Source organism: Capricornis sumatraensis, chromosome 3 (genome assembly GCF_032405125.1).
Source record: "Capricornis sumatraensis isolate serow.1 chromosome 3, serow.2, whole genome shotgun sequence".
Lineage (NCBI taxonomy): Eukaryota > Metazoa > Chordata > Mammalia > Artiodactyla > Bovidae > Capricornis > Capricornis sumatraensis.
This window is the reverse complement of record NC_091071.1, coordinates 15,853,534-15,962,631: the sequence shown is the minus strand read 5'-3', so window position 1 is coordinate 15,962,631 and position 109,098 is coordinate 15,853,534. Positions and strand designations below refer to the sequence as shown.

At 50.8% G+C, this 109,098-nt stretch overlaps 9 protein-coding genes across 16 annotated transcripts; 5 read left to right on the top strand and 4 right to left on the bottom strand.

Annotated features, from left to right (window-relative positions):
- Positions 1–33,399: 33,399 nt before the first annotated feature.
- MAPK3 (mitogen-activated protein kinase 3) lies at positions 33,400–40,109 on the top strand. Its single transcript, XM_068967069.1, has 9 exons — positions 33,400–33,572; positions 34,600–34,782; positions 36,615–36,804; positions 36,967–37,083; positions 37,345–37,459; positions 38,070–38,201; positions 38,384–38,493; positions 38,585–38,738; positions 39,527–40,109. Exons 1-8 carry the CDS (start codon positions 33,400–33,402, stop codon positions 38,705–38,707), a joined length of 1,143 nt encoding a protein of 380 aa, XP_068823170.1. The 3' UTR covers positions 38,708–38,738; positions 39,527–40,109.
- Positions 40,110–40,325: 216 nt separating this feature from the next.
- GDPD3 (glycerophosphodiester phosphodiesterase domain containing 3) lies at positions 40,326–46,204 on the top strand. 4 transcript variants are annotated; one of them, XM_068967072.1, is made up of 10 exons: positions 40,326–41,065; positions 41,343–41,385; positions 41,616–41,751; positions 41,840–41,885; positions 42,045–42,163; positions 42,246–42,335; positions 42,640–42,773; positions 44,093–44,152; positions 44,259–44,310; positions 46,067–46,204. In XM_068967072.1, the coding sequence occupies exons 1-10, from the start codon at positions 40,927–40,929 to the stop codon at positions 46,202–46,204; spliced, it is 957 nt and encodes a 318-aa protein (XP_068823173.1). In that variant the 5' UTR covers positions 40,326–40,926. The 4 variants fall into 4 exon arrangements, with proteins under 4 accessions (XP_068823173.1, XP_068823171.1, XP_068823172.1 ...); XM_068967070.1 differs by lacking the exon at positions 46,067–46,204 and having other exon boundaries at positions 41,840–42,163; positions 44,259–45,476; XM_068967071.1 differs by lacking the exons at positions 44,259–44,310; positions 46,067–46,204 and having other exon boundaries at positions 41,840–42,163; positions 43,663–44,097.
- Positions 46,205–47,566: 1,362 nt separating this feature from the next.
- Positions 47,567–50,854, top strand: YPEL3 (yippee like 3). Its single transcript, XM_068968205.1, has 5 exons — positions 47,567–47,683; positions 48,351–48,533; positions 48,640–48,683; positions 48,898–49,006; positions 50,418–50,854. The coding sequence occupies exons 2-5, from the start codon at positions 48,417–48,419 to the stop codon at positions 50,505–50,507; spliced, it is 360 nt and encodes a 119-aa protein (XP_068824306.1). The 5' UTR covers positions 47,567–47,683; positions 48,351–48,416; the 3' UTR covers positions 50,508–50,854.
- Positions 50,855–52,046: 1,192 nt separating this feature from the next.
- Positions 52,047–55,683, top strand: TBX6 (T-box transcription factor 6). Its single transcript, XM_068969044.1, has 8 exons — positions 52,047–52,164; positions 52,250–52,487; positions 53,390–53,657; positions 53,738–53,884; positions 53,979–54,049; positions 55,037–55,110; positions 55,193–55,376; positions 55,470–55,683. The coding sequence occupies exons 1-8, from the start codon at positions 52,047–52,049 to the stop codon at positions 55,681–55,683; spliced, it is 1,314 nt and encodes a 437-aa protein (XP_068825145.1).
- A 940-nt stretch (positions 55,684–56,623) lies between these two features.
- PPP4C (protein phosphatase 4 catalytic subunit) lies at positions 56,624–64,642 on the bottom strand. 2 transcript variants are annotated; one of them, XM_068967356.1, is made up of 9 exons: positions 64,559–64,642; positions 64,166–64,327; positions 60,473–60,524; positions 59,473–59,523; positions 59,156–59,257; positions 58,402–58,575; positions 58,186–58,312; positions 57,026–57,215; positions 56,624–56,934 (listed from the first exon to the last, which is right to left on the bottom strand). In XM_068967356.1, exons 2-9 carry the CDS (start codon positions 64,261–64,263, stop codon positions 56,805–56,807), a joined length of 924 nt encoding a protein of 307 aa, XP_068823457.1. In that variant the 5' UTR covers positions 64,264–64,327; positions 64,559–64,642; the 3' UTR covers positions 56,624–56,804. The 2 variants fall into 2 exon arrangements, with proteins under 2 accessions (XP_068823457.1, XP_068823458.1); XM_068967357.1 differs by lacking the exons at positions 60,473–60,524; positions 64,166–64,327; positions 64,559–64,642 and adding an exon at positions 60,267–60,328.
- A 2,607-nt stretch (positions 64,643–67,249) lies between these two features.
- Positions 67,250–72,836, bottom strand: ALDOA (aldolase, fructose-bisphosphate A). 3 transcript variants are annotated; one of them, XM_068969365.1, is made up of 9 exons: positions 72,787–72,836; positions 70,219–70,345; positions 69,920–70,131; positions 69,013–69,067; positions 68,700–68,860; positions 68,282–68,365; positions 67,990–68,164; positions 67,626–67,825; positions 67,250–67,536 (listed from the first exon to the last, which is right to left on the bottom strand). In XM_068969365.1, the coding sequence occupies exons 2-9, from the start codon at positions 70,328–70,330 to the stop codon at positions 67,441–67,443; spliced, it is 1,095 nt and encodes a 364-aa protein (XP_068825466.1). In that variant the 5' UTR covers positions 70,331–70,345; positions 72,787–72,836; the 3' UTR covers positions 67,250–67,440. The 3 variants fall into 3 exon arrangements, with proteins under 3 accessions (XP_068825466.1, XP_068825465.1, XP_068825464.1); XM_068969364.1 differs by lacking the exon at positions 72,787–72,836 and adding an exon at positions 71,695–71,835; XM_068969363.1 differs by lacking the exon at positions 72,787–72,836 and adding an exon at positions 70,543–70,698.
- Positions 72,837–73,708: 872 nt separating this feature from the next.
- LOC138076156 (uncharacterized) lies at positions 73,709–85,393 on the bottom strand. The gene is made up of 4 exons (XM_068968382.1): positions 85,147–85,393; positions 78,995–79,182; positions 78,588–78,743; positions 73,709–73,822 (listed from the first exon to the last, which is right to left on the bottom strand). The coding sequence occupies exons 1-4, from the start codon at positions 85,391–85,393 to the stop codon at positions 73,709–73,711; spliced, it is 705 nt and encodes a 234-aa protein (XP_068824483.1).
- A 4,940-nt stretch (positions 85,394–90,333) lies between these two features.
- TLCD3B (TLC domain containing 3B) lies at positions 90,334–100,457 on the top strand. Of its 2 annotated transcripts, none has more exons than XM_068969169.1 (5): positions 90,334–90,458; positions 95,177–95,260; positions 98,192–98,426; positions 99,508–99,603; positions 100,170–100,457. In XM_068969169.1, the coding sequence occupies exons 1-5, from the start codon at positions 90,334–90,336 to the stop codon at positions 100,455–100,457; spliced, it is 828 nt and encodes a 275-aa protein (XP_068825270.1). The 2 variants fall into 2 exon arrangements, with proteins under 2 accessions (XP_068825270.1, XP_068825269.1); XM_068969168.1 differs by lacking the exon at positions 90,334–90,458 and adding an exon at positions 94,216–94,340.
- Positions 100,458–101,590: 1,133 nt separating this feature from the next.
- Positions 101,591–102,364, bottom strand: C3H16orf92 (chromosome 3 C16orf92 homolog). Its single transcript, XM_068966950.1, has 3 exons — positions 102,301–102,364; positions 101,801–101,959; positions 101,591–101,682 (listed from the first exon to the last, which is right to left on the bottom strand). The coding sequence occupies exons 1-3, from the start codon at positions 102,362–102,364 to the stop codon at positions 101,591–101,593; spliced, it is 315 nt and encodes a 104-aa protein (XP_068823051.1).
- Between the last annotated feature and the right edge of the window lie 6,734 nt (positions 102,365–109,098).

The following is a 109,098-nucleotide window of genomic DNA, read 5'->3' as shown; positions in this document are numbered from 1 at the left end:
GCACCTATACACGTGCATATATATATGTATACAAATATATATATATATGATCTTAGTTCCCCGACTAGGGATTGAACCTGTGTCCCCTGTACTAGAAGGCCGATTTTTAATCACTGGACCACCAGGGAAGTCTCCCACATAAGTCTTTAAGTAAAGAGGTGCCTGGGTCTCATTTGCAAGAAATTACTCTGATAGCCTAGACCCTGCCCCTGTGACCCCCAGGCCTTCTCACAGTTGTGGTCCTCACCCACCTGCAGGCTCTGCCCTGACTCACATTCAGGAACCATTCTGGTTTTCAGTGGGTGGCCTCTAAGGATGCCTTGTGCATCGGCTCAGGCTTAAGCCAACGTTGCCAGCCACTTCTCACCAGCCATCTACTCAAGCGACCTTCCCCAGCTTTTTGAGATGATCACTGCTCCAGTTTGATGGAGAAAAGAGGTGAGAACTCCTTCAACCCCTCTGCTCCCACCAGAGACCACATCTTCATCTCCTATAAACAATCGCAGACCGTCATCACAGAGGGGGAGTCCTCCTGGGGTCCAAGGTTAATTCCTCCCTCTTGGGACACATCCCTTCCCACTTCCTCAGTGACCTCACTCCGTCGTTTAACCCCCTCTCCTGCATTACCACATTCTCCTCTCCACAAACCCTCTCTCTTTAGTCTCTAAAAACAAGCTGAGGTCCCCTGTGCCTTTGGGGGAACCTCTCTCCACTTAGCAACCTCAAACCACTTCCCCATCTCTGTCTTACTTCACAATCGAGTTACTTGAAAGAGCTGTTTACACTTGTTGAATCCACTTCTGCATTTCCTACTTAGTCTCACGGGTCTGTCTTCTGTCCCTACCTTCCCACACAGACGTGTCTTTGCCGTGACCACCAATAATCTCCTGGTCATTACATCAAAGGAGCATGCTACTGACCACGCCCTCCCTCTGGAATCTTTTCCTTTCTTTGGTGTCTGGGCCTGTCTCCTAATCACCTGCAATGCAGGGGACACAGGAGACTTGGGTTCAATCCCTGGGTTGGGAAGATCCCCTGGAAGAGAAAAATGGCAACCCACTCCAGTATTCTTACCTGAAAAATCCCATGGACAGAGGAGACTGTCAGGGTACAGTCCGAAGGATCGCAATGAGTCAGACATGAGTTAGCGACCATGCATGCACGCATGCCTCCTAATTCTCTCCTTTGCACTGCAGCTTTCTCTCAGGGCTCCACAGGGTGTCTCTCCCTTTGCTTAACACACTGTCTGTAGGCTGCTCCCCAAGACACCACCTCTCCTCCCAAACTCCCTACACCGTCTCTTTCACATTAGCAACTTCAAATTAAATTATATATATATATATATATATAATTTAATTTGCTGTACCAGGTCTTAGTTGCAGCACTAGGGCCCCTGCATTGGGAGCGAGGAGTTTTAGCCACTGCACCACCAGGGAAATCCCTGCAGCTTCACGCTTCTACAGTCCCCAGGCTGTTTCTGTGGCCTAGTCCTGTTGCCTGTGCTCCCTAGTTCCGACCACCAACTCCATGGCTCAACCAGTATATCCCACTAGAACCTTAAGGAGAGGTTCACAAGAGGAGGAAGTCTTGACCCTGAATCTCTCCCTTTCTCTCCATGCCCACTGTCACCTCCCGAGCTGTGCTGCTTGGACCATGGCACTAGCTCCCTGACCGATCACCTTCCTCTGATTCATCTTTCACAGCATCACTAGAGGCAGGTGATACTGTCATAGTGTGATCCCTGGTCATTCCCTGCCTGCCTTACAAAATTTCACCAGCTCCACAACACTTCCCGGAAAACGCTGAGACCACCTCAGGATGGCAGACTTCCTTGGTGGCTCAGACAGTAAAGGATCTGCCTATCCCTGGGTGAGGAAGATCCCTTGGAGACGGGAAGGGCAACCCACTCCAGTGTTCTTGCCTGAAGAATTCCACGGACAGAGGAGCCTGGCGGGTTGCAGTCCGTGGGATCGCAACGAGTCATACACGACTGGGCAACTAACACTTTCACTTTTCAGCATGGCATCCAAAGCCCTTCATCACCTTCCCCCATCCACTCTTCTGGCTCATCAGTTCAGTTCAGTTCAGTCGCTCAGTCGTGTCCGACTCCTTGCAACCCCATGGACTGCAGCAAGCCAGACTTCCCTGTCCATCATCAACTCCCAGAGCCTACTCAAACTCATCTCCATTGCGTTGGTGATGCCATCCAACCATCTCATCCTCTGTCGTCCCCTTCTCCTCCTGTCTTCAATCTTTCCCAGCATCAGGGTCTTTTCCAGTGAGTCAGTTCTTCGCATCAGGTGGCCAAAGGATTGGAGTTTCAGCTTCAGCATCAGTCTTGGCTCATCATCCAAACTCAACATGCTCCCTCATTCCTCTGGTCCAGGGGCTGAGCCCTCAGATATCAACAAGGGGAGAAGTGGAGGTGGGTGTTCTGGTTACCTCTTGCAGAGGAAACCATTCCAAAATTTTATGACTTAAAATGACAACTGCAGGAATTCCCTGGTGGCTCAGTGGCCAAGACTCCATGCTCCCAATGCAGGCGGCCCAGGTTTCATCCCTGGTGAGGGAACTAGATCCCACATGCTGCCACTAAGACTCAGCACAGTCAAATAAATATATGTTAAAACGACAACTGCTTTATTATCTCTCATTATTCTACGGTTTTGAGACAGCGTTCCGAGAGAAAGCGTTCAAGAGGCTAGGCTTGTCACTGGCACAGGGTTACTTCCACCACATTCTGTTAGTTAAGCAGCCCAGATCCCAGCGGAGGGAAAATTAATGCCTCCTTCTGATGCAGAGAGTGACAAAGAATTTTCAGCCATCTTTAAGCCACCACAAAGACTAAGGAGGTCACACACCTCACTGATGCAGGCCAGGTAATTTCTAATAGGGATGGAGGAATTGTGGCTGCCCTAGCCCTTTGTCACCTGGAAGGCCCAGGGTAGCCAAACCTTCTGTTAGAAATACGGATTTTTAAGTGAGAGCTGCAAATCTCTCAGTATTGGCAACCAATTCAAAAATTTCTAAAAATATTACATGAGCAAAACTAAATATATCTTTGGTTTGGATGTGTTTTTTTCTGGCCAACAGTATTTTTGGACTCTATTTTCTGCCCTCAGCACAGGGCTGAAATCTCTTACTCTTTGTTTGCTACCAAATTCTTCTGAACCCTACTTATCTTTTGACTCAGGTCAAAATTTCCTTCTCTGTGGGAACTATAGTCAATGTCTTGTAATAACCTATAATGGAAAATAATCTGAAAAATAATGTATGTGTATATGCATAATTGAACCACCTTGCTATGCAATGGAAACACTGTAAGTCAACTATACTTCAGTAAGATATATGTATTTAAAAAACAAAAGGAAATTTCCTTCTCTGTGAAGGCGTCCCTCACACTCCCCGCCCCCACACAGCCACTCCTCAGATGATCTCTTTTCTCCTCTGTGTCAGTGGTCCCAGTGCATCCCTCTATCTCATTAATTAGTACTTTAGATAGTAACTATTTATAGGCCCAGCTTCTCCATCAGACTGCTGGGCACAGGGCCCAACACGTGATGGGCATTCAATAAACATAAACCCTTCTTTCTTTGCCAACACTGCTAATCAACCACCAACTCTTGTCCAAGCCACTGCCACCAGTTTCCTTTCTGACTGATTCATCCTTTGTCCCAACTGCCATTACAGGAAGTCCTCTACGTATGAACCTTCAAATTGCAAACTTTCAAAGATCCAAACAACAGGTCACATGTCCAGTCACGTAAGTCAGTTCACATGAAGTTGCAGCTTGCTGTCTCCTACTGGTGAGGATCCTTCAGCTCTACCATCTCCCACCCCCTCCCCCTCCTCCAGTCAGTAACTCTTCCTGACTCAATGCCACCCCCTGGATGCCAGCTGTTGCACTGTACTATTGTGTTTTTCAAGGCACTATACTGGAAGATTAGACATGTTTTCTTGTGTTTGTATTTTTTGTATTTGTATTTTATGCTTTGTGTGAAAAGTATTATAAACCTACTGTACTGAGTACAGTACTCAGTTGTTCAATCATCAGTTGACTCTTTGCGACCCCATGGACTGTAGCCCTCCAGGCTCCTCTGTTCTTGTGATTTCCCAGGCAAGGATACTGGAGTGTGTTGCCATTTCCTTCTCCAGGGGATCTTCCTGGACCCTCATTTCTTGCTTTGGCAGGCACTTGTTTTACCACTAAGCCACCAGAGAAGCCCATAGCTGATTGTATTAGTTGAATTACCTAGGTTAACTTTGTGGTACTTATGAACAAAACTGGATTTACAAACATGCTCTCGGAATGGAATTCATTCATATGTAGGGGACTTATTGTACTCTAGTTCAAACCCTTTTCACTTCTGCCCAGAATGATTCCAAGAGTCTCTAACAAGTCTCCTCAACTTCATCTCCTCTGTTGCCCCCAATCCCTGCCCTTCACCCAGACTCCTCCCTAATGCACAGATCGGACCATGTCAATACCTTACACAGACGTTTTAAGATTGCTCCTTTATTCTTCTGAATAAAATTCAAACTCCATGGACTGGGTTAATGGATGGTGATTTTGTGCCTGTTCAGCCCAGCTGGTTCAGGGGTGGAAGCAGGGCCATTTAAGGTCTGCCTTGGTTGGCTCTTTCTCTGGTTGCCATTTCTGTCACTATGTGGGGCAAGCTTTCCTGCAAATGAAGCCAACAGGCAGAAACCATGTGGGAGTGAGAAATGCGGGAGAGAGAGACAGAGCGAGATACAGAGGGAGAGAACAACCTCGTTAAGCCCCCTCGATCTAGTTGTGCCCTATGTACATCACAGGCTTTCCCAGTTCTGAGAGTCAAGGTGAGATCCACAGCCCACTAGTTTAGACTTGGGGGCTTGGTTTGACTGGTCTGAAAAGCAGAATTGATCCACACATAAAACAAGGACATTCATCAAAGAAGTATCACACTGTATATTTCAAGTGTTCCAACCATGCTACATTCTCAGGGAACCATAGCCACCAGTGATCCACTTGCATTTTGCAGTTGGCAAACCAAGCTCACCACACATGACCTATAGGGAGAATTTTATCCCAAAGCCTGGTCAGTCCCAGGTAGAATCTCTCCACGTGATACAAGTCCTTCCTATAGCTTACCTTGGGAGCTCTGCAATTGCCACTTGGGACATTAATACTAGAAGGGATCTTTGTCCAGCTGTTCCTTTTTATGGGTAAAGAAACCAAGATCCAGAGACCACCATTAATTTAGATTGAGTCTGAACAAAATTCTGGGTGTGGATTTCCACAGTACAGCATTACTGAGTTTGAGAGAAGATCCTTGTCTCTTTTTCACACCCCTTTTTTGTGTTGCAGCTTAGACACAAAACAGTCAGTCTTTAGACATTTTCAAAGACCCATAAGGTATCCTGCTTCCTTTCTTATGGTAAAGAAAACCAAATAGGGAAAGAAAAGGGGCTGTACTACCTAGTGAGTAAAAATTTTTTTTCACTTCATATGTGGCTATTTATGAACCCATTTTCTTTCATCTATGTCCAGATTTTACTCTCATTTTTATACCACATCAGAACATCTAATTGAAACCATAAGCAAATAATCTGTCTTTATTATCCAAGTCTTTTGGGAAATAAGTTACAGAAACCAGCTTACATCAATGTAAGCAAAAAAAAAGGGGGGGAAATTTAGGGGTTCACACCACTGATCAAACGATGCTATCAAGATTATCAGGATTTAAAAAAAAAAAAAAAGATCAGGCAAAGATGACCACCATATCTCCAGGTTTAAAACCTACCAGATGAGCAACCCCAGAAAAAGAAGAGATTCTCTTTCCCAGCAAACATCATGAACAGACTCTTACTGGACCAGCTTGGGTTGCCTGCCCATCTTTGCACCAATCTCTGTGGCCAGAGGGATGGAACAGACAGAGTGCCCACTCTTCAGGCCGGGAGGGGGGAGTCAATCAGGGCCAAACCACTGGCACTGAAAATACAGGCTTAGACCAGTCATTTAAAATAGAATGGGAGGACTTCCCTGGTGGTTCAGTGTAAAGAATCCTCCTTGCAATGCAAGAAACCCAGTTGGGGAACTAAGATCCCACATGCTAGACAACTAAACAGTTGTCTTAGTCAACTTAGTAGACAACTAAGCCTACTGCAACAAAATATCAACAACAGATTCCCACATGGCATACCAAAGATCAAGATCCCACATGATGTAACGAAGATCCTGTGTGATGTAATGAAGATCCTACATGATGTAATGGAGATCCTGCATGATGTAACAAAGATCCTGTGTGATGTAATGAAGATCCTACATGATGTAATGGAGATCCTGCATGATGTAACAAAGATCCTGTGTGATGTAACGAAGACCTTGCATGGTGTAATGAAGATCTTGCATGATGTAATGAAGACCTTGCATGATGTAATGAAGATCCTACCTGATGTAATGAAGATCTTACCTGATGAAATAAAGACCTTACCTGATGTAATGAAGATCTTACCTGACATAATAAAGATCTTGCATGATGTAATGAAGATCCTGCATGTTGTAAGAAAGATTTTGCATGATGCAATGAAGATCTTACATGATGTAATGAAGATCTTACCTGATGTAATGAAGATCTTGCATGATGTAATGAAGATCTTACCTGATGTAATGAAGATCTTGCATGATGTAATGAAGATCTTACCTGATGTAATAAAGATCTTGCATGATATAATGAAGATCTTACCTGATGTAATAAAGATCTTGCATGATGTAATGAAGATCCTGCATGATGTAACAAAGATCTTGCATGATGTAATGAAGATCTTACCTGATGTAATGCAGATCTTACCTGATGTAATGAAGATCTTACCTGATGTAATAAAGATATTGCATGATGTAATAAAGAACTTGCATGATGTAATGAAGATCTTACATGCTGTAGCTAAGACCCAACACAAACAAATACATGAATAAATATTTTTTAAAATTAAATAGAAATGAATATTGGGAGGCAAATATCATGACTGCTACAGTTTCCCAAGTAAAATCAGGGCAGAAGAAAGACTAGTGTTCAGCAGGCAAACATATAGACTAAACTGCAATGATATAGCTACTGTCACCAAATCACCTATGTTTCTGATGATATAGGAGCCATATGGTAAGTAAATATTAGGGTAGTAAGATTTTGAATGGTAGTTACCAAGGTTTTTATGTTCTTCTCTGAGTTGTTGAAAAACATGAGCCATTTTCCATTGCTAGAAGAGACATTACTTTGCCAACTAAGGTCCGTCTAGTCAAGGCTATCGTTTTTCCTGTGGTCGTGTATGGATGTGAGAGTTGGGCTGTGAAGAAGGCTGAGCACCGAAGAACTGATGCTTTTGAACTGTGGTGTTGGAGAAGACCCTTGAGAGTCCCTTGGACTGCAAGGAGATCCAACCAGTCCATTCTGAAGGAGATCAGCCCTGGGATTTCTTTGCAAGGAATGATGCTAAAGCTGAAACTCCAGTACTTTAGCCACCTCATGCGAAGAGTTGACTCATTGGAAGAGACTCTCATGCTGGGAGGGATTGAGGGCAGGAGGAGAAGGGGACGACAGAGGATGAGATGGCTGGATGGCATCACTGACTCAATGGACGTGAGTCTGAGTGAACTCTGGGAGTTGATGATGGACAGGGAGGCCTGGCATGCTGCGATTCATGGGGTTGCAAAGAGTTGGACACGACTGAACTGAACTGAACTGAGAAGGCAGGATATATACTAATCACAGTATTTCAAAGCTGGAAAGAACCATTTTATTTGAAGAAACTGAGGACCTAAGAGTGAAATAGTCTCTGGAATCACCCAGTAAGGTAGTGACAGAGTCCAGTATCCAGGCTGGTGATTTTTCTCACTATATTCCAGCTGTTTCTGATGGTACAGGAGATACCTATTGTTTCTTCCTGATTGTTGTCTATCCTCTCTGCTCTATAATAGGAACTAGAATTTCCTTAGTGATTTCCTTAGAAACTCTGTAGTGATGGTATGATTGTTGCCTACCAACCTCCATTTCACTCCAAATGACTAGCCTAACTCAATCAGGGAAATGCTATTCCCGTACCAGTAACTGGTTCAAAGATGGAAGTGAAGTGAAGTGAAGTCACTCAGTCGTGTCCGACTCTTTGTGACCCCAGGACTGTAGCCTGCCAGGATCCTCTGTCCATGGAATTCTCCAAGCAAGAATGCTGGAGTGGGTTGCCACTTCCTTCTCCAGGGGATCTTCCCCACCCAGGGATCGAACCCAGGTCTCCTGCACTGCAGGCAGACTCCTTACCCTCTGAGCCACCAGGGAAGTGGCTCAAAGATGGAGATTTGCCATAAACTGGCCAATGAGACCAGAAGAAGTCATTAGCGAGTGTGTCATGTAAAGATGTCCTTGCTCATAAAAAAAAAAAAAAAAGATACACTGGTGATCACTTCCTTCTGAAACTTCTGATGATTATCTGTTTTATTATAGCCACCCTACCGGATGCAAATAAAATCTCATTGTTCTTTTTATTTGGATTTCCCAGATGATGAATGATTTATCTTTCCACATGCTCATCGGCCATTTATATATTTTCCTTGGAGGAATGTCTATTCAGGTCTTTTATCTACTTTCAGTTGAGTTGTATTTTTAATACTGAATTGTAGGAGTTCTTTATATATTTTGGATATGATTGTCTTTCTAGGACTTTGTCCATTCCATCTACATTATCTAATTTATTGGCATATAATTGTTCAAAGTTTTCCTTTATAATCCTTTTTATTTATGTTAGTAGTCATGTTCCCAAGGTATCTCATAAGAAATTGGAAATCTCTCAATTAAATGGAAGCTGACATAAATTAACAAAAATAACTTTTGGAAAGCCAGGTACTATGTTTTAAATCTCTTTCATTTTCATCTCGTTGCTGATAAGGAACGCTATCTTTAAAAAAAAAAAAAAGAGAGAGAATCCAGAAGTTAACTAATCAGTTTAAGCAAAAACTTAAACTGTGGCCTGTCCAGAAAAGGCAAATCCAGAGACAAAAATTGGATTAGTGGTTTCCAGGAACAGGGAGTCTCAGCAGAGGATAGGGAGTGACTGCTAATGAGTTTGGGGTTTTTTCTTTTAGATTAAAACATTCTGGTATTAGATAAGTGATGACGGATGTACAAATTTGTGACTATGCTAAGGACAAAAACCACTGAACTGTATACTTAGGTAAACTTTATATAATATGTATTTTAATATGCTGTGTTTTTAAAAAAAGATTATATGTGACCAGACTCTAATTTTCCTAATTTTAAGGTATTAAATGCCATATTTTTTACATTCAATGAAAAGAGATAAGGGCTTTCTTGCTATCAACTTATCTTATCACCCATCTAAAATATAAATCTTTTTTTAGGAATTCCTGGCAGTCCAGTGGTTAGGACTCTGCACTTTCACAGCCAAGGGCCTGGGTTTGATCCCTGGTTGGGGAACTAAGATTCCACAAGCCCCACAGCATGGCCAATAAATAAATAACATAAATGTTTCTAAACCAGAATTATTAAATATATTTTAGTAATTATGAGAAATTATCTATCAGTGTAGGAGTTTAATATTTCATTAATTTTAAATCCTTCATCACTCCAGGTGAACCTGATTTACAATGAAAATTGTGAGATTTCTCAAAGTTTCTCTTTTACTCCTTCAAACCGTAAAAAGCTGGTACAGCTTTTAATTTTTGAGAAAAGTAAAAGAAAGTGAAGTCACTCAGTCGTGTCCAACTCTTTGCGACCCTGTGGACTATAGCCTACCAGGCTCCTCTGTCCATGGGATTCTCCAGGCAAGAATACTGGAGTCGGTTGCCATTTCCTTCTCCAGGGGATCTTCCTGACCCAGAAATCGAACCCAGGTCTCCTGCATTGCAGGCAGACACTTTACCCTCTGAGCCACCAAGAAGAGAACTTTTTTTTTTTTTGAGATCGTCACTACAATTTTCTATTTTCCTCTGCAGAATTAAAAAACACCAGCTTAAATTAAAACAACAAAGACAGTACATATGACAGTTTCTAGGCCTAAATATATCTTGGAACTTTGTTAATACAACTATTAATACTAGATAGCATTATTTTGTATTGGCCTTGTCAACATTCCTCAAACTGGTTTTCTCTCGAAGTGTCTATTTCAAAGACTCAACTAAGAAAACAGAGTATGTTCCCTGAGTCTGGACTCAACCCTCTGACAATTTGGATGTGGGCTAATACCAGTTCAACTCCCTCTCAGGGTCAGGATGATAACTGAAAGACTGTGAGAAGCAGGGCCTTGGCATCTATCTGAGTCTGAAGTGTCTTTCACAAAATATCCAGATGGTACTCCTGCTCCTTGGCATTTGAAGCATCTCTTTTAAACTTCAGCCACAGAATAGTAAATAATTACATTTTGAATGTTTTCACCATTAAGAATTTTAATCTCAAGAGTGTGTTAGTCACTCAGTTGTGTCTGACTCTTTCAGACCCCATGGACTACAAGAGCCCGCCAGGCTCCTTTGACCATGGAATTCTCCAGGCAAGAATACTAGAGTGGGTTGCCATTCCCTTCTCCAGGGCATCTTCCTGACGCAGGGATTGAACGTGGGTCTCCTGTATTGCAGATTCTTTACCATCTGAGCCACCAGAATTTTAATTTCAAGAGTAATACACACTAATCGTATATTAAATTCCAAAAGATACATTAAAAAAAAAAGTCATTTCACCACTAACCCTCCATTCCCATTGCCCTGAGGTAAACAAGGTCAACAATTTGATGTGTTTTCAAAAGAGAAATGTTGAATGGGAAACATAATTTTCACACCTGGTAAAGAATATCTTAAATGTGGATATTTCCCAGAGAGCCAAAGAAAGTCCTGGGCCACATAAGTATTCAAAGGAAAATGAGTCTAGAAAAGAGAATAAGATGAAACAGCCAATGGGCAGCAAATGGACCTGAGAAATCTTTCAGGGGTGATTCTAAAACCAGATTGTGGTAATGGCTGCACAACCCCAGAAATTTACTAAAGTCATTAAATGGTGCACATAAAATGGGTGAACGTAAATTATACCTCAATAAAGTTGCGGTGATTTGTGTGCTTTCGTTTTGTTGTTGTTTTGTTTTTTAAGCAGCCAGGAAGATGGGAGGAAAATCACCAGATGGGGACACAGCATGGATGTGAGCAGAGCTCTGTGCCCTTAGCGGCTGCCTAGACAACCAGGCACTGGAGAAGGAAATGGCAACCCACTCCAGTGCTCTTGCCTGGAGAATCCCAGGGACGGGGGAGCCTGGTGGGCTGCCATCTATGGGGTCGCACAGAGTTGGACACGACTGAAGCGACTTAGCAGCAGCAGCAGCAGACAGCCAGGCAGGCAGAAAAACGGCCCTTTGCGGATGTCCACACCTAATTCCTGGAATCTATGCTCCCTGACACAGATAAAAGGAGCTTATTAGTGTAATTAAGTTTGTGCTGTGCTTAGTCACCTCTGACCCTTTGAGACCCTTTTGGACAGTAGCCGCCAGACTCCTCTGTCCTTGGGATTTTCCAGGCAAGAACACTGGAGCGCGTTGCCATTTCTTCCTCTAGGGGATCTTCCCACCCAAGGAAGGAACTTGCATCTCCTGTGTCTGCTGCGTTGCAGGTGGATTGTTTACCCGCTGAATCACTGGGGAAACCCATAATTAAGTTTACAGACCTTAAAACAGGGAGATTAGCCTGGACTATTCAGGTGAGCCCAGTCGAAACACCTGATTCTTTAAAAGCAAAGAACTTTCTCCAGCTGGAAGCAAGAGAGGTATGGCAGAACACAGAAATCCCCATCCCGTACTAGCTTTGGGATGACCCCGCCGTGCGCAAGCGCAGGAGTGAGGCCTCTAGGAGCGCAGGACATCCCCCAGGTAAAGGAGCCAGGAAATTAGTCCCATGTAAAACCTGAATGAGTGGATTCCTCACTGTGCCTCCCTGCCAGCGTTCAGCCAGCCAACACCCTGACTTCTGCTCAGAAAATTCCAGAATGGAAAAACCAACCGGGCCAACGTGGACTTGTGTACCACAAAACTGAAACCAACTGAGGACTGAGATGTGTTGTCTCAAGTCTCTACATTTGTAGTCATTTGTTAGGGTAGCAATAGAAAGCGAATACAATACCAAAATTATAAATCAGATGTCAGAGCCCACTTCAAACTTTTCACTGACTTTTTGCTGCCTAAAACTAAATAAACTCCTTAATGTAGCACGTGTGCCCCTCATGACTTGACCCTGGACCGACTCTTTAGCTGTAGGCTCTTCACTCACCTACAGGTACCCTGATACTTCTCACCTCCCTCCCTCTCCTTAGTATGACTTTCTCATTCTTGTGGACTAAACTGAGGATTTAGTTTAATGGATTTCTGTTCCAGGAAGACTCTCTGATCTGCATTCCATGCTGCTGCTGCTGCTAAGTCGCTTCAGTCGTGTCCGACTCTGTGCGACCCCAGAGACAACAGCTCACCAGGCTCCCCCGTCCCTGGGATTCTCCAGACAAGAACACTGGAGTGGGTTGCCATTTCCTTCTCCATAGCACCTGCTAAATGGTTTCTTCATTATAATACAATATAATAATAATGTGTGCATGCTAAGTCTCTTCAGTCGTGTCCGACTCTTTGTGACCGTATGGACTGCAGCCTGCCAGGCTGCTCTGTCCATGGGATTCTCCAGGCAAGAATACTGGACTGGGTTGCCATGTCCTTGCCATGATCCCCTTCCAGAGGATCTTCCCCACCCAGGGGTTGAGCCCCTGTCTCCTGTGGCGCCTGCATAGCAGGTGGATTCTTTACCAATGAGTCACCAAGGAAGTCCATAATAATAATAATATAGCATATAATTCCACTTATAAAGTATTACAATGAACCATTTATGTGCATGGATCCCCATTTAGGTTATAACTTCTTTCAAGGAAGGATCAAATCTTATTCATTTTTGTTTCCCCAGTACCCTCTACACAGTGGATGCCCCATAAATATTGTTTACATGTCCCATTTGAAAGAAAAGGTTTGGGCAACTAATAAAGAAGTTTATTAATCAACAAGTAGGTTAGATCATGAGGGCTGTTCATATGTTCATTCATCTGTAAGGAAGCAAGTGGGAGTTAGGCTGTGTATCCTAGATTAGATTATTTCTATGAAACAGTGCTGTATCAGTCCTCAAACTTAGAACAAGCTCCTCAATCCTCCTTGCTGCTAAGCTGCTAGGTCACTTCAGTCGTGTCCGACTCTGTGCGACACCGTAGACGGCAGCCCACCAGGCTCCCCTGTCCCTGGGATTCTCTAGGCAAGAACACTGGCGTGGGTTGCCATTTCCTTCTCCAATGCATGAAAGTGAAAAGCCAAAGTGAAGTCGCTCAGTCATGTCCAACTCTTAACGACCCCATGGACTGCAGCCTACCAGGCTCCTCCATCCATGGGATTTTCCAGGCAAGAGTACTGGAGTGGGGTGCCATTGCCTTCTCCAATAGCCCAGTTACTATCATTTAAAGCTTATGAAAGTTGTTGAGGCTTCGATATGGTCAATTACATCCTCCAACCCCATTGAAGGGGCACACACACAGCACACAAGCTGCTAAATGGTCATGCCAGTAGAATACAGATCTTTGACCCACTGGGATCATACCAATGGTAGATTGGTTGAGGTTGCCTCTAATTTGTTAATACGTATGACCTTAAATTCATGGGAATCCCAGGCTAAACCTTTGTATTCACCCCTGTAGATGTCAGGCCATATATTAGTGCCACAAATCCACTAAATTCCATACCAATCACTCTCTCTAAGAGTAATAATAGGCATAGTTCATAAAGAACCCAGCCTTGTCTCATAATTACCAGGCTGATCATTTTTAGTATGATTTAACCATTCCTAACATAAAGGAGCCTTTAAACTTAAATGACCATAGCCTGGTGTTAACCACGTAGATCCACCCTATAATTGTGAGAGTTGTCCTTTCAATAGATGAGAGGTTATTTTTTTTTATTGAGACTTAGCTTGTCACTCTGCTTGAGTTTGAATGACCCTAAGAGAAAACTTAAATCTATGGACAGCATCAGAGCAGGTATTATTAATTGGCCATGTGAGAAGATCTCATCTAATAATATCATGAATAGATAGGCAGGTAACATTTTATTGGCACTACTGTTGACATTCTCAGCAGAAGAAAATCTCCTTCCTAAATATCTTGGTGTCAGTGGGAAAACCTCACAGCTACCCACATCCACCTGGTTACTCACTTGGATGCTGGCTCTGTAGGAAGGGCCTTGATATATGAAACGCCCAGAGTCAGGTGACTAAAGTTTCCACACAGTACCTTCACTAAGCTTTGTCTGTAAGTTTTACTAGTGAATATCAAACTAATATGTATTGAGGCACTTGACAATCAGTTTTCCTCCTCTCTTTTTAAAAAATATCTATTTTATTATTTGGCTGTGCTGAGTCTTAGTTGCAACACATGGTATCTTCACTCTTTAGCTGTGGTATGTGGGATCTAGTTCCCTGACCAGGGATCAAACCCAGGCCCTCTGCCTTGGGAGTGCAGAGTCTTAGCCACTGGACCACCAGGGAAGTACCCACTTTTCCTTTTCTCTCTCTCTTTTAAAAAATGGTCCCTGTCTTGGGCCGCTTTTGAAAAATAATTGTATTTATTTATTTAGGGCTGTTCTGGGTCTTTGTTGCTTTGCACAGACTTTCTCTAGTTGCAGCAAATGAGTGAAGGGCCTACTCTTCATTGCAGTGCATGGCCTCATCACAGCGGCTTCTCTTGTTGTGGAGCATGGGCTCTAGGCACGTGGGCTTCAGTAGTTGCAGCACATGGGCTCAGAAGTTGCGGCTTGAGGACTCTAGAGCGTGGATGGGCTCAGTAGTCATGGTGCACAGGCTTAGTTACTCTGCAGCATGTGGAATCTTCCCAGACCAGGGATCGAACCTGTGTCCCCTACTTTGGCAGGCAGATTCTTATCCACTGTGCCACCAGGGCAATCCCCCTCTTCTCTTGATGATTAATGTCAATGACACATTTTTGCAGGTTGCATAAATGGATCTTTGTTCTTTAGAACGGATTTCTTTTGGGGAAAAATTCATCCCATATTTGCAAGACCATTCATCATTTTTTATGACCTATTTAGAAAAGCACACTTTCTAACTCGGACTTTAACATTGATGAGGCAGAGCAGGGTTAGTAGTGTTTGTAAAACACCTCAAAACCAAGCACAAACCCAGGAAACACACCAAAGATTAAGAGATAATGCTGATGCTGAGTAATGCTAAAATGAGTGTACATAGTCACTAGTTCCATCTGTTGATTCAGGTGGAATTGGCACGTGCTTTTTCTTGGTTACAGCTTGGCTTTTCCTATAAAGGTTTATGAGTGGAATAACTAGAGAAAATTATGTGCTTTGACTTGAAATTAAAATTATATTATAATATTGCAGCACGTATTCAGAGGCAAATCCTCAAAATGTTCACAATTCATTTCCACAGACTGTTGAGAATGGCGACCCCTGGACTAACAAGTATTGAGTTTTCTACACTTTCTCTCACTGGTCCCCTCCTTTCATAAATGAGTTCAGTCTTAAATCTATCACATAACCTAAAAGTAGCTGCGTGTGTTGGTAAATGAGCTTCATATTCATGTTTCCAGCGCTGCTGTGCCCTTGACAACATCTTCCTTTTCTTTAAAATCCACTTAGGATGCTCAAAGATCAGGTATAATCCTGACATCCTGAAACTCTACTTTTTCACTCATGCTGCAATCCAATGACATCACTAACACCAACCTGGGAAACAGTACAAATTATCACATTTTATCTATATTTGTAAATGTCTTCATCAACATTGAATGTGTAAATGTTTTCTTGCAACACTCTGAAGCTGAGTGACATAATAAAATGCTTTCTTCTGGCAGAAAATCCAATCTTACTATCTTACTTCTCAGAATCTCATGTCTTATATTTAAGTCTATAAGCTATTTTGAGTTTATTTTTGTGTCTGGTGTAAGGGTATGTTGACAGTTTCCTAATTTAATTGATTTACATGTGGCTGTGGGTGTCCAGCTTTACCAACACCACTTGCTAAAGAGACTGTCTTTTCCCCATTGTATGTTCTTGCCTCATCTGTTGAATATTAATTGATCACAGATACATGGGTTTATTTCTGGGCTCTCTATTCTGTTCCATTGATCCATATGTCTGTTTTTGTGCCAATACCAAATGCTGTTTTGATCACTGAAGGTTTGTAGTATTGTCTGAAGTCTGGGAGGGTTATGCCTGCAGTTTGTTCTTTTCCTCAGGATTGCCTTGGCAATTCTGAATCTTTTATGGTTCCATATAAATTTTAGGACTATTTGTTGTAGTTCTGTGAAAAATGTCATGGGTGATTTGATACAGGCTGCCTTAAATCTGTAGACTGCTTTGGGTAGCATGGCCATTTTAATAATGTTAATTCTTCTAATCCAAAAGCATGGCATGTCTTTCGATTTCTTTGACTCATCTTCAATTTCCTTTATCCATGTTTTTTTTAATTAATTAATTAAATAATTTATGGCTGTGCTGGGTCTTCATTGCTGCTTGCAGGCTTGCTCCTGTTGCAGAGAGTGGGGGCTACTCTCTAGTTCACTGTTCGGGCTTCTCCTTGCAGTGGGTTCTCTTGTTGTGGAGTGCAGGCTCTAGGTCCATGGGCTTCAGTAGTTGCACCTCCTGGATTCTAGAGTGCCAGCTCAGTAGTTATGGCACCCGGGCTTAGCTGTCCCACATAATGCGGGATCTTTCTGGATTAGGGATTGAACCCGTGTCCCCTGCATTGGCAGGTGGATTCTTTACCACTGAGCTGCCAGGGAAGCCCCACAATGTTTTATAGTTCTCAGCCTTTCTCCTTCTTGGTCAGGTTTATTCCTGAGTATTTTATATTTTTTGGATGCATTTTTTTAAATATTTATTTTTGGCTCCGCTAAGTCTTCATTGCTGCAAGCAGGCTTTCTCTAGTTGCAGAGAGTGGGGATTACTCTCTACTTGCAGTTCGCGGCTTCTTGTTTTGTTGGCTTCTCCTGCTGTGGAGCACAGGCTCCAGGTGTTCAAGCTTCAGGAGTCATGGTGCATGGGCTTAGTGGCCCTGTGGCATTGTGGGATCTTCCCAGACCAGGGATTGAACTGGTGTCCCCTGCATTGCAAGGTGGATTCTTAACCAGTGGACCACCAGGGAAGCCCTTGGATGCATTTTAAAAGGGACTGTTTTTTACTTTCCCTTTCTGATATTTCATTTTTTAATGTAAAATTTATTTATTTATTGGTTGTACTGCACAGCTTGTGGGGGTCTTAGTTTCCTTACCAAGGATCCAAATTGGGTACCTTGCAATGGAAGCACAGAGTTCTAACCACTGGACGATAAGGGAATTCCCGTAATATTTCATTGTTAGTGTAAAGGAATGCAACAGATTTCTGTATGTTCATCTTGTATCCTGCTACCTTGCTGAATTCATTTATCAGTTCTAGTGGGTTTTGTATGGCATTGTTATTCCTTAGAGATTTATACATTGGAGGAAAAACTATAAAGGCAAGCAAGAAGATGGTTTCATAGCACTCAAAGGGGTCATTATAATTCCAGAGGAGGGACCAGCCTGAGATTGGACTTCTGGGAATACTGTCAATATTTTATTTCTTGACTCAGGTGATATATATATTTTTTAATATACATTTCTATAATAAAAATAAAAAATACTTAGGGAATGAATTAATGGGGTCCAACACAGTTAATGGAAACAGATCCAAACCAAGAATTTTAGAACACTGGAGTCAGGGAAATCTTCATAGGTTTTCTAAGAATCATGAACCAGAATGGAACTGGATTTCTCAATGCTGACAATAGAAGCCAGAAGCCAGAGTCCTGTGTTCAAAATACGAAGAACAAATCATTTCCAATCTTGAATTCTCTATCCATGGTATTGAGTATGAAAGTAGAATAGAGACATTTTTAGACATACCAAGTCTCAAAACTGTATCCTTCTGTATCAAGGTACTAGAGAACATATCCACCAAAATAACAGATAAAGCAAGAAAGAGGGAGACACAGAATCCAGGACACTAGAAATCCAAAACAAGAGAGACGTGAAGAACCAACCACTCCAGGTTGAAACCGGTCAGAAGGCTACAGAGAGGTATCTTAGAAAACAAAACCGGAGATGTCTCTGGTGGTCTAGTGGCTAGGACTCTGTGCTCCCAATTCAGGGGCCCCAGGTTTGATCCCTGGGTAGGGAACTGGATCCCACAGGCTGCAGCTAAGAGTTTAAATGCTGCAACTAAAGATCCCGCATGCCACAACTAAGACCCAGCATGGCCAAATCATAAATAAATATTTCTAACAGAAAAGAAAAAAAGAAAAGCTAATGGGTTTGAATGTAATGAGATATTTACACCTCAAGGTAGAGTTAAAGCAGGAGACATAAGAGACACGAGTTTGATCCCTGGGCGGGGAAGATCCTCTGGAGGAGGACATAGCAACCCACTCTAGTATTCTTGCCTGGAGAATCCCCATGGACAGAGGAGCCTGGCGGGCTACAGTCCATGGGGTGGCACAGAGTCGGACACGACTGAAGTGACTGAGGACACATACAACACAAACAAAACAACAAAAAGAGGACACAATTATTAACTCAGCTGCAGGGCAGAGGGAGGAGCAAGAAGTACAGGAAAAGCAGTCATAGTAAGTACACGGTTCACCTGTGGCTAACACTTACATAGTTACAGTGATGTGAACTCTGAATACTGATGCAACCAAATTGTGTGTGATACAGTAACATGGCAAGAATGAAGGTGGGAAGTATATGAAAGATGAAAGAATTAAAACCCCAACTTCCAAAATAATAATAGAAAATGCCTAAAAGCAAAAACTCAAGAATCAGTAATAGAGGCTACTTAGATTTATTCTATTTAGATACAGAGAGAAAGGAACCAGCTAACAGGTTGAATCTAGTGCCTCTGGGGAACATAACATGATTGACAAGGGAACCCATTTTTCATAATAAGCCTCATAGAATTCCTAAACATGTGCATATGTAACTTTGGAAAACACACAAACAAACCTAATTGAGATGGAAGAGAATTCTCCCACTTTTTGTATGTTTGCATTTGTATAAAATGTGTGTATATATATACATATACACATATATATGTATATGTGTGTATATGTATATTTTTTTTTCTTTTTTTTTTTACCAAAAGATGTTTTAAGTAATCAAAAGAAGAAATTGGTTGGAAAATATTTCTGGTCACTGATTGAGTAAGCTTCCATCCAGGGACATACATTTCACCTTTATAAATAATTCTCTGCAAAGCTAAGGCAGTTTTAAAATATGGCTCCCAAGTGTTTTTTTTTTTTTTTTTTTTTGAGAAGGCAATGGCACCCCACTCCAGTACTCTTGCCTGGAAAATCCCATGGAAGGCTGCAGTCCATGGGGTCACTGAGGGTCGGACACGACTGAGCAACTTCCCTTTCACTTTTCACTTTCATGCACTGGAGAAGGAAATGGCAACCCACTCTAGTGTTCTTGCCTGGAGAATCCCAGGGATGGGGGAGCCTGGTGGGTTGCCGTCTATGGGGCTGCACAGAGTTGGACACAACTGAAGCAACTTAGCAGCAAGTGTTTTTTAAATGACTTAAAACAATATATATTCTCTTGAGATTACAATTCTGTGGGTGGTGGAACAGTTCTTCTGAGCCATAAACTCTCTGACTTTCTTCCCATCAAGAGGAGGGGTCGAGAGAGGTTCCCTGTGGCCTGGTGGTTAGGATTCCAGGCTTTCACTGCCATGGCCCATGTTCAATCCCTGGTCAGGGAACTGAGATCCCACAAGTCATGCAATGAGGAAAAAAAAAAAGGTGGGGGTCTTGTTTCCTTCCCTTAATCAGAGCTGGCTGTGACCGCTTCAACAAATAGTATGGTGGAAGTGATGCTAGGTGACTTCCAAAGATGGGCCATTAAAGGTCATGCAGTTTCCACCTTGCTCAGTGGAATACTTGTTTCTGGAGTTTGGAGCTTCCAGATAAGAAGTCCCGTTACCCTGTTTCAATCATGCTGGTAAGGACACCCATAGGCACTGTGGTAGAGCCTGTCCTTCAGCCAGCCCAGCCCAGGCCACAGTCATGCGAGTAAAGAAGCCACCATGGGGACTTTCCTGGCAGTCCAGTCGTTAAGACTGAGCTTCCAGTTCAAGGAGCGTGGGTTCCACCTCTGGTCAGGGAATCAAGATCCCACGTGTCTTGCAGTGAGGCAAAAAAATTTTTTGACAGCTCCAGTCCCAGCTGTTCCAACTCCAGTCATTAGAGTCATCCCCAGCTGTTCAGGTCATCCAAGCTGAGACTCAGCCATCATGAAACGGAGTATAGTATATGCCTTTTCCAAATTACTGACCCACAGAATCAATGAACATTTTTTAAAAAAATGTTTTATACTTCTAAATATTGGACTGGTTTGTCACAGAGTGGTTGATAAATGAAATAAAAGCTAGTGACCATAGCAGCACATAATTATGTATTAATATGCTCAACATGAAGAAGACAATGCCTGCAACCATTACAAGGCATGAATTAATCACTGAGTGCTAAATTAATGAATACTTATTTCATTGCATGTACTAAATAATTTTCTCTTTATGTTCCAACACATAACTGATATGTATAATTTTAACTATCAAGAATATCCAACCAAAAACAACAAAAAAAAGTCATTCCTTCATCCCCTTTGGATTCTGATGATGATGCAATGGGAGAACATTGAAAGGAACTAAACTGTAAAGGAAATTCTACCAGAGAAGATAGAAGAGCTACCTACTCAGGGATAAATATGCAAGACTGGTATAAACCTTTAAGAATATTGTCAGAATGGCTGAGATTGTGAAGCATGCTACAGACCACAAAAAGGGCTTTGAAAGCTTTATCTGGAATAAGCAGAAGGAAGAGATAGGCCCATTGCCTAGGGTAGATGGTGTAATATTAACAGATGACCAAGAGAAAGCAGAACCTCTCGACTTTCATTCGGTATGCCTTCTATAAAGAATATGATGCTTAAGATTTTTAAATGGTTTAAGGTTGTGGTTCAGAGGAAACTGAAGCCCCCAAAGTAAAGGATAATGATAAGAGAACACTAATTAGATTAAAATGTTCAAGACTCCAGCTCGGCATGCAGGCATCCTCAGGGTGCTTAAAGATACTGGAGATACGGTTTTGGAACTATTGTAGACAAACCTTGAGAAATTTTAGGAAATAAGAAAAGTACTGGAGGTAAGCAAACACTTTCAAGAAGTTTTAAAAAGTGATATTTAAAATTATTCACCAGTGACTTTGGTACTAATCTCCTGGACCAGGTTCTAGATTCTATATCCTTCAGACAATTTGTGAGCACCGAGTAGTGGGGACAGTGAGAACTTCTCATGTTAAACAAAGCTCATTTCCCTTTTTCATAGAGTTATGATAGGGTTACCACACTGTGAGACAGGGGGACCCTTTAGCAACTGAATTGCTCTCTACCTTGATTTCAAGGAAGAAGCACAGTGTTTCAGGACACCCCTGCAGATCATAGAAAGGAACCTGGGCACAAGTTCAGGAATCTGGTGAGTCTGTAGTAGATTGAATGTTAATCTAATCAAATGTTTATTTTGGTGATGTCAGAAAAAGGACCTATGAAAATTCACTCCTACATAAAAGCAATAAAGAACCCAGCAAAAATTGTCAGAATCAACTTTTTAAAAAACTCTGTAAATGAACCGAAGGTTAACAGCAACTTGAAGAATGCTGAGTTAAGAAAAAATGGCAGAATCTTGGTGGAAACAGTGAGCTCTGTGACATTTTAATTTGCTCGAGTCCTGCCCCCTATCCTCCAGCTCTGTTGCTCTCTTGTAAAGTAACTCACATTTCCAGTGCAACCTGGCAGACACTGGATGGAATAGAAAGGAGCTGGAGGTCTTGCCAAGTTTTTAATTTATTTTAATCGAAGTAACAGTTGAATTACAATATTGTTTACTGCTATACAGCAGTGACTCCATTATATATATATTCTTTTTAATATTCTTTTCCATTATTATTTATCAAAGTTCTTTCCAAGTCTTATTTCCAAAGAATTGTCATCACTAGCATTGTCTTGTGGTTCCTTGGGAGACCCAACTTACAAGGCTATCTGTATTTGACCTCACTTGGAGCTTGCTCCGGAGAAGGCAATGGCACCCCACTCCAGTACTCTTGCCTGGAAAATCCCATGGACAGAAGAGCCTGGTAGGCTGCAATCCATGGGGTCTCGAAGACTCAGACATGACTGAACGACTTCACTTTCACTTTTCATTTTCATGCACTGGAGAAGGAAATGGCAACCCACGCCAGTGTTCTTGCCTGGAGAATCCCAGGGACGGGGGAGCCTGGTGGGCTGCCGTCTATGGGGTCACACAGAGTTGGACACGACTGAAGTGACTTAGCAGCAGCAACAGGACCTTGCTCAGTGTGAAAAATCCTCTTCTCAGGGGACATTTGTCAAAAACACTTAAAGGCGAGTGTTTTAACTTTGCAGCCACCTAAGGTAGTAGGTAGCTGTTAGGGCAAACAACAGACTAATCTCAGATCAAACCCTCTGAGATGATGGTGTGAGGAGTTCTTATATGCCCATTCCCCAGAATAACAAGCAAAATGGATGCAAATTATTTTTTTTTAATGTAGTTTCTGGAAATTGTCCTAATGGCACATAGCCAATGAAGAAACATTTATTCAAGAAAATCTACTAAAAGTTGGTAAAACTAGGAAGAGTCTGCAGCATTTGGGCCTAACTAATTCCTTCAAACTACCGCACAATTGCACTCATCTCACACGCTAGCAAAGTAATGCTCAAAATTATACAAGTCAGGCTTCAGCAGTATGTGAACCGTGAACTTCCAGATGTACAAGGTAGATTTAGAAAATTCAGAGGAACCACAGATCAAATTGCCAATATCCACTGGATTATCAAAAAAGCGGGAGAGTTCCAGAAAAACATCTCCTTCTGCTTATTGACTATGCCAGAGCCTTTGACTGTGTGGATCACTCCAAACTGTGGGAAATTCTTAAAGAGATGGGAATACCAGACCATCTGACCTGTCTCCTGAGAAATCTGTATGCAGGTCAAGAAGCAGCAGTTAGAACTGGACATGAAACAACAGACAGGTTCCAAATCAGGAAAGGAGTATGTCGAGGCTGTATATTGTCACCCTGCTTATTTAACTTAGATGCAGAGTACACCATGAGAAACACTGGCCTGGATGAAGCACAAGGTGGAATCGAGATTGCCAGGAGATATATCAATAACCTCAGATATGCAGATGACACCACACTTATGGCAGAAAGTGGAGAACTAAAGAGCCTCTTGATGAAAGTGAAAGAGGAGAGTGAAAAAGTTGTCTTAAAACCCAACATTCAGAAAACTAAGCTCATGGCATCTGGTCCCATCCCTTCATGGGAAATAGATGGGGAAACAATGGAAACAGTGACAGACTATTTTGGGGGGGGGGCTCCAAAATCACTGCAGATGGTGACTGCAGCCATTATATTAAAAGATGCTTGCTCCTTGGAAGAAAAGTTATGACCAACCTAGACAGCATATTAAAAAGCAGAGACATTACTTTGCCAACGAAGGTCCGTCTAGTCAAAGCTATGGTTTTTCCACTAGTCATGTATGGATGTGAGAGTTGGACTGTGAAGAAAGCTGAGCACCAAAGAATTGATGCTTCTGAACTGTGGTGTTGCAGAAGACTCTTGAGAGTCCCCTGGCAGCAAGGAGATCCAACCAGTCCACCCTAAAGGAAATCAGTCCTGAATATTCATTGGAAGGACTGATGCTGAAGCTGAAACTCCAATACTTTGGACCCCTGATACGAAAAGATGACTCACCGGAAAAGACCCTGATGCTGGGAAAGACTGAAGGTGGGAGGAGCAGGGGACAATAGAGGATGAGATGGTTGGATGGCATCACTGACTCAATGGACATGAGTCTGAGTAAACTCCGGGAGTTGGTGATGGACAGGGAAGCCTGGCATGCTGCAGTCCATGGGGTCACAAACAGTCGAACGTGACTGAGCGACTGAAGTGAACTGAACTGAATTCCCTCCCTCCCACCTTCCCCCAGCTCACCTTAAGGAAATTCTGACCCAGGTTGGTGTGGCCAAAAAGACAGGGCTCCCTTTCCCCTCAGCTCCCTATCAAACCTTACAGTATCTCACCATGAGGGACAGGGTGCCAGCACTTTTTAACCCCTCTAGCTCCAAGCTGAAGAGGCTAAGTTTCTGGTGAGTGTGGCAGAGAAGTAGGGTGTTCCCTTCTCCCACGCAACCCCTACTCATAGGATGGAGGCTCTGTCCCTGGTGTGATGGTCCAAGGATGCCGGGGCCCCAGTTGCCCTTATCCCAACTTGCCTGTAGAACAGAGATCCAGTACTGGGAGAAACAAGCCAAGAAGACCAGAAGCCTCAGCAGCTAGTACCCAAGGTAGTAGCTGAAAGACTTTGCCCAGGGAGAGACAGCCCATAGAAAAAAAGAGACTTGAGATTCTCCCCTAAGGAACTGACTTTATTTGAAACTTAGTACAGAAAAACTCAACTGTAAGAACACTATCAAACAAAACAAAAAAAAGCTTCTTAAGAACCACAAGGCCACTTAATTCACAAGAGAGAACCAGGGAAAGAGAGAGCTAAAAAGAGCCCTCCTGGGGTCAGAACAGACCGCAAAGGCCAGTCTTAAAACCTATCCCTGCCCAAATTTAACAGAATCAGACTGCTGAGCAATATATGCCTTGAAGTGAAGTGAAAGTTGCTCAGTCATGTCCGACTTTTTGCGACCGCATGGACTATACAGCCCATGGAATTCTCCAGGCCAGAATACTGGAGTGGGTAGCCTTTCCCTTCTGGGAATCTTCCCAACCCAGGGATTGAACCCAGGTCTCTAGCATTGCAGGCAGATTCTTTACCAGCTGAGCCACAAGGGAAGCCCAATATATGCCCTCAGTTTCAGTTCGGTAGCTCAGTCGTGTAATATATGCCCTGGGCATTGTCGAAAACAATAGAGCAATCAGCCAGTAATCAGTGGAGGCTAACTGGCAGTGTGTATTATCAAATGAGTCAGACAGCTTACCAGAGAAATAAAGAAAGTGACAAAGAGAACTTGCTATAACCCTTGTCATCCCAAGATGACAAGAGCTGAAACAGAAAGGCAGAGTCCAAGGTTGTGCCCTCCAAGGAGCAGGACCAAAGCTTTCACATTGAGGGAAAACTAACTAAAATAGCCAAGTCAAGTCACAAAACAAATAGGGAACAACAACAAAAACAACCCCTGGGAGGGGTGGGGAGAAGGAATCAGTATTCAGAATTGCTATAGTACCTAAAATGTCCAGTTTTCAACAAAAATTGTGAGACGTGTAAAGAAAAAGTGTGACCTACACATAGGAAAAAAAGAAGAAGAAAAAAAAGAGCAGGCAACAGAACCTGCCCATGAGAGGGACTAAATGTCAGATTTAACAGGCTTCAAGGTAGCTATTATAAATATGTTCAAAGAAGTAAACAAAGTATGCTTAAATCAAGAAGGCATGATGATGTATCATTAAATAGAGACTATCAAAAAAGGGATGGAAAATTTCTTTAAATAACCAGTTGAAATTCTGGAGTTGAAATGTACATTAACCAAAAGGAAAAACTCATTATAAGGGCTCAAATGTTGATTTGAACCGGTAGAAAAATAGAATCAGCAACCTTGAAGATAAATGTATAGAGCTTATGGAATCGAAAGAACAGAGAGACAATGAAATGAAGAAAAGTAAACACAGCCTCAGAAAAATAGGGACACTTTTAAACACACCAACATATATGTAATAGCAGTACCAGAGGGAAGGAGAAAGAGAGAGGAGAAAGAAAAAAACATGTGAAGAAAACTTAAAGACTTACCCAATTTGCTGGAAAATGTAAATCTACATCTCCATGAAACTCAACAAATCCTAAGTAGGATAAACACAAAGATATCAACACCCAGACATACCACAGTTAAAGTGGTGAAAGATAAAGAGAAAATCTTGGAAACAGCAAGGAAGAAAAAAATGATTTATCACATGTAAGAGGGTTGCTGCTGCTGCTGCTGCTAAGTCGCTTCAGTTGTGTCCGACTCTGTGCGATCCCATAGATGGCAGCCCACTAGGGTCCTCTGTCCCTGGGATTCTCCAGGCAAGAATACTGGAGTAACTGAAAGCAAAGTCACTCAGTCGTGCCAGTATATACCCAAGAGACTAGAAGACAGACAGTCACATAAAAACTGGCACACAAAAGTTCACAGCAGCATTATGTATAATAATCTAAAGTGGGAACAGGACTTCCCTGGTGGCGCAGTGGATAGGAGTCCATCTGCCATGCCCAGGACACAAGTTCGATTCCTGGTCCAGGAGGATTCCACATGCCATGAAGCAACTAAGCCCACGTGCCACAACTACTGAGCCTGCGCTCCACAACAAGAGAAGCCACTGCAATGGGAAGCCCATGCGCTGCAACAGAGTAGGCCCTGTTCGCCACAACTAGAGAAAGCCCACGCGAAGCAACAAAGGCCCAGCACAGTCATAAATAAATAAATAGATATTTTTTAAATTAAAGAGGGAACAACTCAAATGTCCACCAACTGATGAATATATAACCAGTTATATAACTATCAGTTACAGTTATATAAATGTGGCATCCCCATGCAATGAAATATCATTAAGTCATAAAATAAGAATGAAGTCTGACATAGGCTAAAGCCTGGGTGACTCTTGAGAACATGCTAAGGAAAAGAAGCCAGCTGCATAAAGGCCACATAGTATATGGTTCTGTGCGTATGAAATGTTCAGAAGAGGCAAATCCATAGAAACAGACGAGATCAGTTGTTGCCAGGGGCTGTAGGGATGGGGAGACAGGCAGTGACACAACCTTGTAAACATACTGAACATCACTGCATCGTACACTTTAAAATGATGAATTTTATGGTATATGTTATATTTCAATTAAAAAGTTGAGCGTTAATATGCATAAGAATGTAATTTAATCTAAAAACATACTAGGCTTAAGAAGTCAAACATAAACACTACTTTGTGATTCCATTTATGTGAAATCTAGAAAAAGCCAAACTATAGTGACATAAAGTAGATAGAACATTGCCTGGAGGAAAGAATCACTAGAAGGGGGCTTTTTAGGTTGAAGAAATTGTTATATATCCTGACGAGGTGACTGTTACGTAATTGTATTCAATTACTAGACTCCATCGAGGCCACATATTTTAAGTTTTTAAAATATTTAGTTTATTTATTTATTTATTTGGTTGCCCCCAGGTCTTAGTTGTAGCCTGTGGGATCTAGTTCCCTAAACAGGAATTGAACCTGGGCCCCCTGTATTGGGAACTCAGAATCTTAGCCACTAGACCACCAGGGAAGTCTCTGTATACTTAAAACGGGTGGACTTTATTGAATGTAATTATAATTAATTTTATAATTATAATGTATTAATATATTGATTGTAATATTAATTTTTTAAAAAAAACAAAAATTTGATGTCAGATTAGGGAGTTACCTCTTATAATAAAAGACATCTAACATCTGTATTAGAGGAGTGAACGGCAACCCACTGCAGTATTACTGCCTGAAGAAGCCCGTGGACAGAGGAGCCTGGTGGGCTATGGTCCCTAGGGCCACAAAGATTCAGGCACAACTGAAGCAACTTAGCTCAGATGCAACATCTATATATTTTTTTTCAGTTTAAAGCCTGCAGATTAAAAAATCTCCCAGACTTTACTATATCTCACTTTGTGAAGTAAACAGAATCCATTTATGATCCCAAATTGGCATTTGATGAAAATAAAGTTTAGAAAAGTTATGCCACCCACCCAAGTCCACATATAAAAACATTTAAATCTCAACATGCCTACATAGTAAGCAGTATACCCTCTTTTGCAGATGAGAAAACTGAGGAAGAAGTTAAGCAGCTGATAAGCGACAACAGGATTCACTCTCCAGTAGTTTGATTCCAGAACCTAAATTTTTGTTCTGCTTTTATTTTTTAATTAAAGGAAAGCAAAATGACACAGGTCTAGTAATATACATCTGCAGGCTGAATATGACCTTGGACCACCTGTTTTCAGCCTCCAGTGAAGAATCAGATAGACAAGGGTATCCTAGGCCTGACACTTATCACATGTGTGATCGCAAGGGTCTCACCCACGCTTTCCGCCCCAGCTTCCCAGGTGTGAAAAGATAATATTGGTGACACTGGTTTCACAAGGCTTGTGTCAAAATCAGAAAAGATCACCCAGCCTCCAAAATCTAGCACTTGGGAGGCACTCAGTTTTCCCCTTCAATTTAGCCCTTGCCTACCTAGACAGTGTATTAAAAAGCAGAGACATCACTTTGCTGACAAAGGTCCGTCTAGTCAAAGCTATGGTTTTTCCAGTAGTCATGTATGGATGTGAGAGTTGGACTATAAAGAAAGCTGAACACCAAAGAATTGATGCTTTTGGACTGTGGTGTAGGAGAAAACTCTTGAGAGTCCCTTGGACTGCAACAAGATCCAAACAGTCCATCCTAAAGGAAATCAGTCCTGAATATTCATTGGAAGGACTGATGCTGAAGCTGAAACTCCAATACTCTGCCACCTGATGAGCTGACTCATTGGAAGAGACCCTGATGCTGGGCAAGATTGAGGACAGGAGGAGAAGGGGGCGACAGAGGATGAGATGGTTAGACAGCATCACCAACTCAATGGAAATGCATCTGAACAAACTCTGGGAGACAGTGGAGGACAGAGAAGCCTGGCATGCAAAGAGTCGGACACGACTTAGCTACTGAACAACAAGCAGCCTGGCCCTAAGGTACTCAGCATGTGTTGAAATAATATAACCGAAACTTCTGCAGTTAATAGGAGTATACCGCATCTCTCCGCAGTTCTGGAAAGTGAATTCACAGAGGCAGAAAGAGAAGGGAACTTGCAGCCCCCGCACTTCTAATTACAGTGTTCTATCACTTCACAAATGAATCTCTGACAAACTGTGATAAGTCTCATGAAAGAAAAAGGACACCAGGAGGGAGGCATATGAACGGTGTATATTTTAGATTAGAGGTTCAGGGAGAAGCTCTGTGTGGAAGAGAATAAAATATTGGACCAATACAAAGGAACCAATACTCCTTTGTACTCCCACTGGTCAGGCTACATATAGAAAATGGTATTCTATTTTAGGTGCTGCCTTTTTAACAGGAACACAGTCTACCCTGAGCTCATACAGAAAAGCACATCCCAGCTGACGAGGTGTGGAGGCCATTCCAGAAATACTCAATTCTCTCTTTTAACAAATATTTATTGAATGCAAAACACCTCTTGGTACTGGAGAGGGTTGAAAAGTAAAGACACTAACATTCACAGATGTCAAGAAATTTTACCATCTAGTAGGAAGAGCAAGACGAGCCCATAAATAAATATCATACACATTTGCTCTAAGACATAAGAGCTGCAGATGCAGCATGTATAGCAGGAGCGTACCAGGAAACACTTCATAAAAGGGTGGTGTTTGAACTAATCCTGGAAATGGAAAGGAGTCCTCTTTTTTCTTTTTTTTTGGCTAAATTACCATCCACAGGGTCTCAAAGAGTCGGACACAACTGAAGTGACTTCATGAACACACGCAATTTCTAATACATGAAGAAGTGCTACAAGAAAATTAGTGTGAGGTTTCTTGGATTTAAAAAAAGAGATTAGTACTTAAATCTTAATAAATTATTCACTGTGTTGTGATGCCTATTTCTAAACATTTCCTCCCTTCTCAGTTTGTGCTGCAGAGCTGAGTTAGTTGAAATGGGACTGTTCATTTGTGTTCTTGTTACTCTGGGCAAATTACCAACTGGCCTCTCCTGTGACCTTCACATCACAGAGATGAGAGCTGGTTTAAGACTTAGTCTAGGGACTTTCCTGGCGGTCCAGTGGTTAACACTCTGTGCTTCCAATGCAGGTGGCACAGGTTTGATCCCTGGCTGGAGAACTAAGATCCCACGTGCCGCACTACCAGAAAATAAAGTAAGACTTGGTCTGGCTAGATCCAGAGCTACAGCAGCCATTAGAAAAACTTTAACAATGCGGTGAGCTGGAGAAAATGATTCTAAAGCTCCTTCCAACTCCACAGTTCAGTGAGCTGCTGCTTTTTTTTTTTTTTCCTGTTAAATGTTTATAGTATCTACTTCTAGAAGGACGGTCAGAGATAAAGTACATAATAGTGCCTGGCACAGGCTTCCCTGGTGGTCCAATGGCTAAGAATCCCCTTGCAATGCAGGGGACAGGAGTTCGATCCCTGGTCCCGGAAGATCCTACATGCTGTGGAGCAACTAAGCTTGTGTGCCACAAGTATTGGGCTCTCGTGCTCTAGAGCCTGTGCTATGCAACAGGACAAGCCACCGCAATGAGAAGCCCCTGTACCCCAAGTAGAGAAAAGCCCTCAGGTAGCAGCAGAGATCCAGCGCAGCCAAAAAAAAATTAATTAAAAAAACAAGTGCCTGGCACCCGGAACTTCCTGATGGTCCAATGGGTAGGACTCAGTGCTTTCACTGCAGGAGCCCAGGTTTGATCCCTAGTCAGGGAACTAACATCTTGCAAGCTGCCGAGAACAGCCCAAAAATGGGGGAAAAGTACAATACTGACGTCTCCAACTATTAAAAAGTGTCTAGCACGGAATAGTGGTTCAGTGTCTATTAGTTGAGTACGAATCTATGGAATAGACTGAGAAATCCCAATACAATCTCCAAGAAAGTACCAACCTCGGCCACTAGAGGGCAATCTCAGTCACACGGCTCGAAAGGAGACTCAGATACCACTGAGGTGGCAGGCACCCCTCCGGATACACCAGCCTTTCCCATGCCGGGAAACTCACTCCTACTCAGGAAACCTGGCTCCATGCTGAACTCCATGGTGTTTTCTCTGAGTCACTATATTCTCCTGTAGTTGCAAAATGATCTGGCAAAAGTCCCTGAAAGGCTTTTTGCTGCTTACTGAGTAACATCCAAACTCCTTGCCAGAATCAGAGGCCTTCCTCAATGTGGCCCCAACCTACCTCTCCAGCCTAAACTCCCCTTAACCCTTCGTAGTGCAGACATACTGGACACTTCATGCTCCTGCCTCCGTGCCATGGTTCACCCTGCTCCTTCTTCTTGAAGCCTTTGCTCTATCCTGACCTTCTGAAACTCTGCTTCTTTTTAGCGATGCAATGCTACCTGCTCGGTTATCCCCTCCTCACTTCTGTAGAGCAGCAGTCCCCAATCTCTTTGGGACCAGGGACCAGTTCCATGGAAGACAGTTCTTCCATGAACCAAGGGTAGGGAATGGTTTCATGATAATTCTCATAAGGAATGTGCAACCTAGATTCCTTGCATGCATAGGTCATAGTAAGGTTCACGCTCCAATCAGAATCTAATGTTACCCCTGGTGTGACAGGAGGTGGAGCTCAGGGAGTAACGTGAGCCATGGGGAGTCGCTGGAAATACAAATGAAGCTTTGCTCCTTGCTAGCCTGCCACTCACTCCTGCTGCGCAACCCGATTCCTAACAGTGGCAGGAGATCCCTAGAGTGATCTTACCCACCCCTGAGCATACCCTACATATTACACCCATCCATTCTGGATTACAGTGATTTCTGTTTGTGCATCTTCAGTGGAAGAGAACTCCATAAGTAGAAAGGCTAGTCGGGTAATGTGCCCAGGATAACATGACAAGTGGCCTAAATGGGATTCTAATCCAGGCAACCTGATTCCAGAGAGCTCTTGCTCTTAACTACTAATTCACACTATCCAGTAATCTTTTATCAGCCCTAGTTCCTAGCTCAGAGCTTTGCACACAGTGCCAGTCAATAGCTTATCAAATGAATAACACCACCAACAAAAAAAAACCCATTGATCTAATTAGCACATCTTGAACCTTCACTGACTTGTGGGTTACTGGGAACTAGCAACTCTCAGTGTTATTAATCTGAATTAGAATGCCTGACCATAGATCTAATTATGAGCAATTTCAGAATCATAATTTCTGTTCCATTTTGTCTCTTGATCTTTAATGCATACAAGGACATACTCCCAGCTTCCAAGGAAGACAAAAACAACGTGATTACTTCCTGAAGCCTAGGAGATGTGTTTTGTGAAGCTCCCAGCTCACATCTTCACTGTGAAGTGGAGACGGACTGGATGGTCTCTTCAGTTTTACCAGTCTGGGAGACAGAATGCAATTAAAAAGAACCTCTGCCTGTGTGTCAGAAGATACATGTTAGTCTCAGCTCCTCAACTCTCAGATTTCCCATTCTGTAAAACTTTGATTCACCTATTCCAAAATTTTTGAGTGTCTACGTTTGACTGTAGGGATGCGGGTGGGTGGGGGCTACAGCAATGAACAAGACAGACATGGCCGCCTGCTCATCCAGCTCAGAAAACCAGATGAAACCTACACTGTGGGGTGGTTCTAATGAAGAAATTGAAGTGGACCAAATGCTGTGTAAACTATAAAGTCTAGCACAGGAGCAAAAGATGATGATCTCGGTTCCAATTTTTGTCAAATCCAAGGACAACAAAAATGTTAGCTATCCTGCTGTTTCTGAGTAAAGCATGAGAGTGTATTTTTCACCAAACCCAGTCCACGTAGCCCTCACCTCTTCCCTACGCCTCCATGTAAAGTTAGGCTGGGATTATCTGCCCTCAGGATACACGCACTGCCAGGTTGCTGAGGTCCGGTCCCTAGCTCACTTTGACAGGTCTCCATCCGAAAACCATTAGGCAGGGAGTCAAGATGCCTGGGCTTTCCAGCAATCAAGTTACCTTGCCCAGTCACCTTCAGTTTCCACATCTGTGAAAGAGGCCCCATGTGTGAGGAAGCCACCTGTCACGGCTACTATGAAACAAGCATCATATCACTCAGCATCGGGCCTGGCTCCAGGAGGTTCCACCTCGAGCCTCGGGCCACTCCTCGGGCCGAGTGGGCACAGCGGGGCCACGTGGCCCGGTCAGGGTCCCAGCTCCAGGTGGCTCTGGGTGAGGTCACCGGGACGCCCTACTGGTCAGCATTCGGTAGGGGGGTGTTGGGGGGGGAGGGTCTGGACAGTCTCGAGACTGCCTTGGGGAGCTTCTACGTTGACTGGAGCAGACGACGCCGACAGGTGCCAGGGACCACAGCCCCAGCGGCGGGAAGACGGCGCGCGCGCGCGCGCGGCGGGGAGAGTCACGTGACGCCGCGGGGGCGGGCGGGGGCGGGGCCTGGCGCGCGCGGCTCCGCGGGTGAGAGGGCGGGCGGGAAGGGGCGGGGCCTCGGGCGGGGCCGCCGGGGGGAGGCGGGCGGGCGGGAGGGGAGGAGTGGAGATGGCGGCGGCGGCGGCGGCTCAGGGGGGCGGGGGCGGGGAGCCCCGGGGAACTGATGGGGTCGGCCCGGGGGTCCCGGGGGAGGTGGAGATAGTAAAGGGGCAGCCGTTCGACGTGGGCCCGCGCTACACGCAGCTGCAGTACATCGGCGAGGGCGCGTACGGCATGGTCAGGTGAGGGGCGTTCTGGGGGAGGGGGCGTCTCTGGGGAGGGGGCGGAGAGGGGTGCTGAGAGCTCTCTGGGCCTTGCGGACTCTGAGCATCCTGAAGAAGCTGGGGCTTCAGGAGGCTGGGGAGCGTCCCAGGCAGAGGGCCTTTGAGTGCTTTCTGGGGGAGGGGGTCACTGCGTAAGGTCTCAGGAGAGGAGGTTTGGGAGCTTTGAACTGACTATTCAATAATGAAGGGTAGGGCATCTGAGTGTATGTGGGGGAGCTCTGGGGACCTTGGGGACCCCATAATCACGGGATGAGGAGAAGAGAATTAGTCTTCTTGGGGAGGTGATATCCTTAGTGAAGAAGGAGAGAGGGTCCCCTCACTGGGGAGAGGATGCCCTGGATCACCCCCCAGTGAGGCGTGCCAAGGAGTTTGGGAAAAAAGAGCAAAGCTCAGGGCTGGGTGGGGTGGGGTGGGGCTTTGGGCCTGGGGCCAGGGACCCAGTGAGCCATGAGGGGTCCAGGAACACCTTCCTGCAACTTTTAGGAGGGGTCTGTGAGTTCTCCTATCCACACTGGGTGCTCTGGGCCTTTGTTCATCTGGACATAGCTCTGCTGCCCAGGAACCTCCCCCTGACACCCGCCCCGGCCCTGCCTCTCCCTTCTCTCCAGTCCCTCCTCCGACTCCCTCCTTCTCACTGTATTTGCCTCATTGTCCAGTCCTCCACATCTCCCACCCCTTGGACCCATCTTGGCTTGAGTGAGCCCATCGTGGGAAGGGGAGGATGAGGGGTCAGGGCAGCTCGAATGGAAAGGGTTGAGGAGAGGGGAAGTCAGTGAGCGGTCAGTCTCTTCCTCTGTTTGTGAAGTCACCGAAGGGCTGGCTGGCTGGTCCCCAGCTTTCTCCCTGGAGATCCCAGGCCTTCACAGCAGGAAGGAACCAGCATTGTTTATGACTGGCCAGAGCCCTCTCCTGCTCCCTCCCCGCCCTGCCAAGGCCTGGGTGGGGCCACCGGGCCTGGACACCAACATCTCTCTGGCCCTCTCAGCTCAGCTTACGACCATGTGCGCAAGACTCGAGTGGCCATCAAGAAGATCAGCCCCTTTGAGCATCAGACCTACTGCCAGCGCACGTTGCGAGAGATTCAGATTCTGCTGCGCTTCCGCCATGAGAACGTCATTGGCATCCGAGACATTCTGCGAGCACCCACCCTGGAAGCCATGAGGGATGTGTATCCTTCACCTGGGCCAGACGGCTGGCCAGGCCCAGCCTCAGAGCCGGGCTGGGAGAACAGGGGCTTGTTTTCTCTTCCCTTCTTCCCAACCTCCCTCCAAACAAACCCAGTAAAGGAAACTTTCCAGCGGTCAAGAGGCCACAGTGTAAGAAGGCAGAGAGGCCTCAGATGAATCCTGGCCTGCTGCGGCCAGGCAGTGTGGCCTTGGGCAAGTCTGTTCTCTCGATCTTGGCTTCGTAGGGGGCTGGGCAAGATGAGCCCTGTGGAAGCTTTGTCCTCTGACATCGGCAATTCTGAGGAGATCCAGCCTCTGCCCACAGTCGGCTCTTTTGTTTAACTGATGGCAGTTCTTGTTTCTCTGGGTCCTCAGACTGGCAGGAAGGCAGGCGGGAAGAACACTGCCCTGTTTTGAGGGCCTACTGTGAGTCTGGTGCAGCTCAAGCCGAGTGCTTTGACATTTCTTACTCTAACTCCCAACTGCCCTAGGAGATGGGTCTCAGCAGCTCCATTTCAAAGATGAGGAAACTGAGGCTCAGAAAACTGAAATAAAATCAAGTGCTTCTGTGGCTGCCTCTTCCCCTCCCCCAGACGAGAACCTGTCCCCTCTCTGGGACTTCCTGCTCAGAGTCCCACCCCAGTCACCTGTGGACTCGTACCTTGCCCAGGGAGGAACAGACCTGCCTTTGTGGCCCCCCCGACCCACACACACACATTGCTTTCCTAGTTTGTGGGTCCACTTCCTGCCTGGCTCTGTTAGGAGCTTTTACACCCATCACCTCTCCCCTGCCCCACCCACCCCCACATCCCAGTCCTTCCCCCAAGAGTGGTGATCTGTACTGCACTGTTTGCAGCCCCCACCACAAACTGTGGGCAGGAAACTTCCACACTCACCCTCAGCTTGTCGTGTGACCTTAACCAAGTCACTGCAGCATGCCGGGCCTCTTCATCTTTAAATTAGCAGGGTTGGTCCAGGTGTTCTCGGAAGGCCCTTTTGAGGCTGACTCTGAAAGACAGCCATAACTGAGTCTTCCAGAAACAACCCACATGACGTTTATTTGTTTGTTTATGTTTAATTCTTTTTTTATCTTAGAGTATAAAAGGACATTTACTCCTCTGTCTTCGGGTGTAGGGCCAAGCCCCCGGAGTAGGAGCGTGCCGCTGGGAAGTTTCTCCTCATTCGTCTTGCACAAACCATCCCCATAAGGCAGGCATTTATTTTTAAGCAAACATTTATTGCCTGCCAGATGGTGTTCATACATAATCTCATTTAACCTTCTCAACAGCCATGTGGCTCAGTCTTTTATAACAGCAATACTAGTTCACATTTGCCGAACATTTACAACATGCCAGGCACCAAGCTGGCTGCACTGCCTGGGTCATCTCTCAACTAATCTTTACCACCACTCTCTAAAAAGGATTTTTTTTCCGCTTTACAGATGAGGAAGAGAGGCGCAGACAGGGCTTGAGTTCCTAAAGTGAATGAATGAACAGTGCAGGAATGATTGACACTGGCAGGTGAACTCCAGAGTTACTGCTCTTAGCTGGCACGTTCTCCTGCTTCCCAGTTTATTATCCCCATTTTCTCAATAGGGAGACTGAGGCTACAGAACTGAGACGCTTTGCTCAGGGTCACCAGCTGCGATCCAGCAGAGGCCTTGAGTTCGCCTGCTAAGTGTGGGCCTTGCCCAGCTCATGATATGAGCTGGCAGATCTGTTGAGTCCCAGGGGCATCAGCTGGAGGGATGTGAAACCTGGTCAGCAGAGTCTGTTCTTCTTAACCAACTGCCTCCCACTGCCCCCACCTGGGGGGCCTCTGGCACCCACCTCAGCTACATCGTGCAGGACCTGATGGAGACAGACCTGTACAAATTGCTCAAAAGCCAGCAGCTGAGCAACGACCACGTATGCTACTTCCTGTACCAGATCCTGCGGGGCCTGAAGTATATCCACTCCGCCAACGTGCTCCACCGGGATTTAAAGCCCTCCAACCTGCTCATCAACACCACCTGCGACCTTAAGGTCTGAGGGTTGCGTGCCTGTCTCCTTCTGCCCCTGGGGTCTCAGGCTTCAGGGTGACCAGTAGTCCCCTTCCTGCCATGGGTAGGAGAGACATGGGCGATAGGATTGGTTGGGCCCAGGAGGCCTTGAGCACTGAGCTCAGCAGCCTGGTTTGCATTCTAGATCTGTGATTTCGGTCTTGCCCGGATTGCTGATCCCGAGCACGACCACACTGGCTTCTTGACGGAATACGTGGCCACACGCTGGTACCGGGCCCCAGAGATCATGCTTAACTCCAAGGTAGGGGGCCCACCCACCCGTGAAGGGAAGAGACCGGATCCCAGAAAGCCCTGGAGCCACCTCTGAGTCCAGCACTGACCCTCATGATGCAGGAAGTGTCCCTTCTGGGCCTTGTCACATTATTCTGGTCCTTGGGCTATGGAAAGAAACTGAGGATTCACTCCCCAGGCCTCTGCCCTCTGCCTCCCTGGCTGGTGTTGACCCTAGGGTCAGGGGTGCCGGCTTGGCCCAGGAGTCCACCACTTTTCTCCTCCTCCCCAGGGCTACACCAAGTCCATCGACATCTGGTCTGTGGGCTGCATTCTGGCTGAGATGCTCTCCAACCGGCCCATCTTCCCCGGCAAGCACTACCTGGACCAGCTCAACCACATTCTGGGTAGGGGGTATTGGCCAGCTGAGTGGGAGGGAAACTTGCTTACTGGAGGTGAGATTTCTTTAGGGTCAAAGTTCCCAGGTGGCTCAGAAGGTAAAGAGTGTGCCTGCAGTGCAGGAGACCTGGGACCCATCCCTGGGTCAGGAAGATCCTCTGGAAAAGGAAATGGCAACCCAAATGGTATTCTTGCCTGGAAAATCCCATGGACGGAGGAGCCTGGCAGGCTCTATATATTCCATGGGATCGCAAAGAGTTGGACACAACTGAGCGACTTCATTTCAGGGTCAGTGAGTCCACAGGAGTCAGGTCAAGGGGACCACCATGTGTGGTCCAGGAGCCCCTGCAGGATTCACAGTGTTTCACTGAGTTACAGATACTGTCCCCATTGGATAGATGGAAAAAGCAAGGCTCCATACACCCCACACTTAGGAAGTGCTCAGACCAGGATTTGAACCTGGGGCTGCCCGATCCAGACCCCCTGCTCTTCACCCCCATAGTATTGGCTGGGAGATAATGGTTGGCCTGGAGCAGGCTGGCGGAAGGCTCTTATTCTTGGCTCCTTCTGTTCCCGGAAGGGAGAGATTGCTCACCAAGTCACCTGCCCTACCGACAGGTATTCTGGGCTCCCCATCCCAGGAGGACCTGAACTGTATCATCAACATGAAAGCCCGAAACTACCTGCAGTCTCTGCCCTCCAAGACCAAGGTGGCCTGGGCCAAGCTTTTTCCTAAGTCAGACCCCAAAGGTGAGAGAGACTTGGGAACTTGTATAATAAAAACTGGGTGTAGAGGAAGGTACAAGAGCCCAGCGGCTTTCTGGGACACAGAGGCCTCTGGACCAACAAGCCTCTGAACGCAGAGAAGCCAAGTAGTGCTTCCGAGAGTTTCTGTGACCTTCCCTTTGACCTCTGACCCCTGCACTTCCTAGCTCTTGACCTGCTGGACCGGATGTTGACCTTTAACCCCAACAAACGGATCACAGTGGAAGAAGCGCTGGCTCACCCCTACCTGGAGCAGTACTATGACCCAACGGATGAGGTGGGCCAGCCACTAGTGGCAGGGCTGACAGGTGGACGGGGGTCTTCCCTCGGTCCCTGCCCTGAGCCACCCCACTTCTTTGCCACCCCAGCCAGTGGCCGAGGAACCTTTCACCTTCGACATGGAGCTGGATGATCTACCCAAGGAACGACTGAAGGAGCTCATCTTCCAGGAGACAGCCCGCTTCCAGCCTGGGGTGCTGGAGGCCTCCTAACCTGGCTGGCTGCCTCTGCTCCTGGGGCCTGGTGAGTGCCTCCCCCACCCCTGCACAGATTCACCCTGCGACGAGAATGCCCAACATGCCTCCATACGGTCACAAGCCTGCTCACATCCACGAGCCACGTGTTTGGTGGCAACAGAAGGGCTAGAGCCTGCCTTGGCCACAGACCTGTGGTCCCCAGCTCCGTATGTCTCCCCCATGTCAACATCTTGCAGACTCCAGCCCCAGGAGGGCCCCCCTCATCCACCTGAGGAAACGGAGCCAGGGTTTGGCTCCCCCAGGGGAGGCAGAGAGGCAGGGGGAGCAGTAATTGCTTTGGGAGGAGCCAGCAGCACCCAGCCTGACCCACATGCCAGGCTTTTTCTCACCTGGTGTCCAGGTCAGCAGTTCACACACCTTCGGGAACCTGGCTGGGGCTACACCCACACTGCTGTGTGGCCCTCCTCTCATTTCCTGTCTGTCTTTGGCCAGCTGTAGCCTGATAACAGTAAGGCAGACACACCCGGGTTCAAAGCCCGGCTCTGCTACTTCATAAGGGCTGTGTGATATTGTGCAAGACACCTCACCTTGCCGCGCCTCAGTCTCCTGGAGACAGCCTGATAATGAGAGGAAATTCCTGCAAGACTTGTATCAATTCACTTAGTTCCGATAGCAGTACCTTGAAATGGGTATTAATATTACCCGCACTGACAGATAAGGAAAGCCAGCTGCATGCCACCCAGCCGCAAGGTGATAGGAGGGAAGTGAGGGTGGGGCTCAGGCAGGTCAGCCACCGGCGCTGATGGTTCCTTTCCTGCCTACCTTTTTGTCTAGGCCCTGCCTCCTGCCTGCCCCTCCCCTGCTGGACTGTTAGAAAATGGACCGTGTACCCAGCCCAGACCCCCCCCCCGACAGCCCAGGTTGGGGTGGAGGGCGGGCCTGGCCACCTCCCTTCGCTTCGCTCAGGCGTCCTGCCTCAGGCAGGCCAACACGCCCTTCCTTTCCTCCTCCTGCCCACCTCCCCGCCCCCCGCCCAGGACCTGAGGGGCTCAGGTGGCCCCAAAGCAAATTCCCCTCTGCTGCTCTGCCTCTGTCTGCCCAGCTCTCCCAGTCTCTGATAGTTCTGGAATCCAAGGGCTCTGGTTGCCCCGGACCGACTGAGGGGCGGTGGGGGAGGGGCGAGGAGGACATGAGTTGGGACTCAGGGTCAGCCCTGCCCCTCGCCTCGTTAAAACCCCACCCTGTTTTCCCTGAAGGAACATTCCTAAGGCTCAAGGGCTAGTATCCCTGAGGAGCGGGGCCCCAGGTCTCAACCCCTCCCCTACAAAGCTGCCACATCTAACATCCCTGCTGCTTCCGTGTGTGGGTGAACAGAAGTGGAGGTGGGGGCCTGTGGAGCGCCCAGGGCCCCCGCCCACCCCTGTGCCTGTATCTAATATATAAATATAGAGATGTGTCTATGGATGGCCCTGGCTCTCTCTCTGTTCGCCGACGCCCTGACCCTCACCCTTGCTGCCCTGAGCGCTGACTCTCCAGCCCGATGCTTTACCCGGCATGGTGGCCTTCAGCTCCCCTGCTGGCCAGGGTTGAGGATGGGAGTGGGATCTAGACTCCTGGCCAGAGTGGGGTCTTGTTGTTCAGTCACTAATTCGTGTCCAGCTCCTTGCGACCTCATGGACTACAGCCTGCCAGGCTCCTCTGTCTTCCACTCTCTTGCAGAGTTTGCTCCAATTCATGTCTGTTGAGTCGGGGTCAGTTCCCCCTTATTCATTGTCTTGTCCCCTCTGTGATGGCTTCCTGTCTAACTGGCTGGAGATGATTCTAGAGTGACTCAGGGACACCCTGCACACCCCCAGATTCTCTGGAAACGGCAAGGGGTGTATATATACTCTGGCAACAGGCACCAGTGGGAAGGTGGAGTGTGGTAGTGGGCCTGGCGGGGGGAGGGTTGACTTGATTTCCCTGGTGTAGCCACGGAGACAGGGAGGCTGGGCTGTGCGAAGGGCCTAGTGTGCGAGGCCCAGAGCTGCCTGGTCTCTTCTGGCTCTACCCCATCCCCAGCTCAGCCCTGCACTCTGGCCTCCAGCCAGCAGCAGGCTCAGCAGGTCCCTAGGGGTGTGGTGGCGGCCGGTGGTGGAGTCAGCCTACATCAGCCAGGCAGTCAGTGAAGCAGCACAGTCCACCGGGAAAAGCTGAGCTCCACGGCTGCCGGAGCCTGGAGAGGCGGCGTGGCCATGAGCCCTCTGCTCTACTACGCCCTGCCCGCCCTGGGCAGCTATGTCATGGTGTCCTTCTTCTTCCTGCGCCGACCTCGCCTGCTGCACACACCGTGGGTTCCAGCCTTCCGTCCCCGCCTGGGGGCCCACCGCGGAGGTGAGCTGGGCTGGGATAGGCACACGGTGGCCACTCCTGAGGATGGAGTGAGGACTGCGAGGCAGGTGGGCAGCAGAGAGGGCTAGGTCCCAAGGGCAGGATGTTAAAGGGAGGGCAGAGTTCAAGGTAGGCGGAGATAAGGATGGCAGGGCACGAGATTGAATAGGGAAAAAGGAGCCGTTCAACCTGTCCTGACTGGAAGTGATGAGGCAAGGGGCAGGGGGTGTGGGGGGAGGGAGGCCAGGCCCCAGGAACCCACGCCAGCTGCCCCATACAGGGTCTGGAGAGCGCCTGGAGAACACCATGGAGGCCATGGAGAAGTGAGTCCACCTGCCCAGCCATGCTGCTGGGTAAGGTTGTGCCAGCTGTGTGAGGCATGATGCTAAGGGGTGCCATCCACTTCCTGATCTGGGTGACTGGAGCCCCCGGGAGTTGCGCAGTGCACTGCCTGCACATGTGGCCAGACCTGATGTTCCCCTCAGCCTCCCCACCACCCTGCCATCTGGCTCATCCCTGTCCCCCAGCCACTTACTGACCTTCGCTCTCGTAGCTCCATGGCCCAGCGAGCGGACCTCCTGGAGCTCGATTGCCACCTGACTCGGGACGGCGTGGTGGTGGTGTCACACGACAAAAACCTGTTCCGCCAGACAGGTGTGAACAGGGACGTGGGCAGCCTGAACTTTGAGGTGGGCTTTGCCGCAGCCCCCCACTGTGCCCAGAGAACCAACCCCCCCTCCATGCCCCTCCTGGTGACTTGCTCCCTGCTCTCCCTAGGACCTGCCCCTCTTAAAGGAAGAGCTAGAGGTCTACTTCTCACCAGGCAAGAGCGTGGGCTGCGAGCGCTGGGCTGCGCCTACTGGAGTGGGGTCCCCGCCTCAACCTCCTGCCTCCTCTTCTCCTCTGGGACCCACCCCCTGCCCCTGGGCTCTCGTCCCCACCCCAGCAATTCTTCTCCCATCCTTCTCCCCACCACCCCCAGGCCACTTTGCACGCGGGGCCGACCGGCACATGCTGCGTCTGGAGGACTTGTTCCGGAGGTTCCCGCGGACGCCCATGAGTGTGGAAGTCAAAGAGCGAAATGAAGAGCTCATTCACAAGGTGGTGGTGCAGGCAGGGCTGGGTGCAGGCCCAGGGCTGGACGGAGGCCTGACTCCCCCTCCCCTCCCCGTCCTCCTCCCAGATAGCAGGCCTGGTGAGGCACTATGACCGCAACGAAATCACCATCTGGGCCTCGGAGAAGAGCTCCATCATGAAGAAATGCAAGGCTGCTGTGAGTCCCCATCCCTCTCTGCACCTCTGTGCCTCCCCAGGCAGCCTAGGCCAGGGGGGTCTGGGGGTGCTGGAGCAGCCCTGAGCAGAGTCTCCAGGGATAGGGCTGGGGGAGGCAGGGGAAGTGTGTGAGGAGAGTCATTCCAGAGGGGCAGGGCTTGGAACGCTGGGCCGAGATGTGGCTTTGCTCCTGCAGGTGGTAGGGTTTCCTGAATGTCAAAAATTGTTTCCCCCGCAGCCCAAGCCTCCTCTCTACTTCCCCTGGAGCAGATTGATCCCCCTCCTTACTTCCTCTTGCCTCCTAGAACCCTGAGATGCCCACCTCCTTCACACTGAGCCGAGGGTTCTGGGTGCTGCTGTTTTATTACCTGGGGCTGCTGCCCTTCATCTCCATCCCCGAGAAGTTCCTCATCTGCTTCCTGCCGACCATCATCAACAGGTACCTACTAGGTCCCCATCTATCTTCCAAATCCTCCCCCAGGCTTCTGGCCCCAGAAACCTAAAATTAACACATTGCTAATCAACTCTACTGTGATATAAAATTAAGTTTCAAAAAAAGAGAAATATCCCCCACCTCAAACCCGACTGTGCAGGGCCCCATGTAAAGCAGGAGATCCCAATATCCCCAGATCCCTGACTACCCTCAAGGATCACCCACAGGGGCTTTTGAAGATAATGGTTCTCACCAAGCATTCATGAATACCAACCCCTCCAAAAAACTTCTATGTAAATATGTGATAATGTGGATGGAGTTTTAGGACAAGGGTGCATTTATTCATCCATTCATCCAACAAATATCTTGAATGCCTACTCTGTTTCACGTGCACTTGCACTAGTAAATAAGACGAATGTGAGTGGGGTAGGGCCCTCCAGGAGCTTACAGTCTGCTTGGGGAGATAGTTATTAATTATAGCACCACTCTCTGATTCTCAAACAGAAAGGCATTTTCCTGCCTGGACATAAGGATTAACAAAGTAACAGCTGAACAAAGTAGCAGGAATTTGGATACTTTGCCAGCTCTCCCTCTGGGACCCTTCCTTTGCCTTCTGAGCCCTCTCTGTAGCTGTCCCAGTGTTTTCTACTCTCCTCTGTTGTCTTCAGGGAAGCTCCCAGCCAACCCCCCCACCCCCACCCCCCATCCCACAAAGAGATCATTTTACTGCAGAACTTGGTGTAGATCACGTTTTATCCAGGGTTTGCAAGGTGTTTCCACATCCTTTCGTTTATTTGAGCCTTACCTCTTACCACCCCCAGGAGATGCAGGAATCATGACCCCACAGGACCCATGGAGGATCTGAGGCTCAGAGAGGTTCTATAATTTGCCCAAGGTCACACAGCACACAGACCCTGCTCCGGAGCACTGTAACAGCCTCTAAAGTCAGAGTGGGGCAATCAGGGACCAATAGCTGACCTGCGAAGTGGTTGAAATTGGTCAGCCCTAACCATGAGGAACTCCAGACCGCCTATCCAGTTGGGGAATCTTGCTGGGTCGTGGCCCCAGCCCCACCATGGATGGGCTGTGTGACGTCAGGCAGGTCACTTTCGTTCTCTTAAGTGTCTGTTCTGTAAAACAGTGAGGGCAGAGGCATACCCTCAAAGCCACCGAGCAGTGGGTGACTTATTCCTCTGCGCAACCACAGAGGTCCTTCCAGAAGGAGTGGGGTGAGACTGCTCGAAGGGTCACTACCACCCCACCCCACCCCACCCCTGTGACAGAGAGAGACCCCAGGGGCTGACCACACCACCACTTCTCCACAGGACCTACTTCCCGTTTTCCCGCTCAGGGCTGAATCAACTGGCGGCCGTGGTTGCCAAATGGTGAGGTGGGCGAGAAGGCTGGGTGGGGTGTCCCCACAGAGACCCGTCACCGCCCTTCCACTTAGTCCCCTCTCATCATGACCTTTGTGACCCTGCTCCCCTCCAGGCTCATCATGAGGAAGAGTCTGATCCAACACCTGCAGCAGCGAGGGGTGCAGGTGAGCGAGTGGTTGTTCATAGCGTGGGCCTGCTGGCTCTGCTTCTGACTGGCTGGGTCACTTGGCAGGTCACTGAGTCTCGGTTTCTTCAACTGTAAAATGGGGATAATGATGTTTTAAACTCCTGTGGCTATGTAGGCGATACCTAGTAAGTGCTTGGTAAAGGCTAGTCATTGTGATGGTGATGGTGTATGGAACTGTCCTGATCCCTGATGAAAGGGGGCTGGGAAGAGACCAGGGGGTCCAGGGAAAGATCAGATCAGCCCACCCGATCCTGTCCCCGAGCATCAGCTCTGACCACGTAATTTAAGTAGCAAGCCTTGGTTGAGAACTGACTGTGTTCAGACCACAGGCACTGTGGTCCTGGGGAAGGAGCAGAGAGCGTACCATCAGGGGCAGGAGAGGAAAAGTAGGCATTACGGGGGCAGCCAGTGGGCAGAAAGGGGACAGAGTGCTGTCATCTGTGGGGCCAGAGAGGAGCTTCTAGAAGAAACAAGGAGCCGGCTCGCAGGGAGAGAAAGGGGAGAGTGTCTTGGCAGGAGGCTCAGTGTGTGGGAAGGTCAGGAGAAGCAAGAGGCCCGCAGAGGAACTGAGGGGTCCCACCTGCCTGCAGTCTGGAGAAAGTGGCAACAGGGACCTGGAGAAGGTAGCCCGGGAACCTCAGCGAAGAACTCAGACTTCAACCCAAAGGGAAGGGTTGTTTTTGAGGGCCGTAAGCAGGGGAGAGACCTGATTCAATGGAGCCTTGTCGAGTGAGGGTCACTCCAGCCAGCCACCACGTGGAGGAGGGATTGTGAGGGCCAGTGTGGAGGCAGTCACTGGGTAGCTGATGCTGCCACTGACGGGACTGGGACTTAGGTGGCAGCAGCAAGGATGGATGGAAGGGTTAAGTCACAGACAGGCCCAGACTCGGCCACTGATTGGATGTGGGGTAAGTGAGGCCTGGGGATGACATAGCTCTTTCAGATTAGGCTGCCTGCTCTGCCATCTTCACTGTGAGTCCGGACAGTTGGACTGTCACTCTGATTTGTCAAAATAAGAAACTGAGAGGTCCAGCCAGTGACTTAGCCCAGGCTACAGATACCGTCTCCACCTGCTTCAGGGCCCACAGGAGAGGACTCAGGAGGCAGGGAAGATACAATCTGAGCAGCAGCAGATAGGGGCAGGTTGGGAGATATGGGCAGGCTGGTAAATGTTCCACTACTAACTTGGGGATGTGGGGGGAGGGAAGCCTTGATTTGAACATTAGGTAATTTCCTTGCTGTATACACTCCCACCTTGGCGGATTTCAGGCTACCAACATGAATTCAGTGAACGGAGTTGGGAAGAGATATATCATCTGGTAGCATGATACATTATATAGCATTTCCATCTTATACATTTGATAGAAGTAGGTGACTTCCAGAACATGGAATCAAATGTAGTAATCAGGAAGTGATGAGTTTTGAGTGTTTATTACCTTTGTTTTGAATATAATTTATTGAATTGTAAGTTTATATAATACTTAATAATGACTGAGTTTAGACTTCCCTGGTGGTCCAGTGGTTGAGACTTGGCACTTCCACTGCAGGGGTGTGGGTTCAATCCCTGGTTAAGGAACTGGAGATGCCCCCACGCCCTGCCAAAAAAAAAGGAGGCTGTGTTTAATAACCAGTTTGCAAAATTCCTGAAAATGTAAGGATCAGCTCCAGCTTCTGGATACAAGGGGGAGTGCCCGGTAGTTGTTGGGAAACTTCAAGCTCCTCCCTCCCCCCAGGTGGTATTTTGGTGCCTTAATGAAGAGTCAGACTTCGAAGCAGCCTTCAACCTGGGGGCCACTGGTGTCATAACTGATTACCCAACAGCCCTGAGGTGCTACCTGGACAGCCGTGGACCACCTGCCCTAGCCTCCTAACCTAGAGGTTCCTCACCCTCTCCTCTGTTTCTCTTCCCCAATAAATATATTCTTCTCAGTCACGTTTTTGTGCTTGAGGGGACGGGGGTGGGGGTGGGTAGATTCTAGAAGACTACAAAGATGGCAGCTTGTGACGGAAGAGGCCAGCTGAGGGCCACAATCTGAGGCCCTCAACCACCCTGAGCCACTGGTTCCACGACATTCCAGTTTGAGAGTAATGCCACACCCTGTGCCAACCTGGCCTCCACTATACTCAGGAATGTCCCTTGCAAGGCCCCCTGCACCTTCAGAGCCACAGACAATGGGTCCATTCTCCTGAGGACATTAAGAGCCCCAAGCACACAGCAAAGGCCCTGACTTGCCCCAGCGAGCCTACCTCACCTGGTTTCAGAGGATGGGCATGGCTGCCCATCTGCTACCTTAGCCATTCCAGTGTTCCATTCCCAGGTCTCCCACTCCAGAAGCTTCTCCAATTCCTCCACCCCCTGGAGCCCTACTACCCTATTCATTTAATGAATCACATATTTCACAAAGATTATCAGCTATAAGCCAGACTGGGTACTGGGAACAGGGCAAGGAACAAGACAAGTCTAATATGGCAGACATGTTTAAACATTTTCATTTTAAACCCAGTTCGGAGGTGAGAAAGGGGAAGACAGCTAACCCAGCCTGATAACCCTGCAGGGCATCCGAGGAGGCTGCCTGGAAGAGGGGATGCACAACAGTAGGAATGGTCTTGTTCTGAGGCTCTGGCTCCCGGGGTTCTAACATGGATGGATACCTTTAGCTCTTCCCATCCGAGAGTCTGTCCCTAGCGCTATAGCAAGAACCATGGACCAAAGTGAGAATCTCAACTTCACCTCTTTATCAGCTGGATAAGCTTTGGAGAGCTGTTGGACCTCTGTGGACCTCAGCTCCCGGGGAAAATGGAAACAATAGCAGAAGCTACCTCCTCCGATTGCTGTGGGGTTTAAGGGAGTATGCATGAGCAGTGGGTAAACGTTTGCAGATAATTATGACTATTGTTTCCCGGGGCCGTGTGTCCACTCCAGACACCATCTTCTTCCTAATGCTAGGTCAGGTCAGGTATCTCAGATCCTCACCCCTTCGAGGGCCGCTGGAGGCCAGGTGGGCGACCAGGCCCGGGCCGTGGGGCAGGCCGGCTGGGTTTCGGGCCGCAGCCGCATTTCCGGGCCGGCCTGGGCCGGGAGCAGGGGGAAGGGCAGCCCAGGCCTGCGCTGGCCACTGTGTGACGCGCCCCCTCATTTGCATACTGCACGCCGATTGGTCACGGCGGCCGCCGGGACCAGAGGCCGGCCCCCTCCCCCTCCCGCCGCAGCGGCGGCAGCAGCTGGTCTCGGTGTAAACAAGTCGCGGCGGCTGCGAACCCGGGCCGGGGGGGACGGCGCCCACCAGGAGCGCCCCCCTCTCCCAGGCCAGGCCACCCCGGTGGACCGGACCCCCGCGCGCCCAGGCGAGGTGAGGACCGCATCGTCAGGGCTGCGCGTCGCCCCGCGCCCCCGCCCCGGCGGCGAGGACTGCCCCTTCCCTCGGCGCCCGCCCCCCACCCCTGCTCCCCAGGTGAGCCCCGGGGTCTCAGGTAAGGCTCCGCGATAGAGGTAAGATCCCCTTGGCATAGGCAAGGCCTCAGCGCCCCCGGGTAAGAGCCGCTCCCCTCCTAGATGACCCTCCACCCTCAGTGAGGCCTCCTGCCTTCTCCAGGTGAGGGATCCTCTCCCCAGGTGAACTCTCTGGACCTCAAGGGAAGTCGCCCCCAACCCCTGCAGTTCAGATGAGGTCGTAAGGACCAATACAATCCCCAACCCCTTGCAAGCTCCTCCTAAACGGAGAACTGACAGTCATCTATTCTGGAGCCCCTTCCTCCAGTTTCAATTGCTAGGTCAGCAGGGGTGAGGCCGAAAGCAGGTGGGTGACTCATTTGGGGCTCCTCCTAGCCTCAGTTTCCCCGTTGATGCAACTTGAGGCCTCCTCCGTGAGTCAAAACTGAGAGCTCTGGCCCCTGGAGAGGCTGCTGGCTCTGGGGAGAGAAGACAGCAGCCAAGTGTGACAGAGAGAGTCCCCGTGGCCCAGGGCGTGCCTGCATGTGTGTAGCCGGGGTCCTGACAGCCCACTCCGTCCCCTGCAGGCACTGGGCTCCCTCTGCTCCCCGTGGGCCGCTCCCCGCGTGGGGCCACTGCCCCCGGCCCCCGCCATGGTGCGGATTTCAAAGCCCAAGACGTTTCAGGCCTACCTGGATGATTGTCACCGGAGGTATAGCTGTGCCCACTGCCGCGCTCACCTGGCCAACCACGACGACCTCATCTCCAAGGTAACCGGGTCACAGCTGGGGCTGGAATGGGAGACTAGAGGGACTGCCTGGCAGCTCCCCACCAGTAGCCCTGACAGCCCTTCCCTCTCTCCCTCCCACTCTTTAGTCCTTCCAGGGCAGTCAGGGGCGAGCCTACCTCTTCAACTCTGTGTGAGTATCCACTCTCCCATCTTCTTTTCTCTGACCTCTGTTGTGAGTTGTGACCCCTGCCATCATACTGACACTCTCAAGAGTCTCCTGGTTTGGGTAGGAAGCTGTGCTTCCCCTTCTCTTGCGTGCTAAGGACAGATACAGTTGGATCCAAGCTAGAGGGGGGCTTTGTGATGGAAGGACCCTCCCTGGGACTGCTCCTGTGTCCCCACAGGGTGAACGTGGGCTGCGGGCCAGCCGAGGAGCGGGTGCTGCTGACAGGCCTCCATGCCGTCGCTGACATCCATTGTGAAAATTGCAAGACCACTTTGGGCTGGAAATATGTGAGTCAGTGACCTCTGACCTCAGGCTAGCCTTTGACCTGACCTCACATCACCTCCTCCTCACAAGCCGTCATCTGGTAATCTTTCAGGGTGTACAGGTCCAAATCACCCAAGTCAAACTTATCTTTTCACCCCTTGACAATGTTCTCTCCTCTCACATCCTACAAGGGCTTTTAAGGTTTTTCTCTTAACTCATCCTTCTCCTCGCAGCCACAAGCATTCCCATTTTTGAGATGAGGATATAATCAGAATGACTGTTTATTGAATACGTATGTGCCAGACACTGTTATATGCTTGGCATATCTTATCTCATTCACTCATTACAGCAATCCTGTAGGTAGTCTGTTATTATCTCCACTTTGTAGAAGAAGAAAGGAAGGCCCAGAGATGTTAGGTAACTTCCCCAAGGTCACACAGCTGGTAAGTAACAGAACAGGGATCAGAATCCTCATTTTTTCTCTCTCTCTTTTTTAAACTTCAAACCCTTGACCCCCAGCTTCCTATTGCCATTCAGAGGATCAGAGAAGCTGCCCAAAACCCAACAGCAACATAGAGTTTGGATCCATGAGCCTCCTTTTCCACTGCCCTCACTGCCACTGCGGTTGTTCAGTGTCTGATTTCACTATCCTCTCATTTCCTTATCGGTAGTGGAAGATAATGGGACCCCCCTGACACCCAGGGTTGTTATGGGGATCAGATTAGATGCAGCAAAAGGAGATGCTCTCGGGAAATTGCAAGGGACAGGAATCCTCGGGCATCTCCTGGGGCTGTAGTGCCTCTGGGAGGTGAACGCCCTAGGCAGAGACAGAACCCTGCCCTGAGTTAGTCCCTGGCCCTGCCACAGATTTGCTCTGTGTTCCTGGACAGGTGGTTTGCCCCCTCTGGACCTCTGTAAAATAAAGAAGTGGCCTAATCCAGAGGTCAAAAATTCAAGTGCTTGCAGGGCCAAGCAGATTCTGTGGATCTGCAAAAGGGGCAATGTAGGTCTCCAGAGGGGGACATTCTGGTCAAATGGAATGAGCATGGCCTTCCCCATGTTTTAGTATTTGAAAGCTATTTTTATTAAACTCTGTTGGTTGAACTAAATGCATAGGCCAAAATTGGTCCTGAGGCTACCAGTTTGTATTCCCTGGAACTTTTGAGAAGCTTCCATATCCTCTCTATTGGAGCCAACATTAGTATTAATACTTGAAAAGTACCTGTCACTCAGAGAGTTCTGTCTATCCCCTATTAGTGAGATACCTGGCCCTGCCATTTACCAGCTCTGTGTCTGTGGGGAGGTGGCTTGGTTTCTTGGGTGATAGTTTCCTCATAGGTAAAATGGGGCTCATCATATCCACTCTCCAACCCCTACCCTTTTGGTTAGGCCCTGCCCTACCTCCAAGTATAACAGCCTCTTCCCTCCTTTCAGGAACAGGCCTTCGAGAGCAGCCAGAAGTACAAAGAGGGGAAGTACATCATTGAACTCAACCACATGATCAAAGACAACGGCTGGGACTGACCCCTGCTCCTGACGCATGTGGCGCCAGCCCGGCCTGGCCGCCAGGGGGCGCCACTGGCTTCCCTTCACCCAAACGGAGCTCTGGACCCTCGAGGAAGGATCCAGCTCCTGTACATATATTTTATTGCATGCACTGTGACCTTGGGGGGAGATCGGAAGGTGGACAAAGTGGACGACACCCCCGCACCTCCCTGCGATCTGGCTGGCTTGGATCTCGTTTTTAAACCCCTTCCTACCCCGCCTGCCCTCTAGATATGGCCTGTGTGCTGCTCTCTTGGCCCCAGTGCACCATCTGCCCCGTGACGTTCTCCTCCCATCGGGCCCCTCTTACCCCACGCGTGTCTGCTCCCCTTGTTCTGTAGCGTTTGTACATAATAAAACAATGGAGTGGAGACAGCCCCAGGCTCATGTGAAATCCGGGAAGGGGGTACTCAGATGCGAATTCCTGCCTCTATAGACCTGTTCCCCTTTGAGTCCCCGAGGCATGGGGTAGGCACGGCGGCAAAGCTGGGAGCCTTCGCTCCTGAGACTCAGCTGTCTTCTCTAGCACCCGCGGCAGATCTCACTGCCGGCAGAGATCCCGGAGCCCTTTCTAGCTCGTTAGGCCTTGACCTCAGCTGATCGGCATCTTCTCAGCCTAAGCGTTTTGACGCCGCCTAGGGGCAGCTCTCCTGGAAGGCAACGGCGAGGAGGGTTTCACCGCCCACCTCGTCTCAACTACAGCTTCCAGCGGCCCCAGCGGCATCCGCCTGTCCCCTTCGCGCCGAACGTCGGCGCTAGGCCTGCTGGGAAGTGTAGTTCCGAGGGTTCCCCAACGCGGGACCTTCTGGGAAACCCGGGCGTCAGCGGTCAGAGACCGTCGAGCTGTGAACGTCTCTAAACTTTTGAGACTTGGCCGAGGCTGGAGGTTTTAGAGAATGGGAGCTGGGAAGGACTCCAGCGTTCAGGCCTCGGCTGCTGACTCCTCGGGGTCCCCAGTGCCCCGCGTATCAATAAGCTTAGGCCGCGTCCCTCCAGCCCTGCTCCTTCCCTCCAGTCATGCTTCCTCCCTCCAAGTCTCGTCCTCCAAGTGAAGGGGGGGGGGGGTCACCTGCCAGAAAAGTCTGGGGCGCCAAGGTCTGCCCCAGGATTCCAGGCTCCATTCCAGGGTCCAGGCCCCGCCCCTCAGTAGATTATCCCTAGCCGGGGCTCCCCCCGTGGGAACGGGGACCAGCTGGCCGGAAGCGCCAAACTGCGTCCCTGTCGAGCCCCGGGGATCAATCAGGCCGAGGAGTTAATTATGTAATGAGGGGGCAGGGGGTCGGGGCTAATGAAGCCTGGGGGGAAGGGGAGGAGGGGAGGGTACCCAGGTATCCGGCCCCCTCTTGGACCCCTTCCAGGCCCCAGGGGTCTCCACCCCAGCCTAACTCCAGGGCCCCAAAGAGGGGAGGGGCTGTGATCCTGGATCTGGAAGGGGCTGAGCTGTGAGCTATAAAGGGGGCATCTCTCAGCACTGGGGCACTGTAGGCAGCGTGTCCCGAGGCCAGACAGGACTACTCCATGTACCACCCACGAGAGTTGTACCCCTCCCTGGGGACTGGCTACCGCCTTGGGCCCCCCCAGCCTGGGGCAGATTCCAGCTTCCCGCCTGCCCTGGCAGAGGGCTACCGCTACCCTGGTGAGCAGAGAGAATTGAGCTCGGTGTAGGTATTGGGGTGGGGGCTGTGGCCCTCAGCTGGCCCCTCATTCTCTCCCATCTCCAGATCTGGACACTCCCAAACTGGACTGCTTCCTCTCTGGGATTGAGGCTACTCCCCGAACTCTGGCTGCTCCCCCACCTCTACCCCCACTGCCCCCATCCCTGGGCACTGAGCCGCCACCCGCTTCAGCCCCAGAGGGCCTTCATTCACTCCCTGGAGTCAGCCTGAGCCTGGAGAACCAGGAGCTGTGGAAAGAGTTCAACTCCGTGGGAACAGAGATGATCATCACCAAAGCTGGGAGGTGAGGGGGCTGGGCCAGGGTCAGAGAACCCAGTGTGTTCCTGTTGTGGGAAGGGCAGAGTTCCTGGTGATGGGGCTGGTGTGGGGATTTCTAAGGGGGCTAGAGCTCTGCCTGAGTTAAGAGTGTGACTGTGGCCTGGATCAGGGGTCATTCTGTGGCAAGGGTCAAGGGTCAGTCTGTGGTCTGGCTGGTTTAGGGACTAACCTAGGACAAGTGTCCTAGATCTTTCTGGGCTAGGGACAGGAAGTCCAGCTGGGCTTTAAGTGAGTATGTGGCCTAGATGAGGGGTCAGTCTGCACCTAGATTCAGGATTCAGACTATAAGGGGGGGTCAAGGACCAGCCACTGACCAGCATCAGAGAAATCTGGCCAGGATCAGGGGGTCAGTATGTGACTGGTTCTGGGGTCACCTTGGAGGCAGGGATATGGTCAGTATGGTCAGCGGATCTTTCTCTAGCCCAGGAGCTCAGGCGTTAGCATGTGAGTCCTCTCTTTATTTTCTCTGAAGCAAGTTTGTCCAGCAGCTGTAGATTCTGGTGCTGAAGATGAAGCAAGGAGACCAGGGTGGGGAGCAGAAGGCTCCTGGCAAGATTTCTGGGGGGAAGGTGTGTCACTTCTGCTTCTCCAAGTGGAGTTTGAGGGGTTAGGGGTCCAGACTCTGCTCCTCTCCTGCTGTGTGCCTCTGGTCACATCACCTGACCTGTCTGTCCTGTTTCTCATCTGTAAAATGGAATGAGACAGGCTTACAGCTCTAAGATCCTGCCTTCTGAGTTCTGATTCCACGTTCCTCGAGTCTCTGTGACAGACCTGGATGAGCCAGTGACTATGCCGCCTTGCTGGTGCTGTGCTCAGCCCCGACTCGTGGGTAGCTCCAGGACTCTCTGATCCCTTCCCCCATCCCAGGCGCATGTTCCCTGCTTGCCGAGTATCAGTCACTGGCCTGGACCCCGAGGCCCGCTACCTGTTTCTTCTGGACGTGGTCCCAGTGGATGGGGCTCGCTACCGCTGGCAGGGCCGGCGCTGGGAGCCCAGCGGCAAGGCAGAGCCCCGCCTGCCTGACCGTGTTTACATTCACCCGGACTCCCCTGCCACTGGAGCCCACTGGATGCGGCAGCCTGTGTCTTTCCACCGTGTCAAGCTCACCAACAGCACACTGGACCCCCATGGCCACGTGAGGCCCAGGCTGGGACCCCCCGATGAGGGTTGGGGTGGGACCAGGGTAGGGAGTCACTCCTGTTTCTTCCCTCTCAGCTGATCTTGCACTCCATGCATAAGTATCAGCCCCGCATACACTTGGTGCGGGCTGCCCAGCTCTGCAGCCAACACTGGGGGGGCGTTGCCTCCTTCCGCTTCCCGGAGACCACGTTCATCTCCGTGACAGCCTACCAGAACCCACGGGTGAGTGACCCTGCTGGAGCGGGTGGCATCACCCTGCCCTGGCTGCAGGAGTCTTGACTCTGGGTGTGTGGCGTCCCCCTCACCCTGCCCCCAGATCACGCAACTGAAGATTGCAGCCAACCCCTTTGCCAAGGGCTTCCGGGAGAATGGCCGAAACTGTAAGAGGTGGGCATCATTCACTCATTCAGTCGTTGTCATCAAATGTTTACTGACTGTGTGCCGGGCACTGTGCCGGACTCCTGGAACCCAATGTAAGTAAACACGTGTTGTCACTCACTGCTGTGACAAATACTTATTTAGCACCTGCTTATGTGCCGGGCACAGTTCTAGGCAGTGAAGGTGCAGAACAAACCAAAGCCCCTGCCCTCGTGGAGCTGACTCAAGTGGCAGAGCAGACAAGTAAACAAGAGAAGCAAATACGTTAGGGATATGTGGGATAAGTTCTATAGATAAAAGAAAGCAAAGAAGATCAGGACTGGAGAGATGAGTCCTGGAAAGGCCTCACTAAGAGGACATTTGAGAAGACTCGGAGGAAGTATGGAAGGGAACCATGTGAGTATCTGGGAACATGGCTGGTGTGGAGTGAGAGAGGTAATAGGGAGCCAGATTATGGTGGGCTGTAAAGTTTTGGTTAGGACATTAGCTTCTTCTAACCCTAACCCCTCAGAGCTGGCCCTTGCCCTCAAGACACCTAGAATCAGGCAGAAGAGAGAGATATTAACTCGAGGATCACCCTGATGAATATGATGAATGTAACAGTATCGCTCTTGACAAGTTATCAGGGTAGCCCAGTGGAAAGAACCTGCCTGCCAATGCAAATGTGAATTTGATCCCTGGATCAGGAAGATCCCCTGGAGAAGGACATGGCAACACACTTCAGTATTCTTGCCTGGGCAATCCCATGGACAGAGGAGCCTGGCGGGCTACAATCCATGGGGTCACAAGAGAGTCCGATACGACTTAGCAACTAAACAACTACTGTTTTCCAGTCATTTAATTCTCTGTCCTTCTATTCCTTCTTCTGTAAAATGGGTATAATAATGGCACCTACCTGATAGGATCCCTGGGTGAAGTGCCTGGCACCTGGTAAGTGCCATTATTACCATCATCATCACCATTATCATCATCACCATCATCATCACTGTCCCCCAGGGAGCGAGACGCCCGTGTGAAGAGGAAACTGCGGGGCCCAGAGCCGGCAGCCACAGCAGGCTATGGGAGTGGAGGTGAGTGTCATTCCAGAGGTGATGGGACCAGGCCTGAGATGCCGATCCTCCTTAACCTGCTCTGGCCCTTCTGTCTCCCCAGATGCTCCAGGTGGTCCCTGTGATTCCACACTGGGTGGGGATGTTCGGGAGTCAGATCCAGAGCAGGCCCCAGTGCCTGGGGAAGCTGCCCCTGCCCCAGCTCCTCCCTGCAGTGGCCCCAGTGCTGAGGCCTACCTGCTGCACCCTGCCGCTTTCCACGGGGCCCCCAGTCACCTTCCAATCAGGTGAGTGGGTCAGGGGCACAGGGCTGGGCTGTTCCAGGCTGAGATGAGGGGGTGGTCCCCTCTCGCCTGTCCTGATACCTCTCTGCTCTTTAGGAATCCCAGCTTCCCGGAGGCTCCAGACTCTGGGCGCCCAGCCCCCTACTCAGCCGCCTTCCTGGAGCTGCAGCCCGGGCCAGCAGGCTCAGGATACCCAGCAGCAGCACCCTCAGCATCCTTTGCCTCGCACTTCCTCCAAGGGGGCCCCTTCCCACTGCCCTACCCTGGGCCTGGGGCTTACCTGGATGTGGGCTCCAAACCAATGTACTGAGCCTTTGCTAAGCCCCCTGCCTCCCTCCCCATGTTCCAGTTCCCTTCCCCCAGGCCTGTTGCCCCCTCACTTCCACTACCCCCTCCCCCACACCAAATGGCTGCCTTGGGCCTCCCCCACCCCACTTCACACTTTGATTTCACTCCCACCCCCTCTGGCTTCAAAGCTCTGGCTAAGCCGCTGGGAGTCCAGCTGGGGCCAGCTTCCCCTTCCAGGCTCTCACCTCGGTGTGAATGGAGGGGCTCTGCCTGGCCAAATGGGGCCTGGGACCAGCACTCCCACCCCCAGCCTCACCCTTGGGCTCTACAAGTCCTACCCTCTCCCCAGGGCGAGCCACACGGGTCTGTTCTCAGGTCCAGAGTATTTTTGTTAATAAAACTCGGAAGACGTCAGTGCTCTGGAAACACTATGGTCTTTGGCCCTGAGTGGGGCTGGTTGAGCAGAGGTTTTGTGAGGAGACGCAGGCCCCAATCAAGACTTGTCATTTCCAGCTGCTTGACCTTGTGAATCTAAGTCAATGCTCGGGGTCTGCTTCCTCTTCAGGAAGATGGAGGAATCTGTCTTGACATGACATTCTGAGAATTAAACGGGGCTGCCCGAGAACCCAGCCCTCTCCCTAGCACTCAGGAAACCCCCAGCAGTGATCACTGTCACTGGATGGGGACCAGGAGGCTCTGGGCAAGCTAACTGGCCTGAGCCTCACCTTGCTGGCAGGATTAGGGTTCTGGGGCATCAAAGTCCTGACATAAATCCCAGGTCCCAGGCCGGTACCACTGCTCATACCCAGTCAACACCAACCGAAAGACCATTTTTCTTCTTTTATTAGAATTTTTTTCTTTTTTTTTGTTTTTCTCAAAATTTTTATCTAAAAACAAACCAAAAAAAAAAAGAAGGAAAAAAAGAAAACCAAAATTATTGGAAACTTCATGGTTCAAGTGGGGAGACGGGAGGAGGAGCATGGAACTGAGGCTCCCAGCCTCTCCAGAAAAGTCCTCACCCTCGAAGTGCCCTCTGTTGCAGGGAGAGCAAAGCCGGGGACAGCCCCCCCCATGCCCAGCCTCCGTCTGAAGAGGGCAGAGTCACAGTGGTCCGGGGGCCGGAGGGGGGCAGGGCCGAAGGGGTCACAGGAAGTAGTCGGCCACAGGCTTTTTGGAGGGGATGCCCCGTGTCTCTTGAGGAGCGGCCTCGAAGATGATGAAATCTTTCTGGAGATGCTCATCCAGCTCCAAGATGGCTGCCACATTCCCACAGCTGGAAGTCGGGGGGAAGGCGGGGGCAGCAGTGTTAACAGCGTGGCTCAGCCTGGATCCCTACCTCAACCTCCCCAGCCCAGGCAGCTCACCGGTAGCAGTAGTTGGGTGCCGACCACACAGTGAGTACAGTCTCGTTGAAGTGCCACTTGTAACCTTCCATCACCAGTTGGTGGGCACGGCAGATCATGTCAATGTCATTGGCTGCGTTGAACTGGGCCACCACATCACTGCCAAACAGGTAGCCAGCCCCACGGGGGCTCACACCCCAGCCTGTTGTGTCTGAGGCAAGCGAGGGACAGGATGGTGAGACCGCGTCCTCAGGGCTGCCCGCTGCCCTCCGCAGAATAGCCTGCCTCCCTCCCCAGTGAGGCCTGTGCGGCAAGAGCACAGGGCCCAGAGGTATTCTGAGGGAGCCTCGGGACAGGACAGCAAATGCTGAAGCGGATGTGCTCCAAAGAAGAAAGAATTTCCTGATGGTTGGAGCCACCTGATTATCAGAGCAACCATCTAATTTACTGTCCAAACAGGTACTCGCAAGAGTGAAAGGAGGTGCTGACAGTAAGCACCTGAGACAGCACCCGTAACTCAGGGCAGCCCAGCTGGCAGGGAGGGAGGGACAGGGCAGAGAGGGAGCGGAGGTTGGTGTCACAGCACAAGAGGCCCAGACTGGTACTGGGAGGTTTAATTCTCATCTTGGCGATGCTCCATACTAGCTAACACCCACAACATGAGGGCGCCTTGTGTGTACGTGCTAAGTGACTTCAGTTATGTCTGACTTTGTGACCCTATGGACTGTAGCCCACCAGGCTCCTGTCCTTGGGATTCTCCAGGCAAGAATACTGGAGTGGGTTGCCATGCCCTCCTCCCGGGGATCTTCCCGACCCAGGGATTGAACCCGCATCTCTTACATCTCCTGCACTGGCAGGCGGGTTCTGGGGGCAATCATTCTGGGAGCCTGATCCTTGCAGCAGCCCCTTCATATTCAGGAAGCTGATGATTCATATTCAACAAGCCCCTGAGGTATGACGTACATGCCCCCCCACCCCCTAGCTCGAAGCACCCAGCTACCCTCATCCCTGCTCCTCATAGAGGATGCCAGCCCATTGGCCATCAAGCACCAATGCCAGTGAAGACCAGCCCCGCTCTGCCCCAAACTCACCTGCCCAGGGCCACCCCTTCCAGGCACCTGCTCTAACCACAGGATCCCCTCGGTCACTCACCAAACTAAGAGCAGAGCTCTTGCCCTCACCTTCAGGGTCCGACCAGAGCAGGTCACACATGGGCCCGTCGTGGGGCACCTCTTGCTTCCGGTCAATTGTCCGGATCTGGTCCAGCGTCTGGATGGAGGGGGAGAGCCCCCCGTGCACACAGAAGATCTACGAGGAGAGCAAGACCGGCTGGGGCCCGGCGCCTCTTGCAGCCCCGCCGGCCCTCCCGTCCCCAGGGAGCTGCGCGGCGGGCCTACCTTGCCATCGATGATGGCCGACAGGCTGAGGTAGTCAAAGATCTCAGTGCAGTAGCGCCACACGGTCACCGAGCCGTACTTGCGCAGACACTCGTCGTAGAAGCCGTAGACCTGGGTGATCTGACGGCTCTCGTGGTTGCCCCGGATCAGGGTGATGCGGTCAGGATAGCGAACCTGCAGGCAGTCACCATGCAGGGCCTGTCCCTCCCTCCTCGACGTCCTCGTGTCTGCCAGCCCTGCTCCACCCTCGTCACCACCGCCCCAGTCCAGATTCCGGTCATCTCTGCCCGGATCGTGCCACACTCACCTCACAGGCACCCCGACCCACCTCCAGAGGATCCAAAGCCAAATCCTCTCACACTCCCTCCCACCCCCCACTTCAACTACAAACCTAACCGTCCCTCCTTCATCCACCAGGTACAGACCAAGCCCTTAGCAAGACATTTAGAGCACCTTGTTATCTGGCCTCTTATGACCTCTCTCCTACCAATGGATACTGTATCCAGCTGAACTCCACTCCGGGCCACTTTCTGAACAGGGTGAGCCTCTCTTCCCGCCCGCTATGATGCCGCCCCCACCTCGACCTCATCAGATGCCCCCAAGTCAAGGAAAGCTGCCTGACCACCCAAGCAGCAACGGTCTATCACCAGCAGCACAGCTCAAGAGTTGGGGGCAGATGGGGCAGGAAATGAGGGCAGAAAGGATGCAGGCAAGTCAGACCAGGTCTTGGCTCCAGAAGCCAGGGGGTTCCCACCTTAAGTGCCAGCAGCAGGAGAAACGTTTCGACACTGTAGAAACCACGATCCACAAAGTCCCCCATGAAGAGGTAGTTAGTCTCAGGGACATCGCCACCCACCTGGGGAGGGAGGAAGAAGGTTCAGCTTGGTCCTAAACTCGCCCCAACCCACTGCACCAGCCCATTTCCAGTCAAGTCGAGGCCCTTCTTCCACAATGGGCCTACCTAACCAGAGGCCTCTGACCCCCAACCCCGTCACCAAAGTCTCCACTCTCAACTAAAGGGGTCTTGCAGTCATCCCCTGGGTCACCTTTCCTGGCATTCCCCACACTCACTCTGAACAGCTCCTTGAGGTCATAGAATTGTCCATGGATGTCACCACATACCTGGAAGTGAGGAGGCAGGTCAGAACTCAGAGTCTGAAAGCCTTTCTGCCAGGGGCTGTCCTTCAAAAACACCCTACTGCTTTATTTTTTTAAAAATTCTGGCCTCATTGCACGGCACATGGGATCTTAGTTCCCACCAGGGATTAAACCCACAAGCCCACAAGTCCTGCAGTGGAAGCACAGAGTCTTAACTGCTGGACCACCAGGGAAGTCCTGGCTTCATTTATTTATGGGTAAGAAATGGATTTATTTAGAGAAACACACTCCACAGACAGAATGTGGGACATCTCAGAGAGAAAGAGCCACCTGGAAGTCCCTGCTTTAGAAGATCCTTATCAGTCTCGGCTAAGCCGAGAGTGTGTGTGTGTACGTGCGTGCAGGTGTGCACACATGCTAAGGCATGCCCAACTCTTTGCAACCCCATGGACTGTAGCCCACCAGGCTCCTCTGTCTGTGGAATTTTCCAGGTAAGAATATGGAGCTGGTTACCATTTCCTCTTCCAGGGGATCTTCCCTGGATTGAAAGCTTCTACTTCCCAGAGTTGAGAATCTCCTCTCCCACCCCAATCCCCCCATCCCACTCTGAATGCCAACTATTCTGTGGGCAAGAGCTAGAGCAAATTCTTTCCAGCTAGACTTGCAGCTCCCAGAGAACCTGGCCTCCTCCTCTCTCTACTCCCCTCCAGACACCCAGAATAAAGTCATTAGTAACACACAGGAACACGTGGAGTTCACTCACTCACCAAATTAAGAGTCCTTCTGCCCAGGCCAAGAGCATCCCTCCAGTGACTCCAAAGACCATGCCCACAACCACCATTTCTTCTAGCAAGGCTCTCTTGAAGATGGGGGTCCCAGGGATGAGGGGTAGACCCTGGAGCCCGCAAGACTAAGGAGACGCCCACAGGCCTAACAGACCAAGCTAGGCTGTGGGGGGATGGCAGGAACTCACTGTGACTGGAGAGTCCACCCTCTGCACGTTGCTCTCCTCCACCAAGATCTCTCTGGAGACAGAAGACCAAAGTTACCAGAGCCGGGCCAGCCCAACCCAATTTCTGACCTTTTCTGCAGGGGAAGAGAGGATGAGGCGTGAACCTCCATGGGGCAGGTCGGAGGTGTACAATTCCCCCAGGCAAGGCTAATCACAGCCCCCAAGTTCGAGACCCTTCTGTGGTTCCCCACAGTTGACAGGCCAAAGCCCCAGGTCTTGTTCAGCATCCAAGGCCTTCCCAAGGAGTCTGGGACTTTCCTGGCCTTGACCCTCCTGGCTGCTCCCTTTCACACATCTGGCAACGACTCCCAGAAGACAAGAGCTCCTCCTCCTGTCCACACAGTGTCTTGGCTGGGCTCTTACAGCCCCTCTCCCTACCCCAGGGGCCTTCTTCCCCTGGAATGTTCTTGGGCACAAGGGTGGTGCCCTGGGCAGGCCAGCCATCAGATCCACCTTCAAGGCGATATGCTGTTGCCACTCTTCTATCATTCAGAGGAAGCGAGGACTCTGTGCTCCCTCTTTCCTTGCAGTGTGATCCACTTCTACCTGAACGAGCTTGACATGTAAATCACTGTCCATTACAGACACCCAACGTTAAGTAGCGCCGTGCTTCCAGATTTCGTCCTTGACGATCAGAGGAGCCAAGGACGCAGCAGTTCGCACCACGTGCCAGGTCAGTCGTTAAAAGAGTTCTGCATGGATGATGCGGGCACTCAAACCACCACCCTCAAAGGCAGGTGCTATAACGATTCCCACGGCTCAGATGAAGAAAGCGGCTGTGGCCACACAGACAGGAACTGAACCAAGGCGGCCTACTCTGGGGTCTGGCTCTTATTAAGCGAGTCTGATGTGGGAGGCACCTGCTCAGCCATCACTCTCTTGGCCAGTCCCTTCCCACCATACCAGGAGCTTCCTGGGCTCAGGGTGCACTGCATAACTAAGGCAGCTCCAGGGAGGTGTGCCCTGGTTTCCAGGAATGGGAAGAGCCACTGGTGGTGATACAAGGGGCCAGAGAGCAACCAGGCTCTCCCGCCTGTCCTGTATCTTGTACCAAACATCCTCACACCACTGCTTACAATACTTTTCCAACTGACTTGGGAGGTTCTTCCCATCCTCATCAGACAAAGAAACTGAGGTTTAGAGAGAAACGGGGCAGGATCCAGGTCACAAAGCTGGAGGGTGGCTGGAACTCAGAGAACAGATCTCCTGAGACTTTACACCAGCCCTTTCCACAGACTCGGTCAAAACCTGCCTCTGTGCCAGCAAGGCCTCAGCGCAATGTGGGAACCAGGCCGCTGCATCAGCCCTCTCAGGGCTCACACTTGCTCACTTTCACTGCTGACCATTGACCAAAGAATGAGATGCTGTCTCTGGATATGCAGAATCTCATCTGCGCTCAGCAAGAATTTCAGACTTGGAGACATAAGAATGACTGGACCAGGGTCACACCATTTACAGGTGACAAAGCTATACTTCATCCTGAAGACCACCTCATTCAAAACCCTCTGCTGTTCTCAACTGCTGATGTTTTTCATAGGAGCAAATGCAGCTCCCAGGCCTTTGCAGTTTCAAGGTCTTGAGTCTCGGTATCCACTGGGCACATGAAAGTTCTTGACACCACCAGTCTCAGCCTGGGGCCCTGGTAGGTCCCCAGGAGGCCACGGCCAGATGCTTGAGATGGGCCTCTTCCAGACTGGGCCTGGGATAACTGTGGCCACTGCAGGCCCAAGCCGAGTTCATCCCAGCTCCATCTCACGAGCTGGACAGGGCCCTCCCACTCCTCAGTAGCACCCTGCTGCCATTCACACAGTCTAAATGTCTGCCGGGCTGTCAGTGAGTGTGGAGGACAGTCAAAGACCTGGATCCAAAATCAGCTTCTCCTCCAATCAGCTGTGAGACCAGGGGTAAGAGGCTCAGTTTCCTCTTTTGTGGAATACTCACCTCTGCCCTGCCCACTGCACAGGGCTGCAAAGAACAATGAAGACTGAACACATAATTTCTGTTGTTCTGAAAATCCCACGCTATCCAAGCATTAGCTATCATCACCGCCACACTGATCCAGGCCTTGTGAGGGGCATGAAACTTACAGGAAGAAGAATAGTGCCAGGCAGCAATGGGTTTAAGTTCCTTAAAAAATGCCAATGACAACTGAGGGAGCAGGGATATCTGAAAACATCTTGGGGCTACTCTGGTCAGGGAAATCTTGAGCTGGCAAAACATGAAGGATCACAGAGGGCATTTAAAAGAGGGCTCTGTGTGTTCACCAAACCCACACAGGCCCTGCCTGGCCATGACAGGTCTTCGTGAGGCAAAACCAAACAAACAGCCCAATGGCCACTTTATCGGTGGCCTCGGTCAAGTCACTAGGCTTCAAGGAATCACAGCTTCCTATTCTGTAAATGGGGAAAATTATTCCAACTTTGTAGGATTGCTATGGGAAGGAAATGGACATAAGGTCTTTGCCAGTATAAGGCGAGGTGAACAGCGGGTCTGTTGTTCAAAAAAAAAAAAAAGTGAGGTAATTCTGCTGACCATTTCCACACAGTTCTCCAGTGTGTAGAAGCCACAGACAGTTCCTCAGGAGGCAGGTAACTGGTCTCCTCACAGCTGCCCACACCCTGTAGACTTCTATCCCTGTTCTCCTCCTGCTGTGAATGCCCTTCCTCAGTGGGCCTGCCCCCATCAGCCCTCCAAATTATTTTCAGCTTTCAAGGCCACCTTTTCTAGTAAGTTCTGTCCTTATCAGCACTACCCTCTTCCCACAAAGTATGAACAGTAACACCTAATGTTTGTCTAACACTGACATTTAACCAAAGTCTAAGCACATTCCAAGCACCAACTTACTCTTCACAATCCTCTTAGTAAGTACTATTATCTTGCTTTATTATCTCCAGAAGAAGAAACAGTCTCAGAGACCTCAAGATCACCAACATGGCTAGGAGGTGGTAAAGCTGATTCCATCCCAGTGCCGTCACCTTCCAAAGCCTGGCTCTTAACCACTACCTCATTCTACTTCCCACAGAACCCTTAGTTGGGCCTCCCTTCACACCTTGCTTATTTCTCCTCTGGCTTATTTACTACTATTTCTTAGGCTCCCACAATCAATATGAGTAATCCAATTCCACTTTCTTGCATTATGGCCCGAAAAGGGACAGGACAGGGAAAACTGGCTTTAGGACCCATCCTTCAACTGCTGAATATGAGAGTCCTCACTGGTAAGATGGGATCAATTCCACCCACCTTTTAGGGCTGTTACTGGAATTAAAAGAATACTATAAACCACAGAGGCTTTAGCTTTCCTGCCTTGAACTCCTGTTCTTGCTGACACCTCCTTTTATCATCTTATTCTTCGAGGTCTATCCCAAAGTTCAGTTCCTCCAAGAGACATTCTCTATTGCCCCCCAGACAGGGTTGTTCCCCTGAGCTTCCTAAGTATTTTCTATACTTAACTCCACTGAAAGCACATCATTTAATACTTCAAGTACCTTTCTCCAGGCCTGTCTTCACCCAACAGGCTGGTAGCTTCTCGAGGGAAGAGGCCCTATTCTGCTCCTCTTTGGAAAGCTTCCAGGATGAGCCAGGCCCAAAGTTTTCAGCTGGGTTTACCCCAGGCCGAAACCCCAAACCTCTCTTCCCCGGAGCCACAGGGCTCACCTGGCTTTAGCGCACAGGGCTTTGACTTCACTCTCCTTGATGAGCTCGCAGCGCCGTAGCTGCTCGATCTGCCGGTCCAGGTCGCTGATCTCCGCCATGGCCCACCCCCCGGCGCGGGTCAGAGCCGGGGCTGCCGCCCCCTCCGCACCGCACAGGGGTCTCCTGGTAAAAGCGAAGATGAACCCGCGGATCAGAATGTCCCTAGGGGGCGCCGGGTCAGCGGGGGCAACTCGATTCTGGAGCTGGCCCGGCACCCCCTCGAACTCCCGCCTCCCCTCACATCGGCCCCGGGGCCCCCAGCGTCCCGCAGCCCGGGCCGCCCCCCGCTAACTCCCGTCGAACTCCGCGGGCCCGCGCTGGGGACGGTGGCCTAGAGGGTTCTCCGACGATTACCGCCGCGGCGACTCCGGCTCTGGCTCTCGGGCTCCCTCTCTTCCTCCTTCCCTTCGCTTTGGGCCGCCGCCACCACCGCTTCTACTTCCGGCCCCGCCGCGGAAGCAGCGGGAGACCAGTTCCGCCCCGAGCCGGATGTGGCGTCATACACGCACTCCCACTCCCGCGCCGCGCCCTTACCCCACCCCCTCAAGCCTAAGAAGGGCAATAAGCCCGAGGAACCGGATATCGGCAACGAGCGGGCGGAAGTGGTGGTAGGCTAAGCTGATTGGCACCGGGAAGGCTGATAGGGACCTCAAACTCAGTAAGCCGGGCCACCGCCTTGTAGCTTTAGGTTACAAGTTTTTGTTTACCTGTTTTAATGGACCTCCCCTAGTACTGATCCCTAGTGGCTAAGTGATAAAGAATCTGCTTGCAATGCAGGAGACCTTGGTTGGATCCCTGGGTTGGCAAGAGCCCCTGGGGAAGGGAATGGCAACCCCACTCCAGTATTCTTGCCTGGGAAATCTTATGGAGGAGCCTGGTGGGCTACAGTGCATGGGGTCGCAGAGTTGGACACGACTGAGCTATTAACACTTTCACTTTCCCCCATTACAATCCGTGAGAGATGGAACTTGGTCCTGTTCACACTTGCAGCCCAGTGCTTACTTTGAACAAGGCTGGACCCAGTTGGCATACAGAAGTATTTGTTCAGTGGGTGAAGGAATTCTAGTCTCTTTCCAGAGCCCCAGAGAAATCTGCCCTGGGGACCTCTGAAATTAGAAGCCAAAAGGATTCCACCTTCCCCGCACCAAGCGTATACCTCAATCAACATGACCTCCCTGATTCCAGAATGATCCCTTGAACTCAGCTGCTTATTGTCTACAGTTGTGTTGGTTTTTCTGAGGGAAACTGGCTAAAAGAGGTTAAGTCACTTGTTCACAGTTGCATAGCTAAGAACTTTGGATTTGAATCAAAGTTGATTTGAACCCAGGAAGCTGTGTCCTAAGTTCTAATTTCTTCTCCTTCTGCCACTTACTCTTTCTGGTGTTCACGTTGTTGTTATAAGCTTTATAAAAACACCCTAAACTGGCATTTGAAGTCCTCTGCTTCCCTAGTTTCTTGCTGCAGGCAAGAGGAAGTGACTGGTCTTTAAACAAATTTCTTGGTGCCAGAGGCCTTTTGGAATGTCCATTTTGCTATCTTCTATGGACCCTCAATTTTTATTTGCTTTACTTCAGACTGTTTCACAGAGAGCTGAGTGAGGCTAGGTACAGTAGTGAGGCTGGCCGATTTGAAGGGACACTAGATACAGCTCGGTTTTGGATGTAGGCAACAGATGCAAATGTGCAGAGAAAGGGAAAGGACAAACAACTCCCAGGAGGTGCTAGGTTTCTATGCAGATGACTGTAGGACTTCAGAAGGTGCAGAGATCAGAAAGATGAAAAATTTTTTTTCTTCCTCTAGAGTGGCGCTCAGACAGGAAAGAGTTCACATCAGGAAATTTGGGCAGTGGCAGGACTAATGCAGTCCCTGGCTATGACTAGAATCTTTAATACCTGAAAAGATCTGGTGTCGTTAGTATACTCCACAGCCTGGGTGAATGGGGAAGGGTTCCAGGCATGACATAGGGTAAGTGCAGGACCCTCATTCTGGCTGCATTGAGTGCAGAAGCCACAGAGGTTCAATTCTTAACCTGGAACCTGAGCGCCACAGTTCTGTTGGTACACATTTGTGTGTCTGTTGTTGATGTGGGTGTTAGGATCCCAGGTTCTTCAAGGGGTTCCACAGCTCAGAAGTCAGCCCTTCTCCTTTTAAAGATGGGAAGACTGATGAGCCCAACAGTATTAAGGATATGCATTCATAATCTTGTTTCAATCAATACATTTCCCAGCAAGATGTCTTAAGGACGAATTGGTAATAATAGCATACTCCTATAGAATACTTCAGAGAAGGCAATGGCACCACACTCCAGTACTCTTGTCTGGAAAATCCCATGGACCGAGGTGCCTGGTAGGCTGCAGTCCATGGGGTCGCTAAGAGTTGGATACGACTTAGCGACTTCCCTTCCACTTTTCACTTTCATGCATTGGAGAAGGAAATGGCAACCCACTCCAGTGTTCTTCCCTGGAGAATCCCAGGGACGGGGGAGCCTGGTGGGCTGCCATCTATGGGGTCGCAGAATCGGACACGACTGAAGCGACTTAGCAGCAACAGCAATCGCATTCATCTCTTCAAGAAACACTCATCTTTGGGTCCTTGACTGAAGTGACTTAGCATAGCATAGCATAGAATACTTATGTTGCCCAGTTTACAGATTCAGGACAGCTTACTTTTTGTCAGTGGCTATTTTTTGTATGTATGTCACAGGGGCCTTCTATACCTGTCAGTTCTGGGCCTAAAACTGAGGCTGAGGCTGCAGCCTCCTAAGGAGGCTGCACACACACTTCCTAACTGTAAAGGCCTTATCAGATGCTGCTGGTAGAAGGAGCAGAGCACTGGCTGGTTGGAAGAAAATCCACAAGCTTTTCTCATGAAGCCCCGGGTAAGCATCAAACAGAGTACTAAAGGAGTCCATCTCCTTCACCTACTTTTCTGTTCCAGAAAGAACATAAAGCAAGGGCTCTTTCTTCTCTAGGCTCTGCCACCTCCCCCAGGCCTCCCCTGCCCTAGAGATCACAGACATGCACACCAGATTCCCCCTTAAATAGCTGTTTATTGGCAGTAGGCTGGAAACAGTGGAGTTAGCGTACACAGACAACACCAGGCACCAATGTCACAAGGAGGCAAGAGTGACGGGAAAGAGCAGCCTGGAGCCCCAGATGAAGCCCCTCTCTTCAAGAGTGAGTGTGGGAGGGGACGGGGCCTGGAGTGTTGAGGGGGCAGCCTTAGAACACGTTGGCTTAGTAGGCGTGGTTAGAGATGAAGAGGGACTCGCTGGCTGCAGCCCCTGCCTTACCACTTGGGGTGTACTTTCCTTGGCAGGCAAGGCTGTTGGCCTAAGAAGGGAGAGGAGCCAGAGTGAGAAGATCCCTTCTTAGAATCCGGTCCACCCCAGCACCCTGCCCGCCTCCTGCTCCATCCTTACCAAGGCTCGCTTGACGTATTCTTCCTGGGCAGCCTTCAGGTTCTCCTTCTTTCCACCCCAGGCCTTTAGGGCAGAGGCCTGCAGGGCTCGGCCATAAGAGAAGGTCAGGGCCCACGGCTTCAGCAGGGGGCACTTGTTGATGGCATTGAGGTTGATGGATGCCTCCTCCTCACTCTGGCCTCCGGATAGGAAGGTGATCCCTGTAGAATGAGGGGGTGACATGGGGGGAGGCGTTGTAGTCAAGCAACCCAGGGGATTGGAAGAAGGCCCTAGAAGCTGATCTGGAAATCAAGACCATATGGGCACAAGGATCACGGGTAAGTCCATCTACCTCCCAGAGGTCAAGATGAGGAATGGGTCTCACCAGGGACAGCAGGGGGCACTGTGCGGCGCAGCGCCGTGACAGTTGCCATGGCAATCTCCTCGTGAGAATATTTCTGGGTGCAGGCGTGGCCTGGGGTTACCATATTGGGCTTCAGCAAGGTGCCTTCCAGGTAGATGTGGTGGTCACTCAGAGCCTTGTAGACAGCAGCCAGCACCTACAGCAGGGTGGGACCGAAGTGGGGTGAGGTGGAGTTGGGGGGACGAGGGTCACCCCAGGGGCCCCGGCCCAGCTCCCTAGCCCACCTCACTGCCCAGGCAGGCAGGCCACCTACCTTCTCGGTTACATACTGACAGCGTTTCAAGTCATGGTCCCCATCAGGGAGGATCTCGGGCTCCACAATGGGCACAATCCCATTCTGTGGGGTGAGGAACAGGGTAGCAGTGAGGCCTCCTAACCCATAGCCCCACCTCCAGCCCTCCACAGCTATTCACCAAGATCTCATCTCCAGGACTCCTGGCTACACAGCCCTCCCCAATTCAAAACAGATTGGAGGAGATTAGCTGTCTCCTCAGATCCACCCACATAATCCCTATTCTGCCCTTCTGCCTGCAGAGCCCTTCATGGACCCAAGCCTGGAGCTTGGTGAGGATTCGGAGACTTGGGATAAGCAGGCAGATGGGTGGCAGGCCAGCTGACACACTGGAATGGAATCAGGTGGGACATGGCCTGCTGGGGACCTACAGGCCCACCTGCTGGCAGATGCTGGCATAACGGGCCAGGACATTGGCGTTTTCCATGATGGCGAGGGAAGAAGGGGTGTGTTCCCCGATCTTCAGCACGCAACGCCACTTGGCAAAGTCAGCTCCGTCCTTCTTATACTGGGCACAGCGCTCCGAAAGCCCATCCAGCCCTGAAGAGGGGACAGAGGGGTCAGAGCTGTCTAGCGGAGGGGTCAGAGCTGGCCAGCAGAGGGGGCAGGTGGCTCCCACATGGCCTGGGCACCCAGAGGGGTACCGACCAGGGTGGGCTGGTTGGTAGGGCCAGGAACTAAGCGGTTCTCACCTTGGGTGGTTGTCTCGCCATTTGTTCCTGCCAGGGGTACCACACCTTTGTCTACCTGTTGGGGTGGAGGACAACAAGATAGGATGGGAAGTGGTCTCTGGTGCCCTTTTTTCAATCTTTGATCAGGGAACTAGATCTCACACACCGCAACTAAAGAACCCGTGTTCTGCAACGAGGATCGAAGATTCCGGGTGTTGCAACGAAGACCAAGCACAGCAGATAAATAGTATTTAAAAAACAACCAAAACTCTTGCTCTACAGCCTTTTTTCTCCTCTGTAGCCCCACCCTGTCCCAGCTTTACTTCATCTCTCAAGTATCCTTCTAGTTTGCCAGTGTTTCACTTAGCCATGGTATCTGGTCCCAAGAGGCACACACAGAGAGCTTGAATTCTACCATTTACTAAGTGTGAGCAAAACACTTCATGGCCTTGAGCTTCTGGTTTTTCAATGATATAAACATAACCTATGGCTTTTAAAATCACAAGGATTAAAATGCCAAGCAAGTCCCATAAGTTACTGGCTTCTTACACACAATTTAGAGGTGATCGGGGCAGACTCCACCCAAGTCTCCCCACCCAGTTCATCCCCACCCCGACCCCTGCCTGTTATCCTGGATTTCCTTGCCCCTCATCCATCTCACTGGGCTTCCCAGGTGGTGCTAGTGGTAAAGAACCCGCCTGCCAATGCAGGAGACATAAGAGACACAGCAGGTTCGATCCCTGGGTGGGAAAGATCACCTGGAGGAGGACATGATAACCCACTCCAATATTCTCGCCTGGAGAATCCCATGGACAAAGGAAGCTGTGGGCTATGGTCCATAGGACTGCAAAGAGTCAGACATGACTGAAGCGACTTAGCACACACGCATTTGTCTCACATCTCCCACCCCAAGGCCTAGCCCCCTCACCTTGATGCCCACGACGCCGCCCTTGGCTTTGATAACTTGGGGGAAGGGACGCCCATCATCGGCCTTCTGGTAGAGCGTCTCGTGGAAGAGGATGACGCCCCCGATGCAGGGATTCACGCGGTCGTCGGCGGTCAGCAGCAGTTGGCGGTAGAAGCGCCGGTTCTCCTCAGTGTTCTCAGTGCCAATGGACTGCAGTCGCTTGGCAATGCTCCCTGGAGGAAAGCATCACATGGGAATTAAAGGGGTCAGCCGCTCAACCCCACCCCCTGGGCCCTCCTCCCCCTGTGCCCTGCCCGCACCGGTGGACTCATCTGCAGCCAGGATGCCCTTGCCCGGAGCCACAATCCGGTGAGCGATGTCACAGAGCTCCTTCTTCTGCTCCGGGGTGAGTGCTGGGTATTGGTGGGGCATGGTGCCTGTCAGTTCCTGGGCGAGGAGACACATGGGGGAGGGCTAGTTAGTGGAGTCTTCCCCTGGTCTCCCAACCAGCAGGGCCCCTTGCCTGGAGGTCAGGGGAAAGGCTTCCTACCTCCCCTGCCCCACTCCCGGCAGGTCTCGGGGCACTTCCTGCCCCAGGCTCTCTCTTACACCCAACTTCCCTAGAGCAGGCCTGCCTCCTGTACCTTTCCTAACTCTGTGTGTTTCTGGGTGTTACCCAGCTGAGGGTGGGGCTGTATATTGGCATCTGGCCTAAAGGAATACGCCAGAGCCATGGACAGGCAGGTCATGTGGAAGCCGGACCCTTCTGGCTTGCGCTGTGCCATGGGGGTCACCTTGCCTGGAAGCAAAACCAAACCGGAGTATTTTGGAATTAGAAGTTGTGCCGAAGGCAGCAGGCCCAACCTTCTCATCTGAAAGAAGCCAGAGAAGGGAAAAAAGCTGTGTATCAAGCCACACAGCAACCCAAGGGCCTGATCTGAGATTAGAACTCAGATCTCTGGCTGTGAGTTCCTTCCAATCCACCTGAGATCCCAGGGCTGGCCTAGGTTCCATTGCCTCAAGGACACCCCAAGGTCAGGCTGCTCCCCCTAAGGCAGCGGGGGAGGGTGTTAGGAAAAAGGTGGCGGTGTGGGGTGGTCCTCGGAAGCCCAGAAAAGGGCGGCAGAGGAAACCTAGCCCGGGGGGGGAGGGCGCGTAGGAAAGGAGTGAGGGTTGGCCTCACTGCTCATGCAGGGTAAGAGAACGTGGAGGAGAGGCAAGCGCCCCACCCCTTCCCCTGAAAATGCTCCTGTCTGCTCCGCGGCTGCAGCTGTTCCAGGCTCAGAATCAAGGTCACCCGATAAGGAAAGATAGGGAAAGTGTTAATGGGGCTTCATGCGCTGCCAAGAGGTTTCCCCTCCTGGCCAGGGGCACCGGTCTCCCAGGATAGGGACCAACCACCCGCTTTAGGGAATCCTGAGGCAGTAAATGAGCTGGCTCCCACCTCTCGATGCCTCCTAGGATCCCTGCAGAGGCAAAGGGGCCGTCATTTTTGCACCCGGAGTCCTAACAAGAAAAGGGGAGCGGGGAACGGCCCTTCATCTCGCCTGGCTTCCTTCCTCCCCGCTGTGACTCAGCGCGTGGAGCGGTTGCTGCGTTGCGCAGCAAACCCAGGGAGCTCAGGCTGGAAGAGTCGGGGAGGCCGGGCTAGGAGCAAACGTGTGGGTGGTGGCGGAGGAGGAAGATGCTGGGGCCGGGTTGGGGGGCTCCGTGCGGACCCCCGACCCGCGTCTGCCCCCCGGGATCCTTCGCCACGACCCCCTCCCTGACCTTCGCACGTGGCGGGGAGCGCTCACCTGGCACAGGAGAGGGGCAGGCTGGCGGGGCGCAGCGGTGGAGGGCTGGCGGAGTGGACTGAGGGAGGGAACGCGGCACTCGTCACCAGGACTCCGGTTCGGCGGCGCGTTCCAAGAGGAACGCAGCCTATTCTACTCCTGAGGCGGGGTGCGGGGGCGGGCGGGCAGGAGGTGGTGCCGGGCCTTATAAAGGCACCGCTCCGCCCCGCGCCGGGTTTTTCCCTTTGCAGGCGGCCGGAGGCGCTCCGGCGTCCAATGGCAGGCGAGGAAATGTGCGAAAGGCCGCCCCCGAAGGGCGAAGCCGGGAGGCGGCGCTTGGGCGGGGACTGTCCGGCGAGAACCCGAGCCCTTCCCCCTCGTTCCCCCTCGGACGTGACTCGGGCCACATCCCGCGGGTCGCCGGGGCCCTCCCCCACTCCTCTCCTCCCCCGACCCCCCTCCCCTCCGCCTGGCGTGCTTCGGGGCGCCGTGACTCAGCCGATTTGGGGGCCCCAGGGGAGATGGGAATGGGGTGGGGTCGGAGGAAAAGCGGGTGGCAGAGCCCGAAAACAGCGAGGCTCAGCTTCCCTCCCGCAGGCCCATCGGGCGGCCTGGGGCAGCCCCAGCTTCCGGAGGCACTGAGGCAGCGAGTGTCACATTGTAACCGAATCTAAGGGCCCGGGGACTGCCCGCCCGGGCGCAGGAGAGGGCGGCGCGGGCAGGCTCCCGGAGCGCGAGCCGGCAGCGGTTCCGGGTATCCCGTCCGGCGGGTATCCCCGCCGCGTCCGCGCTCCATCCCGGCAGGTCCGGCTCCCGGGACCCGGAGAGCCAACGTGGCCGGCGAGTGCGCACGCGCCCGCCGCGGGAAGCCGGACCCGGCGGGAACCCGCTCGGGCCGCCACTCGGCCCGAGCAAGTCTGGGGATATGGGGCCAGAGTGCTTGCAAAACTTCTCCCTGGCGCCGACTTCCCTCTCCAAAATCAAATCCGCCCCCTGGCTGTCTGGCTCCCAGATCCTTTCCGAGCCTCCCCATCCTACCGGCCGGGTCTCCCCCTCCTAAATCTCGGAGCCTTCAGCCCAACCCCAACCCCGCTCCGTCCGACTGGCGCCCACCTGTGAGGAGGAAGCCAAAGGCGCTGGCGAGCCTGGTCAGCAGCGAGTGAGCCAGGCCCCGCCCGGACTGGGTTATAAGGCAGCTCCCGCCCTCCCCCCAACCGACCTTCTCCGGTGACCCCTGCCCTTTGCTCACCACAGATCCCCTGGCAGGGACCTATATTTAGGGAAACCTGAAGCCCCTGACATTCACGCCAGCGTGGGGCCTAAAGTGAAGGATGGGGAAGAAGCTTGTGGGCCTGCCTATTTTGGGGGTAGCGGGGAGGGCCCCCTGCCCACTCACCGGTACTTCAGAGATTTCTTCCTTGGACATCCAGACTGAGGCCCTCAACAGGCTGTCAAGAGAAATAAATCTCTGGACAGCGATCTGTGAGGAAGGAAGGACGGGTAAGGGGATGCAGACCTGTGGCCTTCCCTGCCTCCTCCTCAGACCCCCCATCCCCTGACTCTGGGCCTCAGAGGGCTGTCCTGATTCTTCAGAGGCAGAGCACACAGGCAGGCACTACAGTCACACCTCAGAATAACCAAGAGTCCATGGACAGGGTGTGCCTGGGGTAACCCTACAGATAGTCAAGGGTCAAGTTTGTCCCATGCTCTGGATGGTGAGCAGTGTCCCCCAACCTCACCTTCAAATATGATCAGTTACTTGGGGAGGGGGAGTCAAGGGCAGGGGGACCTGCTGGAGCACCAGCCCCTCTCTCTTCTGGCCCTGCCAAGGGGCTGCCGTCCTGCTGGCCAAGGGCTCTGTGAGTCCCGCTCTTCAGGGAGCCAGGCTCTCCACTGCTGGTTCCCAGGTCGGTGAGCTGGGCAGGCCATTTGTGGTTCCAATGGCCTGGAGAAAGGTGTCCTGAGTCCCCTCAGGGAACAGGGCCTGTGGGCCCTGGGGGCTGGCCGCTCCCCAAAGAGCAGGGACCCTGGATCGTCATCGGAGCTTGATCTCAAAGCAGAGGCAGTTGAGGCTCTGGCAGTCAGGAAGTTGGCACGCACAGGCACAGTCACAGAGCGGGCAGCAGCGAGGGCAGCGAGGGGCCCAGTCCTGCGGGAGAGGAGGTGGAGTGAGGGAGGTGGGCAAGGGAAGGGCACCAAAGCCTGGAGCTGTTTCCTTTTCAAGGGAGAAGGGAACAGAGAGGCCTGGAAAGTCCCACTTGTCCAGTGGATCAGAGGGTACCATCCACCACTCCTGGGAAGAAATCAGCTCCTTGTGATGTTGAGAAGTCAGCCGGGAGGCAATGTTCCTAACAACTGGAAGGAGCTGGAAGAAGTCATTTTGGGGGGAGATCATTTCTTTTAGGCTTCCCGGTTGGCACTATTGGTAAAGAATCCGCCTCCCAGTGCAGGAGATTCCAGAGACTCGAGTTCGATCCCTGGGTTGAGAAGAGCCCCTGGAGGGGGGCATGGCAACCCACTCCAGTATTCTTGCCTGGAGAATCCCATGGACAGAGGAGCCTGGCAGGCTATAGTCCATGGGGAAGCAGAGAGTCAGACCCGACTAAAGCAACTTAGCATGCATGCACATCCCTTCTTTCTTCCCATCTTATAGATGAAGAGACTGAGGGCCAGAGATCAGTTAGCCCTGGCCCCACACTTACGCCCCAGTGTTCAGCTCAGAGATGGTTCTACTATACCCTTACGACCCCATACAATTGCAAGTCATTAAGACAGGGAAAGCACACACACTCTATGATGAAAACCACCTGCTGGTTTTATGGATTTCTTTCTTGGCCTGAGACCAAGCTGGCTGTCATTCACCTTCCATTTCTGAGCACCTACTCTGTGCTAGGCACAGACTGTGTCCATGAATGATTTTAAAAAGTCTTTTTAGTTTTCCTTAAAAATGGTAATTTTCCTATTTAATTTTTTGTTTTTTTTTTTTACTATTTAAAAGGAGTCACATTTCTTTATCAGAACCTTGAGTAGAGGGCCTCCACAAAAGAGGAAGGTTCAGAGAGGGAGTGATCATGCAAAGGAATACAACTAGGGAAGGGGGCTGGGATGAGGCCGGGCCTGCCTGCTTCCAGCCCTGCGATCCTGCTTTGATCCCACTGCTTCCCAGGGCCGTGAATACTAACTTCTTTCAAGATTGCTAAGGCAGGGACAGTTCACCTCCTATCTCCACTGAGCTACCAGGGGACTCAGGCTCAGCAGGTGCCTGAGATACAAATGAACATAGAATGCGTGATTCAATCAAAGCATATAAATTTTCTCTCTAGGCAAAGAAGAAGAGGGGAGGCAGAAAGTCTGCCTCTCATGGAATAGGAACAGCATGTCCTTAGAGACAGGAAGGGAGAACCGGTCTGCTCCAATCCACTCTGCTCCTGCCGTGGGACACAGATGATCTGCCACTGCTCCAGGCATGGGCTGGAGTCAGGCCAAATGGCTGGAGTGGGTCACACCCAGGATGGGTGACAGAAGATTGGCTCCTTGAGGCCTGAGGCAGAGCTAGTGACAGTCACAGTTGCACAGCTCAATCAGACTCCAGGCCAAGCCAGGAATAGGGGAATGACCTTTAGAAGAGCTGAGGTTTTGGGGTGCGGTGTCGGATGACTGGTGAGATCAGATATCACTAGGGGCTCCGGTGAGGGGAGGGTGCATTGGTCCCTGCCAAAAGAATTCTCTAGGAGGAAGCAAAAGTATATCATGGCGGAGGGGAGAGAGCGAGGCGGCTTCCTTGTGTGTGATGGGGGTGTGGTTTGGGGGCGTCTCTGGGGAGTCCTGCTCTAGGCTGAAGTCAGCGCTATGGGTTTTTGGAGGACTGCACCATCATTCTGTGTGCAGAACTGGGGGCTGAGAGAGGCCACACTGCCCTCACCTCAGAAAAGAGGGTATTAAAAGCATTTCTTGGCTCTGCCCCCCTGGCAGGGTTTGGCTCCAGTCATTAAGAACTAGCTAATGGATATTTTGACTCTCGCCGGCAGCCCTGTGGCTTCTGTAAGGAACCTGCTTTTTAAGCCCTTTTTAAACAAGGGCTCTGCATGACCGTTAACCCTCGTATTTCTCTCGTTTTTCACTATGATTTCTTTCACTCTGAGGTTGTAAAGGCCAGCCATCATTACTGTTTGGAGCTCGGGGTTTGAATCTAATTCAGCCCCACGCTTGGCCGATTGGTGATTTGAGCCTCATTTTTCTCATCTCTTGGAGAAGGGAATGGCAACCCACTCCAGTATTCTTGTCTGGAGAATTCCATGGACAGAAGAACCTGGCAGGCTACAGTCCATGGGGTCACAAAGAGTCGGTCACTCTGAGCAATTCACACACACACACACACACTTTTCTCATCTCTAAAATGGATTTAGGAAGTAGAACACCTCCTTCACAGGGTCACTTGGGGAATCAGTGGAAGGCATGAAGCATGGTGCCTGGAACACAGTGAGTTCTCACCAAGGGGAGCTCTTCGGGTCACAGCTCTCACCCTTGAGCAGTATGATGAGTACATATGTTGCACTCTAACCCTGGTGTATTTGTCTGCCATCTAAGAACTTGCTAAAGATTCGCAAATTCCAATCTCATTCCAAATCTACTGGGCATGGGGCCCAGATGCCTGGCTTTCTGTTTAAGCCTCACCCCTGCTTCTGATCACACCCGGCGCTTAAGAACCAGAGCTGTCCCGGGTTGCATCATTTCTCACACTCGAATGTTAACTGCCTACGTATTTCTCCCTGTCCTTTGCAGGAATGTAAGCCCCATGATGTTTGGGGCACATCTACCTTGTTTCCACCACACCCCCAGGGCCCAGCACAGTTCCTCAACAGTAACTTCGAAGTCTTTGGTAGTGTGAAGTGTCAGTCTCTCAGTTATGTCCGACTCTTTGTGACCCGGTGGACTGTAGCCTGCCAGGCTCCTCTGCCTATGGAATTCTCCAGGCAAGAATACTGAAGTGGGTAGCCATTCCCTTTCTCCAGGGGATCTTCCCAACCCAGAGATTGAACCTGGGTCTCCTTCATTGCAGGTGGATTCTTTATTGTCTGAGCCACTAGGGAAGCCTCAACTCTTTGGTAAGTGGATAAATAAATGAATGAATGAATTAGGCCCTCATGGCACACCTGTGAAAGATGTAGCACAGGTGAGTTTCTCCCATCGAGAGAAAGAGAAACCTGGGTTTGTGTCTCGGCCCAGGCTTGAGGCCTGTGTGTGCCCCAATATCTACAGCTGTGGAAGAGGCAAGGGCTTTGGAATATTTGCAGTTGCTTTTGTTCCTATAAGGAAACTGAAGAATACAGAGGCCTTACTGTGCTTTGTGGAAAGACAGCCCAAGGATGGAATGACCCCGCCCCACCATTCACCATTCTAGAGCCTCTCCTGGCTCTGGCAGAAGCTGGGTAGGATCAGGCCCTGCAGGTCTCCTGGCTTGGATGCCCTGCAGCCCTGGAGGGGGCAATGGGAGGAGTCAGTCCCTCCTGACAGCACACCTCATTCTCAGGGAGGAGGAGAAGCCCCTGACCACTCCCTTCCTACAGACAGAAGGTGAAGGGAGTGGGGTCCCCACGGCAGAGAACAAGAAATCATTTTGAATTTCCTGTAAAACAGGAAGTTGGAGGACCTAGGGTCTTCTCCTTTTTCCCCTTAATCCCTGGAGCCCAAGCCCTGGGCCTCATCTCTGCGCTGCTCCTGAGAAATCAGCAGATTATATCTGAAAGAGGAGTACTCCTTGCCCTGCAATTGATTTTGAAACTCAAAACTTCTTGCAGGGATTTGCAACTGCAGTCTGCCCAAGTTCTGCTTGGTCTTTTCCCCTCACTCTTACCTCCCTAGGGAAGGTCCCCATTTCAAGGCCAGGAGCTTTGCTGTCTAAATCTCTGAGCCCAAAATAAGCATGGCCTAGGAAGGTGGTCAATGACACTTAACATCTTTAAAGCCACAAATGCAAAAACAGCCTGTCCGCTGTGACCCAGGCTTCTCCCTGAAGGTTCTGTTTCAACACACGATGGAGCAATTTGCTCTGCAAGACTGTGCTGTGGAACACTGGAGAAGCAACTAAACGTCCTGCGCCAAGTTATGCCCCCTGCAAAAGGAGGATAAAAGCGTGGACGGGTAGCCAAGGTGTGATGTCAGGTTAAAAAGGGAAAGTGGCAGCTGGGAGGAAATAGTAGGTGTGGCATACATTTTGTAAAAAATATTTATTTGGTTGCACCAGGTCTTAGCTGTAGCATGTGAGATCTAATTCTCTGACCAGGGATTGAACCCGGGCCCCCTGCATTGGGAGTGCAGTCTTAGCCACTGGACCACCAAGGAAGTCCCTGTGGCATACATTTTTATCAACAGTGAAATGCAATAGTGATAACACGGTATGTGTATTACTATATCAGGGACATACACCAAACATAGTAACCTTGGTTACAGGGCTGGCTTATAAAGTAACTTGTACTTTCTGTGTATTCCTACATGTATACTTTGTAATCAAAAAACATGTACATAGGGTTTTAAAAATACTCAGCTCTGGAGGTTGTTAATGAAGTTGCACAGTATCTAGAACATTGTACTCACTCCAAGAACAGAAGGAGCTCTGTCTGCTTTAACTACCATTTTCAGAGGTCGAAGTATGCCCTGCATGGTACATAGGTCACCCTTCTCCAGCTACTGCCCTGCTCTTCTTTCTCCAAGAAGCTTTCATTACCAGAAAATATCTGATATGTTGTTGATGTTGTTTTCGCCTGTCTCCACCTGACCCAGTACCTGGAACTAGGCCTGGCCTAGAATAGTTGCTCCGTAATAAATTTTGTTGAACCGAAAAAAAAGTGAAAGCATTGAGAGTACCGGGATCAGGACTCAGGGGCCAGGGGCCAGGAGCCAGGACGAGAACTCACAGCTTCGGTGGGCTGAGGGCAGCAGGCATCCAAGTAGCGGGCTGGGCTGGGCAGGGGGAAGTCACAGGCTTCGGCGCAGGTCTGGCAACAGTCTTGGGGCCTGGAGGCGCCTTGCTTCCTGCAGGGGGAGCTGCAGTCTGTGCAGCAGCCCTGGGCCTAGGAGAGGGCAGCGCTCAGGATCCAGGCCAGGTGGCAGGTTGGGAGGGACAGCTGAGTCTCGGTTTTGGAGAGAGGGGCCGGAGAAGATTCAGCTGGGGACAGGAGAAGAGGGTCTCCTGGCCCAGGTGAGGGGCCGATATGGAGAATAAATGGCAAAGGCGTCTCAGGGTAAGGGCCTGCAAATAGGGGGACAAGCTGACCTCTTCCCCTGTCAGGGCCCAAACTCCAGCCCCCACCAGGCCCCTCACCAGCAGGCAGTGCCTGGTCAGCAGCACAAGACCCAACAGCAACAGATAGATGCCCACGGAGAGCACGACGATGGCCGGGATGGGGAGCAGCAGGGAGGGGCCGCTGACGGGAGCCGGGGTTGGATTCCACAGGCTAGAGGAGGCCTGGACAGCACAGGAAGAAAGGGTGACGCGGAGATGTGGAGGGGCTGTGGGGACACAGAAACACCAGGAGGGACACAGGAGGTAGCTGGGAAGCGGGAAGGAACAGCCACCATGTGGTGTGGAGAGAGTAATAGGGCTACACTGTCTGGGTCGGGAAGAACCCCTGGAGAAGGACATAGCAACCCGCTCCAGTATTCTTGCCTGGGAAATCCTATGGACAGAGGGGCCTGGCGGGCTACAGTTCATGGGGTCGCAAAGAGTCAGACACGATAGCAACTAACATCTTCATCTTCGTCTTGTCCCCAATCCTGCCTTTTCTCTTGTCATCCCCATTTCAGCACCATCAGAGACCTGTTGGTCATTCTAGACTTTTCCAAGACTTATCGCTCTTCCTTTCAGAATGTCTCTCCAAACAGACCTCTTGTCTCTGTTTCCCTTGGACTACTCAGCCCACAGTACTGGCCTCTGTCTTGCACTCTGAAGTTGTGCCCCTTTCCATATCAGCTGTCCTTGAGTATCCCTCCCTCCCTGACAGTCCATCAGTGGCTCCCACTGACTCGGTCCAAACTTCTTATCTCAGCGACAAAGGCTCTAGTCTAGCCTTGCCTGCCTCTCCCTCTGTCCCCCATTATACTCCAGCCATACTAAAGTCCTGACAATTCCCTGGCCTCTCTTTCACATCCACGTCTCTGCCCATGCTGTTCTATCTTCCTGGAATGCTTTTCCTCCTTGATTTCCTAACTCCTCATCTTGCCAGAGTGCGGCGTGCCCTGCCTTGGCAAGGCCACCCCTGCACTCTCTTTCTCTCTCACAGTTCTTGTCCTGAGCTGGAAGGGCCTATGTTGGGTAAAGAGCTCCAATCCTGGCGCCAAGGAAGGCAAAGTCAAGGTAAGTTAGGGGTGCCGAGGGGGCCGCGCCAGAGAGGGGTACGGGGCCTAAGACTCACGTCCATGGGGCAGGACACCGCCGGTCAGTCCAGGAGCTGCAGAGGAGAGAAAGTCTTGGGCCTCAGTGACTGAGAGGGGCCATTGGGCTCGGGTGCCCGTTCTCCTCCTCCCATTTCCCGTTTGGGGAAACTGAGGCCCAACGATGGTCCCTGGCCCGAACAGTGAGGATCGGGGGTAGGGGGCAGCGCCTTCTTCGAAGGCCCCAGCCCGACCCTCCGTTTTTCCCTAAACTCCGGGCTCCCTCCACCGACCTAACCCCATCACCTGCGCCCTTGGGGCCACAGGCAGTTCACGGATTCCGCGTCTTTCCCGCTCCAATCCGCCGCGGCGGCTGCACCGCCCAGAGGCCTCCCGCCGCTTCTCGCTGTTGCCATGGAGATGAGAGCACCGCTCCTACGGCGGCCGCCCAGACCCAACATTCCTTCTCCGCGCCTCGCTTCCCCCTTCCTGTCTGTGGGCACCAGTTCTTTTTAGTAGCGATCCGCTGGGCTTTCCCGCACTTACTGAGTAGAAGGGGCGAGTTCCCGCCGCTACCCGCCTGGCTCAGATCCACATCGTGTGCTGGGTCCTGCGGCGCCACAAAGGCCAGACTGAACCCCCGGGCTATGCCGCCAACTGGCTGTGTGACTTCGGCCGAGTCACCGCGCCTCGCTGAGTCCATTTTCTTCTCTGTATAACGAGGAAACGCCTGCCTCCCAGGGGTATTGTTAAAATCAGAGCTACTTCTTAATGGCATAGAATTATCCTCAATATTTTTTCAACCCGACCCCCGATCTTTATTGACAGTGCCCAAATTTAAGATTCATCATCTGATCTCTTCACCCTTCATATCACTATCAGGGTGATTTCCTCCCATCCAGGTCAGATCTTGTGCCTTTTGAATTTTTAACCCCCCAAAGGGTTTCCCACTGACTCCAGTGTAAAGCCCAAACGCTTTAGCCGACTGTCCACACCATCCACTCTTGGTACCGCCTATCTTCGGTTTATTTACTTATTTATAATTAATTAATTTATTTGGTTCCACGAGGTCTTAGTTGGACAGTTGCATGTGAGATCTAGTTCCCTGACCAGGGATGGAACCTGGGCCCCCTGTATTGGGAGTACGGGAGTCTTAGCCACCAGACCACCAGAGAAGTCCCCTGTTGTTATTGTCTAGCCCCTAAGTTGTAGCCAACTCTTTTGCCACCCCATGGACTGTAGCTCACCAGGCTCCTCTCCATGGGATTTTCTAGACAAGAATACGGGAGTGCGTCGCCATTTCCTTCTCTAGGGGATCTTCCTGACTCAGGGATCTAACCAGCATCTCCTGCTTGGCAGGTGGATTCTTTACCACTGAGCCACCTTGGTTTATTCATTCATGATGTATCCAACAGGGTCCCAAGCACTGCTCTAGGCTTTGGGACCCTAGCAGAGACTAAGGCAGACAAATTTCCAGCCCTGGTGTTGCTTATTTCCACTGATCAGATCATTTGTAAACAAAATTGTTTTGTGCCCCATCAGCTCATTCATGTTTCCATCATAAGGCCTACTCAAGGTTCCTGAACCGGTGTATAGGGTTTCACAGCCGCTATTCCCTCTGCATAGAACACCCTTCCCTTGTCTCCCCAACCCTATTCCCCTACCACCAACTACTAACACCCTCATCCTTTGAACCCCTGCTCAAGTTTTGCCTCAGGGTGGTCTTCCTGCCTGCCTTAGGCAAAGGTGACTGCTTTGGGTACCATATACAGACACGGCTGTTCTAGCACTTATCACAAGGTATTGAAATTCATTTTACTGCCTGGATCCTCAGTTAAGACTGCAAGTGCCTGGGTCTGATTCACCTTCATATCCCAAGCCTAGCATTTAGTTTGGCTCTAGGGGGGGGCCCCCACTGAGTACTTACTGATTCTGTGAATGAATAGGATCCAACCAATCAGGTAATGTTTTCCAGATGCCCTGTTCCCTTGGCTCTTCAGGCACTTTGACCTCCCACTTTCTTGCTGACCTTTTTGATTCTCCACACATATGCTGTGCGTATGCACACACACACACACACTCCTGTAAGCACACCTCCCTCAAAGAGGCCTCAGAGCTCGCCTTTGGTTACTACATCCTGGCATGTTCCCCTGAAAGCAACACAGTACGCCTACTTCTGTGCATAGTCTCTGCCCCGATATACCTCACCGTGGCTGCTACCTGAGGAGTTCCCTGCACCAGGAGGCAGCCACAGAAACAGCCAGGGCCAGGACTTCCCTAGTGGTCCAATGGCTAAGACTCTGAGCTCCCAATGCAGGGAGTCTGGGTTTGATCCCTGGTCAGGGAACTAGATCCCACATGCAGCAAGGAAGAGTTCATATATCACAACTAAAGATCCTGAATGATGCAACTAAGATTGAAGATCCCACATGCCACATCTGAGACCTGGTGCAGCCAAATAAATAAATATAGTTTTTAAAGGAACTTCCCTGGCAGTCCAGCGATTGGGACTTTGCCTTCCAATGCAGAGTACACAGGTTCAGTCCTTAGTTAGGGTGCTAAGATCCCACCTGCCTGTTGGTCAAAGTGCCAAAACATAAGACAGAAACAATATTGCAACAAATTCAATAATGACTTTTTAAAAAATGACCCCCCCCAAAAAAATAAATAAATAATGACCCACATCCAAAAATTTTGAAAAAAAAAAAAAAGAAAAGGAAATTGCCAGGGTAGAGACCTCCCTGGTGGCCTAGTGGCTAAGACTCCGAGCTCCCAATGCAGGGGGCTGGGTTTGATCCCAGCTCAGGGAACTAGATTCCACATGCTATAAACTAAAGATCTCTCATGCCACAACTAAGACCCAGCAGCCAAATAAATAAATATTTTAAAAAGAGAGAGGCTTCCCTGGCAGTCCAGTGGCTGGGACTTTGCCTTCCAATACAGGGTGTGTGTGAAATCACCAGGGTCTGCATCCCTGGTTCCCAGGCCTCCCCTTACTGAGAAGGTCCCACTGGCTCTGCCACCCCAGCCCACTCAGAGGGAGCTTCAAGCCCAGAAAACCCGAGTCTAGCTGTTCCCAGTGTCATTTCTGTTGAATCTAAGTCTGGGTCAGACTGCCTGCTTAGGGCCGTCTTCTCGTCTGCCCCTATCTTTGCAGAATCCTGAGACCCAAGATGAAACCAGTTCCCACCTCAGACCAGGAAAGGGCTTCAGGTGACATAGGGCCCCGCCCTCCCTTCACTCCTGCCAACAGAGAGACGTCAGCCTTGGCAAGACCTCTGGACACATCCATGGGCTGCAGTGGCCAAACTCGCCATGGATGGTATTCTGTTCCTACCACGGGCGCATACATGATGCAGGAGGGTGCACAGGGCACCAGGTCTGCTCTTTGCAAGGCAAGCCAGGAGGAGGAGAATGAATGCACCCCTTTGCCAGGGCCCCACTTCTACCCATATCACACCATTCACTGGAGGCAGGGAGAAACTGACTTCACAATAGCCAAATAGCCATAAGACCTCCCTTTACCTAAAGCTCAAAGCTGGCAATGTCAGATAGCCTCACCTGTAGTTTTACACGCGCCCTGGGAAAGAGTAAAAGATTGTGTCCTTCCATTCACCGTAGGGTGGGTGGGGACCTGAGATGCAGAGAAAACCCAGACGAAGAAAGACACCTCTGCAGACCTGGGCTTGGATGTGGGAAGGGAACCTGGCAGTTCCGATTTTTATCTAATACTTTCAACTCCCTCCTCTGGACATCAGATAATATTGCTTCCCAGAGATGAAGAAGGGGTTCATCAACCTCCTCATTATGAAAATGAAAGATCTGTGCTTAATTACTTCTTATCACTGAGGGAATAAGAAGCTGAGCTGAGTTAGAACATCAGTAGAGGCCTCTTCACAGACTTGGTCTTCTTTCATCCTAACAGTAAAATGAAAGTGGAAGAAGCTATCATTTCCAAAGTTTCTAATGTTACAGATAGAAACAAATTAGGATTCAGTTGAAAAGGAATTTTAGAACCAGGCAAGATATAGGTTTGAATTCTAGTTATGCCTCCATGTGTCTAGGTGACCTTGGGAGAGTCAAAGCTGACTTCCCCAAACCTCAGTCTTCCCCTGGCAAATAGGGATTATGTAAGAAACTGACAGGGTTCATTGTGATGATTAGAAGGCAAGTATGTAGAGCAACTGGTACAGAAGAGGGCTCAAAAAAAAAAAAAAAAAAAAAACCCAGAACAACAGGGGGACTCCCCTGGCGATCCAGCAGTTAAGACTCCACACTTCCACTGCTAGAGGCACAAGTTCGATACCTGGTCAGGGAACTAAGATCCTGCATGCTGCAAGGTGCGTGCATAAATACATAAATAAGTGAACAACAGAACCATTAATGACTGTCACGGTGAATATTTACAGTGCCACATTGGACTGTGTTTACACACATCTCATTCAGTCATCCCAGAGCCCTGTGTAGAGGTCTGCTCTTGTCCTCATTTTACAGATAAGAAGCCTGAGGCTCAGAGGAGTTCAATCACTCACATAAGTTCTCCTGGTTAGTGAGTGACAGAACTAAGATTTGAGCTCAGGCAATGGGACTCTGGGTATTCAACTGAAGCTCAGAGAGGTTCTGACACTTGATGAAGGTCACACAGCCAACTCATGAGAGGGAAAAAGGGTCTGGAGGCTTGATTTTCTCACTTCAGCTCATCTGTTGTGCCCTTTTCTATTAGACAGATGAAGACTGAGACTGAACTTGCCTGAAACTAACTTGGGACAGATACCAAAAAAAAGCACTAAATAATAAATGATCTGGCATGCTGGCCAGGACGCACCCCAGAGCACAGGAGAGGGAATTGAACCCTTTCCTGGGTATCATGTGGGAAACAAGCCACTTCTGGCCGCTTATCGTTTACTTATTCACAGGCTCTGATGATAATCACACCTGCACACCTCCGCAGGGCCGAGGCGGCACAGCACCCAGGCAAAGAAGATGTGCAAGTCAGCATCTGGACTTAAAGGAGGCTGAGAGAGCGGGCAAACGGTAAACTCCAGGTCCAGGGTGAATTGTGTGACAGGTGTGTGAGGTCCCCTTGGGGGGTGAGAGACTCACCTGAGGGGCCAGGCTGGGGCAGGAAAGCTGCGGCCGAAGTCGTCGGAGCCTTGATGGGCACGGTGGCAGTGCCACCCCTCGCTGCCCCTCTCCCTGTGGGCGCTGCCAGCTGCCCTCCAGAGGCACTGGTAGCTTGGGACTGCACCCCCAGCCTGGACTGGCTGGTGTGTCGGCCTTCCTCCTGGGTATGTTCAGACACTCCTGAAACGCCCAGACAGGGGATCAGGGTGTGTGGAAGGCATCCCATCTTGGGTTTATTTTCGATCAAGGGTCCCCAACCCCTGGGCCACCGACTAGGTACTTCCTGTCAAATCAATGATGGCATTAGATTAGAAATATTGTGCACAAACATACAATGAGCTTGAATCATCCTGAAACCACCCCGCACCCCTCTAACCCACCCTATCCTCCCCCTGCAACCCACCCTCCCCACCCCACCCCCAACCCCCTTGTCATTGGAATAATTGTCTTCGGCCAAACCGGCCCCTGGTGACAAAAAGCTTGGGGACTGCTGTTTTAGATGGTACACCCGTCAGAAAGAAAGCGTGTGTGCAGAGGCGCACACACACACACACACACACACACACACACACACACCCCTGAAAGCCATTCTCTTTCCAGTTCTCTTTCAACACTTCTGATTATTCCAGAACAAAGTCTCCTTTTGCTGCCAGAAGCCCTTTAACACCTCTCTATCCTTGCTTGTCTTGTCTTGTCTTTAAAAAAGAGAGAGAAGGCCTCCGGCTCACAATTCTGAGCATGGGATGATATCTAGCGAGAATGTAAGAACAAGTTTTTTCATTTTATTTTGTTGACCTTATTTACAACAAGTGATATTGGTTTTCAGTTTTTTCAGTACTGATAAAATGTTTCCTTTCAACAGACATGGTTAAAAGCAGGTATTCTGGAACCCAGACTATTGGTTCAAATCCCAGCATTGCCACTTCTGACCTGTGTGACCTTGAGCAGGACACACAACCTCTCTGTGCCTCGATTCCCTCATCTGAAAAAGGAAATTAATAATGACATCTCCCATGGGACTTCCCTGGTGGTCTAGTGGTGAAGACTTCACCTTCCAATGCAGGGGGTGAGGGTCGGATCCCTGGTCGGGGAGCTAAGATTCCATGTCTTGTGGCCAAAAAAAGCAAAACATAAGACAGAAACAACATTGTCACAAATTCAATAAACACTTAAAAATGCTCCATATAAAAAATAAAAAAAAATAGTATCTTCTTCTTGGGTTATTGTAAGGATTATATTAGTTAAAATATGCGAAGGGCATAGATTAGTGCCTGACATCTGGTATATACTCTGTGTGTGTGTTAGTCACTCAGTCGTGTCCAACTCTTTGCAACCCCATGGACTATAGCCCACCAGGCTCCTCTGTCCATGTAATTCCCCAGGCAACAATACTGGAGTAGGTAGCCAGTATAAATGTTTGCTATTATTAGCTTATATGTGGGGGAGGACCTGAGGTTTAATGAACACTTCTTTGGAAACTCCACCATTTTCCACCTGAGGAAGTGAAGCCTTGGAGAAGATGATTAAGCAGCTGAGCAAGGATCTGGGTTGGTCTCTGGATTCCCAGTCCATTTACCAGCCATCTCAATCTTCAATAATTAATATCATCTTGCAGCCTCAGCTTATTCATGGGCAGAGGGGGACTAGTACTATCTCACTGGATGTTGGGATGCTGTGTGTACAGTTGGTTCAGAAAATGAGTTGCTATGATATCTCCTTGAGAGTCCCTTGGACTGCAAGGAGATCAAACTAGTCAATCTTAAAGGAAATCAGTCCTGAATATTAACCAGAAGGACCGATGCTGAAGCTGAAGCTCCAATACTTTGGTCACCTGATGAGAAGAACTGACTCATTGGAAAAGACCCTGATGCTGGGAAAGATTGAAGGCAGGACAACAAAGGATGACAAAGGGATGACAAAGGATGAGATGGTTGGATGGAACAACAACAAATAGAGTATATCCATGTTATCAGAAGTTCATGAAAAATGGTCATTACGAAACAGAATGTCTAAAAAAGGATAGGGGAGCAATAGTGAAAAGAAGTTGAGAAATATTGCCCTTAACCAGCAACTCGGGTTGCTACTCATAAGTGGGTTGTGAAATAGGCTTAATGGGTCATGATAAGTATTTGGGGAGATAAAAAATGATAAAAAGGAAAAATAATACAATACAGTGTGCCCTGCACATAATCAGAATCTGAAAGTATTGTGAGAAAGTTTGGCATGTGTGTGTATGTGCTGAGTCATGAAATGTGTCTCTCTGTAAAAAAATGGTGAAAGCCATTGCTCTAAACTACCGTTTTTCTTTTTCTCCCCTCCTTACTTATCTCTCTCAGGCAAGCCCATGCAGCCTTGGACTGTTTTATTCTGAACAGGAAGAACCTGATAAGGAAAGAAACGTGGAAGAGAATGCCCAGATTCCAGTGAAACTAGGGCCCGACCTTTACCAGCTCATGGACTCACCCCTTCCTCAGTCTATTTCAGAGTAAGCCCATGGCTGCAGAGAGCAATGACTGGCCCTCCGCACCAGAAGGGAAAATGGCTTTCTCTTCACTGCCTCCCCTAATATTCCTCCCTCTGCCTCCCTTGCCTTCTTTCCTTTCTGCTCCCACCTTGGAGGGCAGCACTCCTGTTGACCAGGGTCTGAGTCCCAGAGCTGCCATTTACTGTGCAATCCCAGAACAAGTCATCTAACTTCTCTGAGCCTCAGTCCTCTCAGCTATAAAATGGGGGAAATTATTCAAAAGACTGCAGTGATGCTTAAATGGGATAAAGCATATTAGTATTTTAGTGCCTTGTGCTCAGTGAGTGCCCATGTAGCTGACAGGCTCTGAACCCAGGTTATCCATGTTATCTCTATTTAATCCTTGAAATGAGCTTACACAGGACCAGGGAAGGTGACAGGACAGACTTGCGTCAGGCTATCTGGTTTCAAACCTCAGTTCTGTATCTTTTCACATAGTTCTTTCTTTGTGACTGCAGTATGTCCCTTTTTAAAAAGGTGCTTTCCTCATAACCCCACATAATGATTTCAGTTTACATTATTACATTGGCCAGCTGGGAAATATAGTCTTTTAAATAAGCACACTTCAGTCTCCAGCAAAATAAGATGTTAAAGATGGATACCAGTTACGCAACCAGAGTCTCATCTTAAACAGTTTTATCTCGCTCTTGATTTAACCTGAAAATGTGGATGACATGTCTAAATTGTATTCAGTGATATTTTGTTCCCTTTTTCTCTTAACCTTTCAGTTTCTTTAGGAAAATTAATTTATGAGTTTTCTATATCCATTTAACATGAGAGAGACCAATACATTCAGAAAATATGGTTGGAAAAAACCATATTGCATAACCTTGGAAAAGGCACCAGTTCTCTCCATGCCTCTGTTTCCTCACCTGTAAAATGGGTACAATAATACTCCCCATCTGCAACGTTGTTTTGAAAAAATGACTTAATATTGCTAAACACTCAGATCAGTGTCTGTATAATTAGCATTTAATGAGCTGGCATTATTATTATCCTAACTTCACAGATGAAAAAATTGAGGCCCACAGAGATTAGCCAACCATCACTCAGGGAATGGAAGAGCCTAAATTTGTTTAACGTTTTAAAAATTCTAGGAATTTCCCTGGCAGTCCAATGGTTAAGACTCCGTTCTTCCATTGCAAGGGGTAAGGGTTCCAGCCCTGGTGGGAAACTAAGATTCCACATGTCTCTGGGCACCATTAAAAAAAAAAAAAATCCAGTTGGTCTTAAAATGCACATAGGAGGTTTATGTGTAAATGCCTACGATCTATATAAGGGCATTCCCAACCCCTCAGAAGTCTCCCTGAGGTCTCCTCTCAGTATCTCCCACCAAGTTAAACGCTGTTCAGATTTTTCACGGAAGTTATTTTGCCCGTTTGCAACTTCGTCCAAATGGAGCCAGACAGTATGTTTCTTTTATTATCCATTATCCGTGGACTCTGAATTTGAAATTCAGATAGTCCCACCCTAGGACCTGCCGTCTTAACTGTTATCCTATACCGCCTGTTAAAGCACTAACTGTTGGGGCTGCTCTCATTTCCCCCACCTCCTCTTCCCGTCTCCTCGTTCAGCTCTACCCCTGAATCCTAGCTGTCCTTCAAGCCATCAACGAATTCTAATTCATCTGTTCTCTGTTAGACGGCTTCCCCCCCCTGCCCCGCCCCCAAGCAGGCCCCTCTGCCATGAAGCATACGATAGGGCACACGTGTCAAGAAGTGGGCCAATAGGAAGATGGCATTTTCCAAACCGTCCACCAGTCCACCAATAGGAAGGTGATGTTCCCTCCCCCTCCAACTGCCTCTGTAGAACTGCCTCCACCTCGTGCCCTTGCAGTTTGACGCCTTCCTTGTATCCTGAAAGGGTCCCCTCAAAGCTGCTTAAGGGGTGCAGGATGGCAGGCCCTTAACTCTCCTCATCCGTCCTGGGCCCTTCCCACCCCTCCCTTCCCTAGAGTGGATGGGAGGAGAGGCTTTGCCAGACAAAAATAACATATATGTGAATGTTTGCAAAGGTTTTCCTATTGTTTGTTTTCTTTTTAAATGGGATAATACTTAGAGTTTTCCTTTTAAAAGAACTATTTTTTTTTCTAATTTCAGTTATCTTTACAGTTTAAACACTCGCCTCCTCCTTTTTTTTTTTTTTTTTTCTGATTTCTGAGTGCAGATGAGAGTCACTAGTCTCCCTCTCTAGCCTCCACCTTGCCCCTCCCAGGTGAGGACCTAGGAGAGGGGAGAGGAGACACAAAGAGGTTAGGGTGGGAGGATAGAGCTTGGATGGGGTGAATTAAGAAATCGCTGGCACGCACTTAGAATTGAAAGAGAAAGAAGGAATTTTAAGGTGTGAAATGGACTGGGAGGTATAAACCAGCTTCTTTGATTACAAGGAACATAAACTAATGGAACTGGATTGATAAGACAAACTTAGGATGTCCAGTTGTTCAAGGATGAGGCATATTTAAAGTGCAATAAGGATCTCAGATCAGGAAAGAGCTATGCCTGATGGAGTTTGATGGTTACAGAAAAATGCATCCTATAGACCATTGAGTTATAGGGATTGGCGGGAGCGTGGTCTGTGAGTCTGAGGGACAATGTGCTGAGGTGTCCTCCCAGTCATCTTACCTTCTCTATGCCCAGACAGGCATGCCTCTGCTCTTTGTACTGGGCTGTGTCTTCTTCCCGCTGAGCTTTGCTGTCCTCTGCTGGGGTCTGCAGAACCATTCCAACCTGAGGATGGAGAAACAAGAGGCTGTTTTGGTGGCATCCAAGTAAGAGGGCAGGGCGAGGGCATCCTTCCTGGGGCCAGGGCTGAGGAAGCTGGTCTCCTAGTTCCAGGAAGAGTTAGTGATGAGAGCATTAGCAGACTGTGTGTGTATGTGAGGGTGGCTGGGCGGGGGTATAGAATCAAAAGACACTTTCTATGGGATCTCTGGTTTCCCAGGTGGTTCAGTGGTAAAGAATCCGCCTGCTAATTCAGGAGATGCAGGAGACTAGGGTTCCAACCTTGGGTCAGGAAGCCTCCTGGAGAAGGGAATAGCATCCCACTCCAGTATTCTTGCCAGGATAATCCCATGGACAGAGGAGCCTGGCGGGCTACAGTCCATGGGGTCACAAAGGAGTCTGACACAACTTATCCACTAAATAGCAACAACAATGGGATCTCTTGCAAGCCACTTAACTTCTCTGAACTTCAGAGTCCCCATTAGTAAATGGATTTAACAAGAATACTCGCCTGCCATTCCTCATGGAATGTTGTGTGAGGGTAAGGTGAATTCACATCTATAGAATAGGGCTAGGGAGCCCAGTGATTAGGCTTCAGTGCTCTCATTGCCAGGGGCCTGGGTTCCATCCCCAATCAGGGAACTGGGATCTCATAAGCTGAGCCACCTGGGAAGCCCTACATGGCCAAAATAAAATAAAAATAGTTGTTGCAAACTCCTTCAAGTGACACAAGAGATATAGGCTCTGTGCGGACTGCTTGAGCCAGAGGACTACGTTTATCCCAACGGGGGCAGCAACTGCTCGGCTCCAGCCAAGCATCATGGAATTAAAGTGTGGCCCCAGTGTTGTCTGATCTTCTCATTTTTTCTTAAAAGTTGAACTTTTATGTGAAATCTTATTTTTGTAATTTTGTAATTTTATGATTACTCCTGGGTCAGGAAGATCCCCTGGAGGAGGGCATAGCAACTTACTCCACTATTCTTCCCTGGAGAATCCCATGGACAGAGGTGCCTGGCAGGCTACAGTCCATAGGGTCCAAAGAGTTGGGCATGATTGAAGTGACCTAGCACGCATGCGCACTGCAAATTTATAGTCTATCTGACAAAGATTAGTAAAACACTGGCGAACTATCCCCAAACCTTAGGGAGGAGGAGGCATAACTTATAATACCTAGGTGTCTGAAAGACAAAAAAAAAAAAAAATCCCTACCTGTTTTAATCTCTGCTATCCAAAGTGAAGCCACAGCCCCTTCACCAGGTCTGTGCTCCTCGACCCAGTAGTCAGGGTGGCTTGGTGTCACCCATCCTTGTCCCAACGCAGCACCATCCTGAAGCTTTGCCCATCCTTTGGCTCTGGCCCTATGCAAACATGGGTGTGAAAGCCAGCGTTGCCAATTCTCATAGCTGTATTATCTTGGGCAACTTTTTTGTCGTCTTCCTTTTTTTTTCTTAAATGTCTAAACCTCAGTTTCTTGTTTATAATATAGACAAAGATGCTATAATCTGAGAAGGTTAAATAAGAATAAACATAAACCACTTCACCCCATGCCCAGTACGTGGTAAACACTCAGGAAGTTGGGTCCCTTTTTCCTTTAAGTGAAGCCCTGAAGCCAGGAAGCTAGGTCCACTGTTGCCTCTGAACTCCTGCTGCCTAAGGCCAGAGACCTCCCAGGGTCTGTTTCCACAGCACGCCACTAGAGGGCAACACAAAATAGCAAATCTCAGTCCTTTGGGTAGGCTTTGGACAGTGAGAAGCAAATCGTACAGTTGCTATGGAAGCATATCTTAGGGCAGGCTTGGAAACCAAAGTATGGTTTTGGTAGCAGGACCCCACGTCATGCAGAAGTCTACGGGGAGGTTGAGTTCAGGATGAGAAGGCCGAATTCTAGGGAGGCGGCGTGAAAGTGTGAGAAGCTGCTCAGAGGCCGGTGTAGTTCTGGCTGAGTCTCTGACCTGCACTGAGATCCTGGCCGAGTCACTGGGCCTCGGTTTCCTTGCAGTGGACTGAGGGGCTCAAATCAGGGGCCTTTCCCCCATGGAGACTGGGCTGTGAAGTTGCAGAGGAAGGGGAGCTGGGACCATCATAAACCTGATGAAGAGAGTGACCAGGGCCTTGAGGAGACCAGGCAACCTGAAGGGCACAGGCAGGGGCATCCTCGGGCTTGAAGTGAGTTTTCAGAGACACTGTGCTTCCTCTTCAAAGCCTGCCACCCAGTATGAGAGGGCTTCTGTCTTCTTAGCTACCTGGTCTTAGGGAGAGTCACCGAAAGCCTCGGGACTATTGCTTGACCTGTAAAAAGGGGATACATGCAGTTATCTCAGTGCTGTCACAAAGGTTAGACGTGGTCATGGGACAGTCTTGCAGTGGAGTTGGGACCCAGAGTCACCTTATGTAAAAGTATGTGTTGTTTTGTTTTTAGTCGCTAAGTCATGTCTAACTCTGAGACCCCATGGGCGGTAGCCCCACCAAGCTCCTCCATCCATGGGGATTCTCCAGGCAAGAATACCGGAGTGGGTTGTCACTTCCTCCTCCAGGGGATCTTCCCAACCCAGGGATCAAATCAGCGTCTCCTGCATTGGCAGGCGTGTTCTTTACCATCTGAGCCATCAGGGTCTTATACCTCAGAGTTTGGGAGGTCTCTGAATCTGATACTGTGTTAAGGTGTATTTTTATTTCCATCCATTCCCTAAACTCAACCTTCCGAGACAGTGAGCTGCACTAACTTCTGGTCCCTACCCAGGGAATCCTCTTACTCTCTGTGGGAATGGGTGCCTCTAAGCTGGGACCCCAAGGCAGCTGAGGAATAAGTATTGAGAGGCCTTGGCGGAGGAGGAGATGGCAGGCATTTGCAAACTGCTGGTGGGAAATGGGCTCAGGCCCATCTGGGGGCCCAGGGCCCCCACCCCAGCCGGCCGGGGAGCCCCAGAGGAGAGCAGTCCCGCCCTCGGCCCTTATCCTCAGCAGCCCCCTGAGCCTGCCGCAGCGTCTGTCTCTTTAAGGGCCTCCCCCTCCCTCTTTCTCTGCTCCCCCCATCTCTGTCGCAGCCACTGCTGTGGCTCAGAGCTGCATGGGGAGACGCCGCTGCAGGTCCGGTTTCTGGGTGTCTGGTCGGTGCCATCAACTCCCTCCTCCTCCCCCCGCCCTCCCCAAGCCGGTGATTTCCCCTCCCCCCGCCCCCTCCCCGCCGAGGGGGCAGGGGGCTGGGCCCGAACTCTCCATAATGCCCTGGGGCTGCCTATGGGCCCGGCCGCGGGCACTCTGGTGGCAGCGAGAGGCGGGAGAGCGGTGCTGACCGCTGACCGCCTGCCCGGCCGCTCCTCGGTCTCCCTCCCCGCCCTCCCTCCCCTTCAGAGCTGGCACCACAGTCCCACCCCCACCCCCCACCCCGCCCCCTCGGGCCCTCCCAGCCTCTCCACGTAAGCCCCCCCACCTGCCTCGCTCCCTCCCCTCCCCCACCCGCAGCCTCCTCGTCCTGTCCCCTCTCGCTCTGTCCTCTCACCCAGTCTTGCTCCCAACCCTCTGGCTGGCTCTCTCCGGCTCCCTTGCTCGGATCCTCCCTTTCCCCCAGTCTCTCCCATCTCCCCAATCTCCATCTAACTCCCTTTCTCCGGTCCTGGGAGGAGGGGGTCGGGCTCTCCAGTCCCATCCCCTCCCCACCCTGCCTGTCCCCTTTGTGCCCCTTTCTCTTCTTCTCTCTCCTTCCCCGGCCTGGCGTCCCTTCTCCACCCCCATAACTCCCTTCAGCTCAGCCTCCCAGCCCTTTCCCGGCTGCTCTCAGGCTCCCTGCCGGAGGCCTGAGCCACCATGCTGACCCCCATGGTGGCCGGGGGGGTGGTGTTCCCCGGACTCTTCCTCCTCTCCAAGAACACGCTCCAGCGGCTGCCCCAGCTGCGCTGGGAGGAGGCCGACGCGGTCATTGTCTCAGCCAGGTAAACTGCCTGCCTTCCCTCTGCCCCCTCCCCTTCCCAGGCTGCATGGGGATGGAAGGGACCCTTGGCCGGATAGGGACTAGGGACTCCTGAAGTGGTCAGTGGGCTCTACCTCCAGCTTCCTTCTCTCCGCGCTGCCTTACTCACTGTCCCAGGAGACCTCATCCAAACCCAGCCATCTGGTCTACTAGGATTCAGTCTGCTCTGCTTCCCTTTCCCATTCAGCCTCCCACCCTCCAAAACAGGGCTGGCATGTGACCAAAACATTCCTATAGGATACTAGGGAACACGGCAAGGGGCCATGTATCATTCGGGGTGGGGGGCTCTGTCTGGGGGAATGAGGGACAGATAAGTGAATGGTAGAACTCTGCACAGTCCTGGAATGCGGGCCAGAGTTGGGGAGGGGAGTGTGGTGGCTGGCAAGCAGAGAGCGGGAAAGTAGCTGGGAGGGGAATCAGGGGCAACCGAGGGGCCGGGGATGACCCACGATGACTAGGCAGCTGAGAGGTGTAAGAACAGGCCCAGGGCTTCCCCCTGCCATCCTGTGCTGCCACCCCCCCCACCCCTGACCCCGTCCCTTCCCTGGAAGGGACCTCGTTATCTGCCACTGGTTCTCCGCATCAGCTCACCTCACGATGACCTCCCGGGTGTCCTCCTGAGAGGAAGGCGACTCCGTAGCAGTCCTGGAGGCTGAAGTGGTGGGGCTGAGTCCCAGGCGAGGCAGCCTGGAGAAAAGATGGGCAGGAAGCACCCGAGAAGCACAGAAGCTGGACAGTAAAGAGGAGGAACCAAGAGGCGCATCTCCCTGCTTTACAGCTACTTCCTCTTCCTCCTAGGCTAGTGTCCTCTGTGCAAGCTGTAATGGCCTCCACTGCTGGCTACATCGTCTCCACCTCCTGCAAGCACATCATAGATGACCAGTAAGTTCCATGAGACCACCGCTTCCCCCCATTCCAGCAGCCTGTGTGCATGTGACCCGTGAGTGGGGAACAGATCATCCGGGGGACTCCCTCAGTGAACCCCAAGCCCTTAACTTGGGCTTGAACAAGCTAACTACAATAGCTGCAACTCAACACCCCGAGACAAATTTATCCACATCCTGTCCTTAAAGGTCAACACCAGGAGGAGGAGAAGCGGGGAGCAAAAAGGATTCTCAAGGCAGCTCCTAGGTTTCCCAGCCTCTTGGATCATAGTAGGTTCTGAGTGTCGTTTCCTCCCCGCCCTCTGCCCACTCTTTCACCCCCTCAGACCCCATTTCCAACCAGTACCCAACTGGGGTGCTTCCCTACTCGCTCGTGCCAGGCTCACCCTTCATCTCCTCCCAGAATCCAGGTGTCCAGTCCCAGCTCCATGTGTGAGAGGGACAGATGACACAAAACAAGGCCACCAATGGTTAGACAGTGGGGTGGGGAGTGAAGGGTGAAGAGGCCAAATTTTGGCAGTGGGAGCTGATGCAGTGGCTGGTGCTGCCAAAAGAGCCCAGGCCGGAGACGTGAGGCAGGAGGAGGGAGGAAAGGGGCCCTGTCCGTGGTGCTGACACGCCAGCTCAAGGGGACCCAGGCTGTCATTGCTGCTAGTTGCCTGGGAGGGTGCTGATGATGCCCCATGCTTAACTTCTGATCCTGTTCCTCCTCTCTGGTGGCTGCTGAGCCCTGGGGACATGGTCTGGATGACCCGACCTAGAGGTGTCTCCTCTTTCCCTTTAATTCCTTCATCTGCGGAGTGAGGTCCACCCCTATCTGGGAGGGCTGCTGCAAGGAGGAACTGACTTTGTGTCAGATGCCTACAGCAGTCCTGGCCATACAGAGTGGATGCTAAACTCCTTCTTGAGACCCCACCCCAGGGACTTGGCTTCCTCCTGCCCTTTCCCCCCATTTCCCCTCCTGAGTCCAAGAGGAGCCTGGACCCTCCCCCACCCCCACACTCCCCTCTCTCACCTTCTCACAGAGGTCACCTTCCAGCTCTTACATGTTCTCCTCCCTGTCCCCCCAGTCTGTTCTTGTCCCTCCCCCCTTAATCCTCAGGTAGGTGGGAGGATCAGGGTTAATCCAGGGGCAACAGCTGCTCCTACCTCTGAGCACCTAATTGCTGAAGAGGGTGGGGATGGGTTTAACCCTTCACACCAGAGCCCAGGGTCTGGACCCCCACAAGCCAGTGGTGTCACCATGTCTGCTGTGGCTGACTCCCTAGGCCACTCTCTGCTCTGACTTTTCTCAGACCAGTTGGACCCCTTTCCACCTTCCTGCCCTTCGTCTCTAACCTGGGCTGCCACTTCCTCTCCTCTCTCTCCCGCTCCCTCCCGGTGACACACTCCAGCATGGCTCTCTGCTTCTTTTTCCCCCAAAATCATCCCTTCCAGGCCAGCCTTCCCCAGGGTTCACCTTCTCCTTCCATGTCACCCCTGGTCCTTAGCTGGCCCACCCCCAGGTCTCACTCCACTTCTCCCTTCAGCAGCCCCTTTTATTTGGTCCTCATATTTGTGTGCCTTCCAGCTGACTTTGTTTTCATCTCTCTACCAAGCCTGGGCAGTACTGCTGGGTTTGCCTCTTAGACCTCCCGCCCCCACCTCGAACCTGTCACAGGACTACGGACTTCTGAGAACGTACTCCATGTGCTGACTCAAGAAGAAAAATGCAATGTTGCATATTCATGCACTTTTCATTTTTGTTTACTCTCAAAGCACACGGAACTTTCTCTGCTCTTGGCTCCTTTTGCTCAGCGTTTTCTTCTTAATGCTTAGCTGTACCTGAAAAAACAAGAGGTGGGGCCACCTTCGGGCAGAACCAGCAGCACTGACGGCATCACCAATTCCCATCCCGAATCTTCTAGAGGACAGTAGGGCTGAGAGTGAGGGCTACGGAGCCAGACTTCTCATGTTCGTCCCTTGGTCCGGTGACCTAGCCTCTCTCACCTGTAAAATGGGGTGACAGTCATACTTACTTTTCATGGCTTTTTGTGGGAAGTAAATAAATTTGTGCTTGTAAAAGATTTAGAGTATTGGAATAGGGCCCTCATGGAATAAGTAGTCAATTAATGTCAGTCAAGGCTTCCCTGGTAACTCAGACAGTAAAGAATCTGCCTGCAATGTAGGAGACGCAAATTTGATCCCTGGGTCAGTAAGATCCCCTGGAGGAGGAAATGGCAACCCACTCCAGTAGAATTCCGTGGACAGAGGAGCCTGGCAGACTATAGTCCATGGGGTTGCAAAGAGTCGGACACATGACTGAGCCACTAACGCTTTCGCTTTTAGTGTCAGCCAGTATGATCTCTCCCCACCACTCCTACCACGTCTGCTGTAATTTGTCCTGATCTCCGCTGTCTCTAAGAGCTGGTCTGGCCTGTTTCTTACTCTGTCTCAGCCCTCAGTGCTATGACTGTCTGTTGGTCTGTCTTCCTTTTTCCTCCTAGCACATTGCCGAGAGACAGAATATGAATGACTTAATATGAAAAATGAGTGAGAGACTTCCCTGGCAGTCCAGTGGTTAAGACTGCTTGCTTCCACTGCAGGGGGCATGGGTTCAATCCCTGGTCAGGGAACTAAGGTCCCACTTGCCACATGGCGTGGCCAAAAAGAAAGAAAGGAAAATGTGTGCGTTCTGAGCTCAGTCTGGGTTTGAACCCCAGCCCTATTGCTTACCAGCTGAGTGATCCTGTGATCACTTGAGCAAGTTTCTTGCCCTCCACCTTGGGATTCCATCATGTAATTTGAGAGTCTACTTCTGTCTCATGGTTCTTACAAGTATCACTGGAGATTTGACTCCTGTGATGCATCCAACATAGCCCTCAGCACTTGGCAGCTGCCCTGTCCATCTCCTTCCCTCACTGACCCCACCCCTCTCTCTGCCCGACAGACACTGGCTTTCCTCCGCCTACACACAGTTTGCAGTGCCCTACTTCATCTATGACATCTATGCCATGTTCCTGTGTCACTGGCACAAGCACCAGGTCAAGGGGCATGGAGGGGACGAAGGCAGCACGAGAGCCCCGGGCAGCACCTGGGCGGTGGCACGTGGTTACCTGCACAAGGAGTTCCTCATGGTGCTCCACCACGCTGTCATGGTGCTCGTGTGTTTCCCGCTGTCGGTGGTGAGTGGGGTCTGTGGGAACTAGGGCCCCGTGTCCCACTCATGCTGGTACTGAAGGAGCCTAGGAAGCCCTGGGTCCAGGTCCCAGCAGAATGAAGTGCCCCAGGGAGGGTTTCCTGAGCTCCAGCCCAGTCCCAAATAGCAAGAGGTTGGATCACGCCCAGCTGTGATGTTTTGGAGCTGGTAGCTCAGTTGGTAAAGAATCTGCCTGCAATGCAGGAGACCCAGGTTCGATTCCTGGGTCAGGAAGATCTCCTGGAGAAGGAAATGGCAACCCATTCCAGTATTCTTGCCTAGAGAATCCCATGAACAGAGGAGCCTGGCAGGCTACAGTCCATGGGGTTGCGAGAGTTGGACACGACTTAGCAACTAAACCACCAACCACCACCACCACCACACACCGCTGCAGGCTTCCCTGGTGGCTCAGATGGTAAAGAATCCACCTGCAATGTGGGAGACATAGGTTCGATCCCTGGGTTGGGAAGATCCCCTGGAAGATCCCCAGTATTCTTGCCTGGAGAATTGCATGGACAGAGAAATCTCGCAGGCTTCAGTCCATGGGGTCGAAAGTGTTGAACATGACTGAGTGACTTTCACACACATGTACACACACCACTGCCTCTGAGACTCAGGGCTTTCCAGGTGGTACAGTGATAAAGAATCTGCCTGCCAATGCAGGAGACACAAGAGATGTGGGTTCGATCCCTGGGTTGGGCAGAGCCCCTGGAGGAGAAAATGGCAACCCACTCCAGTATTCTTACCTGGAAAATTCCATAGACAGAGAAGACTGGTGGGCTACAGCCCATGGAGTCACAAAAAGTTGGACACAACTGAATAACTGAGCATACACACACGCCTCTGAGACTCAGTATCCTCATCTGTAGTATCATGGATATCATCTCACCTGCAGGAAGTTTGGAGGGATACGGGGGGTTAGTGCTCCCAGATTTGCTACTGTTCACCTGTGCTCAGACTTTCAGAGTGAAGCATCTCCAAAAGGGACAGAGAGGAGACAGCTCGGGAGGACAGGTGCTGCCAGGAATCCAGGCTCAGGCCAGGCTGTTTCCTTCTTCCCCTCTCAGGTGTGGCGTCAAGGCAAGGGAGACTTCTTTCTAGGCTGCTTGCTGATGGCAGAGGTCAGCACCCCCTTCGTCTGCCTTGGCAAGATTCTCATCCAGGTGAGCGGGCGCTGAGGGTTTGCAAGCTTGAAGGGAGGACAAGGGAAGGGTTGGGCACTTTTAGGAACCAATCCGGGATTATCCCCTGGTGGCTCAATGATAAAGAATCCACCTGCCAATGCAGGAGACACGGGTTCGATCCCTGGGTCGGGAAGATCCCCTGGAGGAGGAAAAGGCAACCCACTCCAGTATTCTTGCCTGGAGAATTCCATGGACAGAAGAGCCTGGCGGGCCACAGTCCATGAGGTCTCAGAAGAGTGGGACACGACTTAGCAACTAAAAAACAACTGGGATTTTTTAAAGGACAGGTGGAGTCAGGTCTGGGAGGGGCTATCAGGTAGGGTATAGGGGAGCTGTCAGGGCAGAGGGGGAGGGGGAGAGGGGGCGGGTCCTGGGGCCCCTAACCTGGCTCCTGTCCCAAGGAGGAAAGGCCAGGAGGTGGGCGGAGGGGGAGGTGGCCCAGGGGGCTGGGTCGGGGGCGTGGCCAGAGGCCCCTGCCCCGCCCCTGACTCCCCGCCCCGCCCCCGTGTGCCTTCCCCGCCCCTGTCCGCCCGCCCCGCCCGCAGTACAAACAGCAGCACACCCTGCTGCACAAGGTGAACGGGGCCCTGATGCTGCTCAGCTTCCTTTGCTGCCGGGTGCTGCTCTTCCCCTACCTGTACTGGGCCTACGGGCGGCACGCGGGCCTGCCCCTGCTCGCCGTGCCCCTCGCCCTCCCGGTCCACGTCAACCTGGGCGCCGCGCTGCTCCTCGCCCCGCAGCTCTACTGGTTCTTCCTCATCTGCCGCGGGGCCTGCCGCCTCTTCCGGCCCCGGGGCTCCCGGCCGCCCTCTCCCTGTCAGACCCAGGACTGAGGGTGGGGCCGAGGGCGGGGGACCCTCCCCACCCCACCCCCATCCCCACCGCGTGGGAACAGGGCTCTGGGGCCAATGGGCTAGGAGTGGGAGCCAGGGGCCTCTGGCCCTAACAGCCCCCCTGGAAACTGACAGATGGACTCCGACGGGGTGGGGTCACGTCCCTTCAGGGGCTGGGGGCCGGGACCAGGGGAGACAGAAGGCAGGAAGAGGGGACCTCTCCCCACAGTGCCTGAGCCGAGGGGTCGACCCCCTCCTGCATACCCCGTTCTCCATCATGTCCCCTGGGCCCTGGAGAAGCGAAGAGGAAGAAGGCGCACCCCTTCCCATCCGCTTAGGGCTTTTGAGGCTGTGGGGAGCCTGAGTGGACCAGGACTCAAAGAACTGTGGGGGAGGCCCTGCTGCCAAGGCCATCCCAGCCCCCCTGCTGCAAACTCCTCTGGGAGGGAGGCGACACCCCCTCTAATGTCCCTGGTCTGGTCATCTCCACAGCTTCTCTCCAGGGGAGGCCAGCCTGAGGAATCTTATTTATTTTATTTATTTATTCAAATTTGTCGGGGTGGGGGGAGGGAAGTGGCTGCTACCCCCCAGCCTTCCCAGTGCTGAGCAACCCCGGGGGGCAAGTGGGGGAGCGCCCAGCCCCTTCCCTGTTAGGCTGACATCTTGCCCCTGGGCCCTGGCATGTCCCTGGTGCTACAGACTTCTTGAGGCTTCCTCCAGTCTGGGGACGGGGGGGACCCTGGGAGGTGCTTTACAGACCGCTAATAAAGACATCAGCGTGAACGCCACCAAGGCCCTGTCACCCAGTTCTTTGGGGTTGGGGAGGGATCAAGCGTCTGGGGCAGACAGCGCCATAACAGGTTGACTGTGGGACAGGGCAGGCCCCCCAAGCTGAGCAGTCAGGGAGAAAGAAGCAAGGACTCTTATTCATCAGCAGGAGAGGAGAGCAGGCATGGGTGCCCAGGGCAGAATCCAGGGCTCTCCTCTGGCTTTTTAGGCCCCTTTCTCACAGCTCCTGTGGGTTGTGGAGATCAGAGGTTGGAGGTCACGCTGCCTCCCTGGGGCTTTGGGTCCCTCAGCCTCTTCCCTGCAAGGTTCTGGTGGGCGGGGGGTGAGGGGGTGAGGGACAGGCCTTACATGTGAGTGCAGAACTGGAAAAGCAGGAAGAAGAAGGCCACCAGCAGAGCACCCACCAGGATGTGATGGAAGAGCCTGGAGTCAGAATCTGCTCAACAGTGACGGGGAGACAGGGGACCCTGGACTTGACTCCAACTAAAGGGCCAAGGGCAGACGTCCTCCAGGCCCTGGCCAGGAGGACAGCCCCTTCTCAAGCTGGGTCATACCTGAGTTAGCAAAGATGACTGGTTTCTCTCCAATGAACTGGGCCACGGCCAGGAGCCTGGCTTGGTCTGAGTCTGGGTAATCAAAGAAGTCAGGTCTGTCTAGGAAGAGCGGAGATTCTGCTCCCCGGCCCGAGGCCTTGGCACTCTCCAGACTGGGTGCTGAGGACACAGAGCAAAGTCTATGAAAGAGCCAAGCAGAGCCCTGAACCCCACCCAAGAGTCTGAGACAGACCCAGGGCCCTGCCAGGCCACACAGCCTTCGTGTAGCTATGGAGGGCCTTGATTTTGTTCCCAGAACTTCTTAGGGGTTGGCTGAGCCCTCCAGGAGAAGGCCTATGCTGGGCAGGGAGGATGGGAGACAAGTGTGGAGAACAAAGAGAAGAGGCCAGTTGTGGCCTCCCAGCCTCTGGGGGCGGTGGGGGGGAGGCGGGGGCGGGATTGGTCGCGGCATTGACCCCAATCCCCAGCCTTCCTCCTCCCCACTCTTCCCAGCTTCCCACCTGATTCTAGGGGCCCCAGCCTGAGCAGCCACATCCACACCCACACCCACTGCCCTGGCCTCATCACCCCTCCACTCCTGTGATGAGGTGAGAGTTCTGTGATGTCACAGCCCAGAGACATTCTGATTACACACTCTAGGGTGAGGGGAGAGAGAAAGTGCTAGGATCCAGGACCCTCCCCCACAAGCCCCTGGATTCAGAGGGGAGAGGTTGGGGCTCATAGAGCCTTTGGTTGATGCTGTTGATAGAACAGTAAGAGTGGAAGCCCCAGGATTTACAAATGAGGAGCTTGGTGGGACAATTTGCTGAAAGCCAGAACTGAGGAAAGCAGCATTTGTATAGCAGGCACAGTGGATTGGTTGGGGGGATGGAGGACAAGGCTAAACATCTCCAGTTACCCCCTTGGATCGACCGCAGATAGCATTTATTGAGGACTTGCCACGATGCCAAGTACTTTTCATGGACTGACTCATTTAACCATCATAACATCCTCTAAGGTAGGTACTATGTTCTCACCTTACAGAGGAGGAAGCCAAGACAGAGGTGAGGTAGGCAACACACACTTCCAAAGGGCACCTATATTTTTCCCTGGGCCCCCTCCTTGCCTTGTGTCCTCAAATGCAGGGGCCCAGGGATCTCCCCCATGACCCAAACTCCATCTCTTGGTGCTCCGCTGAGGACAGCGCTGGGGTGAGCCACCTAGAGAAACAACAAGCATCTCCACTAGGTGGCAGCAGTGTCTGCCTGTTTCTCTCTCCTTACCTAAGGAAGACACGGCTCCCTCATCCCATCAAGTGGCCTCGGAACGGCAGGAATGGGGGTGGTCAGAGGAAGTCCCCTGACCCATCTCGGGGCAGGTGTCTGGTCATGCCTAGAGGCTTCACAGACTCCCCATCTCTGGGTAGGCTCCCCCATGGTCCATTCTGTTTTCCCTTTCTGGTTTCTTCTTTTCCCTTATTTGTCACTTTCCAACAGTCACTTTCACTCTTGTGGGCTTCCCTCAGAGGACAATAGTTAGCTCCCCTTCGATTGGCAGGTAGGCCTGTCTGTGAAACATCTGTCCCGCCCCATCTGAGCCCAAGGAGACTTCAGGGTCTTCCTGTTTTTGCTACACAATTGCCTGTTCAACATTCTCTGACAAGTTCTGTGACATGCCCCACATCAGACACGTGTCTGTGGTGCGTGAGGTCCTCTGTCCTGTGGAAGGAGGCTCCTTCCTCCACTGGGTCCCCGCTGTCATCTTTCCGACCCTCAGGGACTACCCACCTATTCTCCTCACAGCAACCCTGGGAGGTACTTGTCAGGGTCAGCTTCTACTTCCTAAACAAGGAAAAGGCCCAGAGAGAAAAAAGAGGGGAAAGGAGGAGACAGACTAACATCTATGGGGCCTTCTGGGGGACTGGCTCTGTGTGTGTGCTCAGTCATGTCCCACTCTTTGTGACCACATGGACTGCAGCCTGCCAGGCTTCTCTGTCCATGGGATTTTCCAGGCAAAAGTACTGGGATTTGTGGCCATTTCCTTCTCAAGGCATCTTCCTGACCCAAGGATTGCACCCTACATGTATCTCTTCTCAGAAAAAGGAAGTGATTTGCCCAGTGTCACGTGAGGGACAGCAGGGACTCAGCCTGATTCCTAGCTCTGGCCCAGGGCTCCCTCTGCAGGCCTGTAGGCAGTTGCCCTCCAGGGCTTAGCTGGGAGAAGGGGTCCTGGGAAAAGGGGTCCAGACTCTTTTATTTAGTCTTTGGAGTGGATTTGACAGTTTCATGAGTTGCCTCAAAGGAACACAGCTGCCCTCTTTGCCAGAAAAGGCCCTTTGGACACGAGCAGTGAATTATCCATTCATTTATTCATCCAACCATTAAATAAATGTATCGAGCTCCTGTTATGTGCTGGACTCCATTTATGGCTTAGATAGAAATCACCAGGGCATGGTCTCTGCCCTGGGGGACCACAGAGGAGAGAGAACTCAGGGATGCACATTATTTGAGTGTAAACAGACTAACCCTAAGAGGCTGTCTACACTTGCTGTCATTGTTCACTCAGCTTTAACGTATCTTTCAAACTCTTCACAACTGGCTTCGTCCCCACCACTCCACTGAAGTCACTTTACGTGGGGTGCACCAAGGACCCCATAACTTGCCAAATCTAACCCTTACTTCTCTGTTGGTTCTGACTCTCAGCAGAGTGTGCATATTCCTGCCTCTAGGCACTCACCGATTTTCTTGACTCCTCCCCCTCTAAGCTGCTCAGGCTTGGACCTTCTCTTTTCTATCTATACCCTCTCTCTCTAGGTGATCTCATCCAGTCGCATGGCTTTAAATACTATCTATATGCTGGTGACTCACAGATGTATATTTCCAGCCCGGCCCTCCCCTCTGAGCTCCAGACTCCCCTACCCAACTTCCTGCTTCATGGCTCTGTCCAAAAACATCTCAAACTCAGTAGATCCCAAGTACAGCTCTCAATTCTCCTATCCCAAACCTGTGGCTTCTTCCCATTGCAGCAGACAAGCTCACTGTTGCTCTAGATGTTTTGCTCAACATAAAAACTTAGGAATTGCCTCAAACCCCTCCCTGTTTCTCTCCTGATAAACCCATGATCAAGGCCTGTTGCTTCAGGACTTCCCTGGTGGTCTGGTGGCTAAGACTCTGCGTTGCCAGTGCAGGCAGCCTGGGTCTGATCCCTGGTCAGGGAACTAGATCTTGTGTGCTAAAACTAAGAGTTCCCATGCAGCAACTAAAAAAAAAAAATCCAGCATGCCTCAGCTAAGACCCAGCATAGCCAAATAAGTAAGTAAAATATATATATTTTAAAAAGAACTGTTGGCTCAATTTCCAATCTAAATCTCAAGTTCATCTACTTCCCTCTTCTCATTCAAGCCAACCCCATGTCTCATCTGGCTTATTGCAACATTTTGTGGACTGCATGATCTCTATTTGCCAACCCGATGTCTCATCTGGCTTATTGCAACGTTTTGTGAACTGCATGATCTCTATTTGCTCTTCTCCTATTGAGAACAAACCAGAACATACAGATCCACTACTTAAAACCCTCCAGTGGCTTCCCTTGAACTGGTTACCTTGATCTGTGAGTCTCTTGTCTACCTACCCACTTCAGTTCTTTCCCAGCTTCCCTTCCTTAGCATACCCCAGCCTTTGATACACCTCTGCCTCCCACTCTCTTGCCCCCTACTTGACCCAGAAATTCTTCCTCATCTCCTAAGTCTCAGCTGAGACAACACTTCCCCTGGGAAGTGAACTTGAATTTTCTGACTACCCCCCATCACCACGTCAGTCTCACTGCACTGGAGTTGTCTGTGCATTTGTCTATTTCCCCTACAAGCCTGTGAAGCTAGAGATCATCGATCTTGGTCATAGCCATAGCACCACAATATACAGTAGGTATTCAATAAATATTTATTGGCTTAATGGATGATGAAAAGCCTTTCCACCTCTAGACATACCAGGGCTCAGCACTGTCTGCATGCCCCCTGCAACCAGCCAGAACTCCAGCCTCATCCTCACCTTCCTGCAACAAGGCTTTCTGGATGCCCCATGATGGGTCTGCACTAAGCCCCATGAGAAGAAAGCAGTGGAGGAAGCAGGTGTGGGCTTCTCGCCCAGCTTGCCCCTCCTCTCACTGCAGACCTAGGTCTGCCTTTCCTCAAACTCACCAGCTCTGATCATGGATAGCATCTCCCTTAGTCCTGCCTCCTTTCTTATCCTGGAGAAACTCAAAGGAAGCCTTATGGCTGCTTTTATTTTAAAAAGACATTATTTCAGGGTTCCCCTGGTGGCTCAGTAGTAATTTGCCTGCCAACGCAGGAGACACAGGTTTGATCCCCAATCTGGGAAGATCCCATATGCCGTGGAGCCACTATGCCCGTGCACCACGACTACTGAGCCTGTGCTCTAGAGCCCAGGAACCACAACTACTGAGCCCACACCTCAACTACTAAAACCCAGGCGCCCTACAGCCTGTGTTCCACAGCAAGAGAAGCCACCGCAAGGAGAAGCCTGGGCACCACAACTAGAGAGTAGCCGCTGCTCCTTGAAACTAGAGAGAAGTCCAGGCAGCTGTGAAGACCCAGCACAGCCAAAATAAATAAATAAAATTATTTTTGAAAAGATGCTATTTTAGTGTATTCTTTTGAGTAGGTAACATATGCACATGGTACAAAATAAACATTTCCTATTCCTGCCCTCACCTGCCTCATGACAGCCTCCTCAGAGGTCACCATAGCTACCATTTTCCTGTGCAGCCTTCCATAAATGTATGCACAAATAAACAAATATATATGTTATCTCTCTTTTTTCACTCAATGGCAGTATTCCATTCATGCTCCTCTGTAGCTTACTTTTTTCAGTTACCATGAGATTGTGAAGATGATTCTGTATAAGTACATAAAAAGCCTCCTGGTTGTGGCTGCATGCTACTTCATTGTGTGAAACTGTGACAGAACTGATTGAATCAGACGGACATTTAAGTTGCTTCCAATCTTTTGCCATGGCAGATATGGTGCAGTTAATAATCTTGAACTTCTATTATTTTGCTCATGGGCCAAATCCTAAAAGCGGAATTTCTGGATCAAAGAGTCAAACAGTGGTTACAGAGATGGTACCCATTTATCCACAGCCTTATCAACATTATGTGTTAACATTTGCTTTGATGTTTACCATGTGATTAGTGACAAGTGGTGTCTCAGTGTAGTTTGGTTTAACATTTCCTTTAAAAAAAAAATAATGGGGTAGGGACTTCCCTGGAAGTCCAGTGGTAAGGCTCCATGGTCCCACTGCAGAGGGCACGAGTTTGGTTGGGCAACTAAGGTCCTGCATGCCACACAGTGCAGCAAAAAAAAAAAAGGGAGGGTGGTAAAAATCCATATATGAATAGTTATACTGGGTTGGCCAAAAAGTTCATTCAAGTTTTTCCTTAAAATGTTACAGAAAAAAGATGAACTTTATGGCCAATTCAAAATCTTAGCCATTTTCAAGCACCAGATTCAGCAATACTAAATATATTCACATTGCTACACAATCTAAAATCACAATAGTTAATGTTGACAACCTAGTGCCAGGCCCAGCTTGGGACAGCCTCTGTTCCTCAGTGGTGGTGGAGACAGAAATGTAAACAGGCATGACATGCCAGCATCACCACAGCTGAGGCTGTAAGAGCTCAGGAAGCTGGGGGCTGAGCTGGGGGTGTGGGGGATGTGTCTTAGGAAGAGGGGGTCCAAGGTGCCCTCTGAAAAAAGGAAAGATCTTCCAGGCTGAGGAACTTGGGTGAACAAAGTTCTGCCTGACTGAGAGACCCAGGTATATTCTAGGAACTGCAAGTAATGTTCCTGAAAGCCAGCAAGATGAGTAAGGGGGATGAGATGGGAGAAGTCACAGTCTTAGGCTGAAGAGCCTTGAAGGTCACTGTGGGGACTTTGTCATTGGGGGCTGGCAAGTTTGGGAAAGAAGAGAGCCAAGATCAAAGACTGGAGTTAGACTGACAGGTGGGTGCTGGGCTCAGGCGAGAGGAGAGGAGAAGGAAGGCCTCCAGGGCTCTGGGGCATTTAGAACGAAGCCCTGTGCTCCGTTGCACCTGAGGGTCCGACTGCAAGTGGGAAGGTGAGAGGAAGTGGATACCCAAAGGAGATGCCAGCCCTAAGAAGCGGACATGGATCCTCGGGAGCTGGGTTGGGTCCAAGGAAAGAAGCCTGACCAGTCAAAAGATGGAAGCGTGAGGTGAGCCACAGCCTCGGGCCTCAAACTGTGAGGTTTCTCAGCCGGGGGCCGGGACGCGAGATCGCAAACCAGTGACCGCAGGCAGATCAGATCCCCTTCCCCAGCCCGCTCCTGGGTCATTGCGGTTCTCTAAGCCCCGCCCCACAGGCCCCGCCCCTACGGATATTGATAGGGGAGGCTAGACACCCTCCCCACTTCTCCGCAGGGGAGGGGCGTGAGGACTGGAGAGGTGCGGTGGTGGGGGGGTGGGTAGGATGATCAGGCGTCGCCATGGCAACTAGGCCGGTGGTCTGCCCTGGAGACCCAGGACAGAAGCCAGCAGTGAGCGGCGGAGCGAGGCTCCGCGGGCTGGGCGCGGGGGCTCGGGTCTCCAGGGAGGAGTTGGGGAACACCGGGCTATTCTCGCTGAGGGTTCCTGGTGGCGCAGGTTGTCCGTGTGTTTGCAAGCGTGTCTGCTAAGTTCTCCGGGGTAAGTGTGCCAGCGCGTGTCTGGGTTTATGCACGACTGTGAGCGTGCGCACGTGGGCACAGGCGTGTGCGCGGGAGTGTCCGTGCAAGATGCGTGTGCCAGCCTGCCCGTGAATGTGTGTGCACTCGGGTGCGTTCCTTAAGTGTGCCCGGGCGGGCGCCGGCGGGAGAGTCCCGCCCCCTCCCCAGCCTCCGGCCGCCCCTCCCCGCCGCCCGCCGCCCGCGCCCGCTGCCTCCTAGCCTCCACCTCGCTCACCCCCTCCTCCCCGCACTTTCTCCGGCTCTCCCTCCCGCTCGGCTCAGACTGCCGGACTCGGCGCTCTTCTCGCCGGCCGCCCTGGGAATCGCCGGCCGCCACCGCCCAGCCCGCACCCGCTGGCCCCCCAGTGCTTGGGCACCTGTTGGAGGCGCACAGATAGGTGCTGGGGGCTGGTTTCCTGGGGACGAGAGGGTGAGGGTGAGCGTGTGTGTGTCAGCCTGTGTGTGCCTCCGAGGGGTGTTCGGCTCTCCGGAGGCTGCAATTCCTGGCTCCGCTGGAGATCCGATCTCAGGAGGAAGCATCTGAGGTGAGGGTCCCCACCTTGGGCCGCAGGGGGT

Bases quoted from the DNA above. Each gene is read 5' to 3' on its own strand.
- MAPK3 (XM_068967069.1), top strand. From the start codon at position 33,400: ATGGCGGCGGCGGCGGCGGCTCAGGGGGGCGGGGGCGGGGAGCCCCGG. The intron at 33,573-34,599 runs GTGAGGGGCGTT...TGGCCCTCTCAG, and splicing joins GGCGCGTACGGCATGGTCAG to CTCAGCTTACGACCATGTGC. The intron at 38,202-38,383 runs GTGAGAGAGACT...TGCACTTCCTAG, and splicing joins TCCTAAGTCAGACCCCAAAG to CTCTTGACCTGCTGGACCGG.
- GDPD3 (XM_068967070.1), top strand. From the start codon at position 40,927: ATGAGCCCTCTGCTCTACTACGCCCTGCCCGCCCTGGGCAGCTATGTC. The intron at 41,752-41,839 runs GTGGGCTTTGCC...TGCTCTCCCTAG, and splicing joins TGGGCAGCCTGAACTTTGAG to GACCTGCCCCTCTTAAAGGA. The intron at 42,774-44,092 runs GTACCTACTAGG...ACTTCTCCACAG, and splicing joins CTGCCGACCATCATCAACAG to GACCTACTTCCCGTTTTCCC.
- YPEL3 (XM_068968205.1), top strand. From the start codon at position 48,417: ATGGTGCGGATTTCAAAGCCCAAGACGTTTCAGGCCTACCTGGATGAT. The intron at 48,534-48,639 runs GTAACCGGGTCA...CCCACTCTTTAG, and splicing joins ACGACGACCTCATCTCCAAG to TCCTTCCAGGGCAGTCAGGG. The intron at 48,684-48,897 runs GTGAGTATCCAC...GTGTCCCCACAG, and splicing joins GCCTACCTCTTCAACTCTGT to GGTGAACGTGGGCTGCGGGC.
- TBX6 (XM_068969044.1), top strand. From the start codon at position 52,047: ATGTACCACCCACGAGAGTTGTACCCCTCCCTGGGGACTGGCTACCGC. The intron at 52,165-52,249 runs GTGAGCAGAGAG...TCCCATCTCCAG, and splicing joins AGAGGGCTACCGCTACCCTG to ATCTGGACACTCCCAAACTG. The intron at 55,377-55,469 runs GTGAGTGGGTCA...TCTGCTCTTTAG, and splicing joins CCCAGTCACCTTCCAATCAG to GAATCCCAGCTTCCCGGAGG.
- PPP4C (XM_068967356.1), bottom strand. From the start codon at position 64,263: ATGGCGGAGATCAGCGACCTGGACCGGCAGATCGAGCAGCTACGGCGC. The intron at 58,576-59,155 runs GTGGGAACCCCC...GACTGCCTGCAG, and splicing joins TCCTGCTGCTGGCACTTAAG to GTTCGCTATCCTGACCGCAT. The intron at 58,313-58,401 runs GTAGGCCCGCCG...CTCTCCTCGTAG, and splicing joins CGGCCATCATCGATGGCAAG to ATCTTCTGTGTGCACGGGGG.
- ALDOA (XM_068969363.1), bottom strand. From the start codon at position 70,683: ATGGCACAGCGCAAGCCAGAAGGGTCCGGCTTCCACATGACCTGCCTG. The intron at 69,068-69,919 runs GTGAGGGGGCTA...CCACCCCAACAG, and splicing joins GCGGCGTCGTGGGCATCAAG to GTAGACAAAGGTGTGGTACC. The intron at 68,366-68,699 runs GTGGGCCTGTAG...CTCACCCCACAG, and splicing joins ATGCCAGCATCTGCCAGCAG to AATGGGATTGTGCCCATTGT.
- LOC138076156 (XM_068968382.1), bottom strand. From the start codon at position 85,393: ATGGGATGCCTTCCACACACCCTGATCCCCTGTCTGGGCGTTTCAGGA. The intron at 78,744-78,994 runs GTGAGGGGCCTG...GCCCTCTCCTAG, and splicing joins TGACCAGGCACTGCCTGCTG to GCCCAGGGCTGCTGCACAGA. The intron at 73,823-78,587 runs GTGAGTTCTCGT...CCTCTCCCGCAG, and splicing joins GCCCTCAGCCCACCGAAGCT to GACTGGGCCCCTCGCTGCCC.
- TLCD3B (XM_068969169.1), top strand. From the start codon at position 90,334: ATGCCTCTGCTCTTTGTACTGGGCTGTGTCTTCTTCCCGCTGAGCTTT. The intron at 90,459-95,176 runs GTAAGAGGGCAG...TCTTCCTCCTAG, and splicing joins GCTGTTTTGGTGGCATCCAA to GCTAGTGTCCTCTGTGCAAG. The intron at 99,604-100,169 runs GTGAGCGGGCGC...CCCCGCCCGCAG, and splicing joins TTGGCAAGATTCTCATCCAG to TACAAACAGCAGCACACCCT.
- C3H16orf92 (XM_068966950.1), bottom strand. From the start codon at position 102,364: ATGAGGCCAGGGCAGTGGGTGTGGGTGTGGATGTGGCTGCTCAGGCTG. The intron at 101,960-102,300 runs GTGGGAAGCTGG...CTGTGTCCTCAG, and splicing joins GCTGGGGCCCCTAGAATCAG to CACCCAGTCTGGAGAGTGCC. The intron at 101,683-101,800 runs GTATGACCCAGC...ACTGTTGAGCAG, and splicing joins AGTCATCTTTGCTAACTCAG to ATTCTGACTCCAGGCTCTTC.